The 118,294-nt window shown below is 33.3% G+C and overlaps 10 protein-coding genes and 1 non-coding gene across 20 annotated transcripts; 6 read left to right on the top strand and 5 right to left on the bottom strand.

The window, feature by feature from the left end:
- Positions 1-3,360: 3,360 nt before the first annotated feature.
- Positions 3,361-6,503, top strand: LOC148547310 (uncharacterized). The gene is made up of 14 exons (XM_088495376.1): positions 3,361-3,437; positions 3,525-3,590; positions 3,669-3,737; positions 3,813-3,887; positions 3,961-4,014; positions 4,251-4,337; positions 4,568-4,633; positions 4,717-4,812; positions 4,936-5,001; positions 5,092-5,575; positions 5,663-5,749; positions 5,865-5,993; positions 6,084-6,218; positions 6,354-6,503. The coding sequence occupies exons 1-14, from the start codon at positions 3,361-3,363 to the stop codon at positions 6,501-6,503; spliced, it is 1,641 nt and encodes a 546-aa protein (XP_088351502.1).
- A 17,228-nt stretch (positions 6,504-23,731) lies between these two features.
- On the bottom strand, positions 23,732-31,029 carry LOC148547311 (uncharacterized). The gene is made up of 2 exons (XM_088495377.1): positions 29,230-31,029; positions 23,732-23,770 (listed from the first exon to the last, which is right to left on the bottom strand). Exons 1-2 carry the CDS (start codon positions 30,598-30,600, stop codon positions 23,732-23,734), a joined length of 1,410 nt encoding a protein of 469 aa, XP_088351503.1. The 5' UTR covers positions 30,601-31,029.
- Positions 31,030-45,843: 14,814 nt separating this feature from the next.
- Positions 45,844-47,477, top strand: LOC107612224 (uncharacterized). Its single transcript, XM_016314028.3, has 3 exons — positions 45,844-46,434; positions 46,747-46,788; positions 47,183-47,477. Exons 1-3 carry the CDS (start codon positions 46,003-46,005, stop codon positions 47,321-47,323), a joined length of 615 nt encoding a protein of 204 aa, XP_016169514.1. The 5' UTR covers positions 45,844-46,002; the 3' UTR covers positions 47,324-47,477.
- A 6,449-nt stretch (positions 47,478-53,926) lies between these two features.
- LOC148547312 (uncharacterized) lies at positions 53,927-57,917 on the top strand. 7 transcript variants are annotated; one of them, XM_088496031.1, is made up of 11 exons: positions 53,927-54,443; positions 54,543-54,732; positions 55,224-55,261; positions 55,727-55,859; positions 56,064-56,226; positions 56,457-56,511; positions 56,581-56,652; positions 56,796-56,845; positions 56,957-57,074; positions 57,155-57,420; positions 57,512-57,917. In XM_088496031.1, the coding sequence occupies exons 1-7, from the start codon at positions 54,404-54,406 to the stop codon at positions 56,610-56,612; spliced, it is 651 nt and encodes a 216-aa protein (XP_088352157.1). In that variant the 5' UTR covers positions 53,927-54,403; the 3' UTR covers positions 56,613-56,652; positions 56,796-56,845; positions 56,957-57,074; positions 57,155-57,420; positions 57,512-57,917. The 7 variants fall into 7 exon arrangements, with proteins under 7 accessions (XP_088352157.1, XP_088352153.1, XP_088352156.1 ...); XM_088496027.1 differs by having other exon boundaries at positions 56,457-56,652; XM_088496030.1 differs by having other exon boundaries at positions 56,581-56,845.
- On the top strand, positions 56,635-57,549 carry LOC107611859 (ATP-dependent DNA helicase homolog MER3). Its single transcript, XM_016313746.3, has 6 exons — positions 56,635-56,652; positions 56,796-56,845; positions 56,957-57,074; positions 57,155-57,218; positions 57,337-57,420; positions 57,512-57,549. The coding sequence occupies exons 1-6, from the start codon at positions 56,635-56,637 to the stop codon at positions 57,547-57,549; spliced, it is 372 nt and encodes a 123-aa protein (XP_016169232.2).
- A 5,778-nt stretch (positions 57,918-63,695) lies between the features above and the next one.
- TRNAG-CCC (transfer RNA glycine (anticodon CCC)) lies at positions 63,696-63,766 on the bottom strand. Its single transcript has one exon. It is a non-coding gene; the product is annotated as a tRNA-Gly (tRNA).
- A 1,261-nt stretch (positions 63,767-65,027) lies between these two features.
- On the top strand, positions 65,028-71,991 carry LOC107614469 (protein disulfide-isomerase 5-4). Of its 2 annotated transcripts, XM_016316669.3 has the most exons (15): positions 65,028-65,288; positions 65,996-66,086; positions 66,269-66,363; positions 66,838-66,895; positions 67,543-67,727; positions 67,844-67,901; positions 68,324-68,364; positions 68,513-68,587; positions 68,900-68,956; positions 69,581-69,647; positions 69,774-69,917; positions 70,210-70,431; positions 71,143-71,295; positions 71,375-71,452; positions 71,537-71,991. In XM_016316669.3, the coding sequence occupies exons 1-15, from the start codon at positions 65,248-65,250 to the stop codon at positions 71,612-71,614; spliced, it is 1,443 nt and encodes a 480-aa protein (XP_016172155.1). In that variant the 5' UTR covers positions 65,028-65,247; the 3' UTR covers positions 71,615-71,991. The 2 variants fall into 2 exon arrangements, with proteins under 2 accessions (XP_016172155.1, XP_020964604.1); XM_021108945.2 differs by lacking the exons at positions 65,028-65,288; positions 65,996-66,086 and having other exon boundaries at positions 67,548-67,727.
- A 192-nt stretch (positions 71,992-72,183) lies between these two features.
- LOC107614411 (early nodulin-like protein 9) lies at positions 72,184-74,017 on the bottom strand. Its single transcript, XM_016316625.3, has 2 exons — positions 73,538-74,017; positions 72,184-73,023 (listed from the first exon to the last, which is right to left on the bottom strand). The coding sequence occupies exons 1-2, from the start codon at positions 73,740-73,742 to the stop codon at positions 72,410-72,412; spliced, it is 819 nt and encodes a 272-aa protein (XP_016172111.1). The 5' UTR covers positions 73,743-74,017; the 3' UTR covers positions 72,184-72,409.
- Positions 74,018-91,866: 17,849 nt separating this feature from the next.
- On the top strand, positions 91,867-97,022 carry LOC107613585 (uncharacterized). Its single transcript, XM_016315654.3, has 11 exons — positions 91,867-92,377; positions 93,094-93,189; positions 93,757-93,860; positions 94,147-94,409; positions 94,652-94,774; positions 95,048-95,136; positions 95,306-95,411; positions 95,584-95,681; positions 95,888-96,148; positions 96,322-96,405; positions 96,689-97,022. The coding sequence occupies exons 1-11, from the start codon at positions 92,273-92,275 to the stop codon at positions 96,701-96,703; spliced, it is 1,344 nt and encodes a 447-aa protein (XP_016171140.1). The 5' UTR covers positions 91,867-92,272; the 3' UTR covers positions 96,704-97,022.
- An 870-nt stretch (positions 97,023-97,892) lies between these two features.
- On the bottom strand, positions 97,893-100,988 carry LOC107610572 (COBRA-like protein 10). Its single transcript, XM_016312609.3, has 2 exons — positions 99,854-100,988; positions 97,893-99,724 (listed from the first exon to the last, which is right to left on the bottom strand). The coding sequence occupies exons 1-2, from the start codon at positions 100,863-100,865 to the stop codon at positions 98,301-98,303; spliced, it is 2,436 nt and encodes an 811-aa protein (XP_016168095.2). The 5' UTR covers positions 100,866-100,988; the 3' UTR covers positions 97,893-98,300.
- A 1,179-nt stretch (positions 100,989-102,167) lies between these two features.
- Positions 102,168-112,427, bottom strand: LOC107613929 (DDRGK domain protein). 3 transcript variants are annotated; one of them, XM_088496365.1, is made up of 14 exons: positions 112,073-112,427; positions 111,839-111,946; positions 109,248-109,290; positions 109,014-109,121; positions 106,422-106,464; positions 106,236-106,295; positions 105,249-105,287; positions 105,014-105,122; positions 104,632-104,738; positions 104,209-104,310; positions 103,956-104,114; positions 103,744-103,800; positions 103,064-103,100; positions 102,168-102,587 (listed from the first exon to the last, which is right to left on the bottom strand). In XM_088496365.1, the coding sequence occupies exons 6-14, from the start codon at positions 106,248-106,250 to the stop codon at positions 102,382-102,384; spliced, it is 831 nt and encodes a 276-aa protein (XP_088352491.1). In that variant the 5' UTR covers positions 106,251-106,295; positions 106,422-106,464; positions 109,014-109,121; positions 109,248-109,290; positions 111,839-111,946; positions 112,073-112,427; the 3' UTR covers positions 102,168-102,381. The 3 variants fall into 3 exon arrangements, with proteins under 3 accessions (XP_088352491.1, XP_088352492.1, XP_088352490.1); XM_088496366.1 differs by lacking the exons at positions 111,839-111,946; positions 112,073-112,427 and having other exon boundaries at positions 109,248-109,602; XM_088496364.1 differs by lacking the exons at positions 109,014-109,121; positions 109,248-109,290; positions 111,839-111,946; positions 112,073-112,427 and having other exon boundaries at positions 106,422-106,752.
- Between the last annotated feature and the right edge of the window lie 5,867 nt (positions 112,428-118,294).

Here is a 118,294-nt window from a genome sequence, read left to right on the forward strand (position 1 = left end):
TATAAAATAAATTAAAAAAATAACATATACAACAAATTTAAATAACTTTAAAAGAAATTATTATATGAATAAATATAATTATTCATTATTTTTTATTAGTTTAGAATTTTAAGAAAAATAATATTATCACAGTTCATTTGTCAAAATCAAATTAAAGTTAGTGTATTGGCATCACTTTGATGCATAGATCAACTATTTAGTTTTATTTATAAACTAATAAGTGTTGACAGTACAAAAACTTAGTGTATAAAAATTATTTCTCTTAGAAATTATATATATATATATATATTGAATACTTCATTATGAGGGCATAAATTAAATTATAAGGTCAGAGAAAAATTAAAGTTTGGTGGTGATATATATGTTTGCATAGAAGATGACAAATATCTGGTTTTGGTCACACTTAAGCGCATGCTCCATCTTTAGTTGTCTAGCTCAAAAAATACAGAAACGGACAAAAATTAGTATCAAGAGGTGTGTATACTTCTTTTCAATCCCAGTCCAAAATTGAATACTTAAAAAAAATAATTTAATTCGAAATATTGAGAATTAATTTGCAACATACATTTGCCCAAAATCAGGTTTAAAAAAAGGGAGGGAGGGGGGCTGTGTTTTCCCACTTTCAAAATAAAAATGGATTGGTAAACAAAATATTTTTATTGAAACACTGAAAAGACTAACTACATGCAAAGTGTTTTGATTAGTTCGGCAGAAGAACACTGACTGTGATTAATATATTGAAGCGTAAAAAAGTATACTCACCGGAATTTTGCTTTGTTTTGGAGAGCCACAACTAAAAAATTATTAGATATATTAGTGTACAAAAAAAGCACCAAATTTTTCAATTAAGAAACATTTTATTTTGTAAGATTCCTCCAGAAGTGGTTATACAAAACAATGAGTGCTAAAACACTACTACACGGACTAATCAGATTAGATTTGACCAAAATTAAAATTCCATCTACACTAAAAAGAATTAAATTGGATTGAATATATACACGTTTTTTAATTTTAGATTTAGATCGAATTGGACCATACATGTAGATGTGAGACATTTTAAAATTAAAAAATAAAAAACAAAAACTTTGATTCAAATTTTTTTATTAATTTTTGGTCAAATTTATGATCTATCGGATCGAATAGGCAGATTTGATATTAATATCCAATCGGGCCTGCTACACATACAAGTATGCAAGCATCCAAGTTGGCCCAGCCCAAATCGAAGACACGCGCATAAAGAAGCATAACATGGCGCGTCAAAATCACGCGCTCAACACAAACGGTTACGTATGGCAGACTCTTCCACTTCCTCCACTTCTTCCACTTCTCAAAACGCTTCGAAAACAAGGAAACGCTCCCATTTTCGAGCAAAAATCAAAGTTCAAAATATACAAATCGTTGTTCAAAACCTCCATCAAAACAACATCAAACTCTCCGTGAAGAATCTGAAGAGAAAACAAAGCAACAACACTCAACGTAAGTTCATTAAGATTACTGTATATTCTACTTTTCTTCTACGTCGTTCTTCTAGGGTTTACTGGGCTATTATTCTTGCTTCTTTGTTACACTGTTCTAAGTTCTACATCGTTCTTCTAAGTTCTACGTCGTTCTACGTTCTTCTTCTAAGTTCTCCTGCTACTGTTGTTGATTTTTGGGGGTTTATTCCGTAGATTGGGGGGTGTATACTGCTTGAACTTGTAATGTGGCTTGATATTGAAGCATGTTTGACTGATATCTGACTGATATATATGAATGTATCTGAATAATATCTATCTCACTGTTATCAATGGGTGTATCTGATTCTTACATATGGGTGTATCTCACTGTTATCAATGGGTGTATCTGACTCATATATGCGTGTATCTTACTGATATCTCAATTAATTTGATATTGAAGCATGTTTGAGTGATACCTGACTGATATATATGGATTTATCTGAATCATATCTATGGGTGTATCTCACTGTTATCAATGAGTGTATCTGAATCATATTTGTGGGTGTATCTTACTGTTATTAATGGGTGTATCTGACTCTTATATATGGGTGTATCTTACTGATATCTTTGGGTGTATTTTTTGTTTCAGATAAAATGGCAGCAAGAAACCAAACAAAAGACCTTAAGTGTGCCACACATCTCCTGAGTGATAAGTTCAGAAACATGACTGAGGAGAAGAAGGCAATTGTCAGGGATCTCGGATTTGGTGGGTTGATGCACGTCCCACCTCTAAGGGTGGATCACCAACTCTTAAGGGAACTGGCAAACAACTTCAAACTTGGGGAGAACAGACTGAAGACAGGATATGGTTCTTTCCAAATAACACTAAAGACAATAGGTGATGCGCTTGGCATCAATGCAACAGGTAACTATAGGTGTATATTAAGTTCATGATTGGGTGTATTTAAGGTTGATGCTTGGGTGTTTTTGAACCGATTTTGATACTTTGTTGTTTTCTTTTTTGTAGGAAATCTGTTTCCTGAGAAAGTTGAGTATAAGCAACTTTCTGATGATGACAAAATAATTTATAGAAGATTCCAGGGTAAGACCCTCAAAAGTCTTACCGATGAAATGATGGAAATAGGCGTTGGCAGCGAAGAGGAACACCTGATGTTCAAGAGGATATTCATCCTCTACATACAGATGGCGTTCCTTTTGCCAACGACGATAAACAAAATATCGCCCGTGCACCTCGCCCCAATTTTTAAGATGGACGGCATATCGGAGAGAAACTGGGGGGGGGCATGTTTTGACCTTCTTGATCAAGGGCATCACAGACTACCAGGAGAAGAAGAAGAAGGCAATTGATGGCTGCCTCTTTGCCCTCATGATAATATACTTTCATCTTTCTGAAAACAAAGGCAAGAAGAGGGCTGAAAGACCACCAAAGCCTTGGATTGCCAACTGGACTAAGGAGCAGTTGGTGGAAAGAATGACTGCAGAAAGAGAAGAAATTTTGGTAAGTAAACATAATATGTTGCTTGTATTTTATTTACCTGAATGCTGCTAGCTAAAATATCTCATGTTTCAGGGGATTGTGAAGATGGCGGAGACAAGAGCAAGAGAAAAAATGAAAAAAAAAGAAAAAATAGAAAAAAAAAACAAGAAATAAAAAAAACAAAAAAAGGAAGGCGAGTCCAACATCGTCTTCGGAGACAGAAACAGCTACTGACAGTGACACTTCTACCTCTGAGTCTGAGACTCAACAAGACTCAGAGGATTCAGCAAGAAAACACCCCATCAAAAAGGGGAAAAAGTAAGTACCATACTTGGGTGTAATTTCTTTTTCGAGTTGGGTGTATTTTGTTGATCACGTTGGGTGTATTTTTAGTATGTTCTAAATAATCATTGTTTGCCTTCCAGAATGGACTCCAGAAAAAGAAAGCAGAGGCAAGAGGAGTCAGATTCTGATTCAGAATCTGAATCTGAACAAAGTGATGAGTAATGTCCTGAAATTATTACTCCTTTCTTTTGGCTTCATTATAAAGATTTCGTGTATTAACTGAAGTGTCTATTATTAACTTATAGGAGCGAAGAATCATCACCTGCAGAGAAGGAGAAGGAGAAGAAAAAAACAAAAACAACACCAAAAAAGTAAGCACTTCTTTGCATAATATTCTGTGATAAAATTAATTTTTTATTTCTGATTGGTACTCTTTTTTTTCCACCCAGAACACAACCAAAAAAGAAAAAAGTTGTCGTGGAGGATTCACCTCCTAAAGAAGACCAATACTTTGACGGGTACAGTACCTCGTAAGCTATATTAACGTCTATCGTCGTAATTATTTTTGTTAACATCTTCTTTTATGAATGTAGTGAGACATATGAAATATCAAGTGACAAACTGGATGAATGGCTAGGGCAAAACGTTGATAAATCTGCTGCAGAGGGGTATGTCTTGCTGGGCTGTCTATTTCATATTTTGTTGTGTTTTGTATGCTAATAATTGTTTCTTGTTTCGCAGGGAGAACCAACCTGACCTGCGATCGACAGAAGGTCGCTATGTGTCGTCTGAAACGTAAGAAGCTTTATTATTTAATAAAATCTTGTTATCATGATTTGGGTGTGTCTTGTGGAACCATTTGGGTGTATTGTGTGGATCAAGTTGGGTGTATGTTGTTTAATAAGTTGGAATATTAACTTTGTTGTGTTGGGTGTATATTGTCCATTCGGTTGGTTGTATCTTGTGCATTCATTTGGGTGTATTTTATACCTGTATCTTATTTTGTCTGAATAACATGAAATCTGTTTTAGAATACCGGCTGTGAACTTGGGAAGTGATGGTCCTTCCTCTCAAGGACACACAGAACAGAGTAGTGTAAACCAGCCGTCACAGAGCATGTAATTTCTCTTTCAAATAACCGTTACTTTTGTTCTTCTATTACCCTTCTACTTCTAATTCTGTATATATTTTTTTTAGAAAAAAAAAGCCCTTTATTATTTTATTCAAGAAAAAAAAGGCAGGAAAAAAAAGCAAAAACTGCAAGTATGTAAGTTCTCAAAAAAACAAAGCCTGTCTTCTTTTTGAATTGTTCGGGTGTATTTCTTGAATTTCTTTGGGTGTATTTTAGGTTGAGTCCGTCTGATTCGAATATGATGGTTGTGAGGGAACAGACACCGTCGGAAGCGCTTGCAATGTGAGTTTTTCAATAATATTTCAACATTATAACCTTATTATTTTCAAAGGCGTTGTTAACCTTTCATTTTTCTTCTTGTTTAGAGTCCCGATTCAGGTTTTTGTGCCGGCATCCCAAACAACCACTGAGACAGATTTTGAACCAACCCCTATGCTACAGATTGAAGGGACTACAGAAACGTAAGAAATAGTATTGAGTGTATATTTGTTTAGAGTTTGGGTGTATATTAGCTAACAGTTTGGGTGTATATTGTTCCTGATTAGTTTCTTTTACGCCGTGATTAATTTTTTGTAACTGTGCAGCACTCCTGAAACCCCCAAACAACTTCAAGAGACCACACCCACGGTTCCCCCAGCTCCAACTAAAATGTAAGTTCATCAGACTAAAATCAATCTTTGCTTATCATCCGTATATTCTTATTCTTATTCTTATTCTTATTCTTATACATGATGACGCAGTCATCCAGACGCAGAAGACGCTGCTGCCCTGTTGATGATGGCACGGACAGCATCCTATGTTCCTAAAACAGATCCAGGGGTGCCATCATTCAGCCTTGGATTGACTGATTCAAGCCAGGAGGGGGCGTCAACGCAGGAGACAGAAAGGGAAAAATCTCCAGAAGCTGCGAATTTGATAGAACAATTGGACAGTTTGGTCCAAAGAATAGCAAGCAGCGCGGCGAAGGAAAAAAACACAAGTCCACAAATTCAGAGGGAGACTGGGGGAGAAAGTTCTGCAAAGTTTGAAACTCCTGGGGGAATGAATCAAATTCCGGATGATATGAAACAAAAGTGCTACATCTGGGAGACGAGACTGAAGGAAGATGCATATGACAATACTAACGAGTATGAGGAAATGTGCACTCTGATTGGCCAAGGAGAATACATTTTGATGAGAATGCACCTTGCCTCCCTACAGGCAAAAAGTGATATAGAATCTCAGGTAATATTAGAATAACATTAATCTTTTTACACCAAAGTCAATTACAATGCTTATTAATGTAAAATTGATTTTGGCATATATTTCTAGATTGTATCTGCCATCTGCCTCATCCTCAACAACAAAAATGAAAAGAGGTTTAAAGAACAAATATACTGTCTCCCCCCCGATATTGTGGTAAGTGTTACTTCTCCGAACTTTGGGTGTATTTTCTGTATTGATTTGGGTGTATTTTTTACGTTCCATTGGGTGTAAGTTTAGTATTTCATTTCTTGTTTCGCAATTCTTGCAGTGCATGGCACTTTCGGATCACCCAAACGGGGAATTCGTATCACCGAAAACGAAAAAGAAATTCAGGGTGGAAGCCTACCCGAGTTTCATTCCCTTCATAGATAGAAAAAAATTAACTTCGCACCCATATGTAAGTTTTCGTTTGCTAAATTTGTTAGTATGCTTATTTACTTATTTGAAAAATAAAATAACACACTGTTCACGTGTGGCAATCCTTCAGATTTTTGCCCCTGTCTGCTACTCGGGGCATTGGTGGTTATGGTTGATAAATGCAAGAAAGCGGAAATGTCAAATACTTGACCCGCTACACAAAAAAGCTCCCACCGATGAGAGAAAGGCCATTAATAAATTCACTGTAAGTTGCCTCTGTCTTCTTTACTTTAATAGATAGGTCTATTTCTTTACTTCTGATGGGTGTATATTGTCCATTCTGTTGGGTGTATCTTGTCCATTCATTCGGGTGTATTACTGATTTGTTTTCGTATTTAAGGGATACGTATTTTCAAGATTGATAACATATGCCGGCGGCGAACCTCTTCAGAAAGGGGAGAGGGAGAAGGAAATTAAATCACCATATGTTAAAATATCTGGCCAAAAAACAAGGTATAAATTTGTGACTCTGAACATTAAACTTTTGTAAATGAGATTTGTAATTTATTTTCTTCGTTTTCAGCTATGACTGCGCTGTGTACGTTATGAAGTGGATGGAGTTAATTGAGCCGGAAAACATCAAAAAGGGGAAGTATCAATGGGATAATTGGCCACAGGTAACTGTCTTTAGAACCATATAACTCTGTATTACTTTACTGAATTAATATTGCTATTTAAACAGAATATACTTTTTAATTGTAGGAGGAGGTGGACCACTATAGAGTGGAGTACGCATCCCGGATACTATTCAGTGAGATGAATACACAGAGAGATCGGGCAATTAGAGAGAGTAGTGCTATAAGGCTGTCGAAGCCATCCTCTATATTATTAAGTCCGTTTTGTCAGATTAATTCTGCTGATATAGAAACTGGGTAATCCAACTGCTTGGTAGTTTGTAAATTGAACAAATGATGTAAATATTTGCCATTTATCAACTTCTATACCATGTATATTTTTTCCCATAGTTAAACTATCTGTGCTGGTAAACTGTCTGTGATGTAATCAAAAGCTGTATTACAGGTGGTAAAATATGAAGGAAAAATGCAAGGCATATATAAACTGTTACACCCAACGCAAGTCTAATAATACACCCAAGATTGCATAAAATATACACCCAAACTGTCTGTGCTGTATTCAAAATGTATGAATTACATGTACTAAAATATGAAGAAAAACATCAAATCAAATATAAACCCATAACCTGAGAATTTTTACAGCTTTTGATCTATATGTATCTATATATGTGTCTATATGTAAATTGTGAATTAACGAAAATACACCCAAAATAACGGTGCTTTTACACCCATATTCTGTAAAACTATACACCCAACGAGTTATCCCCTGCTACTGGTACCCTGAACTGATAACTCATAACGTGTCCTTGATATTGGCTGCAATTTGAATGAGCCGCTGATGCAGCATCAAAAAGGTTTATCTGAAATATAACACACACACATTACCTAAACTATTAACAAGAAAAATAAACTCAATTGCCACAAATTTAAAGAACAGTACTTTTACCTCGCTTAAAACTTTCGTCTTCTTCTTCTTTGTGGCATTTGCGATCTGTTTCTCCAGCTTTGAACCTAGCCTGTTTTTTGGACGTCCTCTTGTTCGAATCCTTGGCGGGCTTTGAAGCTCGTTAACGGATTCCAAGTTGGCGTCTTCGTGCGATAAAGAAGATGTCCCCTTCCTTTTGGCTTTTAATGATTCCATCTCGGCCATGACGTTATCGTACGCACGGTGCAGAATTGCAGTCAGCTCCTCCGATTCGGAGGCAAATTCGCAGATATTTTGCGAACGAAAAACCAATTGGTCGAACCTCTTGCTTCTTGGCTCCATTAGTGGCTCGTCGTGGCTGCTCTTGATGTGTGTGTGTCGCCTCTTTACCTTCTTGCTCCATCGTTCCAGTATGTATCTCGGTGACACTTGGCTTACTTGTTCGAAGCTTAACACGCTTAGTGCGTGACGGCACAGTATCCCTCTCGACTCGAATAATAAGCATTGACATTTTACCTCGGCTGCCACTGAGTCATAAGTAACCACGAACTTGTTGAATATTGAGCTGGAAACTTGTTCTCCGACGTCGTATACTGAATAGCCTAGAGCGGAATTCTTTAATCTGGTGATGCAATTCGCCTTTCCTCTGAATTGCGCTTGGACTTCTCTAAACTTTGCGTGAGTGTACGCATCTTGAAACTGAGCTTCAATGCAGGATTTGGTTGCACACGGTATGAGCGTATGAAAATCTGCAGCATCTGATTCTCTCTCTGCTTGCTCCCTGCTTCCGAGGCAATTATCGTATTGTTTGACGAACTGAATAAGCGAGCTGTTCCGGGTGATATACTTGTTAAAAAATGAATGCATGCTCTCGCTCCTTTATGTGCTTCTCATCCCTGCCCAGAAGTGCTGATCCAGATAGATAGGAACCCATATGTGACGATCTTCGTACAGATCTGCATAATACACCCAAACACAGGCTGTAAATACACCCAAGGGGACATACAATTTACACCTCTGCTGCATATTTTAAAAAGACATTACCTGAAAGCCACTTGTTGTCCGCAAGACCAAAATTCAGCAGAAAATCGTTCCAATTCCTATCGAATGAGTCTTTGCTGTGAGAGTTCCAAACAACTTGGCTCATTTCTTGTTCGATATCGGCATGTCCCTTGTACCCGTTTAATTTGCTTGGAATCTTCTTCATGATGTGCCAAATACACCAGCGGTGAACTGTTGTTGGCATACAGGCCTCTAAAGCCCTTTTCATGGATGCGCACTGATCGGTGAGAAACCCTTTCAGAGCGTTTCCTCCCATGCAACGAAGCCAGCTTTGAAATAACCATTTGAATGATTCAATTTCTTCGTTCTTCATCAAAGAGCATCCGAGAAGTGTTGATTGACCGTGGTGATTCACCCCGACAAAAGAACCACAGACCAAATTATACCTGAAACAAATTACCATGGTCCAGAATGCAAAATCATTAGTTACACCTTAACAAATGCTTCGCATACACCCAATGAAACAGCCAATATACACCTCTGATGCGGATTCGTAAAAATAAATTAATTTAGCATCATAAACAGGGGCAATTTGTTACCTGTTTGTGTTGTAGGTGGTGTCGAATGAAATGACGTCTCCAAAATACTCAAAGGCGGCTCTACTTCTTGCATCGGCCCAAAAAGCCAGCTTAATCGATTGATCCTCTTCGAGTTGGAGCTCAAAAAAGAAATTCGGATTCTTCTCTTTCATTCTTAACAAATATTTCCCGAATTCCTTTGCATCTTCTTGTTCGGAAACATTCCGCACTTCCCTGGTAATGTAATTCCTCACGTCCTTTTCGATAAAATTTAGCTCGCGGTGACCCCAGCAGCCGCAACAAATGATTGGTAGGTTTTGCTAGGTCTGATACCGGCTTCCTCGTTATTCTCTATCGTACGACGAATGGACATGCTTAGTTCCCTGTGTTGTTTGAGCATCTCTGCTTTACTTGGACAGCAGGGGTGTGAATGATCCAGCACAACCTTTGAAATGATCCAAGCACCGACATCCTTCAATGTGTGTATATAAATTCTTGCAGGACAGTTTAAACCGGCTGTTGGATTCGTCTTCTCGGTCGGAGATAATTTAGATTTCCATTTTCCCTCTCTGCTACATGTAATCAGTTGGTTCTTAATCTCGTTTCCCTTCCTATTTGTGCACCGAACTCTTGTAGAAAAACCTGCAGCCTTGGCGTAGTTCCTGTAAAATTTTCCAGCATCTTCAAGGGTGGTAAAGGTCATTCCGACCTTTGGAACAAGCTCGTCATCAACAACTGAGAGAGGCTGCAAAATACACCGTGTCAGAACTGTGAATACACCCATAGATATGATTCAAATACACCCAATCATGTCTAATACGATACAACTCAACTACAGAATGACTTTTAAAGCCATAAACTGTAAATACACAGCCTGCAGATATACACCATCTCAAAAACTAAAAACACAGCTAATCATGTCTGATACACCTGAACAACAATAAGTCAATAAAAATAACAAAAAACCAGTAAAGTGTAGATACACCCACACTTCTAGCTAAAATACACCCAAACAAGAATTGATCTACACCCGAGCGTCTGCTACAAATTTCAGGTAATTAATCACAACTAATACATTGAATCGACAGATTCAGGTAAACGTGTTACTTTCACAGTCAATGTTCAGCAATTTTTCAACTACACAATGCTATACAAATTACTGAAAGAAAATTCATACTAATCCTATGTAAATCAAACCTCAGGGACTTCGTTAGATTCTGACTCATAATCCACTTCGCCTGCATTCAGCTGACAATCTGAGGTTGAATGATCCATTATCTTCAAAACGAGATCAAACTTTGATTTCAGAAAACAACAAATCAAAAATAGAAAATGAAGCTCGAGTTGCAGAGAGAGAAAAAGGTAACCTAAACGAAGAAGATGCTAGTGAGAAAAGAAGAGGAAAAGAACGATGGAGAAGAAGGAGGGAAGACGCGCGAGAAGAAGAACAACGAAATCTCAAAATAACGAAAACGAAAAGGAAAAGAAATATTTTAAATCTGGTAGTTAGATATACGCGCGATGTTATATAGTGCGTGTAATCAACGTACCTGAAGCAGCGCATATTTTAATTTTATTGTTTAATGAACTTGTAAAGCATACAAGCCATTAGGACTTGTATGCAGAGCTTTTCCGATATCCAATATTCAATCTTACGTACTTACGAATCAGGAGATTAAATAATATCTATCTAATAGCATGATAGATTGGATATTATCCACAAAATTCAAATCAAATATAATAAATTGTATCTGTGAGTTGGACACTTGGACGTATCAGATTTCTTTTGTACCTTTAATGGCATATTTTTTTTGAAAGAGAAAACTGATTAACACACTGGATGAAGCATACAACCGATAAGAACAAATAAAGGACAATATTATGAGACCATAAGCAATTCTTATGTCATTTTTTGCATAGCGATTACTAATATGAGTTAATTACCATACCATTTTTTAATACAATAAAATAATCTAATATATAATTTATTATATTTGTTGTCTTATTCTAAAATATTATATTATTTTTGAGTAATCAAATATTCTATATAAAAAAAATCCAACGAACTACTTCTTACACTGCTACACGTATCTTTTTTCAGTGTCATATTAAGTTTTATTGAAAGAGAATGTTAAAGGGAATAATGACTATTTTAAACAATATGAATAATTATCAATCAAATAAAAATTTATATTTTTAAATTAATTATTTAAATTTTAATATTAAAATAATCATCTATACACTAATAAAATGAACATCTAATATATCTATTATTTATATTATTTAATATTTTCATTGTCTACCTATACTTTTCCATTATTGAAACATCTTAACTAGTGTTGATTCAAATACAACATAAATGCACAGGAGAAAAATATTAATCACTTAACATTTCTCGATAAATTAAACAACTCATCATGAAAAAACATACATCCGAAAACTAATCAATAGCTATATTTTGTTTAATTAGCTTCTTCAAAAAATAATCGAACTAAAATTTTAATTGTTTTATAAATTTAAATAAATCTATCAAAATTAATTTTTATTAATTTTCTTTTGCCAGAAAAAGAAACAAACTCACCCTAAACATTACAAAATCTTGATCACCCCCTCCAAGTAAGAGTCGATGAGTTTGGCCTTCAAAAATGAAAATGCTGCCTGACACATTGGCCTTTTGGCATTCTTTAGTCACATGATGTTTTATTATGGTGTTCATTGTCACACCTTTAAACTTACACCAAGTGGTGGGGCGATACAATTTTCCACTCAAAAAATCTTCAGATACGAAAAAGTGCAATGAAAGAGACTTTGCGGTATAGAACACATGTGTTTTGTCACCCAGATTTAATTTTTGGAAAAATTTTCCATGTGTTTCTATGGTCCATTATTTTTCTTTTTGGTCAAACCCCTTTTCTAGCTCCTCTCCTTTATGAAGTTAGTAGTGATAATCAAACGGATGACTTTAATATAATATTTTCTAATTTCCATGTGTTCTACTTTGTTTTGATTGTATCAATGGATGAGTGTGTTCTACAAGTGAAATTATTATAAATTCATGATGAAATATATTTGTTAGAGATATATTCATTTATGTATCTTTTCTTGTCAGTTTAAATTTTTAGAAGAAGTAATTTTATGGTATGATATTAGAATTTTTATAAACAAAAGGTATATAATTCAATTATTTTTAATTTTTAAAAAAATAATTAACATAAGACAAATTAAAAAAAAAAATATTGTAGTTTTTCGTAAGAACCAACTTACTAATTGTACTCCAACAAGAAGAATTTTTCTCATATACTATTTCGGTATGAATTGAATATATATATACTTTCATGTTGCCAACTTGCTCAGAGGCTAAAACACAAATGCCAAATTGCATTGTATGAGCTGTGAGTGTATATTAGTACTTAAAATCTTGTAATAATAAAGAAAAAAGATATGTTTTTCACATACAAAATTTCCAGTAAACGAAAATATTCCATGCATGCATAGGATATTATTATATCAGGCCATGGTGGGTATAAATTAAAATAATTATGTGAAATTATAATGTGAAGTTATCAGGAAAAATAATTATGTAAGTGTATTCTTAATTTGAAAAAATGAATATTATTCCTCTTTATTCTTTAACGTGTTTTCTTAAATTATGTAAAATACGAAAGGCAAATAAATAACAAAAATATTATTTATACACTATTAAAATTAACTACTAAAATTAATTATTAATATATTTATATATAAATATATGTATAATGTAATTTATTTTTAATGTGTATTTATATTTTAACATGTATTTAATACTAATAATTAAATTTGATGATAAATTTTAGTGTACACATAATATAATGAAATAAATAATAACTTAACTCCATAAAAACAACTGGTAAGTTATGCTAGACATAAAAGCTTAATTACTTTTATTTCGTCTTCTAAAATTGTTATTATTTGTTCTGGTTCTAAATTAGTTTTTTTTCTCTCATGTCCAGAACATTTTTAAAACATATATGTTTGAATCTAAAATAATATTTTTAATCTTATTGAATTCAAATTACTAATTTTTAGGAATTAAAATTTTTTAATATCTTTGTAGGAATTAAAGTAAAATAAGCAATTTCTAAATCGACTAAGACAAATATTTTTTTACACAAGTTAAAAAAGAAATTCACAACATAAAAATATAAAATATATTTAACCAAAAAAAAAAAGAAGAAAAATCTCACAAAAGATAAGACAGATGAGATTCTATAGTAAGACAAAAATGTTAAAGAATTGTGAAGAATATGCTAATAATCAATTATAAAGTAATATTTTCCAACAAAAGTATAATAAGTCATACTTCAAATAAAAGTATAATAAGATAAGGGTAAAAAACGTAAATAAGTTAAGGAAGCTGAGAAATACGCAAATCCGCTAAATTAAAAATTGCTTTACGAATGAGCCAAAGCACATTACTATATAATTCGAATTAGGTTGGTTCGAACTATAAAAATACATAATTCGAACCAAGGTAGCTCAAATATTGATGGAACAAGTGATGCATGTAATTCGAACCTAGTTGGTTCGAATTAGGATTGAGAGGAATTCGAACTAGGTGAGTTCGAATTACACGTTTGGACGCTTCAGCAAGTAATTCGAACCTAGTTGGTTCGAATTAGTCAAAGTTTGCCTCGAATAGTAATTTGAATTATGCTGTTAAAAAATTAATAATTTATTAAAAAAATTTATTAAAAAAATTAATAATTTAAAAATTAAAAAATATATATTTTATTTCATACGTTAAAAAAAAGCTAACAAAATATTTAATTACGAGACTTTTTTAAAATATTAATAAGCTATCAATTCGAATTCCATACAATACTTTTCTGTCCATTTTTAATAGCTCAGGAATATTTTTTAATAAATTTTTTTAAATTATACTACAAATAATATTTTATCCTATGCAAAACAATTTTAAAAAATGGCTTAAAAAATGTTAGGAGTACTATAAAAATTTGTAATGTTCTAATAACTTAGGTAAATACATGAATGTACTCAAATTTTAAATAAAATATTCCACATAGTCAATAATAATTTAGAAATCAAAGAAAATATTTTATTCCATACAAAATAATTAAAAAATATATTTTATTCTATACAAAATAATTTTAAAAAATGGCTTAAAAGATGTTATGAGTACTATAAAAGTTTGTAATATTCTAGTGATTTAGGTAAATACATGATAAAAATATTTTTTCTTTAATTTCTAAATTATTAGTGACTATGTAGAGTATTTCTTTAATGTCCTAAGTCATTAGGACATTACATGTTTTTATAGTACTTCTAAAATTTTTTAAGCCATTTTTTAAATTATTTTGCATAGAATAAAATATTTTTTATGGTATAATTTAAATAAATTTATTAAAAAATATTCATTAGCTATCAAGAATGGACAGAAGAGTATTGTATAGAATTCGAATTGCTCACCATATAATTTGAATCAGAGTGATTCGAACTTTCACATGCGTAATTCGAATCATATAATATCTTACCATATAATTTATTTAAATTATACCACAAAAAAATATTTTATTCTATACAAAATAATTTAAAAAATGGCTTAAAAAATGTTAGAAGTACTATAAAATTTGTAATGTCCTAATGACTTATGACATTAAAGAAATACTCCACATAGTCACTAATAATAATTTAGAAATTAAAGAAAAAATATTTTTATCATGTATTTACCTAAATCAATAGAATATTACAAACTTTTATAATACTCATAACATCTTTTAAGCTATTTTTTAAAATTATTTTGTATAGAATAAAATATATTTTTAATTATTTTGTATGGAATAAAATATATATTTTTTAATTTTTAAATTATTAATTTTTTAATAAATTTTTTAATAAAATTTTTTTAATAAATTATTAATTTTTTAACAACATAATTCGAATTACTATTCGAAGCAAACTTTGACTAATTCGAACCAACTAGGTTCGAATTACTTGCTGAAGCGTACAAACGTGTAATTCGAACTCACCTAGTTCGAATTACTCTCAATCCTAGTTCGAACCAACTAGGTTCTAATTACATGCATCACTTGTTCCATCAATATTCGAGTTACCTTGGTTCGAATTATGTGTTTTTGTAGTTCGAACCAACCTAATTCGAATTATATAATAATGTACTTTAGCTCATTCGTGAAGCAATTTCCAGTTTAATGAATTTGCGTAGTTTCTCAACTCCCTTTACTTATTTACGTTTTTTACCCATAAGTTAATGATATAGATTGTATCTTGAAATGTCACTTTATTAATCAACAACAATAATATAATTTTACATTATTTAAAAGTTTATTTTTATTTAGACACTATTCTATCATATATCATTTGTTATGATACCACTCTTTTTAAAAAATTTAAGTTAATAATAAGAGATATATAAATGATTATATTTCTAACCAATCATTATTATACGTTCCATTTAATGAGGATGATGACGTTGTTTATGTATTTCAACGGCGAAAAATGACAGTCAAATAAATTATTAAGAATAAACTACTAAAAATATATTTAAAATTTATTATCAACAAAAATATATTTAAATAACTAATAATATATTTATATATAAATATATTAATAAATAATTTTAATGTGTAAATAACAAATGTATAAGTGATTTGTCAAATGTTATTTTTTTAAATAACAAATAATTTTTGTATTTAGCAAATCATTTATATATTTAATTCAAAATTTTATAAAAATATTTAGATAACTGTTTAAAATATACACAAAAAAGAGATAAAAATTTGATTTTAATATTTTTATTTTATTTTTTAAAAATATTATTAATTGTTAACAAAAAAAGTTACAAAAAAATATATATTTGACAAAAAATTATTAAATTTTAAGAATAAAAATATCTCATTTTTCTAATTACACATGCAAAAAACTTTATCAAATTCAACTTTTAAATAAAGTATTTTTTGAAAATACATATTTAATGTTAGTATTTTTGTTGTGTTTTTAAATTATTTTAGAATATTTTTGTCAATAACAAAATTTAAATGTATTTTTGTTAAGACAAAATTATTCGAATGCATTTTTTATATACCAAAAATAATATCCATTATTAGAGATATGATATAATTATTATGTTATTTCATTCTATCAATTTAAATTTTTAAGAGGGATAATTTTATAATATAATATTAAAATTCTATATTTAAAAAGTTTAAAATTTAATTCTTAATAAATTTTAAAAAATATATAAAATAAATAAAAAATATAATTATTATTTAATAAAAAATATTTAAAATATAATTATTTATATTATTTTTTTATCAGTTTAAATTTAAAAAAAATAATATCATAACAGAAACTATAACAAAATTTAAGTATTACAAAAACATTAAAGAGCTTCAATTTTTTTTTTCAGAATAATAAATGACCATTTGTACCCATGAAAAATAAAAATGTTGACATTTGTACCCATAGTAGCTTGAAACTAAACTTGTACTCATGCTAGATGCCTTCTGTGCGGCAAAAATACCCTGCCTTAGATCTGCACTTAGTTCGTGGTAATTCGATCCTACGTGGCACTCCAACCCTCTAAAGCCCTATCTACGTGGATTTGAACGTTGTTGATCACTAAGGGTTTGGAAAAAAGAACGACACTTCGCGAGAGAATTCACTGTGCCCTAGCAGAGGTTCATCGTCATCGTTGCTCCATTCCCAAGTCAGAGAAGACGATCGGAGCACTCCCAATCGATCACCAGGAAGACGTAATAAAGAATCATCCATAGATTAGCGAGCAGAGCCTTATACCAGGCCTTTCCTCTTCGACAGCGAAGAGGTCACTCCCTTTGAAGAACAGAGGTATATCGTTGCCACTAATGATTAATTTCATATGTCGTTGTCACTAGTTAGAGCTTGTTACCTAATCAAAGCTTGTGATTAATTTTATTTCTTTGAAAATTGATAGAATAGTTGATTGAGGGTTTGTGTTAGTTGCCGTTACAGACAATATTTTTTTTATTGTTTTGTTTAATTTTACATCTAGGGATGGCCACCATCCACATAACTCTGTCCATTTATCATAGAGGATGGTTTGAGAGAGGGCCATGTAGGAAGGTTACTTACATTGGTGGAGAAGTAACAGAGATAGAGAGGGTTAACGTTGATACCCTCAATGGTTTTTTCATATCTGATTTGCTGAAGGACATTGGATATACGTCTATTGCTGAGTTTTACTGGCTACAACTTGGGAAGGAGCTTGATAATGGGTTGAGGTTGCTAAGGGTTGATATGGACATAGTTAAAATGTATGAGGTAGTCATGAAGAATGGTAACAAAATTAATGTCTATACAAAGCATCCGGTGGATCATCCTGTGCTAGTTAAGGAGAAGGAAATGACTCCATCAAAGATGAGAAGAAAGAGCTGTGCTAAAAGGGTACCAACTCCAAAGAAGAGTCCAAGAAGAAGATTGCTAGTAGTAGAAGATGATAACGATGTTGAGATAGCAGGTAATGTCCAACTTATGAAGCAGGCCCAAAAAAGGGGTGAGGCCCAGCCCAGGGAAGAGGCCAAGTAAGAAAACAACCCAGCTGATATTGATGCCCAAAATGAGGACAGTTTCACAGTGTCGCAACAGATACCTAATCCAGCACCTTCAGCATCCCATGAAGCAAGACAGATTTTCCAACCTCCTCTAACACCTGTCCTACCGGATGAACCACCATCAACTCAGTCCCAACTTTCCTAGCCACCTGTTGAGCATGACCAACAACCATCCTATACTGATGGAACAGACCCAGTCCCTCCCTCTGAAGCTTCCCAGCCACCTATTGAGCATGACCAGCAACCATCCCACACTTATGGTTCATACCAAGTCCCTCCCTCTGAAGTTAATGTCTCTGAACCTCTTGCACCTGAACAGCTCACCCAATACATCCCACAGCCTTATAGAAATCTACTTTCACAATCAATTCCTGAGTCAGTCCAACCTCTAACTCCAATAGGACTCCCCAAAATAATGAAACCAATCCCCAAAATAAGTTAGTTCATTACATTATTCAATTCATTAATTTCACTTGTTTAGTTACTCACACATTTGATTTGGTTGATCTTTGAAATCCAGCAACCACAACCAATGCCACCACCAGCAAACACACAACAACAACCTCCAACAAACAGTGAAACAACAAAAAAAACAGCCTAAAAGGAGAAGTGTCAAACGATCTCCCCCGACGGCACATATACAACAAGCATCTACACCATCTGCCAACCATCCATCTACAACCCCTTCCACACACAACTCTCAAATAACACCTCATCTATGGCAAGGTACTAGTGCAGGGACAACCACACGGTTCATGCAGTTCATGCCAACACCTGGTGTGGCTGCAAGTGCTAGAGGCTGAGACACAGCTGTTAGAGGCGGAGGTGAAGGTAGAGGTTGAGGCAGGATAGGTGCATCAGGCGGAGCAAAAAATGGTGTCTCAAGTGGGAGCAGTAACTCAACCCCAATTTCATATACTGTAATTTGATGTGTGGGTGGACGTCTACAAAAGAGAAATTTCATCCTATAAGAATGTAATATTTTCCTATTTTGATGTAATCAACAGTGCTCGTAAACTACTTATGGTTGCTTTTTGGTTGGTTTAGTATACTAAAGAATACATACAACACTCTTGTATTTTGTTATGCATTTTCATGGTCTGTCCAGTTGTAGAGTTAGTTATGCTGGTTTTGAGGTTATGCTTTGAGTTGCCAATACTTGTCTTCTTTGGCTTATATGACAATCAACGGAACTTGCAGCATCTATGTATAAGTGTTCTTAACTAATTTATGGTTAATTTTATCATTATTCTAACAGAACCTTCTTCTGATTTTATAAGACACTCATATATTGAAAATCACAACCATCAGGTTTCTATGTCACAGATTCAGCTTAATTATGGATCTTTAAGTAGAAAACAGATATTCATGTGCATTTCGATATATGAGTGTCTAGAGATAAACTTTATCAAAATGAACTTAGATGGTAGTAACAGGTTCAAAGTGTCTATGTTATTGTATTGAAAATTGTTCCGAAAGTTACCTGAAACTGTAGGTCGATCTCGGACGAGATCTCTCGTATTGGTCGGAGTTGTTGTGTCTGACTTGATGATGGTGATCGGAACCGTCGTGTCTGACTTGTTGGCTTAGTGGTAGTGCTGATCCTTCGTCACCAGAGGGTGGTGGTACCTGCAAGGGACTCCGATGCTTAAGTTAGTAAGGGTATTAAGCAGATTTTTAGTAGAATCAGAGTATGAGTTATACCTGGGTGCTCCAGTATATTTATAATGTTGTAGAGTGATCTTTTTGGGAGATAAGATAGTTATCTTATCTTATCTTTGAGTGGAGTTATCTTATCTTTAAGGGAACTGCCCTTATCTTTCTAAGCTTGGGCTGCCTTTGGACTTGGGTCGTGTTCCTCTGTTTGGGCCCTTTTTGGGCTTCTCCTGGTGATTTGACCAAACTCTTTAAGAAGAGGTCGGGTAATCCCGACCTGAAGAGATCGGTCGACTTGTCGTCAATCAGCCTAGGTCATACAGCTCGACCCAGGGTATGAACAGTACCCCTGCTTGAGTGCGGTCTTTCATTTTAAGGTCGAGTCCTTTAGACTTCGATCCTTTTCGGAGAAGCCAAACTCGAGCATTGTTGATCCCGTTTTGTAGAGCTTCCATTTGAATGCGGAGTATTTTTCTCACTCCTTTAACTGCATCGTGCATTTGCGTTTTTCCTAGGGAACGTGCCAGGGCCTTTAAGGACTCATTAATTCCCTTTTGCCGTTTCCTTCTTCCCTCTTTCTCATTTCATTTTTGAATTTTCACAAAGTGCCGTCCCTTTAGTTCTTTCTTTCATTCTCTGTGTTCCTTCTCTTGCTCCCAAGTTTTCATGTCTTCGTGCTCTCCTTGCTTTCGGAGGTGATTGTCAGCACGGTCTCGTCAAATCTTCACTACTTTCTTTACAGGTTGGTCCTTTTCTTCATTTTTTCTTTTTCTGCGCTATTTTTTCATGCTTGGATTTGAAAAAGTTTTTATCTTTGTTTGATTTCTTGTTGGGAAGTTTGAGTCTTTCTCTGGTTTTGTTGCATCTGGTCATTGCTGTGATGTGTGCTGAGAGCTTCTTCGATTTGTATGAACCTTTTCGTGTTTCCTGGTTACTGATGCTTCTAGGATTTTGAATGTTGTTTATTGTTTCTGATTGTGTCCTTCATTTTGAAGCTTTGAATTGTTTGATTCTGAAAAAGGTTGCGTCTTTGATGATTTTCATTTGGCATGTTTGATGTTTCTTTGCTGATAGATTGTAAAAGGGTGGCGATTTTTGATGACTTTTTGATCCGTGACTTTTTTTTCGGAGTGTCGCTTGTTGAAAGAGGGTTGTTTTCTTGTTGAGAGATGTTGAGGCGTAGACCTGTAGATTTCCTGAGTCCTTATTCTGTTACTGCCTCCAATGGATGCCCCTGGACCTTGGTGTGAGTCCTGGGGTCTCCTTTCGCTGTTGTATGCTATAGTCTGAGTTGTATCTTGATTTGCCCGAGCTGTTTTGGTTAGTAACCTATTTTTCTTTTTATTTCTGTAGGACTAGTTGACCCATGTCTTCTAACAAAAATATTATCGAGACATCCTCCAAAGTCCCTGAGGGCATGTCTGACTGGCTGGACTCCCTCGTCCTGATGTGCGTTTCAGTGGTTAACTCTGAATACTGCGTGGAGCTTAGAAAACATCACCAGATCTGTAGTAGTAGGGATCAGGAGAAGAATTACGAGTTGGTAGCGCCTGACCCTGACGAGAGGGTTTGCTTTCCTTCTCTGACCCAGGGGGAACGTCCCTTCTTTTTTGCTTATGACTACTTTTTTAGCCAAATGAACATTACCCTTCCTTTTACCTCTTTCGAGACCGATTTGTTGTGGTCATGTAATGTAGCTCCATCCCAGCTCCATCCGAACTCCTGGGGCTTTATTAAGATCTTTCAGTTGCTGTGCCAAGAATTGGATGTCAAGGCTTCTCAAACTCTCTTTCTTTACCTCTTTGTTTTGACTAAACCTGGGACTTCCAAAAAGAAAACTTCTTGGATTTCTTTCCGGTCTGCCCAAGGACATAAAGTGTTTTCAATGTATGACGAGTCCTTTAGGGACTTTAAGAACTACTTTTTTAAGGTCCGAGCTGTTGAGGGAGCTCGACCATTTTTCTTAGAGCCGAACAATGAACCTGCCTTTCCCTTATGTTGGCAAAAGAATGTTGTGGTGTCTAGATTCGTGGGAGATGCTTGATGAGGTCGAGCAAGCTTTTGTGAATGTGTTGGAGGTGATTTGGGGTTAACCCCCCATCTCGACACAAAGAAATTCTTAGGGGACCCTTCCCTTGTCCGAGCTGAGCTGGGTAGCAGCCGACTTCTTTTTTCTTTGCTTTGTTTACTTGCTTTTGATTCTTTTCTTCCAGTTTTGTAACTTGGTTTTGCTGTGTTTTTCAGAGATGGTTAAGAATAATGATTTCATGAAGGCCTTTAAGAAGGCGAGGAAAGCTACAGCTGCCCAGAATATCTCAGCTAAGGCTGCTGGGGAAGGATCTTCTCAGGTCCCTCCTAAAAAGCCGACCTTGAGCACTTCTGGGCTGAGGAGGGTGATTCCTACTCCCCAGGTCCATTTGGTTGATCCTCCCCAAACTTCTGCTGCTACTTCTTCTCCCACTGCCGGCCCTCCTCCAAAAAGACAGAGGACTTTGAGCCTTTTAATTTGGACTCCCCTGATTTTGATGTTGTGGGGTTTGTTGATCATCAAATTGCTCTTTATGGTGTTGTTCCTACTGATGATGTATCAATTCTTCGTCATCTGGACTTCATTACCCGAAGTAGTATTAAGATGGCACACATGGGAGCAGCCTTATTCTGGACTGCCCAAGATTTTCCTGTTCATGCGACAAAGGCTTTTATAGAGGAGACCAAGTCAGAATTCGACAGGATCAACGGGTTGAAGAAGGAACTTGAAGTGAAGGTGGCAAAGCTGGAAAAAGAGTTGGAAGGCGAGAAGACTCGGGCTACTGCTGCGATGGCTTCTGCAAATCTGGCTAAGGAGATGGCGCAGCAGCATAAGGATAGCTATGTCCAGACTTATGGTGAGATGATAGAGCTCAAGGAGAGGTTGGAATCTGCTCAAGCTGACTATGCCGAGCTCCAGAGCCATCTCGTGGGTAGTGTGACTTCTGCCTATGAGAATTTGAAGGATCAGGTCCAAGTTCTTGCTCTCGAGCTCGACCTGTCTCTCTTCAGTTTGGACAATATTGTGAAAAATGGGAAGACCGTCCCTGCCCCGGATGAAGATGATGATGATGTAAATCCACCTCCTGTGCCATCCACCAATGCTTCTGTTGCCCCGACTTCCCCAGATCCTGCATCTGAGGTCGGCCATCCCGAGTCTGATCCTGATGTTCAGATTCTGACTTGGCCGGATGGAACAGTTGATGCTGTCCCTCTTATGACTCGTCCTCCTTCACCCCGAGATGCCGCCACTGGGGAGTCTTTGAATCCTTTGTAGTTTTCTGTTTTGCTTTGGTATCTCATGGCCCGACTTTGTAGGTCTTTGAAATTCTGGATTTTTGTAATTAGTCGTTCTTTTGACTTTGACATTTTAGTTGCTTTTGTTAGCAACTTTCTTTAGAAAAATAAATGCTTTTGAACTCTTGAGGTCGACTCTCGGGTGACCTTCTGAGTCTTTATTATAGTAGCTTGGTTTCTTCTTGATGTATTTGTTTGTGATCTTTTGGAACTTTCAGGAATCTTAAGAGTGTTGGTGCTTTTGCTGTCCGACCTCTTTTTTGATTGCCTTTGTGTTTGTTTATTTCCTGCTTTGATCGAAGTGACCTTTTGAGGCTAGCCTTGTTCGATTTTTTAGTATTCTCATAGAACACTTGTGAATTGATTTTGGTGAGGTCGTGGCTTTCTTTGGGTCGAGCTGTCTCCCTTCTAGCACACGCCTTCTATCGGTCGACTTCTTTCGTTGAATCTTTCGAGTTGTTTCTAGTAATCCAGTTTTAGTTGGACATCGCCGGGTCTCTTTTTATGGATTTACTTTTTATTAACTCTATCGCTTTTGATCGACTTGGGCTGACTTCTTCATGTCGGTCCCTTCTTAGTTATTTCTAGTAATCCACTTTTGATAAGGGTTGATCAGGCCTCTTTCTGTGGATTACTTTTTATAACTTTGTCGCTTTGATCAGTCGGGTCTGACTTCTTCATGTCGGTCCGTCCCAAGTTATTTTTAGCAATCCATTTTTTCTCAGACCTCGTCAGGCCTCTTTCTATGGATCACTTTTTTTTATAACTTTTTTTGCTTTGGTCGATTGGTCTGACTTCTTCATGTCGGTCCGTCTCAAGTTATTTCTAGTAATCCTTTTTTTAGTCAGGGCTGGCCAGGCCTCAGCTTATGGATTACTTTTAATAACTTTGTCGATTTTGTCGTGATCGGACGGTGAATTTGATCTTCACCTTGCCGACCTGTAGCTTTGTCTTTGATCGAGCAGTGAATTTGGTTTTCACTTTTTGCCAATCTTTGTTGAAATTCGGATGATAAATTCGATTTTCATCGTGGTCGAGCGGTGAATTTGTTTTCACCTTGCCGACCTGTAGAGAGTCTTTCTAGAAGAAATCTGAAAAGTTTTATTCAAATAGAAAGTGGACATACAGGAGAAATATATATATATATATATATATATGTGTGTGTGTGTGTGGGATTTTACCCTCTTAAGTTAGGTCGTTTTGCAGATCTTGGCTTGGTGCCTTGTTAAAAAACCTTTTCAGGAAAAAGAGTGCACCTTTGGCCTAAGATCCTTTATTACTTCCTAACTATAATACCTTCTTAGGTTGCAGGCGTGCCATGACCTTGGTAGCTCTCGCCCCTCGAGTTCGGACACCCTGTAGTAGCCTTTTCCCAATACCTCTATGACTCGGTAGGGTCCTTTCCAGTTAGCCGCCAGTTTTTCCTTTCCAGGTCGACTTGTTCCGATATCATTTCGGATTAGGATGAGGTCATTGTTGGCAAAACTTCGCTGTACTACCTTTTGATTGTACCTTGAGGCCATTCGACGTTTTAACACCTCTTTCCTGATCCGAGCTCTTTTCCGTATTTCTAAAAGTAAGTCGAGCTCTTCCTTTTGAAGTTAGGGGTTGGCCTCTTCATTGTAGAAGATTGTTCTGGGGGACCCTTCTTCGATTTCCACTGGGATCATTGCCTCCATTCCGTAAGCTAGTGGTGCACGAAATTACAATCAAACTTTTGCAACTCCGCACAACTAACCAGCAAGTGCACTGGGTCGTCCAAGTAATACCTTACGTGAGTAAGGGTCGATCCCACGGAGATTGTCGGCTTGAAGCAACTATGGTTATCTTGTAACTCTTAGTCAGGATATCAATAATTCTCAGATTTGATTGTAAAAAGTAAAAGAACATGAAATAAATACTTGTTATGCAGTAATGAAGAACAAGTTGAGGCTTTGGAGATGCTTTACCTTCTGAATCTCTGCTTTCCTACTATCTTCTTCTTCATGCACGCAAGGCTCCTTCCATGGCAAGCTTTATGTTGGGCATCACCGTTGTCAATGGCTACTTCTCGTCCTCTCAGTGAAAACGTTCCAAATGCGCTGTCGCCGTACGGCTAATCATCTGTCGGTTCCCGATCATGTCGGAATAGGATCCATTGATCCTTTTGCGTCTGTCACTACGCCCAACACTCGCGAGTTTGAAGCTCGTCACAGTCATCCCTTCCCAGATCCTACTCAGAATATCACAGACAAGGTTTAGACATTCCGGATCTCAGGAATGGCCACCAATAATTCTAGCTTATACCACGAAGACTCTGATCTGAATCATGAGGCTAAGAGATATGCATTCAATCTAAGGTAGAATGGAGGTGGTTGTCAGACACGCGTTCATAGGTGAGAATGATGATGAGTGTCACGGATCATCACATTCATCAGGTTGAAGTGCGAATGAATATCTTAGAATAGAAGCAAGCATGATAGAATGAAAAACAGTAGTAATTGCATTAATTCATGAAGAACAACAGAGCTCCTCACCCCCCAACAATGGGGTTTAGAGACTCATGCCATAGAAGATACAATATGAAACGTGTAAAGTGTCATGAGGTACAAGATGAATCACTAAAAGTAGTTTTTATAGTAAACTAGTGACCTAGGGTTACAGAAAATGAGTAAGCTAGGGTGTTTAGTGTAAAAATCCACTTCCGGGGCCCACTTGGTGTGTGCTTGGGCTGAGCATTGAAGCTTTCATGTGTAGAGACTTTTCTTGGAGTTAAACGCCAGCTTTTGTACCAGTTTGGGCGTTTAACTCCAGCTTTTATGCCAGTTCTGGCGTTAAACGCCAGAATTCTTAAGCTGACTTGGAACGCCGGTTTGGGCCATCAAATCTTGAGCAAAGAATAGACTATTATATATTGCTGGAAAGTCCAGGATGTCTAATTTTCAACGCAATTGAGAGGGCGCCAATTGGACTTCTTTAGCTCCAGAAAATCCACTTCGAGTGCAGGGAGGTCAGAATCCAACAGCATCTGCAGTCCTTTTTCAGCCTCTGAATCAGATTTTTGCTCAGGTCCCTCAATTTCAGCCAGAAAATACATGAAATCACAGAAAAATACACAAACTCATAGTAAAGTCCAGAAAAGTGAATTTTAAATAAAAACTAATAAAAATATAATAAAAACTAACTAAAATATACTAAAAACATACTAAAAACAGTGCCAAAAAGCGTATAAATTATCCGCTCATCACAACACCAAACTTAAATTGTTGCTTGTCCCCAAGCAACTGAAAATCAAATAGGATAAAAAGAAGATAATATACAATGAATTTTAAAAACATCTATGAAGATCAGTACTAATTAGATGAGCGGGGCTTTTAGCTTTTTGCCTCTGAACAGTTTTGGCATCTCACTTTATCCTTTGAAGTTCAGAATGATTGGCTTCTATAGGAACTCAGAATCCAGATAGTGTTATTGATTCTCCTAGTTAAGTATGTTGATTCTTGAACACAGCTACTTTATGAGTCTTAGCCGTGACCCTAAGCATTTTGTTTTCCAGTATTACCACCGGATACATAAATGCCACAGACACATAACTAGGTGAACCTTTTCAAATTGTGACTCAGCTTTGCTAGAGTCCCCAATTAGAGGTGTCCAGAGCTTTTAAGCACACTCTTTTTGTTTTTGACCACGAATTTAACCGCTCAGTCTCAAGTTTTCACTTGACACCTTCACGCCACAAGCACATGGTTAGTGACAGCTTGGTTTAGCCGCTTAGGCCAGGATTTCATTCCTGAGGGCCCTCCTATCCACTGATGCTCAAAGCCTTGGATCCTTTTTATTCTACCCTTGGCTTTTGGTTTAAAGGGCTATTGGCTTTTTCTGCTTGCTTTTTCTCCTTTTTTTCTCTCTTTTTTTTCTTTTTTTTTTTTACATTCACTGCTTTTTCTTGCTTCAAGAACCATTTTTATGATTTTTCAGATCATCAATAACATTTCTCCTTTTCCCTCATTCTTTCAAGAGCCAACAATTTTAACATTTATAAACAACAATTTCAAAAATATGCACTGTTCAAGCATTCATTCAGAAAAACATAAAGTATTGCCACCACATCAAAATAATTAAACTGTTTTAAAATTCGAAATTCATGTACTTCTTTTTCTTTTTCAATTAAAAATATTTTTCATTTAAGAAAGGTGTTGGATTCATTCTCATAACTTTAAGGCATAGACACTTAGACACTAATAATCATGTAACAAGACACAAACATAAATAAACATAAAGCATAAAAATTCGAAAAACAAAAAATAAAGAACAAGGAAATTAAAGAACGGGTCCACCTTAGTGATGGCGGCTAGTTCTTCCTTTTGAAGATCTTATGGAGTGCTTGAACTCCTCAATGTCTCTTCCTTGCCTTTGTTGCTCCTCTCTCATAACTCTTTGGTCTTCTCTAATTTCATGGAGGAGGATGGAATGCTCTTGGTGCTCCACCCTTAGTTGTCCCATATTGGAACTTAATTCTCCTAGGGAGGTGTTGATTCGCTCCCAATAATTTTGTGGAGGAAAACACATCCCTTGAGGCATCCCAGGGATTTCATGATGAGGAATTTCCTCATGCTCTTGTTGAGGTCCATGAGTGGGCTCTCTTGTTTGCTCCATCCTTTTCTTAGTGATGGGCTTGTTCTCTTCAATGAGGAGTCTTGACCACAAATTCATAGAAGTGGTCTTGATGGACCTTTGAGATGAATCTCTCCATCTCCCATGACTCAAAGGTGGAAGCAATTGCCTTTCCTTTCCTCTTTCTAGAGGTTTCTCCGGCCTTAGGTGCCATAAATGGTTATGAAAAAACAAAAAAGCTGAGCTTTTCCACACCAAACTTAAAAGGTTTGCTCGTCCTCGAGCAAAAGAATAAAGAAAGGAGGAAAAGAAGAAGAGATGGGGGAGATGGAGGTGTGTGAATTGTTCAGCCAAGGGGGGTTTTAGGTGGTTATGATGTGGAAAAGGAAGGAGTGATGGTTTGAATTTGAGTGGGTGGGTGTAGGTGGTTTATATGATGGTTTTGGAGGAGTAATGGAGGTGATTGGTAGAGGTTATTTTGGGAAGAGTATTATGAAAAGGTGTGAAGAAGTGAGAGAGAGTGAGTTGAGGTTGGTGGAGATCCTGTGGGGTCCACAGATCCTGAGGTGTCAAGGATTTCTCATCCCTGCACCAATTAGGCGTGCAAAACGCCCTCTGCTGCCAATCCTGGTGTTAAACGCCAGGTTGCTGCCCATTTCTGGCGTTTAACGCCAGCTTCTTGCCCTTTTCTGGTGTTAAACGCCAGTCTGGTGCCCATTTCTGGCGTTAAACGCCCAGAATGGTGCCAGACTGGGCGTTTAACGCCCATTCTGCTGCCTTTACTGGCATTTAAACGCCAGTAGGCTTCTCCTCCAGGGTGTTCTGTTTTTCATTCTGTTTTTCAGTTTGTTTTTGCTTTTTCAATTGTTTTTGTGACTTCACATGACCATCAACCTACAAAAATCATAAAATAACAATGGAAAATAGAAATTTAACATAGATAAGTAAAATTGGGTTACCTCCCAACAAGCGCTTCTTTAATGTCAGTAGCTTGACAGTGGGCTCTCATGGAGCCTCACAGATACCCAGAGCATGATGAATGCCTCTTAACACCAAACTTAGAGTTTGAATGTGGGGGTGTTATTTGACTCTGTATTGAGAGAAGCCTTTCATGCTTCTTCCCTTTCCTGTCTGCAAACCATGGTGCTTCCTGAATGGCGAAGAGTTGCTCATCCAGAAAGGTTTCAGAGATCTCAGTAGGAGGGAGGGACGCCCCTGCTACTGGTTCTATCCGGGACAGGTGATCGGCTACCTGGTTCTCTGTCCCTTTTCTGTCTCTTATTTCTATATCAAACTCTTGCAGAAGCAACACCCATCTTATGAGCCTGGGTTTTGAATCCTGCTTTGTGAGTAGGTATTTAAGAGCAGCATGGTCAGTATACACAATCACTTTTGAACCTACTAAATAGGATCTAAACTTGTCAATAGCATAAACTACTGCAAGTAACTCTTTTTCTGTGGTTGTGTAATTCTTCTGTGCATCATTTAAAACACGGCTAGCATAGTAAATAACGTGCAGAAGCTTGTTATGCCTCTGTCCCAACACTACACCAATGGCATGGTCACTGGCATCACACATTAGTTCGAATGGTAATGTCCAGTCTGGTGCAAAGATGACTGGTGCTGTGACCAGCTTAGCTTTCAGGGTTTCAAACGCTTGCAGACACTCTGTGTCAAATACAAATGGGATGTCAGTAGCTAGCAAATTGCTCAGAGGTATTGAAATTTTTGAAAAATCCTTTATAAACCTCCTATAGAATCCTGCATGTCCCAGAAAGCTTCTGATTGCCTTTACATTGCCAGGTGGTGGTAATTTTTCAATTACTTCCACTTTAGCTTGATCCACCTCTATTCCTTTGTTTAAAATTTTATTCCCAAGGACAATTCCTTCAGTCACCATGAAGTGACATTTTTCCCAGTTTAAAACTAGGTTGGTCTCTTGGCATCTTTTCAGAACAAGTGCTAAATGGTCAAGACAGGAGTTGAATGAGTCTCCAAATACTGAAAAGTCATCCATGAAGACTTCCAGAAAATTTTCTACCATATCAGAGAAGATAGAGAGCATGCACCTCTGAAAGGTTGCAAGTGCATTGCATAGACCAAAGGGCATCCTTCTGTAGGCAAATACTCTAGAAGGACATGTGAATGCTGTTTTTTCTTGGTCCTGAGGATCTACTGCAATTTGGTTGTATCCTGAATATCCATCCAAAAAGCAGTAGTATTCATGACCTGCTAGTCTCTCTCGCATCTGGTCTATGAATGGTAAAGGAAAATGATCCTTTCTGGTGGCTGTATTGAGCCTTCTATAGTCAATACACATACGCCACCCTGTAACTGTTCTTGTAGGAACCAGTTCATTCTTTTCATTATGAACCACTATCATTCTTCCCTTCTTAGGGACAACATGGACAGGGCTCACCCAGGAGCTATCAGAAATAGGATAAATAATCCCAGCCTCTAGTAACTTAGTGACCTCTTTCTGCACCACATCCTTCATGGCCGGATTTAGCCGCCTCTGTGGTTGAACCACTGGCTTAGCATCATCCTCCAATAGGATCTTGTGCATGCATCTTGCTGGGATAATTCCTTTAAGATCACTTATGGACCACCCAAGAGCTGTCTTGTGTGTCCTTAGCACTTGAATTAGGGCTTTCTCTTCCTGTGGATTTAAAGCAGAGCTTATGATCACTGGAAAAGTGTCACCCTCTCCCAGAAATGCATATTTCAGGGATGGTAGTAGTGGTTTGAGCTCGGATTTAGGAGGTTTCTCCTCTTCCTGAGGAATTTTCAGAGGTTCTTTTATTTCCTCTGATTCCTCCTGATCAGGCTGAACATCTTTAAAGATGTCCTCTAGCTCTGATTCGAGACTTTCAGTCATATTGATCTCTTCCACCAAAGAGTCAATAATATCATTGCTCATACAGTCATTTGATGCGTCTGGATGCTGCACAGCTTTGACAATATTTAACTTAAACTCATCCTCATTGACTCTCAGGGTCACTTCCCATTTTTGGACATCAATGAGGGTTCGTCCAGTTACTAGGAATGGTCTTCCTAGAATGAGAGTCGCACTCTTGTGCTCCTCCATTTCCAGCACTACGAAGTCAGTGGGAAAAGCAAATGGCCCAACCTTGACAATCATGTCCTCAATTATGCCTGATGGATATTTAATGGAGCCATCAGCAAGTTGAAGACATATCCAGGTTGGTTTGACTTCTTCAGTCAAGCCAAGCTTTCTGATAGTGGATGCATGTATTAGGTTGATACTCGCTCCAAGGTTACATAGAGCTGTCATGGTGCAAGCACCCTCTAATGTGCATGGTATCATAAAGCTTCCTGGATCTTGAAGCTTTTCTGGTAAGCTTTTCAGAATGACTGCACTACATTCTTCAGTGAGAAACACTCTTTCAGTTTCTCTCTAATCCTTCTTATGACTTAAGATCTCTTTCATGAACTTAGCATAAGAGGGTATTTGCTCAAGTGCCTCTGCAAACGGGATCTTTATTTCAAGAGTCCTGAGATAGTCTGCAAAGGGGGCAAATTGTTTATCCTGTTTCGCTTGACGGAGCTTCTGAGGATAAGGCATCTTGGCTTTATATTCTTCAACCTTAGTTGCTGCAGGTTTATTCCCTACAGAAGTGGTTGGAGAAGCCTTCTTAGAGGGGTTACTATCAGCACTTGCAGGTGTCTGATCCCTCATTGGCGTTTGAATGCCAGGATTGGGTGCTGGATGGGCGTTTAACGCCAGCTTTTCCCCCCTTTTCTGGTGTTTGAACGCCAGAGTTATTCCTCTCTGGGCTCTTGATGTCCTCAGAGGGATTTTGGGCAGTGGTTTGGTCATCCTCTGTCATTTGTTCCTTTCTTGACTTTTTGCTACTTTGAGCTGAGTTATTCAATGTCTTCTCGCTCTTTAGTTGGATAGCTTGGCATTCTTCTGTTATCTGTTTAGATAGCTGCTGTCTTGTATGATTCAATTGTGCTTCTATATTCTTGTTAGCATTTTTAGTGTCTTGGAGCATCTCTTTGAATTCTGCTAATTGTTTTGTCATAAGGAGTAATTGTTGATTAAGTTCAACAATCTGTTCTTGAGGATTAGGATAAGTAGTTACTACCATAGCCTCTTCTTTTATGGAGGACTCACTATTTGAGTACAGATGTTGATTTCTAGCAACTGTATCTATGAGTTCTTGAGCCTCTTCAATTATTTTTCTCATGTGTATAGATCCACCAGCGGAGTGGTCTAGAGACATTTGAGCTCTTTCTGTAAGCCCATAGTAAAAGATATCTAATTGTACCCACTCTGAAAACATTTTAGAGGGGAATTTCCTTAGCATCCCTCTATACCTCTCCCATGCATTATAAAAGGATTCATGATCCTCTTGTTTAAAGCCTTGGATGTCCAGCCTTAGCTGTGTCATCCTTTTTGGAGGATAAAATTGATTCAGGAATTTGTCTGATAACTGTCTCCATATTTTTATGCTTGCTGTGGGTTGGTTATTTAACCACCTCTTAGCTTGATCTTTTACAGCAAATGGAAACAGTAATAATCTGTAGACATCCTGATCCACTTCTTTATCACGTACTGTGTCAGCAATTTGTAAGAACTGTGCCAGAAACTCAGTAGGTTCTTCCTATAGAAGACCGGAATACTGGCAATTTTGCTGCACCATGATAATGAGCTGAGGATTTAGCTCAAAACTGCTTGCTTTGATGGGAGGTATATAGATGCTACTCCCATATGCAGCTGTAATGGGGTTAGCATATGACCCCAGAGTCCTTCTGGACTGTTCATTTCCACTTATGTCCATGATGGAGAAAAGGGAATTGATATGAATTGCAAATAAATTATATTTTTATTTTTTATTTATTTAATTAAAAGTGACCGAAATTAAAATAGAATAAAATAAAATAAATAGAAAATAAAATAAAATAAAATTTTGAAAAAAAATAAAAGCAAATTGAAGACTAAATTAATTAATTAATTAAAAAGATTTTGAAATTAGCAATCAAAAAGATATGATTGAAAATTATTTTTAAAAAAGATATGATTGAAAATTATTTTGAAAAAGATATGATTGAGAAGATATGATTGCAACTTATAAAAAAAAAGATATGATTGAAAAGATATGATTGAAGAAATTAAAAAGATTTGATTTTGAAAAAGATTTGAAAATATCAATTTTTGAAATTAGAATTTTGACTTGAATAAAAAAAAGATATGATTTTGAAAATCTTTGACTACTTTAATGCCAAATTTCGAAAATTATGAGTAAAATAAGGAAAAGATATTTTTTTTTTATTTTTGAATTTTAATGAGGAAAGAGAAAAACAACAAAATGACACTAAACTTAGAAATTTTAGATCAAAACAAAGGGAACAAACAAGAAAACTTTGAATGTCAAGATGAACACCAAGAACACTTTGAAGATCAAGATGAACACTAAGAACAAATTTTTGAAAAATTTTTAAGTAAATAAAAGCACAAAAACACCAAACTTAAAATTTTTAGAAAATCAAACACAAATTTTCGAAAAATTAAAGGAAAACACAAAGAAGACACCAAACTTAAAATTTTTAGAAAATCAAACATAAATTTTCGAAAATTTAAAGGAAAACACAAAGAAGACACCAAACTTAGAATTTTTTAAAGATCAAGAAAGAACTAAGAACATGCAAATTCGAAAAATTGAAAGAAAATAAAAGCATGTAATTGACACCAAACTTAAAATATGAAACTAAACTCAAATAAAATACTCTAAACCAACAAAAATAAAATATTCCTAATCTAAGCAACAAGATAAATTGTCAGTTGTCCAAACTCGAACAATCCCCGGCAACGGCGCCAAAAACTTGGTGCACGAAATTACAATCACACTTTTGCAACTCCGCACAACTAACCAGCAAGTGCACTGGGTCGTCCAAGTAATACCTTACGTGAGTAAGGGTCGATCCCACGAAGATTGTCGGCTTGAAGCAAGCTACGGTTATCTTGTAACTCTTAGTCAGGATATCAATAATTCTCATATTTGATTGTAAAAAGTAAAAGAACATGAAATAAATACTTGTTATGCAGTAATGAAGAACAGGTTGAGGCTTTGGAGATGCTTTGTCTTCTGAATCTCTGCTTTCCTACTATCTTCTTCTTCATGCACGCAAGGCTCCTTCCATGGCAAGCTTTATGTTGGGCATCACCATTGTCAATGGCTACTTCCCGTCCTCTCAGTGAAAACATTCCAAATGCGCTGTCACCGCACGGCTAATCATCTGTCAGTTCTCGATCATGTCGGAATAGGATCCATTGATCCTTTTGCGTCTGTCACTACGCCCAACACTCGCGAGTTTGAAGCTCGTCACAGTCATCCCTTCCCAGATCCTACTCAGAATACCACAGACAAGGTTTAGACATTCCGGATCTCAGGAATGGCCGCCAATAATTCTAGCTTATACCACGAAGACTCTGATCTGAATCATGAGGCTAAGAGATATGCATTCAATCTAAGGTAGAACGGAGGTGGTTGTCAGGCACACGTTCATAGGTGAGAATGATGATGAGTGTCACGGATCATCACATTCATCAGGTTGAAGTGCGAATGAATATCTTAGAATAGAAGCAAGCATGATAGAATGGAAAACAGTAGTAATTGCATTAATTCATGAAGAACAGCAGAGCTCCTCACCCCCCAACAATGGGGTTTAGAGACTTAAGCCATAGAAGATACAATATGAAACGTGTAAAGTGTCATGAGGTACAAGATGAATCACTAAAAGTAGTTTTTATAGTAAACTAGTGACCTAGGATTACAGAAAATGAGTAAGCTAGGGTGTTTAGTGTAAAAATCCACTTCCGGGGCCCACTTGGTGTGTGCTTGGGCTGAGCATTGAAGCTTTCATGTGTAGAGACTTTTCTTGGAGTTAAACGCCAGCTTTTGTGCCAGTTTGGGCGTTTAACTCCAGCTTTTATGCCAGTTCTGGCGTTAAACGCCAGAATTCTTAAGCTGACTTGGAACGCCAGTTTGGGCCATCAAATCTTAGGCAAAGTATAGACTATTATATATTTCTGGAAAGCCTAGGATGTCTAATTTCCAACGCAATTAAGAGCACACCAATTGGGCTTCTGTAGCTCCAGAAAATCCACTTCGAGTGCAAGGAGGTCAGAATCCAACAGCATTTGCAGTCCTTTTTCAGCCTCTGAATCAGATTTTTGCTCAGGTCCCTCAATTTCAGCCAAAAAATTCCTGAAATCACAGAAAAATACACAAACTCATAGTAAAGTCCAGAAAAGTGAATTTTAAATAAAAACTAATAAAAATATAATAAAAACTAACTAAAATATACTAAAAATAGTGCCAAAAAGCGTATAAATTATCCGCTCATCAGCTAGTCGGAAGGGTGATTCCCTCGTCGTGGAGTGTGGAGTTGTCCGATATGCCCATAGGACTTGTGGGAGTTCTTCAGCCCAGGCTCCCTTTGCATCCTGTAATCTTTGTTTTAGCCCCGCTAATATGACTTTATTGGCGGCTTCTGCCTGTCTATTAGCCTGGGGGTGATCTATGGAAGTGAATTGGTGCTTTATTTTCAAGTCGGCCACTAATTTTCTAAAGCCCGCGTCTGTGAATTGAGTGCCATTATCTGTGGTAATGGAGTAAGGAACCCAAACCTTGTGACAATGTTTCTATATAGGAACTTTCGACTTCTTTGAGCAGTGGCGTTAGCTAGGGGCTCTGCCTCAATCCACTTTGTGAAATAGTCTACCCTTACGATGAGGAACTTGACCTGTCCTGATCCTTGAGGGAAGGGCCCAAGGAGGTCGAGTCCCCATTTTGCAAATGGCCATGGTGAGGTTACGCTGATAAGTTCCTCTGGTGGGGCGATGTGGAAATTAGCATGTTTCTGACATGGTGGACATGTCTTTATAAACTCTGTTGCTTCTTTTTGCAAGGTTGGCCAATAGAATCCGGCTCGGAGTACTTTTTTGGCGAGAGCTCGTGCTCCGAGATGGTTACCACAGATGCCACTATGTACTTCTTCTAAAACTTCCTTTGTGTTGGAAGTCAGCACACATTTTAACAGAGGTGTTGAAATCCCTCTCTTGTATAGAGTATTGTTTATGATGGTGTAGTATTGTGCCTCCCAATTTAACCTCTTCGCCTCCTTCTTATCTGTAGGGAGTGTTTCTGTTTTGAGGTAGTTAATTATGGGAGTCATCCATCCTTGATCTAGACCTGTTATAGCTAGGAGCTTTTCTTCTTCCGAGATTGACGGGTTCTGCAGTATTTCCTGGATGAGGCTTCTATTGTTCCCCCTGGTTTGGTGCTTGCTAGTTTTGAGAGTGCATCAACCTGAGCATTCTGTTCCCGAGGTATATGGCGGACCTCATATTCCCCGATTTGTCTGAGCTGTTCCCTGGTTTTGTCTAAGTACTTTTTCATGGTGGGGTCCTTGGCTTGGTAGCTCCCTGTTATTTGTGAGGTGACTACTTGTGAGTCACTGAAGATGATAAGCTTTTGAGCTCCAACCTCGTTAGCCAGCTTCAAACCAGCTAGTAGTGCCTTATATTTGGCCTGATTGTTTGAAGCAGGAACCCAAATTTGAGGGAAGTTCGATTTGGGTTCCCTGATCGCTTTCTATTATCACGCCTGTGCCACTTCCGGTTTTGTTTGAAGAGCCGTCTACGTAGAGATTCCATTCTGTGAGAGTTCCCGGAGTGTCAGTGTACTCAGCAATGAAGTCGGCCAAATATTGGGACTTGATGGTCGTTCGTGTTTCGTATTGAAGATCGAACTCAGATAGCTCGACTGCCCATTGTAGAATTCTTTCCGCTAAGTCTGTCTTCTGAAGAATGCCTTTCATGGGCTGATTAGTCTGAACCTTGATGGTGTGAGCTTGAAAGTAGGGGCGAAGTCATCGGGAAGTTAGTATGAGGGCGTAGGCGAACTTCTCTATCTTTTGATAGTTCAGTTCTGCCCCTTATAGAGCTTTGCTGACGAAGTAGATGGGTTGTTGCCCATTCCCATCTTCTCTGACTAGTGTTGAGGCTATTGCCCGGTTTCTAACTACGAGGTATAATACAAGTGGTTCTCCTTCCCGTGGTCGAGTTAGAATAGGTGGTTGTCCCAGGAACCGTTTGAAATCCTGGAAAGCCTACTCGCACTCCGTTGTCCATTCAAACCTCTTTCCCTTCTTTAAAGTGGCGTAGAAGGGGAGAGATCTTATGGCTGATCCGGATAGAAATCTGGACAAGGCTGCCAGTCTTCCATTGAGTTGTTACACCTCTTTGACGTAGGTCAGACTTTTCATGTCGAGTATTGCCCGACATTTATCCGGGTTTGCCTCAATTCCACTTTGTGTGAGCATGAAGCCCAAGAACTTGCCAGCTTCTACTACAAATGTGCATTTTGCTGGATTGAGTCACATACTGTGCTTTCTTATGGTGTCGAACACTTTGGTGAGGTCGGATAGTAGCGACTCTTCACTCTGTGTTTTTACTAACATGTCATCTACATATACCTCCATGAGTTTCCCGATATAGTCTGCGAATATTTTGTTCATTAATCTTTGGTAAGTAGCTCCTGCGTTTTTGAGTCTGAATGGCATGACGACATAACAATAATTTTCTTTTGGAGTTAGGAATGAGGTTTTTTCCTGGTCAGGTGGATACATTGGGATTTGATTGTATCTTGAATAAGCATCCATGAACGAGAGGTACTTGTATCCAGAGGAGGCATCCACTAGAGTGTCGATATTTGGGAGTGGATAGGGATCTTTTGGGCAAGCTTTATTGAGGTCGGTGTAATCAGTGCACATCTGCCATTTCCCATTTGACTTTTTCACCAAGACAACAGTGGCTAGCCATAGGGGGTACTTGACTTCTCTTATGAATACTGCCTCTAGTAGAGCTTGTACCTGTTCTTCCACAGCTTGGGATCTTTCCGGTCCGAGCTTCCTACGCTTCTGCTGTACTGGCCGAGATCCTGGGTATACTGCCAGTTTATAGCACATTAGCTTGGGGTCTATGCCCGGCATGTCTGTGGCCTTCCATGCGAAGAGGTCGACATTATCCCTTAGTAACTGTATTAAGGGCTCCTTTACCTCTTTCTTTAGGGTTACCCCAATATTTGTTGTTTGTCCGGGGTGTCTCCGATCTGGACTTCTTCAATTTTGCCCTCAGGTTGTGGGAGAATTTCTTCCCGACCTCGAACTCCGCCGAGTTCGATGGTGTGGATTTCTTCCCCTTTGCCTATGAGGTTCAGACATTCATTGTAACAGCGTCGCGCTATTTTCTGATCTCCTTTTATCGTAGCAATCCCTTCTGGAGTTGGGAATTTCATGCATAGATGTGGAGTTAAAACTACTGCTGCGAGCTGATTCAATGTTGCCCGACCTATCAGGGCATTGTAGGCTGAGCTTACGTTGACTACAATGTAGTCTATGTTGAGTGTCCTTGATCGGGTTTCTTTTCTGAAGTTTGTGTGTAGTGAGATGTATCCAAGCGGTTGGATTGGAGTGTCTCTTAGTCCAAACAAGTTGTTCGGATATGCTCTAAGTTCTTTCTCCTGCAGGCTGAGTTTATCGAAGGCGGGTTTAAACAAGATATCCGCTGAGCTTCCTTGGTCCACCAGTGTGCGGTGGAGGTTTGAATTGGCCAATATGATAGTGATGACCATAGGATCGTCATGTCCCGGGATGATGCCTGTCGCGTCTTCTTGGGTGAAAGTAATAGTTGGGAGGTCGGGTGATCCTTCTCCTCCCTCGACATGATATATTTCTTTGAGGTGCCTTTTGCGAGATAATTTTGAGATCCCCCTCCTGTGAATCCTCCATTTATCATGTGAACGTGTCTCTCTAGGGTGTGAGGTGGTCGTTCTCTTTGTCCGACCCCTTCGTCCCTTCTTCTTTTTCGAGGTTCATCCAATTTGTTGGCTAAATACTGATCTAGTCGTCCTTCTCTTACCAATTTCTCAATAACATTTTTCAAGTCAAAGCACTCATTGGTAGGATGTCCGTAGATTTGGTGATATTCACAGTATTCTGTCCGATTTCCTCCTCCTTTCTTGCTTTTGAGTGGATGAGGTGGTGGTATCTTTTCAGTATGGCATACTTCTCAGTAAACATCCACAAGAGACACCCGGAGAGGGGTATAGTTGTTGTATTTTTTAGGCTTCTCGCCATATTGATCTTCTTTTTTCTTGGATTCTTTATCCTTATCCCGGGAGGAGTAGGAGAATCCGGATTTTGAGGTCTCTCCTAGCCGAGAGTTTTTCTCCATGTTGATGTACTTCTCAGCTCATTCCTGCACTTCATTCAAAGATGTTGGATGTTTCTTTGATATGGGTGACTTAAAGGTCCTTCTTGCAGGCCATTGATGAGACCCATAATGGCTGCTTCCGTTGGTAGGCTTTGTATGTCCAGGCATGCTTTGTTGAACCTCTCCATGTAGCTACGAAGACTCTCCCGATCTCCTTGCTTGATTCCTAATAGGCTTGGAGCGTGTTTGGCTTTGTCCTTCTGGATGGAAAATCGGGCAAGAAATTTCATGGCCAGGTCGTCGAAACTTGTGATGGATCTTGGAGGCAAAGTGTCGAACCACTTAATTGCTGTCTTTGTTAGTGTTGTTGGGAAGGCTTTGCATCGAATAGCATCCGAGGCGTCGGTGAGATACATTCTGCTTCTAAAATTGCTGAGATGATGGCTTGGATCTGATGTGCCGTCGTACGGGGTAATGTCGGGAGCTTTGAAGTCCTTTGGGACTTTGGCTTTCATGATCTCTTTGGTGAATAGGTTTTGATCCTTGTGGGGGCTATCTTCATGACTGGATCGGGTAGTCTTATTTTTGAGATCGGCTTCAAGCTTTAGGAGCTTGTCCTCTAACTTTTGGCGTCGCCTAGTTTCCCTTTCGTAAGTCCCTCTCGGCTTCCCGTTGATGCTCGGCCTCTTTTTCGATCTATTTGAGACGATCTTGTTGAGCTTGAAGCGCCTCCATGATTTCTGTGCTTGGCGAATTCTTGTCTTTGTTTGGCTGAGAAGTATCGTTTGGTGTGATGTCCGTGTTCTTATGTGGTGTTCTGTTCCCTAAATCAGAATTGTGGTCGTTGTCAAGGTTGTCCGCCATGATGACGAGATGACTTCCAGGTTCTCTGGCAACGGTGCCAATGTTCCGAGGGTTACCTGAAATTGTAGGTCGATCTCGGACGAGATCTCTCGTACTGGTCGGAGCTGTTGTGTCCGACTTGATGATGGTGGTCGGAACTGCCGTGCCCGACTTGTTGGCTTAGTGGTAGTGCTGATCTTTCGTCACCGGAAGGTGGTGGTACCTGCAAGAGACTCCGATGCTTAAGTTAACAAGGGTATTAAGCAGGTTTTTAGTAGAATCAGAGTATGAGTTATACCTGGGTGCTCCAATGTATTTATAATGTTGTAGAGTGATCTTTTCGGGAGATAAGATAGTTATCTTATCTTATCTTTGAGTGGAGTTTTCTTATCTTTAAGGGAACCGCCCTTATCTTTCTAGGCTTGGGCTGCCTTTGGACTTGGGTCGTGTTCCTCTGTTTAGGCCCTTTTTGGGCTTCTCCTGGTGATTTGGCCGAACTCTTTAAAAAGAGGTCGGGTAATCCTGACCTGAAGAGGTCGGTCGACTTGTCGTCAATCAGCCCGGGTCATACAGCTCGATCCAGGGTATGAACAAAAAAAAATAGAACAATTTAAGGAACAGATCATGTCATACCAATATCAGAAAATACATTCACTCTCTCATGATTAATAAAGATCCCAACTCAATACAAATCTTACATTTTCATTACCAAATACAACTCACACATCAAACAAAACGCAACCCCCAACGCAATGGATAAAAGCAACACTCTAATTCCCCTAATTTCACCCCTAATTTCAACCTTAAATTTGTCTATCTTTCTCGCCAACATTGAGGGTGCTTGCTAATTTTTCTCAGGTTCAGTGATAGTGAATCCATCATCATGCCTTACATAAGAATGCTCCGAATGTCTTTTGGCTAAACATCTTGCTATTCTCTCCCATCCTTCTTCGATTTCATCAACCCAAACAAAGTATTTGCAATCTCTTGTTTGACAAAAAAAAAAAAAAAAAAAAAAAAACGCACCCATTAGTCAACTTAAATTCAAAGAAAAATTTTTCACCTCAACTCCAACAGCGTCTAGCCCTTACCGCCCATAGAGGATATCGAATGAATCATCTATTAGGGTTCATCATCGTGCCAGACTCCATCAACGCAACCTCTCTGCCACAGAAGCATCTGCCGTCCAGCTTCTTCACCTTCATCTTCTTCGAACTTGAAGAACTATTGCGACTTCTATCATTTGTAGCAGAATTAAATCTGCGCAAAGACATTCTGGGAGTTACGAGCTAATTCTTTCTGACTGTGGGTGTACTTCACACTATATGAGATTTAATAAGCATCGATTTTTGGGGATATAGTTTGAATTGGGGGAGAAAGCTTGCTAGGATTTCGATTTGATGCGTGCAACCTTCTCCCCTTTCACATACCAACGTTCAAATTCACGTAGATAGGGCTTTGAAAGGTTGGAGTGCCACGTAGAATCGGATTACCACGAACCAAGTGCAGATCCAAGACATGGTACTTTTGTCACACGGAGGGCATCTAACATGAGTACAAGTTTAGTTTCAAACTACTATAAATACAAATGTTAACATTTTTATCTTTTATGAGTACAAATGGTCATTTATTCTTTCTTTTAAAAAAAAAAGTTCTATATTCATCACTCCAAAACAAGCTCTAAAGATTAATTAAAAGTGACAAGCAAACAAATTAAATTCTCATGATTTTTATGGCTGCTTCTAACATTTTCAACATGTTGCGGCAAGCAGGGGGGGCCCTTTCTTTATGTCAATTTTTAATTTTGTCCGTTTGTAATTCAATTGAATATAAATTTTATATATACACAATTGCTGACGTACCAATTAAAATGCATTTTGATCATTTTTATACGTATTGATAATTTGATATAATTTGTGAAATTTAAAAAACTAAATTGTATAGTCTATTTTAATCATATATTATTAAGTCACATTTTGTAAATATATTACATATATACTTTAATTAGATGACAGAATGATACGATAAATAAAAAAATAACTTAATTTAGTAATCAAAGAACGTGAAAAAAATGAAATTTCATAACATAATATAAAAATTTTTAATTTAAAAATCTACAATTTAATTTTTATTGATGTAAAAATAAAAAATTTTAATATAAAATCAATAAAAAGAGAAAAAAAACATATTAAAAAAACTATAATAATTTTAAAATTAAGTTATAAAAAATAAAAAATAAAAATGGACGGTTACAAAAGAAACAAACGAAAGTAATAATTGGACGGTAGTCTTTATCATTTTCTTGCTATTCTTAATTATGTGATGTCTTGATATACATTTTGCGTGTGTATGGATTATGTATGTGTCATGCACCAGCTTGTTATTTACAATATTGCAATACCCAACGACGAATAAATAATTATTAAAAGGGAATTAACGTTGTAAATAAATTTAATTCTTATAATTTTATGCTTCATTCAAGTGTAAACACAAATATACTAGTATTTTTAGTTGTGTTATTATGAGAATATAAATTTTTTAAAATTATATTAATTTTGTTTTGGTAAAAAATTTATAAAATTAAATTATTTTTACAAAAAAAAAATCGTTAGAGACAAAAAGTCCATCGATTAAGAAGATTAGGATTTTCGTAGATAAAAAAAGTCAAATGATAATAAAAATTTTACTTATTATTTTTATGGAAAAGAATTTAATTTTTTACTAATAATTAATTTTAATATTTATTATCTAAAATTTAAAAGAATTTAATGTATATACTTTTACATTTGATTAGGTATTAAGTCTGTTACACAAATAGAAATAATTATTTTTTGTATTTATTATTTAAAAATAATATTTTTTTCTCTATGTATATAAAAATATAATTAGATATTAGCATAAAAAAAATTATATTGATAGTTATAAATTAACTCAATTTTTTTTTTTTAAAAACAATTGAATCTTGATTCTAACTTTTAATCACAACATTAGTATTCTCTTTAATTTATATGTAATAAATATTTGAAGAAGGAAGAGAAGTGAAAATATAGATTAAAAAGATAAGCAATAAAATTTTAAAATTAAATAAAAAAATATGCATATAATAATATCTTTTATTTGAATTATATTATGTTGTTATTAACTTTATTTTTTGTAAAATAAAAAGCTAAAAAAAATAGAAAATGAGAGAAAAGAGAGAGAAAGATAAAAAAAAATAATGAGAGAGAGAGTTTGTTAATTTTGAAAGATAAAATTTTATTTTAATTGTAATGAAAAATGTCTAATGATACATTTTGATTTGTTAAATTATTAATTTAAATTATGAATTATATATAGAGTAGGAAGGATAGAGAGAAATAGAAAAGAGAAAGAGGTAGATAAGAGAACGTAGGAAAGAAGTTTTTTAATTTTGGAAGAAAATATTTTCTTTCCATTTTAATAAGAGAGTGTCATCATATGACACATTTTGGCTGTTAAATTAGTTAGTAATATATAATATATAATATTTTAATTTTAATTTAATTTAAATACAATTAGAGATCAGAATGTTATGTTATATATTTTATTGTCAAATTTATAATTAATTATTGATAATAATAATAATATATAGAAGAGATAAAATAATATAAAAAAAGATAGAAGAAATAATTCTTTAATTAAAAAAATAATTTTAATTATAATAAAAAAGTAATATATAATATATTTTAATTATAAAATTAATAATATATAATACATACCTGCCATGGAAAAAGTTGATTTAAATGTTTAGCTATGAAAAAAAAGTTAGGTTGTGTGTTTAGGAGGGGCCGGGTGACCAGTGAAAATAACAAGGCACAAAATAGGCAAATTTAAGTAAATTAAAGTGTGTATAGAAATATTTTTTTTTTAGTAAAGTGTGATTCGAGAAGAGTCAAAGTATTTCTTCCTTGCCAATTAAAAGTAATCTTTTTTGTCTCTCCAAATTGGGTTATGTACATATATATTATATAGGGTTTGTTAGTTTGGGTTATCAATCTTTCATTATTTCACATGTGCAAATGGAAGATGGATTATACATTATGGGATTTAATTAAGTGATTTAATTAAGATGGATTATTTTAATTAGGTATATGGCCTTTTGGCTTGCTTGGGATCAGAGTTTCTAGAAGAACAATATAATCATTTTAATTATACAAAAAATTTACAAATTTATTTTATTGATTCAGCAGATCCAAGACTGAGATGTTAGTCAGCATTTCCCATGTGCTTAGAGAGTTAGAGAAGAAGCCAATTAATAGTTTCACTAACACAAATTATGATTGTTGTAAATCTATAATAATTGAGAGGTCAGGCTTCCTACTAGGCTTGGTAACCTCCTCTTACAATGATTCAAATTATTGGAATATATCATGAAATTATGTTTTCTAAAAATTTAAATTAATAAAAAAATTATATTTTTAATATATTTTTTTAAATAAATCTTCTTTTATTATATATATGTAAAACAAAGAGTAAACTTTAAATTTTTCAATTATAAAAATTCTTATATTTCACGTGAGTGATTTTGTCACATAAATAAAGACTTCAGGTGTGGACAATTTTTTTTCAGAATAAGAGTGGAAAAAAAAATAGAAGAGGAAATGAAAGATGAATATTATATATATTATTTTTGTGTATGTTTTTCTTTTACATATTCCAATTTTGATATTAAAAATTATAATTGATAAAATATCACTCTCTTATTATTCTTACTCTATATTGTATTAAGCTACACCTAATAAAGTTCACGGGAAATTCTACTATTTTTTGTCTCCTTAAGTTAATTAAATATTCATAATTAATTAAGATTACGTGATTGAGCAGCATGATGCTTTAGCTGAGAGAATTTGAGTAATTAAAATAAAAGACTTGACTAAAGATACTTATTAAAGTATTAATTAAAAAATTAAGAAAAAAGCTAAGATTGATATAAATACATAATAAGACACACTTTAACAAGTACTTGATGTTCATTATATTATTGTTAAGGAATCGAATAGGATGAGAATTAGGTTTCGTAAAGATTTTGATTTTAGACTAATTAATTTTTTTAAAAAAAAGTATTAATTTGATATTTTAGGATAGTATGTAAATGATAGACACATGATATTTTTTTATTAATTTATCAACTAAAATTTAATCAGTGATACATATATGTATTGTTAATTATTTTAACGGAAATGTTTGGTAACCAAAGAAAATCAGCCAAAAACAGTTATAACTTGCCTTATCTAGCATTCATTAATTGTTACGATAATTAATTAATGTTAAATAAGGCAAGTTCTGACTGTTTTTTTTTTTGTCTACCTAGCATTATTTTAATATATCTATCTATGAAAAATAGGCATATAGTTTATAATTTTTGGAGTGAAACTTAATTTGTTTCAATAGGATTTGTGATAAATAGAGAGTAGCTAATAAAAGAATTAAGAATATATGAAAACTCAAAAGATAATAAATACTTCACTGTTTAAAATTACATCGTTTTTTTCATGCTCGTGTGACAATAACGATATATGCATCATTGTAAATAATGAAATACATAGACAATTATGTCTCGTTTCACACTATTTATTGATAGAAGGATATACATGTTTACTGTTTACTATTTTAAATAACCTAATTAATACCTTTTTTTATCAAAAACTAATTAATTCATGTTCAATATCTTTAAAAATTTAATTATTACTTTACTCTAAGAAATAATATTAGAAATTAAAGAACATTCACCCCCAATTAAGCTTCACTAATACTTGATGGTGAATTATTATACTGATTAGGGATGGCTAAATCAAAGCATTAGTGGGAAGTTTAGTCCAACACAGAGAAAATTTGCCCAAATCTTTGTTGGCGCATACCTTATCTAATTAATAATATCTATATATCGCCGCAAAGGTCAAACACACACACACACACACACACAGAGCCAAATTTAACTTCCCCAACTTGTATGAACTTATGACCCACCTTAAGATTCCAAAGTAGTTGTCGTATATTTCATCACATTTATCTAATATATCATTAGTATAATAAATTGAGTTGGAGTAGTAACTACCTCTTGGTCTCTGAAGACTAAATAAATTCTTTAAAGAATAGAATAAACCACTATCATAAAAAGAAAAAGTACTATTTTATATCATCACATATGCATATAATAATTCAAGTTATTATTATAAATAATGTCTAGAAAACTAAACATATGTATGTGTCATGAATCATTTTTTTTAAGTTTAAGATGTTTTTATTTTATGTTAAAATTCTATTTTTATTTTGAGGAATAAAAACAATAAGAATTGAATATTAATTTTTCTTTTATAAAACTTTTGACACCATATATACGAGTCATGTGATTGTTAAAACAAGGCTAATTCTTCTTTTATATTTATTTTTCTATAAACATGTAACTTATTATATAATAATATTTCTCCGCTATATATATGCTTTAATTTCTGTTATTGAAGACTTGGCCTCTCTTTAGAACTGGCCACCAAACTCCACAATCTCTAATTATACATCATTCTTCACATTCTCTATCTTCTTCTTCTTCTTTTCTTTCTTGCTTTCTTGCTTTTCTCACAGAGAGAAACGAAATTCAAAAACCTGGTGGGTTAATTAGCTCCAATAATGAGTTCCATAAGCGAAACCCCTTCTTCTTTTCTCACCACCAAGAACATAACCGGTGAAGATGATGATGAGTCACCAGAAGAGAGTGGTTGGACCACTTACTTTGAGGATTTCTTTAACAACAACAACAACAACCACAGCTATTGTTCTACAATATTGTCTAATAATAATAATAATTTATCTTCTAGTGTTGTTGATTGTTGTTGTTGTTCTTCTTCTCTTGTCTCTGATGCTGCTTCTTTGTATGCTACAAAATTTGTTGATGACACCGTGCAAGGTAATAATAAAAATAATAATAAGGAATTATCTACGACTATGAGATTGAAGAAAGGTAGCAGATCAGGTTCAATGAAGAGGAATAAGAACACCAGAAAAGGTTTTATTGATGATGCTTTGGAAGATACTGCAAGTTCTCCTCTTAATAGCCCCAAGGTTCATTTTGCTTCTTCTTAATTCTTTATTTCTTTCTTTCTTTCTTAGCTTGTTGTGACCTTTTACATTGTCATTTTTCCTTTAATAAATTTAGTTCCGGTTTTATTTAATTAGAATTTTATTTTAATACACTGAGTAAAACAATTTTATATGTACCCATAATATTCTATCAACAAAAATAATTACATTAATTATATAAATAGTTATTTAAAAAATAAAAATATATAATTAAATTATTGTGTAATTTACACCATTAGTATATTAAAATTAAACAGTATTTAATTATGCTACAATTTATTCATGATATTTTAGATTTTATATGAAGAGAAGGAGGAACAACACCTTTTTCACCAGGTTAGATTTCATCAATTTAATTTCTCCATTTACTTTGATGATAATAATAACCTCTCTTCTTTCTTTCTTTCTTTCTTTCTTTCTTTCTTTCTTTCTTTGTTTTATGTTAAAACAAATTTTAAAAAGATTAAATTTTAGCTACTAATTTATCTAGGTAAGGATCATCAAAAAGATGATAACTTACTATTTCTATTCTTTTCTTTAATTTCTTGTCTACAATAATATTTTGTTATTTTATACCGAAAAATGGTGCTATGTTTTTATTTCAGCGGCGTTCTATACATACATACATGCACATGTTGTTGGTAGCATTGGAATTGAATGATTGATGCATTTTCCAAAATAATCCAAATAACAAGTTGCCATATATTGGTATGTTTTTGGTTTTTTGTAGGAGAAAGGAAATGGCTCAGGAATAAGAGATGAAAGAAAAGAATTGGGTTTTAAGAAGAGGGATAGTGACTACACGGAACTGAATAAGAAGGGTTGCTTAGTTCCTTTGTCTATGCATGGTAATAAAGTATATCTAGGTTGACTAGTTTAATTTTCCAATGCTAAGAAATCGCTCTCAAATTTGCAATTTTCTCTTCTTTAATTAAAAGCATGCACACACATTTAATTTTTATCATGTTGAACAGCGAACCTAAATTATGTTGGTGTATATATATGAATTGAGCCTTTATTTATTTGTTTCCAATTATTCCACTCTTCCTAAGCAATATTGAAATTAAGAGTATATATATACCCAAATAATATATACGAAAGTGGAAAGAGTGAATGATTAAGAGGGTACGCCATTTTATTTTCTAAGGTAGGAAGATTCTCCAAGCCTTTTTATTCTGATAGAGAGCATTATTGCATATCAGTCATGTTGACTACTGCCATAAAAACATCTTCATATAAAAAAAAATTTATATAAAAATAATATTATGAATTTTTAGATAATTTTATTAAATATATTTATTCAAACATATTAAATTATTTAATAATATAATATTATTTTTATATAAAGATAACTCTATTAAGCGTGTAACCTTATAAGAAAACCTCCACAGAAAAGTGCTGTTGGTAGCCATAAAATTTTTTACAAACATGGATATCAAAGCATTTAAGCAATAAAAGTTTTTCTTTTATTATTGTAAATAATTATTTGTTGTCTGATTCAAGACATTAAAGCACATAGGATTAAGAATTTGTTTGGATAATGGATATGTTCATAAGTAATTTTTTTAATTTATAATAAGTTATAATATTAATGTTTGATATAATTTTTAAAATTAAATTATAATTTTTTAAAAAATTATTTAAATGTTTATAAAAAAATTAAAAAAATATATTTTTTTATAATAAAATTTTTTTATTATTATTTTTTAAAAATAAATATTTTTAAGATTAAAAAATTAAATATAAAATAATTTATTTATAAATTACTTTTAATATAAATATTTATTATTTATTTTTTTTAAATTTAATTAAATTATTTATTCAAATTTAACTTAAAAAAGATAGAGAACGGAAAAGAGATTATTATTATTGGAGTTAGAGATAATAATGACCAAATTATACTCTCTTTATTTTGCTTTTTCAGTATAAATACACAAAGCTATGTATATATAACAAGTAAGCAGTCAATGCAAATTTGCTCCAAATAAATTAAACAAGACATTTTGATTTTTAACATATTTTTATTAAGAAATATAAATAATTGTTTTTATTATTTTCTCGAGAAATATATTGGTTAAATAAGAATATATTTGACTCGATCGCATATTAAAAATTTTATTAAAAGTGATGGAGGGCCAATTTATTTTAAAGAAGTAACTATTAAAAATTTTTAGAATAATTTACAAAATAATTTGAATATTTATTTTCTTGATAAATATTAGTGCGGTTATATATGGGGAAGAAAAAGAAGCACACCAACAAATTTCTTAGGATGTGTGTGGTTGTAAGAATTATAAATAATTTCTAAGAATTTTAAGATGGGAATATCATATTCTCATATTTGGTTCAAAGTTTGAAAAGTTATTTTTAAGCAAGTTTGATTTCAGAGAATTAAAATACCATCATTTCAATTCCCACATTTTCCTTGAATATCTTTTATTTCCATGGGAATGAAATTTTTGTAATAAAGTAATACTTAAACTACACACATTCTTAAAGTCTTAAATTTAACGGGGTGTTTGGAAACCACTTAAATTCAATTTATATGAAAATTGAATTCAATTACAGTATTTAAAACAAAAATAATTAAATTAATTTAAACGAAATTCAGTTTGATTTTATTGTTTTTTCTTAAAATCAATTTCAACCCATATAGATCTAATTTAAAATTTTATTCTATTAGAATTTTCCTTAAAATTTAAAATATTCTTATAATCTAATTATTTTTTTATTTTTTTTTATTTACTCTTTTTCGACGCCTTCCAAACTCCCACTTTTTAACACACACTCTTTCTTCTCTCATTATCTTTATTCTTTTTCTTTTTCGTTCCTTCCACTCACTTAATATAATATATACCTTTTTTAAAAGATCTACTATATAAATCTAAAAAAATACCCTCACGTATAGATTTTGTGTTTAACTTAGATTAGTAATACCAAGCGTTTATCAGTATATTACATCTAAATATTTTAAGTAAAGTTATGTCAATTATGACACTAGTAAAATGTGACATAATTTTATCCCATTTTAATAACATTAATTAATTAGTTGTTATAATTTGTTGTTAATAACGAATTTTTTTTTACTTGTTATATCATGAGATCACTCAACAAATTAGTTTATATTTATTTTTTGTCGGTTGTTTGTCATTGAAATCAACCATGAAAAATCATTTAATTTTTAATAATATTTTTTAAATTTAATGTTTTTAGTAGATTAATTTAATTTTTATTTTTTAAAAGAGATGAACAAATTTTAGTTGAAAAAAATTTAATTGAAAAATATAATTTTTTAATTATTTTATATAATTTAATAAATAAATATATTTATTATTTAAATATAATATTATATTAATAAAAAATAAAATTATTTATTATGAAACTTTAATTTATTTAATAAATATTTTAAATATTAAAATTAAATTAAATTTTATAATTTTATTAATTTATTTTAAATACTAAAATTTAATTTAATTTTATACTGTTAAAAATTTTCAAACATACTAAGAAGAAAACTATCGTCTATGTGTTGGGCAGTTTCGGTTTATTGAATTCTAGTTAATTAAATGTTGGTTGGGTCGTTAAATCTGAATAGAAAAAGTATAGGGTATAAATATACTAGCTATCTGTTAATTTATTGTCAATAGTAATTAATATTAAAGATATCTTTATTAGAAGATATATATATAAAGAGACATATTTGGGAGACACATTCATAAAGATACTCTCATTAAACACAGTCATAAAAAAAATATTTTTATTAGATATATTTAGAGAGATATTTTCATTAAATACAACCATAAATAAAAGTTGACGGAAGTTGGTAGAATCTTTATTGATTATATAACAAGATTGATATGAATATATAGATGTATTATTACTGGTCTAGTATTATAGCTATATAAAATATATTAAATAATTTGGTAAAATTTTTTAAAGAAATTTTTATACTTTTTAAAATATAAATTTTATATTTTATATTTAGTAAATTAAAAAAATTATATACTTATTTTTGTAATTTTTAAAAGATATGAGTATTTTTAAAAACACATAATATATATAAAATTTTTTAAAAATAATTTATATTTATTAAAATTAAAAAATCTAATATAAATTTATATATCAACTAATATCTAAATTTAATTTTTATATAAATATTTATTATAATATTTTTAAATTTTAAAAATTATTTTACTAAATATACTTATAATTGTTTATATTTATTAAAAATATTTTTTTAATTTAATTTACTAAACATAAATATTATAATTTTTAAAAAATTATCTTTTAAAAATTAACTTTATAAACTACGTTTAAAACATAAAAACTTTATTGAACAAGCCATAATCTATCGTAAAGGTTTGTTTAAAAGTTTACTTGATAATAAGGACTTTAAGTAGGAAATTTTTTTTTATAAAAATTACTTTTTTGAATAATTTAGGCTAATAAGATAAAATATATAAATGATCATATTTTTAATATATTCTTTTACGTAATAATATCTTTTAAGTTTGAATGAATTTTTTGTGTAGGCTTTCTTTCTTTCTTTTATTGATTTTTTTGATATCTAATAAAAAGTAAATTTTAAATTTTTCTATCATAAAAATTCTGATATTACGTCATAAAATTTTTGCCAAAATAAAGTTATTACTTTTAAATTATACTTTCCAAAGGCCTCTATATATGACAAAAAAATTTATAATATCCCAAAATAAGTCATAGAATTTTTTTTTTTGTATAATGATAAAATATGTTTCTAAAGTAGGTCAGCTAATGTGAATTAGGCTGGATATATCTATCTCCAATAAATTGCCTAACAACTTATTTGAATTTTTTTTTATTAAATTATAAGAAGATAAATTATTTTTAATTCATATTATTAAAACATACATAAGTATATAAGTCAAAATTAAATTGAAATAAAATCGTATATATAGTTTTTTTTGGCTCCCATGCAAGCACTAACTATCTATAATTCAATAATGTAATTATATTTTATATTCGCCACAGTAATCATCAATTTCCAACTTCTTCACTATCATCTTATTCTACTCTGATGATCATATAAAGGGCATAATAACATGATATATATTTATTGATTAGGTGCCTCAGCTTGTTTCTTTCTCAACGATTATGGTTTAACAAATCGTCAACGTACAAAGCTAATTAAAGCCATGCAGATGAAAGAAAACCACGTTTGGCTGGTCAGATTCTTCCCTATTGATGAGCATCTTTGTATATTCAAAACCATCATTATTATGTTTAATTAAGATTACTATAATGAGAGAGTGTGTGTGTATAAGTGTATGTGTATGTATAATTTTATATAGTTTAATAATTAGTTCCGTGATATTCTAGAACTTAATTAGTTAGGCTTAATTAACCTACGTTCAACAACTCTATTTATTGCAATATATTCTATGAAACTAAATATACAGGAGGAGCTAGCTTAGGATGGTTGGAAAATATAATTAAATTATAAAAATATGAAAATACAAGTACCGACATATATGCACAAAGAGGAACAGCTAGGTATAACTCAATGGATGGGTCATGGGTAGGTATATAACAACATATATATTTTTTTGGGTTTGGTTCTTCCAACCAACCAAGCAAGAGGAGAGAGTGTGTGTATATATATTCTGATTATATATGCAGTAATCAGTAAATTAATTTCTAAATGAATTAAATTATTCTCTCCGTCTATATAATTTTACTAAATTTTTAATTAAACTTTTATATTATTTTAGTTCTTGTAATTAAATCTTTACTGTAAAAAAAATCATTAGAGTTAAGAGTAATATTAGGTAGACAAACAAAACAGCCAAAACTTGCTTTATGTAGTATTAATTAATTATCGCAACAATTAATAAATGCTAAATAAGACAAGTTATGACTATTTTTGACTGATTTTCTTTGGTTACCAAACATTTCTGTAGAATTAATACAGTATTCTTTCCTAAATTAAAGATACTCATACTTAAAGACTAAATAATTTCTAAATTTAAACATCTTATTTTTAGAATATTCTATTAACTATATAAACTTAATTATAAATTTAATAAAACTTTGTGAACTAACAGAATACTCTAACCTTCTATTTAATTAAAAAAAAAAAAAAACTCTAACCTTCTATATGTACGACATATCTTAGCTAATAACTAGTTAGTTTAGTAATTTTCAAATGAGTTTGAAATTTTTAATAAAGAACAAGTATAGAGAATTATCTTTTAATTAATTAAAATTAATTAATTTGTTATTGTAAATTTTTTCAATTCTTTCTTTTGGAGAATTTAAAAATTAAGATTAAAAATTAAGATTTGAAATTAAAAATATTTTTTTAAAACTAATTGATATTAACTAAAAATTAATTTTTTAAATTGAAGTCTTTTTTAAATTGATTATCATTGGTTGAATAGTCAGTTCACTCGTCCGCTTAAGCAAGTGTCGGGGGTTCAAATTCCGCCTTATGCATGCAACAACTCATTGGCCAGCGATAAACCCTTAAATAGAGTTCAGATCCACGACAGATTAGTTCTTAACCTGTCGGGTTAAGGGATACCGTGAACAATCATGGTGTCAAAACAGCATTTAAATGAGTCCACCTACATATATGTGCTTTTTATTTAGCAATTACCGTTAGTTCTCCTGCCATTAGGGTTTAAAACTTTTAATAGGTGACCGCTGGGACTGCAAAAACGATTGTATTATTCGTTGGAAATAATAATAATAATAATAATAATAATAATAATAATAATAATAATAATAATAATAATAATAATAATAATGTGAAAATGTTATTTTTTTTCACAGTATATTTACAACTTAACAATTATATACACTAGCATCTTATTGGGGGCACTTTTATATATGTCTTACAAACCACTTCTTCTTTTCCTTTCCCAAAAGAAATTAATTTTAATAGTGATACTATATAATCAAATTATTTTGATAACTAAATTTAATTTTAATAAATTAAGGATTAATAAAAAAAAAAAAGAAAAAAAGAGACATAAAAAAATTTAATTAAACTTAGTTACAAGAATAACTCATTCAGCACTACAAGAAAAAAGGCCTATGGCCACGCTTTTTTTTTGCTACGCTTTAAAAGCGTGGCCAAAAGTGGTCAATGGCCACGCTTTTATATGGGTGGCGATTAATTAGAGATTTGGCCACGTTTTTTCTTGCTACGCTTAAAAAGCGTGGCGAAAGGGGTCTATAGCTACGCTTTTATGAGGGTGGCAATTGATTCGAGATTTGGCCACTTTTTTTTTGCTACGCTTAAAAAGCGTAGCCATAGAGAGAAACCGGCACGCTTTTGAAGCGTAGCGACAGAATTTTATTATTGTAGCGCTTTTAAAGTGTAGCTGTTTCTACAAGTCTTTTGGCACGCTTCAAAAGCGTGGCCAAAAGGTTCCCAAAAAAAGTTTCAAAGAACTCGCGCGCGCTTACTCCTAAAGACCTAAACTCTTTCAGATAACCCTTCAATTTGCCTCAGCCCTAACTCATTCAAAGACCCCTAAGCTCTTTCAGAGAACTCCTTCTTCGAACAGTAACCCGTTCAAAGAACCCAAACCCTAACAGTCTCTTCATTGTGCCTCACCCTCACCCTCACCCTCCGCTCACTTGCCGTCGTAAATCCTCTGTCGATGCTCCCTCCGCTGCCGCTCCCTTCCGTCGCTGCTAACCCCTAACCCCTCTGCTGCAGCTCTCTCTGGCACTGATCCCTTCCTCGTGCAGCGGCCTTTCCATCGATGCTTCATTGCTGGTTTTAAGAGCAGGTAAACCCTAAATCATTATCAGTGGTGATTAGTGAGTGAGGATTTGCGAGTTGGTGACGAGTTACTGAGTTAGGTTTTGAAAATTCGCTCATCCATGGCTCGGAGCTTGTCTCGTTCGCGTTCACCTTCCCACAGAAGAAGATACTCTCGTTCCCCTGGTTCTCACCGTCATGCTCACTCTCACTCTCGAAGGGATCGAACATCCTCAAGGTCCTCTATCAATCTTCTTCTTCTGCAATTCCATTTCCAATCTCTTGGTTTCTGTTTCAATTCTGCTTTTGAATCATGGGATTAGTTCCGAATTTTCAGGAGAAGAAGTCGATTCCCTAGCCACAGGCGCCGCAGAAGCAGAACGCGGTCACCGTCTTCGCCAAGGCGCCGCACAAGGCACAAAAGCAGAAGCACTTCCTCGCCCTCTCCTCCTCCTCCTATATCGCGCAATCCCTGTTTCAGTTGCGAACCATCACAAGCTCAGAAAAGACGAAGAAGAAAAGAGAAGGTAACTGATTTTTGTTATTTATCCCTTCATTTATTTATCTATTTTGTAGTTTGTGTTCGTGATTTTGTTCCTGAATTGGTTGATAATTTAGTGTGTAATGTTGGTGAGAAAATGTGAAACGAAGAGAATTCTAGGTAGATCTTTTGGAATGAATTTCCTTCTTCTCTGAGGGTAAGTGATGCCAATTTGAAAATGCAACAGGTTAATTTCATTCTTTGCTACTAGCTTTTCTGAAGGAAGCTACTGCCTTGTCCAACTTGTTTAATAGGATGAAACAATTGCTGCGCATTTATCTACTGTCCCACTTCAAACATTTTCGATTATGCCAAGCTTATTCCTTGTTGTGCATGTTAATTACCTTGACTTTTATTCCATTGCTTTACTTTCAGTTTTCTCCTTCTAATATATACCATATTTCCTCCTATTTTTGTATGAACGGCATGCAAATAATGTGTTTCTTTTTGATAAATAATTTTGATCAAATAATGCAGGGTTTCTTCTATAAAGACTGCTGAACCTACTGTTAATGGTATGAATTTGTTGTTTTTAATTATAATTTTTGATCAAATATGAAGTGTGTAGTTGAGTTGCTTAATTTCATTAGATAGAGAAACATTCTTGTGCCTCTTTATTCAATAGCTTTTGAGAGCTATGATGGTTCATGATATGGTGATATTCAGAACCTTTGTGATAAAGATTTTTAGAGTTTGATCCTTATTGTCCCAATCCTAAAATTGTATTTTAGCACAATATATGGGTAGACATCTGCATTGTCCATGCAATAAGCCCAAAATAAGTGGTTGTGAGGGGCATGCATATTAGATATACAAGTATTTACATGCCTCTACTGAACAACTTCAGTTTTTAGAAAAGTTGCTTCAATGATAATTTTTACTAGTTTGAATGAATTGATATAGGTATTTGATTACAGGCTTATGATAGTTGTAAGTTCTATTAGGCATTGAAAAAATTTGGTTTGGTTTTCGTTGTATAGGTGGAACTCATGCAATTCAAGAAATTCCAACAGGATTGGACTTGAAGAGTTATTCAGAAACCCCCATATCACCATCAAAGTTGTTTGAAGTAGTGCTGATGACCTGCAGACACTCAACAAAAATCTTCAATCGGTAATTGATGCTTCTTCGAAAAATTCATGCTGTGTTCTGTGTTTACTCTATGCTGAGATTGAACTGGAGCTGTTGCATTGCCTTTAACTTGACCAGAAAAAGATATGAACTCTGAATGAAATGAATTATATTCACTGTTCAATGATTCAACTCAATCAGTTCCCGCGTTCATTTTTGTTGACTTGTTAACTTTCATTGATGCAGATTAAGAAATCGCCTTGCTTGGATGCAAAATTATCAGACATATGCCACTGGCACATCAGCTGCACCAACCTATCTCCCTGCTCTCCAGTTCACCAATAAAGAGCCAAAAGGAAATGTGCATGAATTCAACCTCATTGATGGTGGTGTTTGTGCCAATAATTCGGTATATATTATTATTATTATTAGAGTTTATTTAATTTTAATATACTGATTTTGTAAAAAATTTTATATGGTCATCTATTTAGATTTTAATATTGTCCCCACAACCAAAAGAACGAGATAAAAATCTGAACTGGGAAGTTAACTCTTGTGTATAGTGGTTATTGTCTTGGCTCATAATCATTGATATTATTTTGACTTGTGCAAATTTGTTGTACTATTAAATTTATGCAGGTTATGCCCCAGCCAAGAATGACTTTCTATTTGAGAAGGTTTGTTTCCAGAAATGGTAAGGGTGGGGGAAGTCAATTCTTGAGGATTTTTCAGTGTTAGGTTGTCCCACTATTTTATTGCACAGATGTGTGGAAGGGCAGGGCGACCACCATTTGATGATACAGGCTTGGTTATAATCATGACAAGGAGAGAAACGGTGAACCGAGCTACATTTGCATGCATTTTTTACTGTCCTCCTTCTCTTAATCCTTTGAGTGATCACTTCTCTGTGTTATTGTCCTATATAATGCTTTTTTCACTTTTACTCTCCCAAAATTCAATTTACTCTTTTTATTTCAGGTTCATTTGTATGAGAATCTCTTAAATGGATGTGAAGTAGTGGAATCACAGTAAGGCTGCCTCTTTCTAAGTTGAAGAAGGATATGATGGCCATGTTGATCCTGTTATGTAAACACGCTACATTTACGGTGGTTTCTCATTATGATATTTTCTTCAAATAGATTGCTTCCATGTGTGACGGAACATTTACTTGCGAAAATAGTTCAACTGACAGTAACTGATATTACAAAAGCAATTGAGTGGTTGCAATGCTCATACTTGTATGTTAGAATGAAAAAGGTATGTAATTAAGAATGTCTTTCAGATTTACGATTGAGTTTCTCCAATTTGGTCTGATGAAAATTTTTATCTGCAAGCAGAACCCTGAGAACTATTCAATTAAGAAAGGAATTTCTGGTGATCGTTTAGTGAAGCATGTTCAAGGTGCAATTGTTGTCCTACAGTTGAGCTTATAACTTTCTATTTTTATCCCTCTCTTTCTCCAAGGTTTTTGTTTTCCTCCTATTTCCCTTCATTAATTATTGAAGCTATGTTATGTTAGATATTTGTGTTAAGAAAGTTAACGAGTTATCTCAGCATCAAATGGTAGAGATTGATGAAGATGGTTTCCTCTTGAGCCCATTAGGTATGTTATCTTCAAGTATAATTTATTATCATGCTATATTTACAGAAATTAGAATCCAAACTGGTTGCTGATATTTCCTTTTCTACTGCAGATCCTGGGAGGCTAATGACAGTATTATTTGAGATTTGATACTATGAAACAGATAATGAGGACACCTGAAAACTGCTGTCTAGAAGATGCACTTCATGTTATTTGCTCTGCAGAAGAAATTGCTTGTGCGGATATTCTCATTAACTGTTTTAGTGTCTAATGCAAATATGTTTCTTCATTAAGTATTGATATAGTGTTGTACCCGTAAAATGAAGGGATACAGCTAAGACGCAATGAGAAGAACTTTTGTCATTTGTTGCTGGATAATTTTAAGGCTGGGAGTATGTCCCATAGTTTTATCATGATTCTCCATAGAGCTTTGATTTCTTGTATGAATAGAGCTTTGTCTAGTCATTGTTTCATTCAAAAGCAAGCTTATTCTAATGAAAACCAACAAGTTTAGTCTCTCTCTCTCTCTCTCTCTCTCTCTCTCTCTCTCTCTCTCTCTCTCAGCGTAGCCATATAAACCTCTATTGGCACGCTTTAAAAGCGTAGCCATAATGTACAGTAGCATAAACAGCCACGCTTTAAAAGTGTAGCTGTATCTCACAGCTATTGGCACGCTTTAAAAGCGTAGTCATATCTCTTGCTATTGGCACGCTTTTAAAGCGTAGCCATATGGTATGTTATTGGCACGCTTTAAAAGCGTAGCCATATCTTGCTATTGGCACGCTTTAAAAGTGTAGCCATATTTGACACATTTGGCCACGCTTTTAAAGTATGGCGATCTTTAAAAATGTGGCAAAAAAAAAAGCGTGGCGATAGGTCACCAAAAGCGTAGCGATAGAGCAACCGACACCCTTGCAGTTGTGACCCTTTCAAAAGCGTGCCGGTAGCTCAAAAAGCGTGGCAAAAAATTATCGCTACGCTTTTTTGGACTTTTCGCCACGCTTTAAAAGCGTAGCAAAAAGCTTGTTTTCTTGTAGTGCAGCCAGCATTAGCATTAGCATTTCTCTAATTTGCATGTGCATAATTTCACCTTACCATCAGTTAAGGAGAAAGAGCTATAACCGTTAATATATAGGGTTAAGTACGATTTTGGTTCCTAATGTAGAGATCGAAAATTTATTTTGTTTTTTGTCTCTTTTTGGCTATAAAATGGTCCCAAAAGTTTAATTTAATTTTAAAATCGTCCTTTAGACGAAAATATCATTCCCTCTTCTTCCCCAAAATCAACCAGAAATAGAGGCGCAAAGGCACAAACAAAAACAAAAATAGAAACGGAAAGTAGAAGCAAAAAGCAGAAGCAGAATCAACAACAACGTAACAATAACAATGGATAATAGAATTAGAGCAACAACAAAAGCAGAATCAGAAGCAAAAGCAAAAACAAAAGCAGACAGAAGTAGAAAGCAAAAACAGAAGCAACACCAATGAAACAACAACAACCAGACCAGAATAACAACAACAACAATGGATCATGTATACAATTAACCATTTTCTAAAATCCAGTAACAGAAAATCAATATCCAGCTAAACTAATCCATAATCAAACCAAAAACAGAAATTGAAAGTAAAATGATAACCTGAATTATGAAAATAGAAAACAGAAAATGTTCTTCTTCTTCTTCTTCAATGAAATCAGAAACAAAAACAGAAGAAATAGAAGTGAAACAGTATCGTCTTCTTCTTCAATGGAATCAAAAGCGTGAAACAAGTTTTCCATGGGCTCAAATTGTTCGCAGCGCCCAGCCCAAATCCACCGCCGAGACTCCGCAATCGCCGCCGCCGCCATCGTCTGCCTCTTCTTCCTCCCTTGCCGCCAGCGTCGCATCAGTCTCAGACCAGCTGCCTTCTTTAGATTCTTTGTCACCATAGGTCGTAGATGCCTCACCGCTGGTGGACAACAGGAGTGTATGTTGTGACAGCTCCTCGTCGGCGATGAGCTCTGGTTCGAGGGGGTTCGAGACAGGGAAGGAGAGAAGGAGAGGAAAGGGTCCCGGTGGCTCTGGGGTTAGCGCCAAGGGGAGAGGAGCAGCGACGGCGAGGAGCAGCGACGGTGGCCCTTCCCTTTCCCTTCCCCACCTTCCCTTTCCCCCTCTTCTGTCCCCTCTTTCCTTTCCTGAACCAGCGTGAATCCCTTCTCCTTTTCTCCTTTATTCAATGTTTTCATTTTTAGTTAGGAATATTTTTGGAATAAAAATTTTAAATTTGATAAAAAAAGGACAATTTTAAAATAAACTGGAATCTTCGAAATCATTTTGTAGCAAAAAAAAAAGTCAAAAATAAAATAAATTTTCGACCTCTACATTAGAAACCAAAATCGTACTTAACTCTTAATATATACTAGTATACTTTCTTTTACACTAATAACATTATAGAATTTGTTTTTGACAATGACAATAATGACAAAACCTAATCTATTCCAAAGGTCATTAATTATATATAATACTTACTAGCGTATAATGCATGTGTTTATTAGCTCACCTTTTATTTCTTAAATGTATATTAAAATATTATATTTGTAATTAGTCAAGATAAAAAACATTTTACAGTATAATTATAATATTTTATATTCAAATCTTAAAATTTGAAAATTATTTTTTATAAATGTGAAAAACATACATTTTAGAAGTAAAAAATATATGCGTATACAAAATATCAATCATTAAATTAGTTTAACTTATTTTTAATACATATTTTATATTTTAATATGTATTTTATATTAGTGGCCGATATTAATAATTGGGTTTAATGTATGTTTAACATAGTTGTTAGAATATTCATAGCATAATAAGGACAATTTATTTGTTATTATTGTTTAAAAAATATGATTTATACACCAAATATTCTTGACATATGTAAAAAAAACTAAAAATATAGTTATTATTAATTAATTTTTAATAACAAAAAAATAAAGAGAATATATTTTTAAATATTAAAAAATACTGATATTAAAACGGTATTTATTAATTATTATAAAGGATGTGAACGTGGGAAATTGTTGTCGTTTTATAAATTTATATAGAATATATAAATATAAAAGGTAATACAAATACCTAATTGTAGGGTGATACAATAATGTCAATATGATTGTCAATACTACAAACACATGGTAAAACTGTGACTATAACTAAATTAATCTCGCTACAAAGCCAAAGTACCATACTCCGATTTATTTAACCCGCTTCATTTTGTTCTTTCTCCCTTTTGAGTTTTGAAGAAATGTAAATTGGTATGTAGAGAAGTAGAGAACAGCCAAAATAAACACATGATGAGATCCATGGTCATGGGCATATTAAAAATGTGCTACACCTAACATAATAAATGGTCGGGGGGAATTGGCTTTATTATTATCACCAGAACAATGGGATCCACGTACAAATTAAGGGTAATAAGGGTTTTGTGTTTGTCTGTTTTCTTTCATGTATGCTCTGAATTTTTGGCGTAGCAGGTGCAAGCTAGCTAAGCTAGTTTCAAGTTGTATTATGAATGAAGCACATTCTATTTGGCATTCACACAATCACACCTTTTATGGAGGGTCTACACAGGACAGTGTTGTCTCCTGCTGCACACATATTTTGCTATGTCCAAAATTGGAATCAATGCCCTCCTAATCACATGCTTTTAATACTAAGTTATATTATTATGTGTGTGGTTTTTTAATTTTTAGATATAATCATATTTTTTTTAGTTTAAAATTTTGGAATAATTAATTTTATTATATTGTTAGAATATATTATGAATAATTAGCTTTTATTAGAATTATTTAGTAAATTTAAATATTTATTATAGGATATTATATCTTTATTATTTCGATTCTCTTAGCACCTATAAATACCTTTTTATATTGTATCGTTCCATACAACTTAAATATACACAAATTTTTTTCTCTACCGTTCTCTCTTACCTTTCTAACATGGTATCAAAGTCATGATGTCCTCCTTAAAAATGATAGATTATTTTTTTTCTAGTAATAAAATTACTACATTTTTCATACTTTTTTCAGTGCCATTTTTTCCCTTTTCTTTTTTCAATGCTTTGATGTTTTCTCACCTCACCGATTAGCTCATTAATTCACTACTTATTTATTCTCATGGAGAAATCATATGTTTTTCGTCAGCTTCCGATAGTTTGCCATTTCTTCACACTTTGTTACTTTTTAGTAGTTTTCCGACAGTTCGCCATTTTTTAAGCAGTTTTTCAGCAATTGGCCATTCTTGCGGTAGTTTCGTCTGCGCTTTCCTTACGGCAATTCCGTGTGCGTTCCCTTTCAACAATTTCGTCTGCGCTTTTCTTGCGATAGTTTCGTCTGCGCTTTGCTTGTGGCAGTTCCGTCTGCGCTTCCTTGAAGTAGTTCCGTGTGCTCTTCCTTCCGATAATTTCGTCTGCGTTTCTTTGTGGCAGTTCCGTCTGCACTTTCTTCCGGCAGTTCCGTCTGCGCTTTATTCCGACAGTTCTGTCTGCATCCGTTAGTTCTATCAATTTATGCAGTTTTTTTCTTTATTTCATTATTTTAAATAAGTTTCAAACTCAAGTTGTCACTTGAGTTTTAAAGGGGATGTTAGAATATATTATAATCAAATAGCTTTCATTAGAATTATTTAGTATATTTGAATATTTATTATAAAATATTATATTTTTATTATTTCGATTTTTTTAGAACTATAAATACCGTTTTATATTGTATCATTCCAAACAACTTAAATAGACACAAATTCTTTTTCAATAACTCTCTCTTATCCTTTTTAACATATATAATATTAAAAATTTTTATAATCAAAAGTCTAAATTTTAATATTATTAACAAAAAAACAAAATTAGAATTGTTTTTTAATGGCTAAATTCTTTGAGATATAGTTCGTCGTCCTCAACACTATAGTATATAATTTTTTGGAGCTAGATGAGATACACATTTGGATATCCAAGATCTGAGCGTGGATAATTTTAAAAGGCATTCTGACACTGAAGTTAATATATATGAATTTTTATGGGAATATTTTCTAGAAATTTAGAACTTACTTTCCTTCTTTTACATAGATCTTTCTATAAGTAAGAGTACTATCATGCCATTATAATTCGGTTATCAGTTAGGTATTAAGTATAATTATAAAAAAAAATCATTGTAATTGCAACCAGGGACGGATTCAGAAATGATATTATGGGGGCCAATAACACATATAATATTAAAAATTATGTAAAAAAAATTATATAATATAAGATGTATTATAAAAATATACGGATAGAGAATATATTTTAAAGTAAAAAAAATATGTGTATACTTTTTACTAACGAAGTGGTCGATTCTTCGTATCATAAAATTCACCAATAATAAAATTTGTGTCAAAATTTTCAATAATTTTCTTTTTAATATAATTAAAAAATAATTAGCAAGAAATTATCTTTTATTTTGTTTCTAAGTTATTTTTCACAATATTCATAGTTGAAAAAGATCTCTTAATTGTAGCAGTTGAAATAGAGAGAATTAATACCAAACGAATAAAAAAATGGCCACAAAAAAAAAGAATTCACTTTATAAGATTTAAAAATTTTTATTTAATTAAAAAATATTAGTAATAATATCTTTTTCAGATTTTTTTAATATTATTACTTATTTTTTAGATATTAAAAATTATTAATATTTAAATTAGACTGAACTTTTATTTATATTAGACTAAATACTAAATATTTTTTTTAAAAAAATTAAATTATACATAATAACTTATTACTATTAAAAAAAGTTGGAGGGGGACCGAGGCCGCCACTCGCCCCCTTGTGTCCGTCCCTGATTGCAACCAAGCTATAACGTTAAAGTTTGTCCGTTTATAATCTGAATTCATTATTCAGCCAAGTTATATAACATACGGATCAAATATAATACAAATTAAAAAATTATCCAAAATTTATTACTAAATTATATTACTGTGTGTTTTTTTTAGAAATATAAAAATTTATGTATTTCTTCGTATTTAAATTTTTTAGACAAGTGTTTTCAACTTTTCATGATAATTTTAACCGTTTTAGCATAAGAAAAAAACCTTATACAAAATTTACTATTAAGTATTAAGTCATATTATTGCATTTTTTTTGGTTAAAAATTTAAGAAATTTATGTGTCTCTTCATGCTTAAATATTTTTTGTTTTCGGACAAACAAATGATTTCATCATAGTTTTAACCAATTTATGAAGAAATAAAAGAATAAAAGAATAAAATTATTAAAAAGAAACCTAAAAATGATACCAGTTGCGCATCCGGGGAATCGAACCCCGGTCAGTACCGTGGGAGGGTACTATGATACCACTACACCAGATGCGCTTGATGTCCTTGGTTCAGATAGATTTTATTAAGATTAAATTTGTATCTCTTGTTTTGGAATTGAAAATAATAGATGTTTTATTTGTGTAATAATATTAATATGAGATAAACATTTAATATTTTCTTCTATATAACTAGAAGATACGATCTTATTTATAAGTTATTTCAAACATGAAATTATAAATTTGATTTTTATAAACTACAAAAAAATTTATACTGATGACATCCAAACATAAATTTTTATATTTTTATTTGTCTATTATTATGTAATACAAAGTTTTTTCATACCGTGACAAATAAATATTAAAGAGTATGGTCCGTTACTGAAGCTAAGCTATAAGATTCGTCATTAAAGATGAATATACTTCGATTTTTATTATACGATGATCCACAATTTAATTTAGTTTTATTTAACTTAATTTTGAGTTTGTAAAAGACAAATTTAATTACATCATTGCTGATTTAATAATGACCAAATGGTTATAACATTAATGTTATCATCACTCTGATACTTACATAAGTCATCTTTTATCTCTCAAATAAAAAAAAAAAACCATCAAATTCTAAAAGTTATATCTCATCTTTTATATTTCTATATTCTTATTTCTAATATTCTATATTCATAAGATTATCATATCTTTAAAATATTTATTAATTAATTTTTAACTAAAAACTCTTAAATTAAATTATAACTCAAAATTACCATTTAACCTTATATTTTCTTTTAAGAGCTATATGCATAAAAAAATATTAACACTAGAATACAGTAATATGTAACTTAATATAGATAAATGAGAATCTGTATTTTTTAATTATTTATTTTGAGTTCAATATTTACTAAAAAATAGGAATGCATCATTTTGTGTCTCTATAATATTGAGAGGTTAGTCATTAAGCTTTCGGCATAATGTATATCTGATTAGAAAAAAAAAAAGAATACAGTGATAATACTATCCTATAACTTACATTCCTGACAAAAACCGTTCATCTATTCCAAAATACACCATGCCCCATTGCCTCTTATAGAATCATATGAAAATGCAAGCAGAATCTTATTAATTCTTTATATTTATGTGTGTGATCATTTCTATATAATATTTGCATTCTGTCTTCACTTATTCGATTATAATTTAATTCTTAAAGACGAGATGGACTCAAAAGTGAGATAGTTATAGTTTTACACTAATACTAATAAAAAAATAAATAAGATTAAAAGAAGACTAATATAATATTACATAGTCAGAGCAGTAGTAGAGAGTGAGAGCGGAGTTTTAGTTAAAAGGTTCGGAATACTATAACTTAACACCGAATAGTGTATGCTAACACTTGAAGGAAAGAAAGCTTAGCTTAGCTCTTTCGATCTATTACGCTACCTTTCTCCCTTTCAATTCTCAAATCTCATTCTCTGAGATTTGAGCTTTCTTCTCTCCTTTTCTTTTTCTTTTTCTCTCTGAATTTTCAGTTCCTCGTAAGTCGCAGCCATGATTTCCTCAAGCAAACTCAAATCCGTTGATTTCTACAGGTAAGGATCTCATTCATCATTTTAGTTTTTGTTTTTCTCATTTCGTTTATCCGCATTATTGCATTTCGCGTTTGAGCATCACCAGGTTCATGTTATGTCGACGTGAATGCATCGTTTCGTGTTGTTCGAGTTTCAATCTTCGGTTACAATGCCGTCAATTTTACCGATTTGATCGCAAATACGTGAATGTGAATTCCTTGAGATTTTCGTTATAATCCATTGGTGCTGGTTTTAAGCTTCTAATGCAAGGGTTTGGTAGTGTGTTTGTGTTTTAGCTTGTAGTTGTAATTTGGAATGTTGTTCGTTGCATTTTAAAGCTCCGTTGAGTGTGATTCTTGCGAGATGAACTGAAGAGAATGAGGATGTGGTGTTTGTTCTGTTTCTGTGTTTACATGCAAAAATGGAAGGCACAAATATATAAGTGAATGAAGGATTTAACTTTGATTCACTTCACTTCAGCGTGTGCTGTTTACTATCGTCAATTCGTGATTTGGCACTTTCTTGTAATTGAAAATCTCAGAAGTTTTTAACCGACAATTTATATATGAAGTGTAAAAACGGTAAAAGAAATGGTGGTGTGTTATATAAGTCTCAATGAGTGGTTTAAAATTTTAATAATAATCGTAATTTATGATTTGTGGATGCAAATGTGACATTTTCTTTTAGCTGATATGTAAATTACTCCAATGTCTCTATTCTGTCTACAGAAAAATCCCTAGAGATTTAACTGAGGCATCACTATCTGGAGCGGGGTTATCCATAGTAGCAGCTCTTTCCATGATCTTTTTATTTGGAATGGTCAGTGGTTTTACAATTCCAGCTCAGGTCTTTGAAATGTTTAGTAAACGTGTTATGTATGCATGATTGCACATGTTGATTGTGTTCTCAATTGATATTTAGGTCCTATGCTTCACAATTTGGTTTTGAAAAGTTTGATCTTGGAATTGGTGTTTGATGTACATCATGCAACCTTCATGCAGGAACTCAGTAATTATTTGTCTTTCAGCACCACTACATCTGTGATTGTTGACAAGAGTTCTGACGGGGAGTTTTTACGTATAGATTTCAATATCAGGTAGAAGCCTAAATAGGTATTTTCTATCTTTGTTATAATATATGATGTTTCTCTAAGGCATTTGCTCGAGTCTGTGTATACTATTGGTGGCTTCATGGTTTTCTTCACCTAAGCTTGGTATTCTGCAAAGAACTTGGGATTGTGTCTTGTGTCAGCATGTATTTGTAAACTGTACTTTTCATATTAACAACACTCCTTTCTTTCTCGTCAATTCACTTTGAAATTAGGGAGTGTGGATGTGTGATGGAGGTGTTGAAGGACTGGTTTTTCCAATTTATATTTTATGTATAATGAATGATTGTGAGATTGGTATTAATCAGGGATGGCCAACATGATAGTGTCTTGTGATTTTTCTCTTTCAGTTCATTTACCAACTGTTATTCTGTTTTTCTGAGTATGTTCAGTTAATCCCATAGCCATTTATCCTTTTTGCTGTCTATCACTTCTTGCTGATTGCTCCAAATTATCTTGCAGTTTTCCTGCACTTTCATGCGAGTTTGCATCAGTTGATGTGAGTGATGTGCTGGGAACAGTAAGTTTCTATTCCATTTTTCAGTCTGATCATTTCTAGCAAAACATATTTGTGATTGTGATTTTAGAAGTTTTTCTTTGGGTTTTGAGTACTTGAATGCATCATAGACTCTCTACATGGACCATAGTGTGGGTTCAGGTGCAGCACAAGAAACATCAATATGTCTATTTATCTATTATTTTCATTTGAAGTCATAAAATCTTTAAATTAGCTCAAGTAGACCTATTAATGGAGATATTGTTTAAAACTAAGTGACCAGGTGAAGCCTAAACGTGAGGAACCTATTAATTCAATACTTTTTACTATATTGTGAATTCATACCATAAGAAACCTCTAGTTAACGGCTAGATAATGTCATAATGGTATTTATTTGTCCTTCTAGATTTCCTATATTGTTTTATTCATTAGTACTCTTCCAAAATTGTGCGTGATGTACTTATCATAATTGTCTCTGAAGTGTAAAATCAGGATACTAAAACATAAATAAGTACTTGAAGTAGACTAATTTTATGTTTGCATTATTCTTTATATTAATTATTAATATAAAATGTTCATTTTCTCATGCATGTTATGATTTACTATGATATCATACCATATCATAGGTTACTTTTATCCCTTGTCCTTAATTTGTGACCTCTTGTTTTCAGAACAGACTGAATATAACAAAAACAGTTCGCAAGTTTTCTATTGATACAAATTTAAGACCCACTGGGGCTGAATTTCATTCAGGGACAACTGCAAACATCATTAAACATGATGAGCTAGTAGAGGAAGAATCAGTTGAAGGTTCTCTTACACTTACATCACGCAATTTTGATAAATATTCTCGTCTGTAAGTGGGTCAATTATGTGATTCATTCATTTGGTTTTTATGTGTTTAAGCTGAGTATGAGTTGAATAGTTCTTTTTCCAGATGCATTTACACAATTTTGGAAAATTTTTTGTCAGGTTTCCAATTACAGTTGTAAATTTTTATGCTCCTTGGTGTTACTGGAGTCAACGCTTGGTAATTATTTTACCTTAGTTTCTGATTTCTTCCTCAATTCAGAAAATAGGATGGTTCTTGGCATCTTTTTTTTTCCCCTTCATGTTATTTTCTAAATAGATCTTATTTACTGCTTATATATCAACAATTTCTCATTATTCCCTAAAAGCAAAAAAATTAAGTACCGAGTAGCATTGGTAAAGGCTGATTTGAGCGTCTAGTTTAACCTCACCAGCATTTATTTATATATCAGTAATGACTAATGTGATGTCATGATTCAGAAGATTGAATGATATGGCATGCAGGGGTAAGATCTACTTAACATGTGCCCACGTTAGTTGGCTATTTACTTAGCCATGATGAGAAATTATGAAGAAGTTCTTCCATTTAATAATTGGTAGTTTATATATATATATATGACACTTTCATCTCTTTCCCCTCAGAAACCTTCATGGGAGAAAGCAGCTAAAATAATAAAAGAGAGGTACTTTATCTTTTAATGTGCTGTTCTCACTTCCTAGAATTTATACTTTAGAAGTCGTACTCTTATTTATCTTTTCTATAACTACAAGTTACCTTAACATCATTTTACAAATTCAATATCCGTTATGTACAATTACATTTGTATGCAGATATGATCCAGAGATCGATGGCCGTATTGTTTTGGGGAAGGTAGATTGCACGGAAGAAGGAGATTTATGCCGGAGGTACTATTAAAATTCAAAACTTTTCTTGCTTTTGTTCCCCTTCAAAAACAAAGATTCAGCTAATTTACTTATCTCCTTCTACAATCTTTCTCTTTTCTTAATTTGTAATTTAGTTATCTCCTTGTTCACAAGATGGACATGAACTTTTATACTTATACTTTTTCAAGTTGAATATGAATTTGAAATACATGTTCTTTATTGTAATGTGATTTTTTCTTATGTCATTTTTGTTAGTTTTTGTGTTTCTGTAATTTCATTTGGCATCCTCATGTTTACGTTTTGCCATTCAACCATATTTTTCATCAAATGCAGCCATCACATACAAGGGTATCCATCAATTCGTATCTTCCGTAAAGGAAGTGATATCAGGTAATAATACAAATATTTTTTTTTATTCAGTTTTTGAGCAATAATAAGTAGCTTATCTCTGTATCCCTTTAGATATTATGTACCTTTTATGGTGCTTGTTTATTTTCTAGATATTGCATTTCCCATGGATATGATATTACTGTTTTGGTGCCTCTAAAAGATTATCAGAGTGGTCCTAAAACTCTGTTTAGAATGGGAGAAATGATGAAAGGCTGAGAGTAATGACAGAAGCAGTAAGAAAATGTAAGGTTGCAAGTGTTAGTGTAGATCGATTTAACATTGAAAGAAGGCTCTTAGGGGATGTGTGTCCCGACACATGTAATGGTAAGGAAAACTTAGATGTTGAGGGGATTTTCATCCATCAACTTTCCAATTTTACATGTAGACAATTTCTATTCTATTTCAATATGTTGTTATCCCTCATTCCCTCGCACTTAAACCTATGTCAATTCATTTCTAACAAAATCTACATGATCAATATGCATATCTTTTTCTTTTTCTTCCTTCTTCCTTTTTTTTATGTGCATCCTACCTGAATATTGCAACTCTTTGGTCTGTGTCTCTGTGATTAGTTTTAGAGATTTTGGATTGAATATAAGTTTAAAAATATGCTTCCTATTTCAGAGATGACCATGGAGATCATGATCATGAGTCCTATTATGGAGATCGTGATACAGATAGCCTAGTCAAGGTACGTATTATATTTTCTTTTTCTAGTAAATTTGAATTAACTTCCTGTCTGGATGATGATTTGAAACGTAATTAAACATATCCATTGAAAAGTGAAACTTAGCTGATATAAAGTATTTCACTACAGACAATGGAGAAGTTAGTGGCTTCTCTCCCTGCAGAATCTCAGAAGCTAGGTTTGGAGGATAAATCCAATGGTACAGAGTACAGAAAAAGACCTGCACCTTTAGCTGGGGGATGTAGAATTGAAGGATATGTGCGTGTCAAAAAGGTAAACTCCCAGATGGCTAAAGCTAGCCTAACACAGTGATGTAAAGCAAAATTTGCTTCCTAGTTTTCACTTTTCAAATATGAGCATCATCTAGGATTTCTTACATTGCTTTCCAAATAACTGATGCTTTTGATTCCTTGCTTGTTTTTACACTTGTCTTTTTCGTCCATTGTATTCTTTTGTTTATATCAAAAGAAAAATAGTAAACTAAACTGGGAATTTGACCTATCTTTACTGAAAACATTATAGATTTTAATATTATGCTGAATGCAAGCTGTTTCCAACTCTGCAGGTTCCAGGAGATTTGGTTATATCAGCTAGATCTGATGCCCATTCTTTCGATGCTTCTCAAATGAACATGTCACATGTCGTACACCATCTATCTTTTGGACGGAAATTGTCACCTAGGGTTTTGAGTGATGTGAAGCGCTTGATACCTTATGTTGGTAGCAGCCATGAAAGGTTGAATGGCCGGTCATTCATCAATACGCGTGATTTAGGAGCAAATGTTACTGTAAGTTGATTCTAACTTGGCTTTCAACTTTCCTAATTTGAGCATTTAACATTTTATGCATGGCATCGACATATAGTACCTTAGACTCTAAATCGTTCATTAGAATATCAGTATATACCATACACCATTATGGAACATTGGCACGTAGCTTAGGGCTTTCCCCTTTCTCCTTCCCTCCCTTGGCTGTCAAGCAAGTCAAAAGGATGAAACCAGTTTAAGCAACAGTCTTAAATTTTCTAGTAAATAATTTTGATATGTTACAGGTGCTTCTGCAATCTGCAATGACCAGCACATAAATTGATGAGAGTTTTGCTCCCTATATATGTTGAAGTTGCATTCAGTAAAAGACCTCCTTATATTCTTAATCTTTGCAACTGTTAGTCTCACACTTTAAAATTTGTGAATTACTTGAAACTAAATTTGATCCGGCAATTATTTTTTTTCATATGTATCAGTAATACCTGTTTGAAGCACCCAAAGGCACAAATAGAATGAAAGCCACATGGAATGGAGGCAATAAATCCATTTAGAAGTCCCCTTATTAGTTTTTGGTTTCAATTAATCTAAAACAACTAATCAGTTACAACTGATACAATATCTTTCATCTGTTGATGCCTCTGTTCGTAGTAATTTCTTTCTGAATGAATGCTGATAACTAGAGAAAGATGAGTGTATTGCAGCTTTATTCAACCATACAATATATATCTGCAGATGGAGCATTACCTCCAGATAGTTAAAACAGAGGTGATTACTGGAAAAGATTATAAATTAGTTGAGGAGTATGAATACACAGCACACAGCAGTGTAGCACAGAGTGTACACATTCCTGTGGCAAAGTTCCATCTTGAGCTCTCCCCCATGCAGGTATTCGTATGGAGATTCATAGTTTTGACTTGAGCTTATTGCTTCCTTTTTAACCGGTAAATTATGTTTTTATGTGCAGGTCTTAGTAACAGAAAACCCGAAATCTTTTTCACATTTTATAACAAATGTCTGTGCTATCATTGGGGGTATTTTCACGGTTTGTATCAGTCTTCTCAGACAGAGGCTTTACACTTGTACTATTCACTAATTTTGTTGTTCACAGTCTTCTCTTTGGTTTCAGGTAGCTGGAATTTTGGACTCGATTCTGCACAACACTATTAGACTAATGAAAAAAGTTGAGCTTGGCAAAAACTTTTGATAGATAGTTCAAAGTTGTTATCTAGAGTAGGGCTTTTGATTTTGCTAAAGCCATTTTAACTAGGAGGCCTTTTAGCACATTGTTCTCTATAGATATGCTACAAAGGCATAGAAGTGTAACTTGAGTTGTTAATTCGGTCAAATGATCATTACAGGGATTGCGAGCTCCATAAATGTATCCTGGGCTTTCTATGTTTAAGGGTCGTGTCCTGGATTTCTGCTTACACCAAATTTTTTGTCCTTGTTCGTATGGTTGAGAAAAGACTCTTAGGATTAACATGTTACTTCATTCATTCATTTATTGTTTATTTCAATGTTCTGTTAAATTAAAGTAGTAAAGCCTTCATGGATCACCATTGCTCCAGTGTTTTCATACGAGCTCTTCCTTCAGCTTTCGGCAATTTGATGATCGGTTACAGGGTGATTCTCTGTTTATTCCTTTATTTCGTTCTTTCCTTTTTTCCTTTTGGCAGCAGAAGGGAGCATCATCATCAACATTGCAACTAAGGCATAACTTGGTGTCATCTGAGTTTGAATAAATTCACTACTATAATAGAACCATCTGGCATATTTACAGTGAATTATAAAATGGTTTTATTTCAAGTTCGACTTATTGAATATTCGTGTAGCATCAAGTATGAATCACACAAAAGGGTGAACATTGTCACCTTATTACCCATGTCCCACAAACAAATGCCAATGGCGTCCCCACTCAACGTAGAAGCAGCCATGGAAAATATGTAATATACATATGCCGAGGAAAAAAATAGAAAACTAAATGGCTCATATTCTCCACTTAGAATGATAAAACCAGAATAGAAGCCATGAGTGCTCCAAGAGAGCCAACAAAGCTGAGAAAGACTGAAGAAGCGGCATTAGGAGGAGGTTGGCTGACAGGAGCAGAAGTTGGGTTTGTCAACGAAGTCCCTGGTGGTGGAGGTGAAACTCCTTGCAGAGGAGGTGGAGTCCCCATAGTCCCGGTTGGTGTAGGTGGTGGAGCACCTACAGTCCCTGCTGGTGTTGGTGGTGGCGCACCGACAGTCCCTGTTGGTGGAGGAGCACCCACAGTTCCTGTTGGTGGTGTAGGGCCAACAGTCCCTGCTGTTGGTGGTGAAGGAGCAATTGACTCTGTTGAGAGAGTGGGCAATGGAGAAGGAGAAGGAGAAACAGCAGTGCCTGTTTGGTTGGTGTTTCTGTTGGTCCTGTCAGCCATCACAATCACCACTAGTTTCTCATTCTTGGCACAGTTGTCTTTGTTTCCGCTTATGAAATAGTGTGGCCCTGATTGCTTCAGCTTGATGACTGTATGGCCGTCAGAGAATTTTTCAGAAGATCCATCAGTGTTGCAGCTTGCATAGTCTTCACTACTTACTTGAAGCACCGAGTCTTGACCAGATTGGTAATTGAACACTGCAATTGGTATCAAATTGAATGTTGAACTATGTCAACGTACCATTTACTTATTACAAAGTTTCACTGTTCTAGCCATATTAGCTTTAGATGTAACACTGAAAGTATAGAGGTTCTTTATTTAAGAAGAGGAAGAAGGTGTTCTCTTTACATCCAATTCATACCATTATCCTTAGAGTAGTTGTGTTATTTGTTTACTTGAAATAGATGCTTATAGTTAGGAATTTGATGTCAGAGTGACGATTAAACTAAAATTTAAAAATGATAAAAATGAGTGTTAATATAGTATACAAAGAATTAAACGTTTAAATACGCATTTGTTTAAATAATACTACAACTATAACATAGAGTAAAATTATATATTTTCTAAGAAAACAATTACTTTCACTAATCATACTAAAAATATTTCATGTTATTTAGAGCCATATTATTTCAAATCTTCCCACTTCTATTCCATACCTTTGACAAAACCAATGATAACAATATATACCATGTGATTAAAATAAGAACTCACCTAGGGAGTCTCCTATTTGAAATCTGTTCTTTTCTGCCCATTGATTGTAAGAATTGGAATTGGGGTCACTTGGAACACTCCAACCCTTTTGACCCCCTACTACAAACTCATAAGCATTACCCTTGTTTACCAAGAGCAATAGACAGAACAATCCCAATAAGACATGACCCACTTCATTAGACCTTAAAACATTGGTAGTAGCCATTGTATAGGGTCAAGGAAGAATTGAGAAGATGCAATGGGGGTGCTGTTGCACTTGCAACAAAATAATGCTTACTATGTTGAAGCTAGAAGGGTGCAATAAACTGAAACATCATCAGGGTTTATGTAGGTATGAGAATAATGCATGTATACTTCACAAACTGTGGCTATGAAGGTTTTGTAACTTTTTCTTATTCTCCCTCTCTTGGGGTTTTCTTTGATTCTAGAGCAAAGCATAAGTTCTCTTGAATTGTTTGGACTCTTGAGTCTCTTTGAAGGTTGAATGTTCGGATTTCATTACAATAAACTTCGTGCTTGGATTTATGCTTTGCTTCGCTGCTATGAGTTTTTTTAAAATAAAAATTTAGGTGGTGGTTGTCTCAAGTCACATTCTTAACCTTAAAACCTGCAGTCTCATCATCACTAACTTTGAGGTCTAAAAAGCTTAAAATATTTCTAATACGATGCTTTTGTTCTGGTGAATGTGATTTGTGTCCATTCCATTTTAGTGCCACGCATGTATGTGGTATATTTTAATGAATTATTTTATATATTATGATGACTTGTTCGAGCAGTATATCAATTCCTACCTTTATGCTGAGAATCTGAGATATGGAAAAGAGTGACAAGGAAAGGAAAACGAAAGGAAAAGAAGAAAGTGATGCAAAGATTACCATTTATTTTGGTAGATAATTATATCTAATGGCGGAGCTTGAAACAAAATTTTGAAGGGGTCAAAATTTAACATAAAAATTTAATAATAATATTTATATTAAAATAAAATTTATGAATATAATTATTCTTTAATTTTGTTACTAATAAGATAATAAATAAATAATTCTACAGATAAAAAACAGAAAATAATTTATAATAGTACTCTTTTTCTTAAATATTAGTATTTCTCTTAAAAATACATTAATTTTTTAATTTTTTGTATCATTATTTTATATAAAAATTTAAATATATATCCTATAAAATTTGTAAAAAAAATTAGAAGAATAAATATTAAAATTTATAATATTTATTGAATTTTTTTATCATTTTATATAAATAAAATAATATCAATACTTATTGAATATTTTAAATATTTTTATCATATAAAAAATTAAATCAAATAAACAGTAAAATATAAAATAATATTAAATTAATTAAATAAAAAATACCTATTTTTTTATATTTGAACTCAAAGGTAGAAGGAGTATTACTTGTTGAATAGAGAACTGCGAAATGCGAATAGAGAAGCTGCTAGCAAAGCAGCGTGTTTTTTATAATGATAATTTTTATCTTTTATTTTGTTAGATGATTTTTTTTATTCTTATTTTTTTGTTAAATAACTTTTTTATTTGATTTGATTGTTAGATGATCTCTTTTTATGTTTATGTTTTTTTTGTTAGATAACTTTTTTATTTGATTTGATTTTATTTTTTAATTTTGATGTGTTGTGAAAGCCAACAAATCACAATCCAACAGGTTTTTAATGTTTAAAATTAAAAACTATTGTGCAATAAAAGCAAAATATTTAAGCCAACTAAACTATTTTTTATTTTTTGAAGAAGTACTACTAATTTTTTTATAACAAGTTGGGGGGACCATGGCCCCCCTTTGTCTTAACTAAGTTCCGTCCCTACTTATATCCTAAATATTAAATTTTAAATTCTAAATACTAATTCCAACTTCTAATAATTTAAAAATAAAATATTGGCAAAAAATATTAGATAATATTTAAAAGATTGTTAATTTCCTAATATTTTTTTGGTTAAAAATTGGATTTAATGTTTATTTATTAAAGAAAATAAGACTTTAAATACATTCCGTAAGATAAGCTATTTTTTAATTTAAGCAATAAATTAATTATGTTTCATTGTAATGTCCAATTTAGTCCTTAAAATTCCTAATTTGTTTCAGATTAATCCTCCACTTTTTAAAATGACCAAATAAATCTCCCACTTTCAGAATCGTGAATTCTCGTTGGTCCAAAAGTTAAGAGACGTTTTAACGGCGCTGAGGTGTACAACGCTGATGTGGACACACAATGAGTTCAATTCAAATTGGTGTCTCAAATTTGATTAAAACACCCAATTGATCCATTCATACTTATAAAATCCTAACCCAAATTGGTGTACTACTTGAGTCTGTACAAGATGCCAAAGGCAGTGGCAGAAAAGTTGATATCACTACAGTGAAGATTCCTGTGGAGCAAGGAGGAAGGCAGAAATGGTCTGGCGCTAGTTAAGTGGGAGGTGGTTCAAGTCTCCAAAAAATTGGGTGGATTGGGGATAGGCGATGCCGTGGTTAGAAACACCGCACTACTATTCAAGTGGTGGTGGCGATTTTCAAAAGATCCATTATGGAAGAAGATTGTGTGCTCTTGCTATGAGTTGAACCCCCGTGTGATGTTATCAGCTCAAACATTACCTACTAGAGGGAGTCCATGGAAGGATATCTGTCAAATGCAGTTCAGGAATAATGCTGTGAAAGATAAGATGATTGCGGGGTTGTCTATGGAGGTGGATGACGGAAGGAGGACTCGATTCTGGGAAGATCTATGGTTACAAAGTGGTCCATTAAAGATGAGTTTTCCGAGGCTTTTCTCCATTTCAAACAAAAAAGGATCAGTCATAAGGGATTGTGGGTTTTGGGATGGGCTAGAGTGGATCTGGAATTTTCAGTGGAGGCGAGATTTATACCAATGGGAGTTGGATCTGGTGGTTCAATTTACGACCTGTAAAGCTGGCACATGATAAGCCAGACAAATTTTTTTGGAAATTTGACAAGGAAGGTATATTCTCAACTAACTCTTTTGTGCAGGTAGTACAGTCAAAATCTCTCTCGGAGGACATAACTAGCTACAGCTTCACAAGAACCTTATGGAAAGGTTTAGTGCCGCCACGAGTGGAGTTATTTATCTGGTTTACTCTGATAGGAAGAGTGAATACTAAAGAAAGACTGGTTAGATTGGGTATTATGAGTCAAGGTGATAACATGTGCGGATTGTGTAATACAGAAGTTGAACATAATAATCATTTATTCCTGGGTTGTGAGTTTACTTGGCAGGTGTGGTGTCTATGGCTATCTGAATTTTAGAGATCGTGGTCTTTTCTGGGCTCCCTAAAAGAACACTTTGAGAGTTTGACAGGTGCTGCCAACAGGAAGATAGAGTGTAACAGGTGGCTTATGTGCTTCTTCTCGATTATTTGGAACATTTGGCTAGAGAGGAACAGACAGATTTTTAATAATAAGAAAAGGAGTGCAGAGGAGGTGTTTCAGCAATCTTTAAACAGTGTTAGAGAATAGAGTAGTCTAGATCCTTTTTGTTGTTGATGGCTATGCCGGAGATGACATAAAGGAAGTTTTTTATCTACTTATTTATGTTGTAGGGTTGGTTTGCTTGTCGCTCCACCTTATTGTGTTGAGCTCTTTTGTTCAAAAAAAAAAAAAAATTCTAACCCCTCAAATGTTCATCTTTGTTTTTCGTCTCCACTCCTCTCCTCCTCGTTATTGTTGTTCATCTTTGTTCTTCATCTCCACTCTCTCCTCCTCGTTGTTGTTGTTCATCTTGTGAAACTCTGAAAAGTCACTCTTTTGGGTGAATCATGAGGGGCGGTAGTGATAGAAGTCAAGAATGCTCAAGTAAGAACAATTCCAGTGGGAGAAACTACAGTAACCGAAAAATTTGAACCAGGAGTAAGAACGTTGTATTATGCAATTGTGGGTTGCGTACGGTGATTAAGTACTCAGCGACGCCAGAGAATCCAAGAAGACCTTTTCATGGGTGTCCCAACTATGAGGTAAAATTCTCTATTTAATGGAATTGTTAAGTTAATACGGGCTTAAAAGGATGATTTGATAATTGTTAATTCAATGTTTCTTTTTGAATTATTGTAGTTTGGAGTTCACTGAAATTTCTTTCGTTGGGCTAATGGATATGAAGAATAAGGTGTGGTTCACGTTGTAGAAGAAGTTTTTAATGAACTCAATTGCATAATAAAATTTTTAGAGAGTAGTATTAGCACATTGAAGATGCTGCTGTCATGTATTGTAATAACTATTGGGTTTGGTTTTGGTATTTAGTTGTTTTGGTTTTTAGTTAAAAAAAAGTTAGAGTGTGAATGTGTCCATGATCATTATGTAATGATTTATGATTATAAATGAATGAAGTTAAGTTTTCCTCGACTTTGTATCTTATTAACTTGGATATTAACTTGGATGAAGGATAATGTAATGACAAAATAAAGCTAATAAATATACACCTTTAACTAGATTAACTTGTAATATATCATTATAATTATAATAACTATGACAATGGTGTTGTCTTAACAAAAGCTCATAATAATGTTAATTAAGCAATAACATAGTACAAAATACAAAATATAAAGTAAGCCAAAATTTTATAGCTAGGGCCATACCACCATGAACACCTTGAGCCAGTAACACCTTCTACAATAGTACCTTGTTAGGGACTAACTTTATCACCAACTTGATTATCAACTTGAGCATTTTGTGGGGCTTCTTCACCATCTTCATCATCAGCTTGTTCTGCAACTGTTGCTACCTCCTCTGCCCTTAACTTTTTTGCAACTTCGCACCCCCTTGTGTTGTAACTAATATCGCCACAAGTTCCACAAGTGAACTTGCCATATTGCCTCTTTAATTTTGTGGACTTTCTCTCTTGACTGTCTCTAACAGGAACTTTATGTGCATCCTTCTTTCTTGCATAGAACTTTGGTCTCCCACATGATTTTGGTCTTGTTGGGGGTAAGCAGTGAGAGTACTCAGACTTGTCCCACATATCTTCTCCTTTGACCAGGTTGATATGAAACTCATATGTCTTATTGTAAGATCCTATTGTCAATCATACATGAACATAGTTCTCAGGCCGACCATTCATACATGCAATAGCCGCAATGACATGACGACAAGGTAATCCTAAAAGCAAGATAACTAAGTGAATATGTTGCAGTATCTAGAAAAATAAATCCAAAAAATCTACATGTCTATTACCTGATAGCTACCATAACCTGCAACTGTATGTGTGATTTTTCAAATCAACTACCACATTGTGGGGATCACCATGAACTTCAAACATGACTCTACAGCATCACCAGACCACATATGTGTTTAGTATCTGCTAGAATATCTCTCCTTTACAAGCCTATTCTGTTGTATGGGAGGTAAATGTCCAATATGACTGGCCAGCTTGAGTTTATTTCTGGCCATACTTGTCATGACAATCCTCCTAATTTTCTCCAATAGTGTAAGTATTGGGTTTGATCTGTATGACTTGGTGACTGAATTGAAGACTTCACACATGTCGCTGCATACATTGTCGTTTTGTAGTGCGCTTTGGTCCAGGATTGTCTGGGGATCTTGTCCAGATACTCCCATGCCTTTACATTGATAGTCTTGAGGGTTTGCATATTTTTATTAAATTCTGGAACTGTCTGTGCTCTAACACATGCCCACAACAATGATTTTAGGTGCTTGTCCTTCTATCGCTTTTGGAAGTTATGCCACAAGAGCCATGCACAAAATCTGTGATGCACATTAGGTATAACCTCCTACAGTGCCGATATGAATCCCTGCAATTCACAAGTGAAAATGGTAATAGTTTAGAATGACCATGAGAATGATACCAGTTCAGAATTCACAAGTGCCTAATGCTCAAAATATACCCTGACTATACATTCATTAAATCCAAATATTTCCTAACAAAACTATCATTAAATCTAAACAGTCAAATATATCATATAGCGTGCTTCTATATAGTACATTATACGTACCTTTTGCATGTTACTCATGAAACACCAGTTATGCTCCTGATAGTGACCGATGTCTTCATGCAAAAATTTCAAGAACCACTTTCAAATTGTTGTGTTCTCAACAGAAACAATAGCTCATGCTATGGGGTAGATGTGATTATTTGCATCTTGTCCCACGATACAAATCAACTATTCTCCATAGAAAATCTTTAGAAACGCTGCATCCAAACCAATCAAGGGTCTACATCCATGCACAAATCTTTGCTTGCAACCATGAAGACACACATAAAAATTCTGAAAGATAGGGTCTCCCTCAGGCTGTGCATTCACACCTAGTTTCATAGTAGATTCCGGATTTGACCTCAACAATTCCTCTGCATAATCCATAGGCTCGGCATACTGGGCTGCTTCATCACCTCTCTCAATCTTCATGGAATCTCCTAAAGATCTTGTAATGGTGGTCCTAGACAATTGAACTCCAGTTTTTCTCTTGAAATAGTCAAATACCTCACAATGCCTGAAAGTAGGTTGCTTTCTTATCTTTTTTATTGGATTTCAGAAACCCACTTCCTAGTTGCACACCTATTTTTTGTTTTTCTCTCACAAGTATGGTCATCATTAAATGCCTTAATCTGTCAGCATGCATGCATCTTGTTATAAGAACAATAGATCAACCAAGGACACTGTTCATTTCTATAAATAACTCTAGCTCTAGTAGCGTCATTCTTTGAATATCTTACTCTTCTTCCCTCTTCTAGAGTATAGTTTGTAACAACCCTCTTGAAAGCTTTTCTAGTTGTAAATTTCATCCATAATTCTAACCTGACATAGCCAAATTTGACAACATCATTAAAAATTAGATTCACAACCGGATCTGCCTCATTATCATAATTTGGTGGAGTTCTCAACTCATCTGACTTCCAAGAGTCACCGAAAAATGAGCCTGCTTATCAAATTACACTAAATTAAATAAATAACTCTAAACAAACATGATTTAGCAAATCATATATTATATTAAACTAAACTAAATAAAATACAATAAATAAGTATAAACAAATATGATTTAGCAAAAGAACATAAAGTACACTGAGTTAAATAAATAAAATGACTCCAAATAAATATGTATTACCAGATCATAGATTTCACTAGACTAAACTAAATAAAATGACTTCAAGTAAGTCCAAACAAATGTAATTTAGCAAAAGAACATGAATTGCAGTAAACTAAATAAATAAAATGACTCCAAACAAATATGCTTTAGCAAACCATAGATTACATTAAACTAAACTAAATAAAATACAATAAATAAGTCCAAACAAATATGATTTAGCAAAAGAACATGGAGCACACTAAACTAAATAAATAAAATGACACCAAACAAATATGCTTTAGCAAACCAAAGATTATATTAAACTAAACTAAATAAAATACAATAAATAAATCTAAACAAATATAATTTAGTAAAAAAAAATAGAGTACAACTAAATAAATTATTAAGACTGCATTTATCTGATTCATATCCTCCATCCTTCTCAAAGTTTGAGTCATCAGTTGGGGGGGGGGGGATTAACTCTTCTTCTTGTACAACTTTTTCTTTTTTCTTGTTTTAAGTATTGGCACCTTGCTTCTTCCTTTTTTTAGATGTTTTTATCTCAGATTTAGTGCTAGATTCTGAAAATCCAGGTGGTAGATGTGGCTTGTAAAGGCTATCTTCTGCAGATTCATATGAATTAGATAATTCACCATCAGCCTCAATGATTGGCTTTCGAGGTGCCTTCTTACCAGTAGATCTAATCACAAGTTTTCTAGGTAACTTTGTTGAAGTGTTAAATTTGAAGTCACCAAATCTTTTTGTTGGTTTGGTGGTGAAATTTCTCTGAACAATTTGTATAATTTTGTGTTTATTTTTCTGAGTTAGGAGAGTGGGTGTAATCGGATTTGGTTGAGACAATGGCTTTGTACTGATGGAATTTTTTTTGGGAGCAATGGGATTCGATTGTGATAAGGGAATGCTGATAGTAGGCTGTGGTGTGGGCTTGGGTGTGGGCTGTGGTGTCGGCTGTAGTATGAGCTTGGGTGTGGGTTGTGGTGTGGGTTGTGGTATGGGCTTGGGTGTGGACTATGGTGTGGATTGGGGTGTTAGAGTCTCTTGCTCAATAGGAGCACACAATTGGCTTAGAATTATGTTGATTTTTTTAATACAATTATGTTGCTGTAAGTCATTCTTGTCACCTCCTCCACCAACACATCCATCATCATCAGACAATTCCATATAATCTATAAACTCAGGGACAGAAGAACCATGTTCAAAATAGATATAGATGACATTACTATTTTAGAAGCAGAAGCTAACCATATCCCTTAGATCCTGGTCCAATTTTAACCTCCTCAAACTGTATTCTAAATCATCTTTAGAGTCTAAGTACCAGCAAGCATCGGCTTCATCATAGCCCAACTCCTTGTAGTAACCAGTTATGACAAAAACATCCAGATAATCTGCATCAACTCTAAGCCATTCATCAGTGTGACTTGATGTGTATACAAATCTACCATCAGAAATTTGGGTCTCAAACCTTCCTCCATGGTGAAAAATGAGCCTCAGCCGATCACTCATATGAAGAAACACAACAAAATATACCATAGTTTACCATTACAAAAATTTTTAATTTTCAAAAAATATTAAACAATCACATACTAACAAATTATTAACTAACAAATTATTTATTACACACTATCACATACATTTAACTTTGCAAGCCAGAATATCACCACAAAAAATTAGCTCTATGGCCAAAACAAAAATCCTAAACTCTAGAACACAACCACCAAAAAAATGAATAACAGAATATATTCAAAAAAGTTAAATGCAAATATCAGAATCATAACATACCATGGTAATCACCCAACTAACATCAACACAGTAAAAAAAATAAAAATAAAAAAAACCTAAATTCTTACCGTTCCCCGTAGAAAATGTTTGAGGCTGATGATATTGACAGAGATAAAGAGTTTTACTGATCAAATGAGAGGACAGTGGATGACTGTCAGTGAGCCACAACGACGCTAACCTAAGGAAGATGAAGAGGTGATGAGGGTGACGAGAACGTATTGCAATTTTTGGTGGGAAGGTAATGGGGGACCATTTGAAAATTTTTTAATTGGGGAGGATAGATTATGAGGACATAACGGCGTCGTTTTGCTGTAATTAGAGGTTCATCACTAAACAACGTTATTTAGTTAAGTGCCAACTTGGCACTTAACTGTACACCTCAACGCCGTTAAAACATCTCTTAACTTTTGAACGAACGAAAATTCATAATTTTGAGAGTAAAAAAATTATTTGGTCATTTTAAAAAGTGAAGGACTAATCTGAAGCAAATTGAAAATTTCAGAGATTAAATTAGACATCACTTCTAGTTTATACCATTAGAATATCAATTAAAATTATCTTATTTAATTTAATATTTATAATTTTATATAAAATAAATTATATATTTATTATATTTAATATTATATATTTAGTCTAGTAATAATTAATAAATATAAAAAAAAATTATGACATGACTTTTAAATTTTAGCCTCAAATATTTTTATTAAATATATGATGAGTTCAATTAAATCTCAGAACTTATAGTTTAGTTTTTTCTGTAATTAAATATTATAACTTAAAAATAAGATTAATCACCTTCCAATCTAGAGAGAGAGATTTTTTTAATTCCATTAAATGATTGACAAGTCATACTTGTAAATTATACTTTTTTTTAGAGTAAAACCCTTCCCCAATTCCTAACCATTTACGAAATTGACCTGGCGCCCTTCACCATTAGAAATTAACAACACGGCCCTCATCGATTCTCTCCGTGTGACCAAAAGGACCCTCTTGTTAGTTTACAGGTAAAAAGTAACCGGAAGATCCTACCTGTACCGGTAACTATTATATGTGGACTGAGTGTTGTTGATAGGATAGAATCCATGTACACAGTCATCAAAAATGCTGCAGTTTTGATTCCAGTTTTTAATAAGAGTAATCCCAAATGTTAATATGAACCCTAGATATCAAATCTCACATTGCCTTCAGTGATGAACACAGAAGAACATTCATCAGGTTCAATCCGTCGTTCATGGAAAGAGAAGTCGATGGGAGCTTCAAGCGACAACTCTGGCAATGTTGGCATGGCAAGGAAGAAGTTCACACATCCAAGCTGCTATTGTGGAGCTTATGCGATTCTCTTTGAATCCACCACATCAAATAACCGAAATAGGTTGTTCTTTGGTTGCAGTTATTTTAAGGTACATTAGGGTGTATTCCATCTTACAATCTTCTCTGTAATTAGGTTGATTAAAAAATAATTGTTCATAATTATAGACTCTTTCAACGCATTGTAAATATTTTAAGTGGATGGATGAGCTGATAACTGAGTCTGGCTATACAGTGGTAGAAGTCTAGAAGATGAAAGTTCATGGGAGATTGAAGGAGTTGGAGGACAAAATTAAAGAGATGGAGATTAAGCTATATGATGGAGTTCATGGAAAAAGATACACAAGACAGAATAGATGTATTATCATGGCATTTATCATTGCCGTTGTTGTTGGATTTTTTATTACTGCACTTCAGCTTAATAGGATGTAAAAAAATTGTAACTTATTTTGGATGTTGATGTTATGAACTAGATGCACATTAAGGATGGTGACTGTGATGTTAAATTGTTGAATTTCAATGATGGAAAGATTGTTGTGATTTAAATTATAAGTAACCTTGTGACATATGGTCTTCTAGTATTTTTCACTGTTTTGAGTTGAAGTGACAATTTCTCAGTGTTTTGTTATTTGAAATATGTTTTCATACAATCTCATTGAATCAAGAATAAACCAAATCTAGTATGCAATCAAAATCTTTAGCCTGAAATACAAAATATCATAATATATAAAAGTTGGAAAACACCTATATGCCATTACATATTATGCCTTCGTAACTAAACAAAACAGATAATCTAAAGTGTTCAAGTACTAGAAGTTCCAAAATACTAGACCAATGTTAGGCATAGTTTGCAATCAGATATAAGTTACAAAATACTATCCAATATACTAGCTATAACTATCTAGTCTTCATTTTTTTTCTTGGAGCTTTAAAAGGGGGTGCAGTGGAGTCAAATTCTTTAAAGCTTAGTGGTGCTCCGAAGCTTGGTGCCTTGATTCCTTGTTTGAGTCCTGGTGTTGGGATGAATTGGAACAACCTAGCTGCCGTGCCAGCACTAGTTGCTGCATGTGTCTTGAGAGAAATGCCAATGGATGTAGTTGATCTTGTAGCCATCCTTGGTTGGGTTAATGGGACTTAGTTTGTGGGCACAGTGGGTGAAAGTAACGGCCTATGAACTTGAGATGTCAATGGCTTACAAATTGGCTGTTTCTTCCGGAATGGTGCAGGAATCTGTGGATCATTCATCATATTTTGCAAGCCATGGTTGGTTGCAGTTGTGGTTGGGCCTGGGGCAGTTGGACTAGGTACAGTTGGGTTTGGTGCAAGTGATTCATCACCATTTTCACTACTTCGTCTATTGATGTCTTGAGCCTGTTTTTTGACCAACGATAATGTAAATTAGATTCTGTACAATACACTAAAATTTCAGCCACAATGTTATATTTGTCACTACTATTACCTCATTCGTAGGAGCAGATTGTGACACTGGTATTTTTTCTCCTGTTTGTGGAAGTGTCGCTAGAGTAACATTTCTTGGTAACTTCTTCTTATGCTTCCTTGATTTAGCCTATAATTTGTGCACAAAACATGGGTTATCCTATTTTAAACCACACCATAATTTGATAACACAAATTAGTCATCAACTTACCACAGGATCTATAACTACAGAGGGAGCAGCACCAGATTTAGGTGTAACATTAGCTTGGTTATCACCCTGTAATCAATAGTAAGACATTTATGACATATAAACTCCTCATTAAACCATTTATGAGACTCATAAACCCCTCATTATACAATTTCTAAGACTCATAAACCTCTCATTAAACCATTTTCAAGACACATAAACCCTTTCGATACTCACGTTAAGAGACATTTAAATCCCTGTAACTCCTAATACTAGCTTAAGTATTATAGTGGATATGCACATTATAGTCCTCTTTCATGTGCTCTAAAGCCTCCTTAGGTGATAGCTGCGGCTGTGTGAGCAACCTCTTCACTAGCTTGCTTGTAACCCATGATCTACTTGCCATGTTGCTTGTCAGATTTCTACCACAAGTGTGCTCCTTAACATATGTTTTGATTTGAAAACACAGTTTCTGGCTGTTCCAGGAAGTTAGGATTAGCCAAAGACAGCCCTCTTCCGCACACTTTGCTCTCACTCTATGCTTTTCATTTTTTATATACTCTAACTCTTTTCCTTCAAAAACAAACATGTCCTTGAATGCTTGCTTGAATTGTGCCATGGTGTCAAACATTTCTCCAACTTCAAAATTCACCTCACCATAACCAGTGTCATCATCAAATTCATGAAATTTAGGCTTTCTACCCTCATCATCCGAAGAAATTGGAGAGTTGAATGCTTATGACTCATACTGATATGGCTTGTCAATGTCAGAATCTAGCTCTTCCACAATAGGCTCATCATTGTCTCCTGCTCCATGCACTACATTTGGGCTTTCATTCTCACCCATAGTGTCATTACAATTTGGGCCCTCCTCTCCAGCCTGTTGCCCTTGCCTTGGCCCATTCACACCCTCATCCCTATCCAACATATGCCTTCTTGTCCTCCCCACATACCTGTTATTTTTTTCTTCTTGGTTTTAGGAGATAGGCCATCATCATCATTAACTTTTTTCAATCACAGGTGTCACAGTTTTCTTCTTAGGAGTTGCTTTCTTCTTCTTAGGTGTCATTGTCTTCTTTATGGATGTGTCCTTCTTACTCTTATTCTTTGGCCTGTTCCTTGACCTTAACTCCTCACTACTACTGCTACTTAGTGTCTCATAACCAGGTGGGGGAGGCTTATAAGCCTCATCTTCAGCGCTCTCATAGCCATCATCAGTGGAGGAATCATTCAAGTCTACAGGAGCAGCCCCTGCTTTATTCACAACTGGCTGGCTCACAGGATGCTCAAAATACACATGCAACTCATTAGTTTCTAAATTTGCCATTTTGTTATCACACATCTGGTTAATTTCTTTGTCACCTTTTAAAATGTGGAGGCCAGCCTCTAGGCAAGGGGCACTGGGGTCTTGCCAATACATAGCCTTGTACTCTGTATATCCTAACCCTTTGAACATCTCCTCTAAATCCTTAAAATTAACAAAGTCAATGTCCAACTTGGGGAATCTCTCCACCTTACCATCAAGGTAGTTGAGCATTCCATTATCGTCTCTCTCAAACCACCCCCCATAGTGAAATACTGGTATAATCTCAACAGCCATCTGCAATATATAAACTTTACTCAGTAACTCAGAAATAAATTATTATTAACAAACATTAATATACTCAAAACAGACAAAAAAACTTTACTCGAAGTAATGATCCAACCCTAGTGAAAGTGACTGTTCTTCACAAATGTTAAAAAAATACACATATCATACTTTATGGTGGTCCATGGTAAGAATACTTCCTTCAGATAAACAAATGAAGGACCATAGTGATGTCGTTTACAAACGGTTGTACAAACTCACCTCTAAGAATGGAAGTGTGGCTCCGTCAATAGCACGTCACCACATCCGTCAGCAAACACCACGTTACTGCGCAGTTACGTCGTCCTCGCCAACTCTCCTTCGTCGTTGTTTCTGACGGGAAGCCTGACAGTCTCTAGGGTTTACGGTAATTCTTTGTGTGGATGAGGGCAAAGAGTGAGAGTGTGTGATACTTCAGGGAGAGAATGAGGAATGTATGTTAGAATCTGATTCCATCGTGCATCAAAACGGCAACATTTTTGCTGATTGTGCAAGGACCTAATTGTCTCATCAAATCGTTTGAATCCACGTCAGATAGTTACCGTTACACGTAGAATTTCTCGGTTACATTTCACGGAAGAACTGTTACAGGGTCCTTTTGCTCACACGGAGAGAATCGATGAGGGCCGCGTTGTTAATTTCTAATGGTGAGGGGGCACCAGGTCAATTTCGTAAATGGTTAGGGATCGGGGAGGGATTTTACTCTTTTTTTTTTAATCATGGGATCAAATTAAACTTGAGATCTTTCATTGAACCCAAAAAAAAGTCATACTTACAGATTCCATCATATTAGGAAATTATATCCCAAAAAACAAAACAAAACACCCATTATATTTTTGTGTGTAAATATTTTGTATTTGAATGTCTTCTTGTGGTGTCTTAGGCCCCGTTTAGTTTATGTCCGTATCTATTAGAGATAGATGGTGTTTACCCAAAAAAATAAAAGATACGGTGGCATATGTACACTGTTTATTTATTGAAATATAAAATTTTAATAAATACAATCACACACAGATATACATAAAAAAACATATATTTAATGTTATTTTTTTAAATGATGACACTAAAACACAATTTATAAAACATAAACTTTTTTAATTTTGTCCTCGGCTGTTTTTTAAAATTTTAATCTTGTCTTTTATCCTAACACTCATAACCTCCTCTTCTTATCCCTTCATTAGTTCCTACCTTTCTTCTATCCCTGCCTTCTCCTTTTGCTATTTTCGTCGTTGGTATCGCCATTGTCTCCCTTCTTTGTCCGCATCTCCTCCTCTCTCCAACCTTCTCTCTCTCCCCCCTTCACCGATGCTTTTGCCTCTCTCTCAACATTGTGGTCGTCGCCGTCGTCGTGTATTTGGCCACCTCTCTTCGTTCTAGGGCAGTTAAAATAGGCAAAATCCATTGGATTAGCCCATTTACCCATTTAAATAGGCGGACTTTGCCTCTAAAATTAAGCCCGTTTAAATTTTGGGCTAAACAGATTGAGTCCAATTAACCCAAAAAAAATGACGGATTAAACGGGTTAGTCCACGAGCTAAACAGGTAGTCCGTTTATTTTTTTAAAAAAGTTGCACTTTCAGCTGATATTTCTCCTTACCCGACCCAAAAATTTGACCAATCAACTAAGAAAATACGGTTTATTTAAGGTTTTGGACCTAAAAGTGATAATTTTTTGACAAAATATTTTTTAAAAAATAAAATAAAAGGGTAAATGGGCCAACCCATTTAACCCATCGGGCTTACCATAAATGGTCTAGACTGATAAATTATGGCCCGCGAAGGAAGCAGGTTTAAACGGGTCGGGCTAGCCCATTTGACAGCCTTACTTCTTCCTTTGCTTGCGTCGATGCATCCTTCACCTCGCCTCCAGATCTGTATTATGTCCTCTTTTGCCAGATTCATTTACCACTACTACCTCTCCAAATTTGCAGAACCATCACTGTCGCTGCCTCTTTCAGAATCGCAGAACTCCTCACTTTGCATATACTAGAACCATCACTGATACTGCTTCTACCAGAACCACCACTACTACCTCTGAAAATCGCAGAACTGCCGATGTCACTTTTACCAGAATCGCTGGCGCCGCCTGTACCAGAAATGCCTCCACCATTATATTCTGCCAGATCTATTTTTTTACTTCCACCTCTATTCTTAACTACTATATCTCCTCCCTTGATTTTTTGTTTTTTAACAGAAAAATAAAAATTATATATTTATTTTTTTTATTTAATTGAATCTTGATTTGTGTTTCTCAGATCTTATATTGTTTTGATTGAAATTTTTTATTAATTTAAGAGTTGTTAATGGTAATAGAGAAGTGGTGGTGGTAGTGATTGTTTAGATGGCGATAGAGAAGAAATAGGGTGGTGGTATTTTGTGATAAGAATAATATTGATATTTTTATGTGGTTGTAATTTATTTTCTATCTCTGTACTTAGTTACCAAATAACATAAAAATTGTGTCTTATTATGTTTATGTCTTCAGTGTACATGTATTTGTGTCTATGTCTCAGTCCATTCATGAACCAAACATAGCCTAATGAATTGGATGTGTTTGGGGGCCTTTTAGGAGGAAAACGCAAAAAAAAAAAAAAAAAAAACTTGTATCTATATTTCATTATGTTGGTGTGAATTGAATTTTGACCAAAAATTTATTTGAGGCGAGCATGATAGGAAAGATCTATTAGATGAAGTTAGTGTCATATTTGACCTAAGGGTGTTGTGTTGAGCATTAAGAGCAAAAGAGAAGAAAGTCTAAAAAAAAGGATTCTAGATCCATATACATGGTAATTAACGAATCCAAAGTTCGATTAGTTACAACAATAAGAGTCAAAGTAACAAGACTTTATGGTTCCATATTAACTATGGGGATTTATTTCTTGATTTATCGACAACAGTTGGAATGAAACATTGAGATCTTCTAAATAAGTCCATAAAATGCAAATTAAGACTTGGTGTGAAGTAACAAGTAAACTAAGGTGGTAATCAAGTTGGATTGGTTTACTAGTTAATTTACTAGTCTGCTTATATAAATTTCAGAAATTTGAAGTTTGTATTATGTATGTAGTAATTTATTGGCCAATAACAAACTCTTAAATAGAACTTTGATTGATGAGAATGAGTTCTTAGTCTTTTAAGATGAAAAATACAGTAAAAAACTAAAAAAAAAAAAAGTAACTTTAGATAATGGTATAAGATATATTAATATGAGTGGTAGTCGAAAAAGCAGTAAATACTTAAAATGTACGGAAGAAGTGATGGATAGATTTTAGAAAAAAGTGAAGACCGACAAAAATATAAGTTAATCATAATTAAAATATGTTAAAATATAAAATGTGATCCTATAAAATAACTATAATGAATGTGGAGTGATTTACTTGAACACCAAATAGAAGCAGGATATGGATGAATTTTTTGGAGGTTAAATTTAAGTATGAACGTGGAGATAATTACTTAGTGACTAAAAAATAAGATTCAATATTAAAGACAATTGCCTATAAATAGAAGAATCAAGGATTAATGAAGAATTTTTATTATGCAACTCACTTGCACATTGAAATTTTAAAAAATTTTCAGTCACACTGATGTCAAGAACAACAATAAAATGCAAGTATATATAAATGTTTAAAAGACATTTTTTTTTTTTATCTTTGTTAATTCCATTTTATTTTCAGTTTTTTCTTCTTGTCAATTCTTTAGGTTCTATTCTTCGTTTAGCCATTCATTTTTCAATATCCAAACATTTAGTTTATCTTCAATTTTAGTTTTATTTTAAATTACATGTTTGACTTTTATTTTTCATAAGAACACTTTAGAATTTTTTTGTAAGATCTCATTCAGTCAATAACATAATATTTATATTCATTTTGTACTATTTTAAAATTTATTTCGATATCCATAATTGATAAATTTTTTAAAGTTGAATTTTAAAAAAAAATATATCTGTTTTCTAAATTAAAATATTGATACAAAACTTAGTTGATATCTTTTTAAAAACAAAAAACTCAAAATTCAAGCCAATTACGTTAATATCGTTATTCAACTATGTTGTTCTAAATCAAGTGGCTGAGCATCCACATTAGTGTTTTCCAAACTAAGATTAAAAATATTGAAAATGCTATTTGTCTTTTAAATTTTAGTTTTTAGTGAGTTTTTAAATTTAATAATATATTATTTTAATTTTTTATACTTATTTTTACAGTACTGATTATTTAAAAAATTCAAAAAAATATTTATTATTTATTTTCTCTCTTTTTTAAAAAAAAAAACTGAATAAAGAATAATTTTTAAAAAATATCTAATTATACTGTAAAAATATCTGGTCAACATAGACTCCACAACATGCTTAGTCATTAAGTACAACTGCTCATTATTAATTTATCATGTTACCGCGTAAAAGCTTGGACAAGATCATGACCATGTCTCTCTCCCATCTTAGAGCATGGTCGGTCTTTTCCATATACAATTGATCAACTCAATTCTCGTCCATTCTCAATTCAGTACCCCAAAAAAAGAAATGCAGATATATTGATATGGTATGTTTAATATTCAACAAAATTTTTAAATATCTCACATTACATTTGCATCCAACAAAAATCATGTTCCTGTTAATTCGATACACCCCTCCAATTAGATTTGTTATTTGCACCCTGCAATAATATCTTTTAATTCAAACAAATTTCACTCGCATTTTGCGTCTGACCGAAAACAAAATAGTTAAAGCTTACATTAAATACATAATGCTTCGCGTTAAGAAAAGTAAACTGATAAAGAAAATATTTTGGTAATATTCTCATCTGGAATAATAAATTCCAACTACCAACAAAAAATAGAAGATAACATAACATTAATATCTATACATGTAACAATATAATTAGGTAAAGCGTCTAATTCAATTATTAATTGTCTCGATAGTACGACAGAAAACACTCGCATAAACGACACGATTTCTAGCAAAATAACGCGTTAAACGGCGAGTGTTAGGGTCGTGATTCGTGAAGTTAAATAGTTAATTAATCTCTTCAATTTCTTGTTCGACCCATTTGACAAGGCATTGCACTTTCCTCAATCACCATTTTTCACAAAACACTTCTCAACTACCATACCCCACAACACCATAACACATTCTAACTAACAATTAAGTACGAAAAAACAAAAAAGATAGCAGCTTTCTAGTTTCTAGAGCTGGATCTCCATTGAATTCTTCTGTTGAGAGAGGATTTTGTTTCTGGGTTTTCTTGATCTTTCCAAAGGGTATCAGCTTCTGTGTGCTAGCATTGATCACTGGTACCAGAATAGGCAAAAATCGTTGCTTTTTAGTCCCTTGATGATCTTTGAGATGTGGGGAGATAATGGAGTTCCTGCTGATTCTTTCTATCAAATTCGCCCTGAGTGCATCAACGATGTTCCCGTTTCAAGATTTAAGATCAAGGTCTGTTCCCTCCTTTTGGGATTCCTTTTTTTATTTTTTAAATTTGGTATTGATGAAGAACTAATATTATTAGGTAGTTGGAAAATTTGTGCTGGGATTTTTATGAGCAATGCACGTGGGTATGAATTTGAAACGGTTATATGAATGTATTAAGTCATTTGAGCTGTATTGAGCTGGATCAGTTACTTGTTCATTTGGAATTTAAGATGATTGAAAACCATACACTCGGATAAAGATGTTGAGTGGGTTGTCAACAATGGTTGTGATAATGGTGTTTTTATCCATATAGCTTTCATGTATAACCAAAACTCTATCTAATAGCTTAAGCTTTTTGAATAAATGGTTTCACGACATATAGTTCCATGCCTTAGGGGTATATTCATTTAACTATTTGTTATTTATTAATACTACATATGGACTAGACTGCTAGTTTTAATAGGTTGATTGCTTTGCTGATAAGATTAAAACTTTTCTTTTAAAAAAAAATGTAAAAGAAAGTTGAATTTGAGTGTGATACCCTTGGTAATTTGTAATGGATCATGACAAGACAAACACAAAATTATTGTCCTTGTTGGGTTTCATTCTTGTGAGACATTAAATAACAAATGAACTACATGATTCTGCAACTGGATACAAAGTCATACTCTATGTATATTTTGATTGCCAATCTTGATACACTGATATGATTTTCTTTTGTTTTTTACTTGTCTTTCCAGCCCGGTAAAACACTGAGTCCAAGAAAATGGCATGCTGCTTTTACTGAAGAAGGATATCTGGATATAGGAAAGATTCTAAGGCGAATCTACAGAGGGGTAAGTCCATATTTTTAGTTAAAATGCTTGTTCACTGTACTATGCTTAAGATATGAAATTACGATCCCCTCCTACTTTCAGTTATATTATGTCTGGTGCTATAGGAAGCTATAGCTGGTAAGAAAAACATGGGGTATTTCTCTTTTTATGCAAGTTAGGTTGGACTAACCATATAATATAGTTGAAAACTTTTATTTCCTGTTTTAGTTTTCTTTAGAATATGAGATCCTATTACTATGGCTGGCATTGCAGTGTGTACATCAATCTAAGTATCAGTTTTCTTCTTACATAAATCCGTGTTCATTCATGAAGGACAGACAGATGATAGTGATAGAAAATTCGTTTCCCAATGTCTGGTTTTCTTCATATTGAATTTTTTCTTCCTTCATGATCATGAGTGTGCATGTAACAGGTGATCATATATTCATATTACTATTTCTTTTATTTTGGCTAAAATCTTCATCAACATAGGTTTGCTTTGTGCACAATCAAAAGAAACGAACAGGTATTTCTCTTTATATGCGACTAGGGGGGTTGTTTCTTACTTTAAAATGTTTATTGAATCAGGGAATCCATCCATCAATTAGGGGAGAAGTTTGGGAATTTCTACTTGGTTGTTATGATCCAAAGAGTACATTTGATGAACGAGAACAAATAAGACAGCGTCGTAGGTAATCAAGTTTTCCCATTTCATGATTATATTTGATAAGACTTCTTTTTGTTAACCTTTATTATAATCACAGTATCCTAAAAATATAAAATATTTATGAAAATGGAATGTCTATAATGTCACTGAGTCACTGTAGGCTTGATATGCCTCAAAAAGATGGGAATAATTGCTTCCACACCCTTCATTCAGGGACAACACAATAATACTTATGATTTGAAACTGTCATTTCTGACTTTTAAATATAACAAATCATTACCCGAGCATCAATTATATGTTTTTATTGTCAGGTTAGAATATGCTAGATGGAAGGAAGAATGTCGCCAAATGTTTCCTTTTGTTGGAAGTGGTAGATATATTTCATCTCCTGTAATTACCGATGATGGTCAACCGATTCAAGATCCATCAGTTCTTCTGGAATCAAATCCAGACAAGGGATTGGTTTTAGTTCCTCAAGATAATTATAGGTCTTCAAGCATAGATGCCAGAAATAATTTAGAAAAGGTGACAGACAAGAGAGTAATCCAGTGGCTGTTAACTCTTCATCAAATAGGTTTGTGAATCATTCTTACTATCTTTTGTGTTTCTGTCATTAGGTACTACTTATGTTTTAGGCATTCAAAGTTAAGTTTTAAGATGAAACATTCCCAGCAATTATTTTCTGCATGAAATGCGTTATACAAATGCTATAGCTACCTTAGTTGCCCTTTATTTTGATTTCTTTTAATATAAAATTGTATCACTGTAATATGATTCACATGGTGGCTGACCATTTTCGTGCACAAACTCATTTAGGTCTTGACGTGATTCGCACTGATAGGACATTGGTCTTTTATGAGAAGCAAGAGAACTTGTCAAAATTATGGGATATTCTTGCAGTTTATGCTTGGCTAGATAAAGATGTTGGCTATGGTCAAGGTGAGTTTTTATACAAGTGGGCCACTTGAATCTCACTTATTTGATTCTTATTTTATTATTATTATTATTATTATTATTATTATTATTATTATTATTATTATATAGAGAGCAATATTATATTTTGATATTCCTATTGATTTAAGTTTGAAGATCACAGAAGATCCTATTCCTATCCCAGTATTAGTGATAATTTCATGTAACTGCTTTTTATTTTTCTTTTATATTTGAAAAGTTTATTGACCCTGTACTTTTAACTGATTCAATTTGGAACAGGGATGAGTGACCTATGCTCACCTATGATAATTCTTCTTGAGGATGAAGCAGATGCATTTTGGTGCTTTGAGCGTCTAATGCGCAGACTTGTATGTACCTTTTCTCTATGCTCTATTTTATGACCAACTTCTTTTCAGAGTTTTCTATGTGAACATTTGGTGAAAAGACTGAAAATAAATAAATGAGTGTTTGATTAGTAGATTTTCCCTCTAACATGTCTGATTAATGTACCTGATATGTGTTATTGAATTTTTAAAGCGAGGTAATTTCAAGTGCACTGATCGTTCTGTTGGAGTGGAGACTCAACTAAGTAACTTGGCTTCAATTACTCAAGTATTAGATCCAAAACTTCATAAACATTTAGGTATTTTCTTGAAATGCGAGTCCTGTACTTTATTTACTGTCCAATTCACAATAGAATTTTTTTGAACTTTTGATGTGTCATTGTTATGTTAACAAATAATTAATGAAAAATGTATTGTTATGACTATAAGTTGTTAACGGATGTTTCTTGTTATGCTGTCTTCTGAAAACAGAGCAACTAGGTGGAGGTGATTATCTGTTTGCTTTTCGGATGCTAATGGTTCAGTTTCGTCGAGAATTTTCCTTTTGTGATTCACTATACCTTTGGGAGGTGTGTTTAGCTTCAGTTGTATTTTCGAAATATATCGTCTTATATTTCTTGAACAGAACTCTTAAGTTGCTTTGAGGGGTGTGCAACCCTTATATTTATTCCATTAAAACTGTTTATAGAATAAGGATCCCTTTAGTTTGAAGAAGACATCTTAGGAATCTATGTAACATGATGATTGACAACTAATTACTTGACATTTTTAACAGATGATGTGGGCTCTAGAGTATGATCCTGATTTGTTTTGGATGTACGAGGATGCTCAGAGAGCTCCTACAAGCGCCGAGAGCTCTAGAGGGAAGGTGAAGTCAATTAGACAATGTGGAAAGTATGAGCGAGAAAATATGAGAACAGGGGCAAAGAACTCCGAAACTCCTCTTCCCATATCGATTTTCCTTGCTGCTAGTGTGTTGAAAGATAAAAGTTCAAAGCTACTACATGAAGCACGGGGTCTGGATGATGTTGTGAAGGTTAGTCTTGGGACATATTTGTTTAACTCATTTGTTCACATTGAAAGCTGTCTTAAGAGAATCTATATTTTATCATTTTATATTGAGCAAGGACCTATTATTCTTTAACAAATTTTCTTCTCTATATATATAGTAATGAATTCCTCTTTGGTTCTCTGGTTAATTCTTTTCAGATTTTGAATGACATGACTGGAAATCTAGATGCTAAAAAGGCTTGTTCCGGGGCTATGAAACTTCATAAAAAATATTTGAGAAAGGTAATTTGATCTCTTACACTATTTTACGGCCCTTACTTCGATTTTGATACACTATCATCCATACCTCTATTTTTAAGGCTTTTAATTGAGTGGTTGAGACAAACAATTTTTGCTGGACGTAACACAATATGTTTGGATGTCTCGGGGGTACTAAGAATGTATCAAAATTATATTCTGACATTATGCTCGTCTCTTTTAGATAAATTACATTATGCTCGTCTCTTTTAGATAAATTTCATTATGCATGTCCCCTCAATACAAGTATTTTGCAATTTTGCTGCAGGCCAAGAAAACGTAAGACTGAATATATCCAATTATTTTTTTCTCACTGATCAAGCGAGGTGTTGCTTCCTGCAATGTAACTTGTATTCATGGAGACAATAATGGAGTCCACCAAATTTGGACTGGAGTTACAAGATTAAAAAGAAGGATCCAAGTATACATCCATCAAAACTCTTGAGGGATAATTGTTGTATTGTGACATAATTTCATTTTTTGAAAATATTCTTGTGTAAAAGAACAAGATTGTATGTGGGACTGAGATTGTAATTTGTAGTGTGCAATATATTTGTTGCAAAAAGAAAGAAAAGTAATCAAAAATTCAAAAATACAGGAAATAGTTATCTGTGTTAGCCTTCAATTTCTGATATTTCTCTTTGTCCAGTGGTTAGTTTCTTTGAATAAAAATTTATCATTTCTACTTCTCAATCAGCTTCTTTTGAAAGGAGAATGCCTGGGACACTCGATTTTTTAGGGTTCATATAGCAACCTTTGGACACAAATTTGTGTTGGTCTAGCAGTTAGCTTACTAATCTACTTAAAAGTTTTGGAATTTGAATTCTGTCTTGTGTATCTAGCAATTTATTAGCTAGCAAATAGCAACAAATCTTTAAATGAAGCTCAAAGTGCGGCAGATTAGTCGTTGGCCTGCCGCCTGCCAGGTCGGGGATACCAGGGTAAGAAACAAAAAGAGACCGAAGGTAGTAGCAGCACAGGCAAAGACAATTGGAAGAAGGAATAAAAACGAAAAATAATGAAATTACTTCATTTTAATTCTATTATTTTAACAACTGTTCCAATTCTCCAGATACTATTTTATTTAAATCCAATTCAAGTCAATTACATTCAGGTTAATTCAAATCATTTCCAACCATAATCATGCGATCAAATCTATAATGAGACTAAGATATAATAGGGTGATATATATTACTTTTATGTATATTATTTTTGTATAATCGGTGTTTTTAGTATTAAAAATGATTCAAAAAAATAAAATTATCTTTTATACTAGAAAAAAATAATTTAATTTTGATACGCACGTTGTTAATGTAAAGTTGTTTTAATTTATATTTGCATCTAATTCATCTAATTATGATGTAAGCAAAAGTAATAATTATTTTTTATATTAATAGCATGAATGGTTATTTAGAAAAATAGATCTGATTGGATGATTGCAAAAAACATTTTACATTATTAGTGAATCAAAATTAAACTCTAAAAATAATATGAAAAAGTTATTTGAATCTCATTTTGATAATCTGATCCACTATATAACTAAAAAGTAATAAAAAAAACAAAAAGTAACATACACTAAACATATCGTCACACAACAAAAGGTCCATCTAATTGTGTAATAATATATGTATGTACTAGTCATAAGTCAAGCACTGAACGTCAAAGTTCACATTTCGTTTTCTTAACACAAACACACTGAATTACTTCGTCATCATCCTCACATTGTTAGCTATCTTCCCCGTTCGGTTTGTTTGTATGGTTCTTTAATGAGACCAATACAACCCCTGAAGAAGCATAAAAAAATAAAGCATATTGAAGTGTTCCAATGAGACAAAAAAGGTGCATGTTAGTGCGTCGTGTATGCATGCATATTAATAAGGTCAGAATAAACGTTCGGTCATGGCGAAGAACGACAAGAATGCGATGATGGTGACAGCAAGGAAACTGATCGGAGAAGACTTGATGCGTGAGGAACCATTAGAAGGAGTAGTTGGAGGGAGTGCACACTCTTCACCATTGAAGTAAACCTTCGTTGGGAATGCATCTCTTCTGATGTTGAATTTCTTGGCATGCTTCTTCTTGAAGGACAGCACGGATTGCTGCTTCCCCGGCACGTGTGGGTCACCGATGCGGCTTCCGTTGGTGAGTCCCACCAAATAGTTCAAACCCTTAAATCCTTGAAGGAAGACGGTTCTAAGGCCTGGGATTCTGGTTCCGTTGAAGGAGTAAACTTCATCGAAATCTCTGAAAGAATTGTTGTGGAACTGAAGAGCAGTGAACCAATCATCGAAGGCGTAGCGCTCCCAGTTGAAAAGCGTGATCCTTGCTGTCCATCCAGTTTTGTAGTCGGAGTTGACGTGCCAGTTGATGCTAACGGGACAGTTATCGCCGCAAGGCATCCGTTTGGGAATCTTGAAATGCTTCATCTTGGCCCACGCTTTCATCTTGGCGGTTCTGTTAACAAACGGAACGAGAAGCGCGTCGGGTGGAATAAGCATGGGTGGTGCCTTTGCGTTGCATTGCTGGTAACCGTCACAACCGCCACAAGCGCAAGTGTTGCAGGGGATGGCGGATTCGTTGTAGAATGCAGAGAATGAGACGCAGCACCTTGTTTTCTGAGGCTGTGGCTTTGTCATGTTGCAAACGATGTGCCAACTTGCGACGGCGGTGTGAATAGCCTGGAGACCTGATGGGTCAGGGTACTCTGCGGGGTCCACTCTGACCGGTGGGCCGCACTTGTAGTGGGGGTTGATGACGCCGTCGATCTTCCATTTCATGGGTGGTGTGAGTGCTGTTCTGTTGTTATCTGGTGGAATCTTGAAAACTTGGAGCTGGAACATTGACCTGGCTTGGTTCCTATCCATCACAGGTGATAGCACTGTGCCATTCCTGCAGCACCATGGTAGCTTCCCCACCTTTTCATCGTCTTTTCTCTCAGAAGGAAGATCAGAGATAATGGGCCTCTTCTCGCAATTGGCGACTTGGGTGAAATCAAAGTCCCTGTAGTACTGGCCTGCAGGGCCATACAAGCATTCCGAAGGGTCCTTGACGCGCGCGAAGGCACCTTTCATGCTGTAGATGAACTCGCCCCTCTGCCATTCCCACGTGAGGTTCCAGTGGTCCAGCCGCCCCAACGGGTGGTTGTTTTGGATGGTCACCTCAGCATAGTAGCTCGTCTGGTAAGCTTGTAGAACGTCGTATGAAATGGTTAAATCCCCTTTGCCACGTGATGGGTACTTTGTCTTCTTAAGTGCCAATGCCTTCGCTTTAGGGTCTTTTCTACAACACACTATCATTGTTGACCCTGCATCATGCATCCACAAACATACACAATCATTTCAAATCTTGTTTCATCATAATAAGCCAAATTTTGCTAGTTTACAGAAAATTAAATTAATAAACAATTTAATGGTCTTAGGCATGGGGGACATACCTCTGCGAGAAGAGGCGGGACACTTGAAGCCACTATTGATAAGCTTAATGGTCTTAGGCATAGGGGTGGCGCCATCACCAAGACCGAACTGTGATCCTTTCATTCCAACTCTCACCGACATTTGAGTAAAATCATTAGCCGTCAAGATCGCAGTCTTTAGATCCACCATTGGGTTTCCGGCGATCGTGGTGCCGTTCCCTACGGCAGCCGGGAAGTCCTCGGCGTCGATGGGGACGGCGCCGTCCATGGAAACCAATATTTCTCGGTGTTGGAACCCAATGTACATCCTCCAGCCCTTCACCTCCTCGTCACCGACGTTTGTAATCGTGGCTTGGGACGTGAAGGCATATGCTTGATTTGACTTGTTCTTCACGAATGGGTATTCCTTCTCGCGTGATATCAGCGTGTATGTTAGGAACACGCCATTGCAGACCTGCAGTTCTGCTGGTGGAGGCGGAGGAGCTGGAATTACCTCAACGTCGGTCGCTGGTGCAGCTGTGGTCACGACGGCCCCCTTGACAGGCTTGGCCTTTTTGACGGCGACCCCGTCTGCATCATCTGTAGCCGCAGCTGCTGCTTTTCCAGCCGCGGCGCCGTCTGCATCATCTGCAGCCTCAGCTGCTGCTTTTCCAGCCGCGGCTCCTGCTTTTCCAGCTGCGGCTGGCTTGTCATCCTCAACCGCGACTAAAGCCGTGGTGGGATTATTGTTTGCCTTGGCTGCCGCGATGTCAGCCGCGGCTTTATCGTCGATATCGGCCTCCCCGTCTTCAGTCGCGGCGGGCTTGTCAGCCGCCCCCACAACTGCAGCCTTGGCTGGTTTGCCAATCTTGGCTTCCGCGGCTGTATTATCTAAATTGGTCTCCTCGTCTGCCAATGCGGCCGGCTTGGTTTTGCCGGCGTTAGCACCGGCTGCATTTTGTCCTTGAGAAGGACCAAAGCTCAAAAAGAGAAACAGGAATATCAAGAGTAGGGTTGTGTACGTGGAAGCTGCTTTCCTTTTAGCAACTTCCATCGTTCTCCTTAAAATATCTGATCAATGTTTTTTTTTTATTTTATTGTGGGCTAGGATGAAGAGAGGTGGTGATAATAGCGGCAATGATGGTTATAGGAAAATATCGCCGCCGGAGACGGCGAAGCCGAGTGGGAAAGGTTAGGAAGTGAATAAGGAAAACGGTTAATATATGAATTTAGGAGAACCTTGTGATGGTGGAGCTTTGTGCCGCTGGTTTTTGCGGTTGTTTCGGAGAACAGGCCGGTATTGTGAATGTGATATTTTTGGTAAAAAAAATAAAGATTGCACGCTATGCATGCATGGTATTAGTGGGTGAGAAAATCTAGCGTATAATATATATGTGGATTATTAACAGGTTGATAAGGAACAGGGTCCTATTAAATGAGGTGAACATATAAATGTGTATCTTTAAAACGACATGAGTAAAGCCTAAATATGGAAGTTTATGTTTTTTTCGTCTATCTATATATGTAAAATGGTGTAGAAAACGTTAATTCGGGTGAAGCGGAAATTTGTGTGCAATGTAACTAATAGGTTGTAAATAATTTAATTTCAAACCATCAACTTTGGTGTTCTTTTCTTTTCGTTTTTTTTTTTAATCAACGGCTGTCAAATTTGGCAGTTTGTTATAATACTTTGTCTTTTGGTTTTATTGTCTATTTTTGGGTAGGCAGCTCCTATTCTTATTACAGACTCGGTGGGTACAAATGTTCAATTGGTTAAAACGGTTTACCACTCTCCTTGAGCGAATGGAGTATAGTATTATTAAAAACTAATTAAACTAATTTTCCAAGCTAAAGTATTTGTTACATGATAAGGTGACAGTTTTGTCGGTTAGTTAGTTAGGTGTTCACTTGGTCGTAAAGAAAACTAATTCAAGTAGAAGTTTTATGTTATTGAGTTTTATATTTTCCTGCTACCCAAAATATAATTACTTTCAAAAAGCATTTGTTTTCAAATTTTATAAAATTTATTCTCAATATCGATTATTTAAGAATAATATTATTTACATATATTTGTTAAACTTTGGTCAAAACATTTTCGAATATCAACCATTCCCGAAAGAGTTGAAATTTCAAGAGTTGTGCTGTAAAAAATTCAAGATAATTTTGTTTTGTAACGGGTTAAGAATGGAAGATTGAAAATTCCTCAGATAAAACAATACTAAAATATTTCTTTATAATTAGTGCTATATATTATTTGCATTATTACGCACATAAGGATATATTTTATTTTTAATTTAATAAATACTATGCGAGAATCACATGTTACGGAACAAAGAAGGAAATTTCTGAAAAATACTTTCTGAAAACGAAACGTGGAAACTTCCCATCTATGTATTTCCTTTCTTTCCATACAAATTTTGGCAGAAAAGAACATTCAAATTTTCAGTTATATACTAAAGCTGATCAAAGTCATGTACTAACTCCTATTCAGTATAACATGAATGCAACTTTTCTTTTCTGATGTACATCACATGATTTCCTTCACCAAGTAGTCAAAAACTATGTCAGATTCAGTTGACAGTTATCTCGTCCAAATTACTAATGTCCTCTGTGAATTGAGTTTTTGGCTCTAAATCAATGAACTGGTTCGATTTACTAGCTAGGTGTGAAATGCTAACTCTTCCCTGCCGCTTAACATAATCAGCAACAGCTTTCATTTCTTCCTGCGAGATGTATATGTATTTCCCTCTATCATCCATCACACCCGAAAGCCGGCCTGGTGCTCAAAAATAAATTAATTAGGCTTTTGCAGGAATCCACAATATCTAAGACAATAGATGCAAAAAAACCACCATTTCAACAATACATGAATTTTAGTTTTGTGGAACTGAATCTAAGTGACATGATGATCATGGTAATCGTGATTAGAAGAACATTGATCTCCCTAATAGCTGTTATATTTAGCAATAAGCCAAAACACGGAGAGGGGGCCACAGTGCTGTTTTATATAAGCCTAAGCATGTGATGAAAACATATTAACATTTTTGAAATCAGGTACACGATTTAAATTGATTTCCACATATTCAAAAGTTTTCCTTCTCCATAACAAAAATTTGGAGTTACACAGACTTGCAAAAGAAATGCAGTACTTAATTTATTGTAGAAATGCTTACAAATGGAACGATGTCAAGAATGTATAAATTTTAACTTCTTTCAAGATGCATGCAATGAATTTAAGAGCAAGGCTCTTACCCATACTTTCCAGATTGGTGATGCGGTTGATACATTCCTGCATTAGTTGAGCATGTTGTCAAGAAGGAAGTCCATGGAAAAATATATAAATGAAGGCAAAACTATAACAATTTGATTCATCTACTGATATGTTGCGTTAATGTTGAGTCAAACAAGGTATACATATTGCTTTATTACCTAGAGAGCTTAAAAAGGGATCCAAAACCCATGAAATGTTATGGTGAACAGGATTTTTGTTTCTGGTTTCTTTTTGTGAAAGGAGGGAAGGGAGTAGAGGAAGCCTGACTTTCTAATATATCCTTTCACTTTTCTGTCTTTTGCCTCGCATTAAATTATACTGAGTGGAAATTAGATAGTGGGAATTTAATGGTCAGTAAAGTTGGTGGCTTATGATGTATATGGGTCACCATACACTCTAGTGGCATGCATCACTACAAATAGAAGTATAGGATCAGCTTATGTATAACCTAATATTAATAATTTGTGAATTGGCATGTGTTCTCAGTCAGATATCCTTTTGTAACACTCCAAATCAATAAACTTATCAGCACAGCATAATTATTATGTTATAATGCTTTCTCCCAGTAACACTTATATTACATTTAGTGTAGGAAAAACTAAAGGGGCAACTGATGGAATATAAAGGCTAATTCAGATAAAGATTAGGAAATAAGGAATACCTGCGTTCGCAACTTAAATTCTGCAGCAAGATCTTCTAAGGGAACACATTTCTGCTTCTGAATAATTGAAAAAACAAAAAAGAATTAGAATAGCTACAAAACCTATATTCAAAGGTGATGCGAATCCTAGTTAATGCTGAATATATAAATTTTGACAAATTTAGTAAGGGGGAAAAAGTAAGTGTAGAAAACACAACAGATCAGAGAATAACCTGTATATATTCAACAAAATTGGATAGCAAGTCTTCAGTACCATCCTGTTCTTCTTCAAGGGTACCTTCATCATCAACTGAAAATTCACCTTTCCACTTCTCAAACTCTATTGCCGCAGCCTCCTCCTCCTTAGCCTTCTGAGCTTTGGCTTCCTCTTCCTGTATGAAAGTGAAACACGATAAAGCATATGCATTTTTTCAATTAAACTGTAAGAAAGTTAACATCAAATCAGCAACAAGGCTATTAACTCACCAACTGACGCTCCTTTGCCTCACGTTCTTCATCCTTCAACCTCCGCATCTCTGAGTAACGATCTTGTTTGGCCTGCTTCGACTCTCGTGCAGCATCTTCAGCCTTCCAAAAAGATGTAACACAATGCAAATACTACTCAAACTTCAAAGGAAATGGAAAAACAAGAATTTCAGTCTAATATTCTTCAAAGTCCTTGTATCCAACTCTCGATGATTTACGCATTTGCTTGGAAATTGAAGTACAGATTACATATTCTCAATGCATCTTAAATGCACACAGCACATTTGCTATACAAGGTGGTAACAAGCCACATCAGAAATAACAATCAAGAGAAAAACTAATTCAGTAATTCCTATTGTTTTTAAGTATCAAGATAACTATAGCCGTCTTTTTTGGTCAATATACATGATAAGAAATGGATACCTGTCGGCGAGCTTCCCTCTCTTGCCTTTTAATCTCCTTTTTCTTTGCTGCTCTAGCCTCGTAATTCTCGCCACCAGCAGCTTCATTCTCACTTTCATCGCCAGACTCTGTTTGCATGCCATGTATACAATTGATCATTTGATTTCACAAATGTGTCAAAGTTTCAAGATGCAACATGGATATATGCTTCCAAAATATCGGTGTACACATCAAGTCTTCACATCACATACTAACAGCCTAATGACAAACACCCTAATTCTCCATTCTAATTCGAATTACATCTCCTAGAATTTTAATTTACAAAATAATTGCATTCAAATGCAAAGAAATACGCCCAAACGCAAGTAAAAATGAATCAGCTCGATCCAAATGTACAACAAACCTTCGGCAGTTGCAGGCGGAGCTGTCGAACTGCTAGCTCCAGATGCAGCAGGTCTCCGACGCATTCGGCGGTTTCCGGCTGGGCGCACCACCGCTTCTCTCCGGGGAGCCTGAGGATTTCGTTATTACAGTTAATCTAAGCAATCCACTTCTATTTTCAAAAGCTAAATTTTATCGATTCTAGGGTTTTGGATTGTAGAGGAAAAAATGAAAAGAGAATAGAAAAAGTGGAGCACCTGGACCGGTTCATCGGCGTGAGGATGTGGTTGAGAATCCTGGCGGCGTTTCCATAAGTACAGTGGAATCAGTGCTACAACCAGAAGCATCGAAAGTATAGCTACGAAGAGTTCCTCCATTGCTGCTGCAGAATCAGCGCAACGTTTTGGGATTTTTTTTTCCTTTCCTGTTTTGTTATTTATTTGTTTGGTGTTGGGAAAATTGATTTTCTGACGTTTCGGGAAATTTTATGCGTTATGAAACATATACTTCAAATATTGGATGTAACTTTTTTTTTGTCAATACAACACAGTGACACACCCTAGTCAGACACATTACATAGGACTTGTTTGGGTGAGCTTTTAAAAAAAGATTTTTTTTTGAATTATCTTTTTTTAAAAGATTTTATAAAGAAATAAAAGTAATTTTATGTTTGGATATCTCATGTAAAAAGATCTTTTTATCTATCAATTATGTTTGGGTATAACAGTATAAAAGTACTTTTTTGTTTATTTATTACATGAAAAACATCTTTTTTTTAAGGAAAAAAAAATCTTTTAAAAAAAGATGTAAATTACAGCTTCTCAAAAAAGATCTTTTTTTAATTTTACTAGTGCTTTTACTTTTACTATTAGAAATTTGCCAAACACGTTAAAAAATAAAAAAAGATCTTTTTTCATTAAAAAAAGATATTTTTTTAACAAAATAATGTCGCCCAAACATGCACATACTCTGTTTCACCGAGATTCAAATCCATGTGGCAGTTTTAGGAGGCAATTATATTTGCCATTAGCACAAGCCTCAGCCACAAATATTGGATGTATTTAGTTGTTGTAACTTAGTTCAGTCATAAATTAGTATTTACTAGTCACTATAATCAATTTTTATTTTTTAATGTGTATAAAAATTATTTTGGATCACTTGAGAGGTTTATGTACTCGTCCACCTAAATAAATATCAAAAATTCAAATATCATTTTAAATTATTAGCTGATAACAAATTCTTACAGTTCTCCGACGCATTCGGCGGTTTCCGGCTGGGCGCACCACCGCTTCTCTCCGGGGAGCCTGAGGATTTCGTTATTACAGTTAATCTAAGCAATCCACTTCTATTTTCAAAAGCTAAATTTTATCGATTCTAGGGTTTTGGATTGTAGAGGAAAAAATGAAAAGAGAATAGAAAGAGTGGAGCACCTGGACCGGTTCATCGGCGTGAGGATGTGGTTGAGAATCCTGGCTGCGTTTCCATAAGTACAGTGGAATCAGTGCTACAACCAGAAGCATCGAAAGTATAGCTACGAAGAGTTCCTCTATTGCTGCTGCAGAATCAGCGCAACGTTTTGGGATTTTTTTTTCCTTTCCTGTTTTGTTATTTATTTGTTTGGTGTTGGGAAAATTGATTTTCTGACGTTTCGGGAAATTTTATGCGTTATGAAACATATACTTCAAATATTGGATGTAACTTTTTTTTTGTCAATACAACACAGTGACACACCCTAGTCAGACACATTACATACTCTGTTTCACCGAGATTCAAATCCATGTGGCAGTTTTAGGAGGCAATTATATTTGCCATTAGCACAAGCCTCAGCCACAAATATTGGATGTATTTAGTTGTTGTAACTTAGTTCAGTCATAAATTAGTATTTACAAGTCACTATAATCAATTTTTATTTTTTAATGTGCATAAAAATTATTTTGGATCACTTGAGAGGTTTATGTACTCGTCCACCTAAATAAATATCAAAAATTCAAATATCATTTTAAATTATTAGCTGATAACAAATTCTTAAACAAATTTTAAATTTATAACAAATAAATTCTTGATATATATTTAAAAAAAGCTTTTAAGTATATTAATACAATAATATTTTTAATAAATTTTAATTATTGATTTTAATTATACATTATATATATCTTAATTATACATTATATATATTTTTTTATAATTAAAATCAATAGTTATACCAATATATTGATATACTTTAATTCTTCTATATCTCTAAACACTTTCATTAAGACTCTCCAGAAAGAAGGTTGAAATACCAATATATCGATATATTTTAAATTTTTTCTATAGTTAATTCTTGTATATCTCTAAACACATTCATTAGGACTCTCCTATCTACAAAAAAGGAAGAGACCTAGGGTGTGTTTGGGGATCACGTTGAGGAATAGAAAAGTACGTTTGAGCGTCTTGAACGTTCCAATATTATGTTTGACAATTTTTTGGAACCCTTAACCCAGAAGTGCTTTCACCTCTGAACGTACGTTCATGTGAAGCTACAAATTCAAGCTTCTGCGTTCACGTTAAGAAAATTAATTACCGTTGGAGGAATTAGGTAAGGAATTTATTCCATATCTACCAACTGTACCCTTCATTTCATCTATAAAAAGGATACACATAACCACATCATTTCACCATTAGTTCTCTGTGTGTTCTTCCTCATTTCACCATTACTTCTCTGTATGTTCTTCCTTATAGTTTTTTTTTAGATTTATTTTCATCGCTGCTAAGATAAAGATTTTAATTTTTTTTTATTATTTTTAATTCTTTCTTTCATATTTTGATTTTATATTTTTATTATATTTTTTATTTATATGATAAATATTTTTCATATTATTTTTTAGTATTCTGATGTTATTTTTTTAATTTTTTATTGTTATATTTTTATTGTTTTTTTTTATTTATATGACAACTATTGTTGATATAAATTTTTATTTTTATTAATTTTTATGATACTTTTATTATTTTTTATTTATATAAATGATACTAAATTAAAGAGTACTAATGACACTAAAATAAATTATAAAATATTTTTTTGTTTAATATTATAAAATGTATAGTACTCCCTTTTATATTTTTATTTCTTATTATTTTTTAGTTCATATGAATTTTTTTTATTATTTACTGTTCTTTATGTTTAATATGTAAAGTGTCTTTTTATTTTTATTTGACTTTGTTCTTTTTTATTTTTTACTTATTTTTTATCATTGACTTTTTTTTTATATTTTTTTTCAGTGTTCTAATCCCTCAGTCCTCAGGTATGTTATTACTTTTTTTTATGGTATTCTTATTATTTCTTATTTATATGAATTCTTTTTTTTCTCTCTTTTATGCACTGTGTTTATATCTTATGCGAAGTTTATTTTATTTTTTATTTGATATAGTTCATATAAATTTTTTTTATCTTTTATTATATTTTTTTATTCATATGATATATATTGTTGGTGTTATAAAATTTTTATTATTTTTTATTTACGTGGGTTCTCATTTTATATTTTATTATACTTTATTTTTGTTTCGGTTGAAATTTTTTATTTTTTTTCGACTATGTAAAATTTATAATTATAATTCTCATATATTATATTTTATTGTAACTTTTTTTATAATATAGATTAATTGATCTCATTAAAAAAGATAAATTAAAAAAAATTATTCATAAGTATTAATAAAATTATGAATGTTGGATGCCCAAAAAAGTCTTATAAAAATAAAATTATTGAGAGTACGGTATAAAAATAATATTAAATTAACATTCTCACGTTATTACCTGAAATTTAAAAAATAAGTTAACATATTTGACTAAATATTCTTATATCGGTGTACACATCAAGTCTTCACATCACATACTAACAGCCTAATGACAAACACCCTAATTCTCCATTCTAATTCGAATTACATCTCCTAGAATTTTAATTTACAAAATAATTGCATTCAAATGCAAAGAAATACGCCCAAACGCAAGTAAAAATGAATCAGCTCGATCCAAATGTACAACAAACCTTCGGCAGTTGCAGGCGTAGCTGTCGAGTGCTAGCTCCAGATGCAGCAGGTCTCCGACGCATTCGGCGGTTTCCGGCTGGGCGCACTACCGCTTCTCTCCGGGGAGCCTGAGGATTTCGTTATTACAGTTAATCTAAGCAATCCACTTCTATTTTCAAAAGCTAAATTTTATCGATTCTAGGGTTTTGGATTGTAGAGGAAAAAATGAAAAGAGAATAGAAAGAGTGGAGCACCTGGACCGGTTCATCGGCGTGAGGATGTGGTTGAGAATCCTGGCTGCGTTTCCATAAGTACAGTGGAATCAGTGCTACAACCAGAAGCATCGAAAGTATAGCTACGAAGAGTTCCTCTATTGCTGCTGCAGAATCAGCGCAACGTTTTGGGATTTTTTTTTCCTTTCCTGTTTTGTTATTTATTTGTTTGGTGTTGGGAAAATTGATTTTCTGACGTTTCGGGAAATTTTATGCGTTATGAAACATATACTTCAAATATTGGATGTAACTTTTTTTTTGTCAATACAACACAGTGACACACCCTAGTCAGACACATTACATACTCTGTTTCACCGAGATTCAAATCCATGTGGCAGTTTTAGGAGGCAATTATATTTGCCATTAGCACAAGCCTCAGCCACAAATATTGGATGTATTTAGTTGTTGTAACTTAGTTCAGTCATAAATTAGTATTTACAAGTCACTATAATCAATTTTTATTTTTTAATGTGTATAAAAATTATTTTGGATCACTTGAGAGGTTTATGTACTCGTCCACCTAAATAAATATCAAAAATTCAAATATCATTTTAAATTATTAGCTGATAACAAATTCTTAAACAAATTTTAAATTTATAACAAATAAATTCTTGATATATATTTAAAAAAAGCTTTTAAGTATATTAATACAATAATATTTTTAATAAATTTTAATTATTGATTTTAATTATACATTATATATATCTTAATTATACATTATATATATTTTTTTATAATTAAAATCAATAGTTATACCAATATATTGATATACTTTAATTCTTCTATATCTCTAAACACTTTCATTAAGACTCTCCAGAAAGAAGGTTGAAATACCAATATATCGATATATTTTAAATTTTTTCTATAGTTAATTCTTGTATATCTCTAAACACATTCATTAGGACTCTCCTATCTACAAAAAAGGAAGAGACCTAGGGTGTGTTTGGGGATCACGTTGAGGAATAGAAAAGTACGTTTGAGCGTCTTGAACGTTCCAATATTATGTTTGACAATTTTTTGGAACCCTTAACCCAGAAGTGCTTTCACCTCTGAACGTACGTTCATGTGAAGCTACAAATTCAAGCTTCTGCGTTCACGTTAAGAAAATTAATTACCGTTGGAGGAATTAGGTAAGGAATTTATTCCATATCTACCAACTGTACCCTTCATTTCATCTATAAAAAGGATACACATAACCACATCATTTCACCATTAGTTCTCTGTGTGTTCTTCCTCATTTCACCATTACTTCTCTGTATGTTCTTCCTTATAGTTTTTTTTAGATTTATTTTCATCGCTGCTAAGATAAAGATTTTAATTTTTTTTTATTATTTTTAATTCTTTCTTTCATATTTTGATTTTATATTTTTATTATATTTTTTATTTATATGATAAATATTTTTCATATTATTTTTTAGTATTCTGATGTTATTTTTTTAATTTTTTATTGTTATATTTTTATTGTTTTTTTTTATTTATATGACAACTATTGTTGATATAAATTTTTATTTTTATTAATTTTTATGATACTTTTATTATTTTTTATTTATATAAATGATACTAAATTAAAGAGTACTAATGACACTAAAATAAATTATAAAATATTTTTTTGTTTAATATTATAAAATGTATAGTACTCCCTTTTATATTTTTATTTCTTATTATTTTTTAGTTCATATGAATTTTTTTTATTATTTACTGTTCTTTATGTTTAATATGTAAAGTGTCTTTTTATTTTTATTTGACTTTGTTCTTTTTTATTTTTTACTTATTTTTTATCATTGACTTTTTTTTTATATTTTTTTTCAGTGTTCTAATCCCTCAGTCCTCAGGTATGTTATTACTTTTTTTTATGGTATTCTTATTATTTCTTATTTATATGAATTCTTTTTTTTCTCTCTTTTATGCACTGTGTTTATATCTTATGCGAAGTTTATTTTATTTTTTATTTGATATAGTTCATATAAATTTTTTTTATCTTTTATTATATTTTTTTATTCATATGATATATATTGTTGGTGTTATAAAATTTTTATTATTTTTTATTTACGTGGGTTCTCATTTTATATTTTATTATACTTTATTTTTGTTTCGGTTGAAATTTTTTATTTTTTTTCGACTATGTAAAATTTATAATTATAATTCTCATATATTATATTTTATTGTAACTTTTTTTATAATATAGATTAATTGATCTCATTAAAAAAGATAAATTAAAAAAAATTATTCATAAGTATTAATAAAATTATGAATGTTGGATGCCCAAAAAAGTCTTATAAAAATAAAATTATTGAGAGTACGGTATAAAAATAATATTAAATTAACATTCTCACGTTATTACCTGAAATTTAAAAAATAAGTTAACATATTTGACTAAATATTCTTATATCGGTGTACACATCAAGTCTTCACATCACATACTAACAGCCTAATGACAAACACCCTAATTCTCCATTCTAATTCGAATTACATCTCCTAGAATTTTAATTTACAAAATAATTGCATTCAAATGCAAAGAAATACGCCCAAACGCAAGTAAAAATGAATCAGCTCGATCCAAATGTACAACAAACCTTCGGCAGTTGCAGGCGTAGCTGTCGAGTGCTAGCTCCAGATGCAGCAGGTCTCCGACGCATTCGGCGGTTTCCGGCTGGGCGCACCACCGCTTCTCTCCGGGGAGCCTGAGGATTTCGTTATTACAGTTAATCTAAGCAATCCACTTCTATTTTCAAAAGCTAAATTTTATCGATTCTAGGGTTTTGGATTGTAGAGGAAAAAATGAAAAGAGAATAGAAAGAGTGGAGCACCTGGACCGGTTCATCGGCGTGAGGATGTGGTTGAGAATCCTGGCTGCGTTTCCATAAGTACAGTGGAATCAGTGCTACAACCAGAAGCATCGAAAGTATAGCTACGAAGAGTTCCTCTATTGCTGCTGCAGAATCAGCGCAACGTTTTGGGATTTTTTTTTCCTTTCCTGTTTTGTTATTTATTTGTTTGGTGTTGGGAAAATTGATTTTCTGACGTTTCGGGAAATTTTATGCGTTATGAAACATATACTTCAAATATTGGATGTAACTTTTTTTTTGTCAATACAACACAGTGACACACCCTAGTCAGACACATTACATACTCTGTTTCACCGAGATTCAAATCCATGTGGCAGTTTTAGGAGGCAATTATATTTGCCATTAGCACAAGCCTCAGCCACAAATATTGGATGTATTTAGTTGTTGTAACTTAGTTCAGTCATAAATTAGTATTTACAAGTCACTATAATCAATTTTTATTTTTTAATGTGTATAAAAATTATTTTGGATCACTTGAGAGGTTTATGTACTCGTCCACCTAAATAAATATCAAAAATTCAAATATCATTTTAAATTATTAGCTGATAACAAATTCTTAAACAAATTTTAAATTTATAACAAATAAATTCTTGATATATATTTAAAAAAAGCTTTTAAGTATATTAATACAATAATATTTTTAATAAATTTTAATTATTGATTTTAATTATACATTATATATATCTTAATTATACATTATATATATTTTTTTATAATTAAAATCAATAGTTATACCAATATATTGATATACTTTAATTCTTCTATATCTCTAAACACTTTCATTAAGACTCTCCAGAAAGAAGGTTGAAATACCAATATATCGATATATTTTAAATTTTTTCTATAGTTAATTCTTGTATATCTCTAAACACATTCATTAGGACTCTCCTATCTACAAAAAAGGAAGAGACCTAGGGTGTGTTTGGGGATCACGTTGAGGAATAGAAAAGTACGTTTGAGCGTCTTGAACGTTCCAATATTATGTTTGACAATTTTTTGGAACCCTTAACCCAGAAGTGCTTTCACCTCTGAACGTACGTTCATGTGAAGCTACAAATTCAAGCTTCTGCGTTCACGTTAAGAAAATTAATTACCGTTGGAGGAATTAGGTAAGGAATTTATTCCATATCTACCAACTGTACCCTTCATTTCATCTATAAAAAGGATACACATAACCACATCATTTCACCATTAGTTCTCTGTGTGTTCTTCCTCATTTCACCATTACTTCTCTGTATGTTCTTCCTTATAGTTTTTTTTTAGATTTATTTTCATCGCTGCTAAGATAAAGATTTTAATTTTTTTTTATTATTTTTAATTCTTTCTTTCATATTTTGATTTTATATTTTTATTATATTTTTTATTTATATGATAAATATTTTTCATATTATTTTTTAGTATTCTGATGTTATTTTTTTAATTTTTTATTGTTATATTTTTATTGTTTTTTTTTATTTATATGACAACTATTGTTGATATAAATTTTTATTTTTATTAATTTTTATGATACTTTTATTATTTTTTATTTATATAAATGATACTAAATTAAAGAGTACTAATGACACTAAAATAAATTATAAAATATTTTTTTGTTTAATATTATAAAATGTATAGTACTCCCTTTTATATTTTTATTTCTTATTATTTTTTAGTTCATATGAATTTTTTTTATTATTTACTGTTCTTTATGTTTAATATGTAAAGTGTCTTTTTATTTTTATTTGACTTTGTTCTTTTTTATTTTTTACTTATTTTTTATCATTGACTTTTTTTTTATATTTTTTTTCAGTGTTCTAATCCCTCAGTCCTCAGGTATGTTATTACTTTTTTTTATGGTATTCTTATTATTTCTTATTTATATGAATTCTTTTTTTTCTCTCTTTTATGCACTGTGTTTATATCTTATGCGAAGTTTATTTTATTTTTTATTTGATATAGTTCATATAAATTTTTTTTATCTTTTATTATATTTTTTTATTCATATGATATATATTGTTGGTGTTATAAAATTTTTATTATTTTTTATTTACGTGGGTTCTCATTTTATATTTTATTATACTTTATTTTTGTTTCGGTTGAAATTTTTTATTTTTTTTCGACTATGTAAAATTTATAATTATAATTCTCATATATTATATTTTATTGTAACTTTTTTTATAATATAGATTAATTGATCTCATTAAAAAAGATAAATTAAAAAAAATTATTCATAAGTATTAATAAAATTATGAATGTTGGATGCCCAAAAAAGTCTTATAAAAATAAAATTATTGAGAGTACGGTATAAAAATAATATTAAATTAACATTCTCACGTTATTACCTGAAATTTAAAAAATAAGTTAACATATTTGACTAAATATTCTTATATCGGTGTACACATCAAGTCTTCACATCACATACTAACAGCCTAATGACAAACACCCTAATTCTCCATTCTAATTCGAATTACATCTCCTAGAATTTTAATTTACAAAATAATTGCATTCAAATGCAAAGAAATACGCCCAAACGCAAGTAAAAATGAATCAGCTCGATCCAAATGTACAACAAACCTTCGGCAGTTGCAGGCGTAGCTGTCGAGTGCTAGCTCCAGATGCAGCAGGTCTCCGACGCATTCGGCGGTTTCCGGCTGGGCGCACCACCGCTTCTCTCCGGGGAGCCTGAGGATTTCGTTATTACAGTTAATCTAAGCAATCCACTTCTATTTTCAAAAGCTAAATTTTATCGATTCTAGGGTTTTGGATTGTAGAGGAAAAAATGAAAAGAGAATAGAAAGAGTGGAGCACCTGGACCGGTTCATCGGCGTGAGGATGTGGTTGAGAATCCTGGCTGCGTTTCCATAAGTACAGTGGAATCAGTGCTACAACCAGAAGCATCGAAAGTATAGCTACGAAGAGTTCCTCTATTGCTGCTGCAGAATCAGCGCAACGTTTTGGGATTTTTTTTTCCTTTCCTGTTTTGTTATTTATTTGTTTGGTGTTGGGAAAATTGATTTTCTGACGTTTCGGGAAATTTTATGCGTTATGAAACATATACTTCAAATATTGGATGTAACTTTTTTTTTGTCAATACAACACAGTGACACACCCTAGTCAGACACATTACATACTCTGTTTCACCGAGATTCAAATCCATGTGGCAGTTTTAGGAGGCAATTATATTTGCCATTAGCACAAGCCTCAGCCACAAATATTGGATGTATTTAGTTGTTGTAACTTAGTTCAGTCATAAATTAGTATTTACAAGTCACTATAATCAATTTTTATTTTTTAATGTGTATAAAAATTATTTTGGATCACTTGAGAGGTTTATGTACTCGTCCACCTAAATAAATATCAAAAATTCAAATATCATTTTAAATTATTAGCTGATAACAAATTCTTAAACAAATTTTAAATTTATAACAAATAAATTCTTGATATATATTTAAAAAAAGCTTTTAAGTATATTAATACAATAATATTTTTAATAAATTTTAATTATTGATTTTAATTATACATTATATATATCTTAATTATACATTATATATATTTTTTTATAATTAAAATCAATAGTTATACCAATATATTGATATACTTTAATTCTTCTATATCTCTAAACACTTTCATTAAGACTCTCCAGAAAGGAGGTTGAAATACCAATATATCGATATATTTTAAATTTTTTCTATAGTTAATTCTTGTATATCTCTAAACACATTCATTAGGACTCTCCTATCTACAAAAAAGGAAGAGACCTAGGGTGTGTTTGGGGATCACGTTGAGGAATAGAAAAGTACGTTTGAGCGTCTTGAACGTTCCAATATTATGTTTGACAATTTTTTGGAACCCTTAACCCAGAAGTGCTTTCACCTCTGAACGTACGTTCATGTGAAGCTACAAATTCAAGCTTCTGCGTTCACGTTAAGAAAATTAATTACCGTTGGAGGAATTAGGTAAGGAATTTATTCCATATCTACCAACTGTACCCTTCATTTCATCTATAAAAAGGATACACATAACCACATCATTTCACCATTAGTTCTCTGTGTGTTCTTCCTCATTTCACCATTACTTCTCTGTATGTTCTTCCTTATAGTTTTTTTTTAGATTTATTTTCATCGCTGCTAAGATAAAGATTTTAATTTTTTTTTATTATTTTTAATTCTTTCTTTCATATTTTGATTTTATATTTTTATTATATTTTTTATTTATATGATAAATATTTTTCATATTATTTTTTAGTATTCTGATGTTATTTTTTTAATTTTTTATTGTTATATTTTTATTGTTTTTTTTTATTTATATGACAACTATTGTTGATATAAATTTTTATTTTTATTAATTTTTATGATACTTTTATTATTTTTTATTTATATAAATGATACTAAATTAAAGAGTACTAATGACACTAAAATAAATTATAAAATATTTTTTTGTTTAATATTATAAAATGTATAGTACTCCCTTTTATATTTTTATTTCTTATTATTTTTTAGTTCATATGAATTTTTTTTATTATTTACTGTTCTTTATGTTTAATATGTAAAGTGTCTTTTTATTTTTATTTGACTTTGTTCTTTTTTATTTTTTACTTATTTTTTATCATTGACTTTTTTTTTATATTTTTTTTCAGTGTTCTAATCCCTCAGTCCTCAGGTATGTTATTACTTTTTTTTATGGTATTCTTATTATTTCTTATTTATATGAATTCTTTTTTTTCTCTCTTTTATGCACTGTGTTTATATCTTATGCGAAGTTTATTTTATTTTTTATTTGATATAGTTCATATAAATTTTTTTTATCTTTTATTATATTTTTTTATTCATATGATATATATTGTTGGTGTTATAAAATTTTTATTATTTTTTATTTACGTGGGTTCTCATTTTATATTTTATTATACTTTATTTTTGTTTCGGTTGAAATTTTTTATTTTTTTTCGACTATGTAAAATTTATAATTATAATTCTCATATATTATATTTTATTGTAACTTTTTTTATAATATAGATTAATTGATCTCATTAAAAAAGATAAATTAAAAAAAATTATTCATAAGTATTAATAAAATTATGAATGTTGGATGCCCAAAAAAGTCTTATAAAAATAAAATTATTGAGAGTACGGTATAAAAATAATATTAAATTAACATTCTCACGTTATTACCTGAAATTTAAAAAATAAGTTAACATATTTGACTAAATATTCTTATATATATATATATATCTAAAATTTATATTTTTTCTAATAGAACAATGAGTAACAATGAATCTCTAAAGACAAAAGCAGCATGGGACATAGAGACTACTAAACAATTTATCCAAGCATGTTTAGATCAAGTTGCTAAACAGCAACGTAATGGAACCACTCTTACAAAAAAAAGGTTGGAAGGATGCTTTGTCTCAATTTAATGAAAAAACTGGAAAATAATATGAAGATTCAATTAAAAAATAAGTGGGACAATCTTAAGAAGGAATGGTCAGCATGGTACAAGTTTTTTGGCAAAGAAACGGGTTTAGGATGGGATTATATTAAACATACCGTTGATGCACCAAATGAATGGTGGGAGAGAAAACAATTGGTACGTAGTAACTTATTATTAAAGCAAAAAATTTAACTTTAATTTTGGTAACAAGTCTTGTGTTGATTAGTTGTACACATGCAGGAAAATCTCTTATATGAAAAATTCAGAAATAAAGGACTTCCTTTTAAAGATGAGTTAACTATATTATTTAAAGATGTTATGGTCGATGGCAAATTTGCTTGGGCTCCCTCATCTGGGAATGTTACCTAGTGGCATAGAAGAATATGGTGATTGATATCGACCATACTTTGAGGAAGGTCATGTTGATATAGAAGAAGGTTCCGGAGATAGTGAAGAAGGTATAAGTGCTAGTGTGGGAGTTAATTCTGAATTTCAACACATAAATCTTAGCTCATCTCAAGAAAATAATAGTCAAAAGAGTACGGGAAAAAGAAAGAGAGATGTGGTTTGTGAAACAACAAAACAGAAAAAAAATTTTAAAGTCCCTGCCTCAAAGCAAATTGCGGATGCAATAAGTAGAATTGCCTCTGCATCTGAATCACGCTCAACTATTGTATCCACATTTCTAATACCCGGTGCATCTATTGGGAAAGTAATGGCTGAGATTCAAAAGATGGAAATGATCACTAGTGATCCCGATTTTTATAGTCATTGTTG

The sequence above is a fragment of the Arachis ipaensis genome, chromosome B8, assembly GCF_059453495.1.
Source record: "Arachis ipaensis isolate K30076 ecotype BB chromosome B8, ASM5945349v1, whole genome shotgun sequence".
Classification (NCBI taxonomy): Eukaryota; Viridiplantae; Streptophyta; class Magnoliopsida; order Fabales; family Fabaceae; genus Arachis; species Arachis ipaensis.

Coding starts and splice junctions, on each gene's coding strand:
- LOC107614411 (XM_016316625.3), bottom strand. CDS start 73,742: ATGGCTACTACCAATGTTTTAAGGTCTAATGAAGTGGGTCATGTCTTA. Junction 73,024..73,537: donor TCAAATAGGAGACTCCCTAG/GTGAGTTCTTAT, acceptor TACCAATTGCAG/TGTTCAATTACCAATCTGGT.
- LOC148547311 (XM_088495377.1), bottom strand. CDS start 30,600: ATGATACCATGCACATTAGAGGGTGCTTGCACCATGACAGCTCTATGT. Junction 23,771..29,229: donor GTCTTGACCATTTAGCACTT/GTTCTGAAAAGA, acceptor AAAACTTTTCAG/ATTTCTTCTAGAAAGACTCT.
- LOC107613585 (XM_016315654.3), top strand. CDS start 92,273: ATGATCTTTGAGATGTGGGGAGATAATGGAGTTCCTGCTGATTCTTTC. Junction 95,137..95,305: donor AGCGTCTAATGCGCAGACTT/GTATGTACCTTT, acceptor GAATTTTTAAAG/CGAGGTAATTTCAAGTGCAC. Junction 96,149..96,321: donor GTCTGGATGATGTTGTGAAG/GTTAGTCTTGGG, acceptor AATTCTTTTCAG/ATTTTGAATGACATGACTGG.
- LOC107612224 (XM_016314028.3), top strand. CDS start 46,003: ATGAGTTCCATAAGCGAAACCCCTTCTTCTTTTCTCACCACCAAGAAC. Junction 46,435..46,746: donor CTCCTCTTAATAGCCCCAAG/GTTCATTTTGCT, acceptor ATGATATTTTAG/ATTTTATATGAAGAGAAGGA. Junction 46,789..47,182: donor AACAACACCTTTTTCACCAG/GTTAGATTTCAT, acceptor GGTTTTTTGTAG/GAGAAAGGAAATGGCTCAGG.
- LOC148547312 (XM_088496025.1), top strand. CDS start 54,404: ATGCTCACTCTCACTCTCGAAGGGATCGAACATCCTCAAG. Junction 54,444..54,542: donor AGGGATCGAACATCCTCAAG/GTCCTCTATCAA, acceptor CCGAATTTTCAG/GAGAAGAAGTCGATTCCCTA. Junction 55,262..55,726: donor TGCTGAACCTACTGTTAATG/GTATGAATTTGT, acceptor TTCGTTGTATAG/GTGGAACTCATGCAATTCAA.
- LOC107613929 (XM_088496364.1), bottom strand. CDS start 106,511: ATGCTTCTGGTTGTAGCACTGATTCCACTGTACTTATGGAAACGCAGC. Junction 103,801..103,955: donor ATTTTGTTGAATATATACAG/GTTATTCTCTGA, acceptor TCAATTATTCAG/AAGCAGAAATGTGTTCCCTT. Junction 103,101..103,743: donor AATTTAAGTTGCGAACGCAG/GTATTCCTTATT, acceptor CAACTAATGCAG/GAATGTATCAACCGCATCAC.
- LOC107614469 (XM_016316669.3), top strand. CDS start 65,248: ATGATTTCCTCAAGCAAACTCAAATCCGTTGATTTCTACAG. Junction 66,364..66,837: donor CGTATAGATTTCAATATCAG/GTAGAAGCCTAA, acceptor ATTATCTTGCAG/TTTTCCTGCACTTTCATGCG. Junction 69,918..70,209: donor GATATGTGCGTGTCAAAAAG/GTAAACTCCCAG, acceptor CCAACTCTGCAG/GTTCCAGGAGATTTGGTTAT.
- LOC107610572 (XM_016312609.3), bottom strand. CDS start 100,865: ATGGAAGTTGCTAAAAGGAAAGCAGCTTCCACGTACACAACCCTACTC. Junction 99,725..99,853: donor TCCCGCCTCTTCTCGCAGAG/GTATGTCCCCCA, acceptor TGCATGATGCAG/GGTCAACAATGATAGTGTGT.
- LOC107611859 (XM_016313746.3), top strand. Junction 56,846..56,956: donor TGTGAAGTAGTGGAATCACA/GTAAGGCTGCCT, acceptor TTCTTCAAATAG/ATTGCTTCCATGTGTGACGG. Junction 57,421..57,511: donor TTTCCTCTTGAGCCCATTAG/GTATGTTATCTT, acceptor TTTCTACTGCAG/ATCCTGGGAGGCTAATGACA.
- LOC148547310 (XM_088495376.1), top strand. CDS start 3,361: ATGGACTCCAGAAAAAGAAAGCAGAGGCAAGAGGAGTCAGATTCTGAT. Junction 3,591..3,668: donor ACAAAAACAACACCAAAAAA/GTAAGCACTTCT, acceptor TTTTCCACCCAG/AACACAACCAAAAAAGAAAA. Junction 5,576..5,662: donor AAAGTGATATAGAATCTCAG/GTAATATTAGAA, acceptor ATATATTTCTAG/ATTGTATCTGCCATCTGCCT.